Here is a 129,466-nt window from a genome sequence, read left to right as displayed (position 1 = left end):
CCATCCATCCATCCATCCATCCATCCATCCATCCATCCATCCATCCAAGATTTTTTGGTTCTGGAGTAAGTTTCACTGACATTTCCCCACCTTGCTCGGTGACATGAGTGTCCTCTTGCAGCCTGCCAGATGCCAAGTGCTTTGTTCCATTGGAACTAACAGAGCATACTCTTAAGACAGCTGCATCCAAGAGATCCTGAATGAAGAGGAGTTGTCTTGGGCCGCATATCACATATATAATGTAGTCAATGTATGTAAGTCACAAAACTTTTCTATTTTTTGATAAACCATAAAAAAAGAGAGCAATGAAAACATAAAACTGGTGGGATATTTGACCTTTTTTATTTCTTTTTTTTTTTTCTGTGAAACTAATACATCAACCTGGTTCAGTGGCAATGGCTGCAATTCTTAGTGAATTCTAAAGGTGTTCATCAGAGATGTTTGATGAAATTTTACTCGTCCTGTGCTTCATCCTTGAACAATTTTTCACAAATGCATGTATTACTTGAAATCAATGACAGGAATAAGGTGTGGTTGTGAAGAGAGGGATATCTTTCTCTTATGAAAATCTAGTAGAGCAACGTGATCACATTTTTCTGTAAGTTGAATATCCCCATGCATTTGCAACCCTGTGAACCATTTTTCCTCTTCATGTTCTGGCACAAATTTTCATTTTGATTCCATGATTTGGTTTCATGTTGCAGGTCATAAAATCTTTGTAGCATTTTACTCTAGGACACCTTACTTCAGAAAAGGAAATAAATGTTCCCATAATTGGCATCCATACTTTAAAAAAAACCTGCTGGAAATGGTGACAATTCAGTCCCTTGAACTTTATGAAATTCACAGCTTTGATGACAATCTGCAAACATCAGTTTTTAAAGCTTCAGCACGTAAATGTTCTTGATTTACACTGCAGTGATAATTCACTGGATGTTTTTCCCAGCCATCACCGGCGTGCCACAGGTACACACACGGGTAGTTGAACTGAATTACTATTATCAGCAACCACTGTGTTTTACTCACCAAAACCACAAATGCATGTGATGTGTTAGGCACGCAGGTTTTGATTTGACTGCGTGTGTGTGGCAGGTGCAAGAGGCAGAATCAGTGCTGCACTGTGCCCTCCACCCCACAGCATTCCGTTCTATGTGGTCCGCACTCAAGCTACTCACAATCAACTCATGAAAAATATCACTAAAAATCATGGAATAAGGCTTAAAAGTTTACCATCTTGTGAGGTTGCAATACTAGCTGTGCAGGGTCGTGTGCTGCCTGCAGGCTGTGGGATCTAGCATGTAAATATTTCTCTGTGTGGTGAATTTTCTGCTGCTTTCTGAGAAGGCTCAGAGATTAAATACTTCCAGTGCTTTTCAACCCAGCAAAAGATTTTGCTCTCTTTCTATTGCCACACTGTGACCTGGCTAGGTCAGCCTGTTGGTGACTGCCTACCAAGGGCTGTGACCTCCTGTCATATTTTAACTTTGGAGAACATTGGTTTCCTAGCCTCAGGTGCTGGGCTAAAAGCACTCATCTCTATGAGCTTACAGAGCATCTGATGTGAGATGGCTGGTGGCAGAAGATGTTGGTATTCTGAGGTCTGGGAAATGGTAGGGCAGCTGGAGCTGTCTGGGGTTCCGGGGCAGTTGTTCCTGAGGGACTGGTGGGATCTGTGTGCATGTCCTATTTAGCCATGCTGCTGGAGAAGCCCTTGGAGTCTTACTAACATTAATGGTGGGTTTGTCCTCACCCATGCCATTATCCTCTTCAGTGAGATCGCCAGCTGTTTAGTGAATTCAGTTGCAGAGCTCTTGGGCACGGGCATTCTGTGATTACCAAGCTGTGCAGAGCACTCTTTTACTTTATGCTGATAGTTGTATTTTTCCAGTATGTTGAACTGATGCTTTCTCAGGTACTTCTGCAGGAACAAGAGTAGAAACTAAACATACACTTCGTTACTTTGCTTATAAACTGTTTAAAATTCTTAGAAAGTTGGATATAACTTACATCTAATAGATTAGTTTTTCTGATCCACTGAAGCTAAAATGGCCTAAACATCAATCAGAGGCAGCTGGTGATGGTGAGTTATTCTTCCAGTTCTGGAGAAGTCTGTGTTGGCAGAAAGCTGCACAGCTTACTTCATCTAATCTTGTGCTTCAGAGAGGAAAGAAGGGCCATTTCTTAGATGAGGAAGGGAAGAGAGTGCTTATTTTGATGAATGATCCTTCAGAGTGCTAGCTTGGGTTTACAGCAGTGTAATACTGAATAATAGTGTCAGTACCATCTGATTCCCTCTCATCCTTGCTCCTTGGAGTGGCATGTATATTTCATAATTTCCTTTTTACATTTCTTTAGCTCTTGCGAGGGTACTTTAAATTAGTTGATCGAGGTGATTGTTGTGATACAGCACTTTATCTTAAATCTCTCTTTTTTTTTCTTTTTCTTTTTTTTTTGGTTGAAAGACTTTTCACGAGTATTAAAAAACTAGTGTTATTCAGAGTCCTGTTTTTTCCAACCTAATTGTAGGCATGTCCAAAGTAAAAGAAGGACCAGAGGTGGTAACTCTGGTCTGTTCCTTATGAAGATGATCGTCTCACAGACAGGGACACAGACAAAGCAGAGAAGTGTCTTCAACACTGATGACAGGCTGTGGGACCTTTGAATCCCTGAGCTGGAGAACTGTGAATGCAGCAACAGTAGATTCCCAGCCAGCCCTGAACTTGTGCAGAATTTGTGGCTCCAGTTGGATGTATATAGGTCTGGGACACAATGGGATTCATCCTAGGGTACTCAGAGAGCTGACTGATGTCACTGTGGGACATCTCTCAATTATTTTTCAACAGCCTTGGCAATCTGTAGAGATCCTAGTCACCTGGAAGCTAGCAAACATTGTTCCTGTTTTCAGGAAAGGTAAGAAAGAATACCCTGCTCAAAACAGGCCTGTCAGTCTCACATCAGTCCTGGCAGAATTATGGAGAGTTATTGTAAAACACCCAAAAGACAATGCAGTCGTTGGTTACAGCTAACACGGATTCACAGGGGTAAACTCTGTGGTCTTAATTTCCTCTTACAACAAGGTTACCCATCTGCTTGGCCAAGGGAAGCCAGCTGACCTAATCTTTTTTAGATTCAAAAGTTTAGTTTAGATTTGAAAGTTTAGTTTAGTATCCCAAACTTTGGACAATGTTTTGCACAGTATTTTTCTGGACAAAATGTCCAGCATAGAGCTAGACAAAAATATAACGCCTTGGGTGGGTGGACAAAAACAGTTTCTGAAGCAGGAGGGAGCTTTCAAAAATGGGATCAAGTTGAATATTTCCAAACTGATCCACTAAGCCTGGAATCATTGCGTTACCTCCTAATCATAGAAGATCAGCATCTAGCCCCTTCAGGGCAGCAGCAGCCACCAGCTCCACCCCTTACTTTTCCAGCCTTTACTGTGAGAGCAACGAGGCAAAGTGCAAGAGGGAAAAAACTGCTGTTCCCCTTCTGGATATTACCAAAGGGGCAAAGGCTTTTTTTTGTGTCTAAGGAGCTCTCCAGATTGAGAGATTTTTAACTGATTTATTCACTTGTGGTTCCTAATGAACACAGATGGGAATGAGGATGAGGAATCTGTTAGTTTCCAGGCCTCCTGCTGAGGACAGATTGATAAAGGCAATAGGAAGCATTTCCCTGTGGATGGAGCAAAAGTATCCCTCACATGAGGTCCTGAGGACAGTAGAGACAAGCTGCTGGAATAAATGATTTTGCGTTAGGACAGAAATCTGTGCAGAATTGCATTTTGGAATCCCTTTCAGACCTATCTTTCCCAAGAACATAGTGCCATTTAAATATGTTAACCTCTTGCTGACATAGAAACCACGTAACAATTTCTTATCCTTCTGGACAAGAAAACAGGGTTTATTTATTGATGCTGTTGTGTATTGATTGTATGGTATTTTAGCATTTATCAAAACTCACAGTGTCTGTATGCTAACACCTGCCCCCCCAAACAACCAATATTAATAACCTTAATCAATCTGAAGCTATTGATAGGCTATAGGGTTCTGGAGAGCTCTTTGTTTTGGTGAAATATTCAGGAATATATGTTAAAATGAATTCCAGGAACTTTCCAGGAAATGAGCCATCCTAACTATGAACAATTCTGTTTTAAAAAGCATTTACATAACCTTGAAGATTCTGAACAGTTTGCTTTTAAAAATTAGCTAAAATCAGTCCATGTGTCTTTCTTTATAAAGTAAAATTGCATATGAATGTGAAATGAATGGAAAAAAGTTGCAGCACATTTGTGGATAGCGTCAAAATTTAGTGCTTTTCTCAACTAAAATCTGCAGGAGTTCATCAGTTACCTGCTTTAGCTTTGGATTTGGTGAGTTATTCTCACTCATATTCACTTACAAGCGTAGCTGACACGTGACACTGATGTTAGGAAAACCCCTAATAACCAAGGAGCTGATGGTTACTGAAATATAAATAAAATGCTTAAATGGTACTCCTCCAAATGTACTCCAACAGCTCCACTTTTTCTGGAGAAGATCTAATAAATAAACTGGTGAGGTTTTGGGAACTGTTTCACAATTGGAATTAAATGTAATGACATAATGCCTGGCATTCTTTTTTAGAGACTGTCCTTTTACCATGTCTTATAAGAACATGAAGTTATGCCTATTATAGGTAAAATTTTAAAGAGACACCTATTGTGTTCCAAATACATCTGGGACTTAAAATCTGTACGTCCAGGGTTGCTGTGAGAAACCATATCAGCAGCTTTGCTGAAATCTAAAAAGATTACATCAACTTTGGTCAAGCAGATGTGTAACTTCAACATAGAGTTTGGCAATACAACTCTCTGAACTGTCTTTTAAGACCAAGTAAAGAACATTCTGAAAGCAGATCTGTCTCCTGCTGTTTTCCTCTGATGTGAGCTGGAAGGAAAACTCAGGTGGGCACCCCGGAAGAGCTACATGACAGGGAACCTGCTCAATCCTGCAAATCTTGTCCTTGCCAAACAAGTTCCTTTCACATATATATGATTTTCTTTGCTTCCTTGGCAATAGTAAATCAGCTGGAAAAGTACCTTATGTCTGAGGAGCTGAACCAAAAGGGACCCAATGCAATTGAATTTAGGCAATTGAATCATGCTTTAACTGTCCATCATCTTGAATCCAAAGAACCAAGCTACAGCTCTGTATGTTTTAATTGGTGGCTTATACATTCTATATGTATTCTTTTGCTGTCCTCAGCTGTGGAATGACCACTGATGACAATTTCCCATCACGTCACTGATAATCTAAGCATACATTTCAAATCAAGCACCGTGAGGCATTTTGCTATCTGTACCATACCTAGGCATTTCCTGAGCTGTATCTTTCTTCCATGAAGTACCAGAGCTGTCTGCCACGGGATTTTGTTCCTCCATTGATGGACTGTCAGTCACCAAATTCTGCTTCTTAATTTAGCATCTAATTGCTTATTTGCTGTTTTGTATGTTTCCTGATGACTTCGGTTGCACAACTGCAGTGATTAGTGTTGATGTTCCTGAGGCTTGCATAGCAGTGCTTTAATGCTGCACAAGGAAAACATCCTACAATAGAGCAGGGATCGCACTCCGAGGATTTCTAGCTTTATCTCCTCAAGTTGCATAGAGCTTTGCTACGGGAGTCTCTCCACAAATGAGGTCAGGACTAATTCATTATAATTGTTCTGAGTGAATTTCACAGAAGAAATGAAGAAAATTGTTCATTTACAAGATTATGTGGCTTTCTCTGCACTGGGGAACATGGGAACTTCTCAGTAATGAACACTTATTAGTGCCATGATCAGCTGTAATGTTTGCATAATGAACAAAAATGCTTTTTGTTTGACTTGGCTGCCTTCAGTATTTCTGTATTCTTGACTGGATTTTTGTACAATATTCGAGTGACTTTGACAAAATTTATCAGAACTCACCCTAAAAATGAACTTCACCCCGCTAACTTCTGTTTCCAGACATTCCCTCTCATTTGCCTTATTATCGCCCATTAAGAAGGTCGTTCTTCCACTGAAGTGATTTCCTGCAGGTACAGTGCTGCGTGGAAAGCACAGTTCTCATGGCTCCAGCTGCTGCTGCTGCGGCAGAGCTGGGGAGTACACACCAGTTATGAGCCCCAGCTCCAGCCGTTCTACCTAAACTGAGCCCTGCCATTTCTCTCCTGAAAACACCTCTGTATTTTCGTGGCGTCTGTACTTTCCCAGCACCTGTAGTGCCAACAGTGGGTTTCACCTTCAGCAGCAGCAGCAGTGCTGCCATTTGTACTGATCTGACCCACACCTGCCAGGAGCTCTCAGAACCTGGAAGTGCTCTGGCTCCGCTTCCTCTTCCTCCTGCTAAACCCTACTTGGAGCTGGCAGTGCCACACTTGTTTCTGGGGTTTGGCTTGGGCGCCTGTGGTGTTTATGAAGGTGGTATTATACTGTGGGCAGGAAAACGCATGGAAAAATCCTTTTTCTTGGAGCAAAGCACTTCTGTGAGTTTTAGTATTATAGCATATTTTTTGTAATAGTATCACACAGCAGCTGGTTCCCACGGAAACCGAGAAAGGCCTCGCCACACATTGGAGAGAAGGTGGATGGTGGGCTGGCCTGCCTGGAGCAGCGCAAGATGTCCTTGTGGATGGGTTAGCACAGGGCACTGCCACTTTCAAAAAACAGCTCCAAAACTGCTGGATTGTGGAAGCTGAAAGCGGCTCATCCTTCTACTGTCCCTGTTTGGTTTGTCATGGCCACTTCAGCATTTTTAGAACAGACAACCGAAGCTACCCTGACCTACAGTGCAACCAAGTGAGGCTTCTCAGAAGAGTGCAGAGATGAGAGGCCCGCCAAAGCCATCTGTCATCCTGCTTTTAAACCTCTTACTGCGTGTGGAAACCATAAGGCTGTTGAAGGGCAGAGGAGCTTAAAGAGAACAATTGCAGAGGAGAGAGCATCCTCCAAGGCCTGGGAATCCTCCCCCAGAGCAGGCTGCTTTGGTTGACTGGCAGGAGTTTGGGTGTGTGGCTGGCCTTGCTGATTTTTTTTTTTTTTTTTTTTTTTTTTTTATGTAGGAACAAGAATTGGAAGAAGCACACAAACATACACACAAAAATCAGACTCCTCTTTCATGAGTCTTATCTTCCAATGCCATCCAGAACAGAGAAATTGAAAATGCAGTTGCTGGCAGAGAATTTTGTTAGACCAGCATCTGGTTTGTTACTAGCAGAAAGCTAGAAGGACAAATGAAACAAGATTATAGAACAGTTTTGCAGCCATTACAAACAGTAGATGCTGTTTTGTATTTCAGGAACAGATTTTGGCAATGCTTTATTGTCGAGTTGAATTTTGCTAAGCACTATATGAACTTTCATTTCCACTTAATACAAAGCCCTAAATCATATCTATGTAACAGTAGGTGGGTGTAACAGAAATGCTCAGTCATGGCTTGAACCAGTGATTGAGCACCTGGTAGGAAGGCAGGGCCAACCCAGGGGAGCTCAGGTGCATGCAATGCATCTGAGTGACTGGAAGGGGTGGAACCAGGATCCACCCCTTCCCAGACCTCATTTAAGGGTTGGCAGCGGAGCAAGGTTATCTTGCTTGAGATCCCTGCATACCTGAGGCCTTCCAAAGGTAAGTGGATTCTTTCTTTTGTTTCTGTGCCCATGGCTCTTGCACTTGAGCAAGTTCTTGCTTGCTGTAGTCTGAACTTTGTTACTCTGCTATCATTGCTGTGTTTTCTATTGTGTTACAGTGGGTACAGTAGCTATGTAGCCTGTTTCCTCCAGGTTGTCGTTTGGTGTCTTTACTGTGCTTTTTATGTCTCTTCAAGATAAGAATATCAGTGACTTTTACATTTGAGCTGGCATGTTATCATTAGCTTTTGCTAGTTCTTACTCAAATCATACTGCTTAACACATGTGAATTAATTTGTTGGAAGCTAACACTTGAACACATGATGAGCTACTGATTCTAACACAGGCCTGATACAAGAAATATGAGTTACAGAGTAACTTTTTGAGGGAGAAAGAGGAAAAAACTCTGACACACATCATTTACCCTATATACACCTTTTGGTTACTGAATGCCTTCTTAAAGTGGGTAAGCACTTCTGGCCATTGGATGTCTCAAGTGTGTTTTCTGGAACAACAGCACAGAACTTCTCACTTATCTACATTCTCAAAATTTCTGCTTTTAAGAGGTGACAGAAGTGAAATCTTGAAGAGTGGAGTGGAAAATCCCCAGGCAAAACAGATCTTTGTATTTACATTATTAGTTTTAAGAGAAGTACTCCGTCTCCTTTGTGAAGTCTCGTTTCAGTAAGCTCCTCCCACCTCTGCAGCTCTCACAGTGATTTGGGTCCAGTTGGACAAAGTAACGCACCTATACTTCAGCAGCTTCTCTACCAACTCCTATCCTTGCCCCTCCTCTGCAGCAGCATACGTGGAGATGCTGTGCTTAGTTCACAAAGCATAGCTGAACACAGAGCCCAGGTTCCCTGCTGGCTGTCAGTGATCTGTCACTAACAGCTGAGCCCCTGGGGCATTACCTAGCATTTGTTTAGTCTGCTGCAAAGCCAAGACTACAGATCTGGGTTTTGGAGCACATTGGCATGGCATGTAATACCTGCAACGTAACCCAAGCATACTCCAAGTGGCTGTGTGCCCACAGGTATTGGTTGGCATGCAGAATATGAAAACTTTCAGAAACTAGCCCATTAAAAACTAACGGCTTTTAATTATGCTTCAAACAAACCAAGCTGCCAAAAACAGAATATGGCCTATATAGCTCAAGTAACTATAGCACAACTACCCATCTTTCATGTAAGGCATTGTTTGAAAGAAGATGTCCGCTCACACAGCACCAATAAACACAGGCTATAGGTACCAGGAGAATAAGAAAAACACAGCCAACTGTCTTTTTTTATAAAAGTATTTTTAATAAACAGATGGATTTAAGATGCTAGACAACTTGTTGCCATGTACAAGGTAACAAAGTCAAAATTCTTTGAATTTTATACAAATACTACGTAGTACAGTAAACTTGAATACAAGTTTACAAAACAAAATGCATCAGTGATTATTCAGCTTGTAACCAACTTCCAACAGTGAAAATTACCATGTATCAATAGTGATCAGAATTGCATTGCAAATTTTAGAAGTAATGCAAGTATATTTTTACCAAGCCACTCTGAAGTTTCTGGTGCACACTGACAGTACATTGGATTTTTTTGGCTTGCTGAACTGAAAATGGCATTTAAATAAAATGACAGTTAAGGAGTACACTAGGTATCAAAAGGATGACCTTACAGAAAACTAAAGGAGAATGAGAAAGTAAACAGAGCAGAACCCTGAAGTAGCAAATTATTTTTCTACCCGTTTTGATGGAAAAGACTCCACAGGTGTCCAGCTTTCTCACAGCATTTTTGGAGTGTTCTAGTCCTAGCACAGTGTGGTCATTAGTAGACTAAAGTAATCCCTGCTTGGCAGTAATGCTGGTGAAAGGTAACTTGCTCTATTGCTAACAAATCGGAGTAACCGCTGGCAGGGTGACTTCTTGCGGGCATCCAGCGGAGGCCGAGTTCACAGCACGTGATTGAAGTTACAGTACCACTTGCTTGGATGCAATACCCAACAGCCTTCAGGGTTCAGGTGTCAGTTTCCTCACAGGACTTACAAATGGATGTATTTAAACAGAAAGTGGAGTGTAAGACAGTATTTTCGTCTGTACAGCTACTGATAAAATGAACAATTGTTACAAACTTTCCAGTCTGCTTTATAAAAAATATTCTTAGTTTTACTTCTAAACAAAAACTGTGCTGTGATCTGTCACTTTCTTGCATTGTACATACTGTAGTTGTGTTAATGAAGGTGTGTGTAGAGATTTGAGATCTAGAGCTCTGGATATCTGAGAAGCCTAAAAAGCTGGTTTTGGTACAGAAGAATTAGGTAGCAATGAAAATTTATCCTATTTATTTTTCCTAAAACCTAGGAAGAGCTACAGTACGTTGCTAGATCAGTGGCCTCAACCCTGAGCTGAAATAAAGGACCTGCCTTGGCCAAGAGAGTCACATTACTACTACAGCTGCACAGGAGAGACGGAACGACACACCTACAGTCTGTCACCTTAGCTGTGAGTAGTGCAATAGTTCATTCTGTAATGCTTGAGAGCTGACTGGAGACCACCATGCTCATTTTCACACCAGGAAAAAATAAACCAAAAAACCCACCCCCAATTCAGAGATTCAAGTGGAAAAACAAAACGAGTCAGTATGTCCAACTTCTGGAGAGCAAAGAAATATCATGGTACACTTGTCAGTCTTAAGCATTTCCCACTTGGTAGAAGAGATCATTAATACATGTACCAAAGCACAGATAACAAGACTTCTACAACTATCCCACTCTTCTGAAAAAAAATGGCTCTTGATTCTTCCTCAGTACTGAATACTAGCTTATCTTTCTGTCACTACAGTGTATCACAGAAGATGAGTGAAAGCTTCAAGGCTGTCTTCCAAAGGCTTCAGCCCAACTGCCAGAAGAAAAACTTCTTGCTCTTTTCAACCATGAATTGAGTTGGCAATCATGCAAATTCTTACTAGAACATAACCTACTGTACCTTCCTGAAGGGTTCGTGGCACTGACTACCCATGGCCTGGAGAATACACAGCATTAAGCATTCTTGCCTCCTAGGAGGATTTTTTTTTCCCCTTTTGAACAACAGAAACGTTAGAGTCAGTATTTCACTTGATGAAAAAATTAAACTGAGCAACAGATCAAAAATAAAGCTTGTAAAAATCATTTATGTTTCTAGTAATGCGCACTTCTTGGAGAGCTCATCAGTTTATAGATGTTGTTTTGTTACAGTTTAAGGCAGCGAGTCTTACAACATACACAAGCTCACCTCCCTCATATTTGTGCTACTGTATCCTCATGTGCACAACAGAACCTCGCCAATTCACACCAATGACTGGAAGAACCATTAATTCTCTTGGTAAGTGAACAAGAATAAGGCATTCCATTATATATTCTGATCACTAATTATAATTTAGCTCTAATTATAATCTACCAGCAAACATACTTCTGTGTTTTAGAAAATAGCATCTCTTACCTTCAGACATAATTACGTGTGCAGATTAGCAGGTTCTGCTGTGTAAACACGCAGGTGCATAAGCAATTTTCAGGTTTTTCTTCATTACATCTGACAGGAAAGTTAATGCCACAGATAGAAACTGTGGGAAAATAAATTAAGATTTCTCTGTAATTTGTGCAGATATGCACAACCAACTGGGTGCCAATATATCGGTTAAAAAAAAAAAAAACAAAAACAAAACCCAGTGATGTTTACAAACTTAAATGAAGCAAAATCAGCAGCAGGAAGCAAGGCCATTCCCCAACCATAAATGGCTTGTATTATGCTATTCAAACTACGTGAAATAATAATAAAATTAAAAAAAAATAAAATACAAGTACTAATTTTGTATATACAAGTTTTAAATCAAGTAACACAAACCGTGAAAAAACTGTTGATGTTTTTAAGAGGCGATAATCATAGATCTAAATTCTGGTTGAAGTAGACTGTAAATATGGACAGAAGATACTATGCAAACTGTGTGGCTGAATTTAAAAGAAAAAGCAAAATGTGAGGGATCGAGGGGCAGTGTAATGAGATAGAAATTTCACTTCATATGTGCAAAAATCCTCAGCTTCATGAATGTAGAGGTCATACTTCAATAACAGATCTTACACAAAAATCAGTCTCCCTACATCCTGGAATCTACCTGTTTACATCAGCCACTTTGAGTGTACGGTACCCTGTTCACATGGATAGCATTCAGCAGTTTCTAGCATTTCTCAGAAATTTAAGTTTCACCTGCCTTAGGTCTTGAAAACAAAGGGGAGAGTTCATAGCCAGGGCATCATCATACCGCTGCCTTCGAGTTACACCAGCAAAACTCACATTCTCTCTTCTTCCATGGTGGCAGGAGTCCTTATAGGACTTGTAAACAGCAGTACACAATACTGTAAACAAATAATTTAAGTTCTACTTTATACAAGATGTTAACTCAGGTCTAGCAAACAGGTGAAAATGAAAAGGGTGGCTTCACACAACATCCTTCCCTTTTCTCACAGCAATTCTTTTCGCTACTTAAATAATCCTGAGCTGAAACAGGGGCTGATGAGAGCCATTTTTGCATATAAAAACAATGTTCTGAAGTCAGCTCTCACATTCTGTCAGAAAGTCAATTGCTGGAGAGATTAAACTGAAGTATTTCAAACCATTTAGTACTTTGGAGGAGGACTTATAATTTGGTGTGGCGTCCAGTTCTAGACCCAGATGCTGAGCTTGCCAAGGAAGCAGATGCTGCTGCGTCCTCAGCTTCCTCCAGCTCGTCCTGTAGCTCCTGGCTGACACTGGACTGGAGGGCTGCAGGAGTCAGCCATTCCTTCGGCAGACAGCTCTGGAGAAACGGTATACAAGAGCTGAAGTAGGCGAGGCGATTCACCCATCGTGGAATCTCTTTTCCACACAGAATCTAAAAGAAAAGGAGAAAAGAAAGAATTAACTCATATTCTGGACCGAGCAGTAATGGATGTTAATTACTGTAAAGAATTGGCGAAAGCTGCTGCAGTCTGACTATCTCTGAATCACAAGACACAAGTTAGCTGCAGGAAAACAATTTCCACCATCAGTAAAAGCAGAGTCCCAATTTGCAGACACTTTTTTTTTCCACTGCAAGTTTGACATGTGGTTATACTCCATTTTTTTATCATTATCATTGGTAGAGTTCTGATCAGCCCAACCACCTCATTTTGTGAATAACTTCTTTACAAGGCAAACAAATGAGTTCAGGTATGTTTCATATTCACAAATAATTCCTCAGAAACAGCAGCTGGAGGAGAGCTCTCTATGACAAAAAACACCCAGAAATGAAGCAGTCAAAAAGACAGTGTCAGTGCTACAGTGATGTGGAGTTATGCATGCAATGGGGATATTTTTATGGCTTCAAGCTCAGAGAGGGTAGATGTAGGTTAGGTATAAGGAAAATTTTTTTACAGTGAGCGTGGTGAGGCACTGGAACAGGCTGCCCAGAGATGTGGTTGGTGCCCCATCCCTGGAGACTTTCTAGGCAAGGCTGGATCAGGCCCTGGGTAACCCGATGTAGCTGTGCGTGTCCCTGTTCATTGCAGGGGTGTTGGACTAAAAGGCCCTCAGAGGTCTCTTCCAACTCTAAGGATTCTGTGATTTACTGTGATGGCCTCTGATGACTTTGGACAAGAGATCAGTATCTTACAGCACACAGACTGTAAGTTTGCTAGAGCAAGAGTGGCTATACAATGCAAAGCTGCTTTCAGCTCCTCAAATACATTAAAGTTGCATTAAATGGTCATTTTTACTGTACATCAATCATTAAATGTTTTTGTTGACACTACTGAAGAAGTGACCTATTTTACTTAACTGCATCCATGTTCATTTCTGGTATTACTTACCCCAGTGCAAATCTGGAGTAAATCACAGCTAGCAAGAGCATTACTCTGTTGTAGCTGAAGAGCGTTTTACTTGAAGTTATATCCCTAGTTTTTAGCCAGCTTGAACACTAAACAGGATGAGTTAAAACAGAAACAACATGAGCATGAGTTCATGAGTGCAGCACATGCCTGGCTATATCGGCCAGATTTCATGCCAACTGCAGCTTCATCAGTATGTCACCAGACTTATTCCTACTAGCACTGCACACAAATCATCATCTCAAGATGTTCCAGCACCACTGGAAATCAGACTCTTTGTGTAGCCTGTGCTTTGTCAAGACTAAATATTCTGAATGAAAAGCAACTGAGTTTTATGGAAGTTTGTCATGGAAAACACAGCCAGTCCTTGTTTGAAAGACTTCAGTGAGCATTAGAATAAATTCTGATGAGCACAGGTTAGCAACTAATAGTAAAAACACAACTGTCTTTCCCTTCATTGTCCTGGGTTACCTGTTCCTGGCTGTTTGTTTCTCCTGTGTCTCTACAAGCACGTAAGTGATCAGGCATTTGTTTGTGCTGGCAAACTGGAAAGGTTAAAACAAGGGTGAGAGGGAAATGCCATGCCCGTTCAATTCCACGGTCAGCTATTCTGCACCACCACAGAGGCATGTACCAGGACACAGGCACTGGCAGAGGGACAACCTGACAAAAGCCCCTCAAACAGAAGCTAAACATCATCTATGAAACTTCAATGCCTCTGTTATTCTTTAGCAAGTACTTTGAATGCAAAGGCACTGTGTAATGGAAATTACATCTGGTTCTGTCTCCCACACTTGTCTCTGAAGTGCCTGTAAAGATTTTGGAACCCTGTTGATACTTGCTTTACTGGGTCTCTCAATTAGCAGTACCACCTTCTGGAACACAAGCTGCATGTAACAACATTCAGCACTTTTGACAGCACAGGCTTGCATTTTTCTCCCAAAAACACACACACACACAAAATATCTGAAGAAAGGGTAACATTTACACAAGGTACCAGAGATAAGACGCTGGAAATTATGCCGAACAACCCGAAGGACAGGAAGGAGATGATGCTCTGTAGCCACCTGGGACGCACCTTTCTATAGACCCCAGTGTTTGTTTACCTCGGATAAAGCTGAAGAAAAGTGATTGCAGTTTTTGTGCATTAGGTGATAAGCATTTCCTTTGAATTCTTTTCCAAGCTCTTCTACTATTTTTTCTATATCATCTTCCATGAAGTCAGTGCTGCCTAGAACCACAGCCTCTCTAAAAAGAGAAACAGAGATGAGGATGAGCAGGCTTCCATGAAATAGGTGAGTAACTGTTTTCACATTGCTCAAAATATACCCCTGTGTGGGTGGCAAGATCTTTCTGCCCTCCCAGAAGGACGGATTTTTTTCTATTCCGTTTTACAGCACTGGTCTCATCTGATACGAGATTCCTTCCTTGCTGTACACCTGTAGTCCACTTATTTTTCAAAACAAAGAAAACACTCTTTTCTCCGTCAGAAATTCTCAAGTATCATTTAACATATCTATCCATGCAACAAAGTGTCTTTTTAACCTATTTTCTCAAAAACAAGAAGAGAGATGTTTCTTACTTAAATTTAAATGTCTCTCCTAGCTCGGAAGCATTTCCTGGAGAAATTTCAAATATTCCAGAAAAAGGGTATGGGTGACCACCATAGGCAAATTCTGAAAAAGAAAGCTCAGATTTAACAAAAATGATACAATGTGAAAGTAAGAACAGCAGACCTCCCTGACTGGTGGATTGATTCCAGGGGTCTTCCAGTCAATGAGAACTTCACGAGGATCTAAAGCTAGACATCAGATGCTGCATTTACACTTGGATAACAACAGCAAGGAGCTGGCAATGAATCGTTTTGTTGATCAGTAGTCGACCTCAGCAAAAACTGACAAGAAACTTCCTGTATCAGCATGCAGATTTAATTCATAAGTATGCAATTGTTTTCATTGCAGAAGTGAAGATTTAAAAGTGAAATTGCAATTTCTACCTATGTGTTTCACATGTGTCGATCTCCGAAAATCCTCTTACATATTTAGATTAGAGATTCAAAGGAGTGCATCCTCTAAGGTCTGATGATGTGCTACAGCTATACATGTGGCAACTAGTGTTAACCTAATACATTTCTGAATCTCTTGCTAAGCAACAGTTCACCAACCCAAGCTCTTCTCTAACAGAACAATAAACCCGTGCATGGATCTGAAGTCAGCACATGACATCTGCTGGTGTTAAGTCCTTAGAATTCATGGAGGTATCACAGTATGCTTCAACTTCCTTCTGTGTCTGTATGATAACAACGTGCCACTCCCAAAGTATAATAAAAAGCTTCAAGCATGACTTTACACTTCCTTTCCTAAAAGCTTGCACTAAACCATCCACGTCTACCATGCAGTTCTGGGGATGATCTTTTTTACAACAGGTAAATAAATAAAGCGTGAGGTACTTTGAAAAATGCAAGTCATTCTTCCAGCAGGGAAATGATCTCTAACATGAGAAAGAAAGCTGTCATGACCTGAACAGGACGGGGAGGCACATGTATCTGGCACAGCACAAGTGTGTTTAAGGCACAATGCTATTACAGATCAGGTCTTTCTGGTTTGGATTAAATGACATTTTAGTAAGTTTTTAACAACAAGCATTATATTTCATCAATTCACCACTGCAAACCCAATGGCAGTGTTACTGCTCTGGCCACTGAAACACCTCCAGCATAAGATACTTGGCACAGCATTGGTTTTGCATCACATGCCACCACCTTTACTTACCTCCAAACACATCTCAGTAAAAAAAAAAAAACTTAAGGAGGCTTATTTACTTTTAAACAGACTACTTATAGCAACACCTTCATCTCCTAGGCTGGTTTTCCCACAAGGTGTGAAGACCTTAGACCCAAGCCTGTGCTACAACACACTCAGAAACACCCTTTTTGGCAGCAGCAGGAACTGAAAGAGGCACAAAACAGCTCAGGAAGCTGCATCCCACAGTACAACCTATTTAGCAAATTCAGACTGTGCTGCTCTATTTATCTGAGGTCTGTCTTTGTTAAATAAACAGCAGGCACAATCACCTTTTAAATAAACTGTACAGTCTCTACAATTAAAAATTAACTCCTTGCACGAGTACTGGCAGAATACGGGTGAAATGGCCCCGTTTCATTTATATGAAGCATACAGCTGGTGTTTCAAAACCTGAGCTATGTATTGCTATTTCTAGGGGAAGAGTCAGCATACTCTGATGTAGTTGCACATACAGCTTTACACAAGAATGCAGGATGATTCCAAATTGACACCCACGTGTTCTTTTTTTCCAGAGAACTCTGAAAGGAAACTGATAAACAGGTTTCAGGAACCAGACTTCCCTCACTACCTGACATACATTTGTTTGTTTGTTTTAGCAACACTGCTAGCACAAAAACCAGGTTATGTACGTACCTCGGCCATACACCTCTATACCCGAATGGAATACTCCAATTCCAAGGGAAGAAGTATACTCATTCATCCAGTACTAGAAGGAAAGAAGAACAAAAACCACTCCAGTCAGTTTCCAATACAGATTTGTCCTCAGACAGCAGACTGACAAATGCTCATCCCTCCATATCAAAAGCATGAAAGTCAACCAAATAAAACTGCACAACCTTTTCTTTAACTGGAACAGTGTATGCAATTAACTGTACATGGTCAGTTAATTCCATTAGGTTTTACTCCATGTCTTAGTGCTGTTAGTCATTGTCTGTCAACCATGAAGTCCATACTTGGGAGAAATCCACTTTTTTATTCTTTTTAATCTTTGACCAGGATAGAACTTTAAAGTTTTCCACTAACAGAGTACATACTTGAATCAACTCCAATGATAATGCAAGAGCAAAACTGTTGTTGTTGTTGTTGTTTTTAGAAAGGACATCAAAATGTAGAACTATTACACACAGACCCCAGTTGTTATTCACAGTGACCACACTTTTGCTTATGACCAGATGATCGCAATTCAAGAGGTACTTAAGAGGAATGAAATGAGTTTATACTTTGCCTTTGAATATTAGATTGCTGGTCTCCATATTTATGGGAGCTGCTGAATCACGGTGTGAACCACTGATTGAGCACCTGGGGAAAGGACCTGGTCAGCCTTGAGAGCACAGGTAAAGGCAATTCAGCTGTGTGACTGGAGTGGAGCCTGGCTGCACCTCTCTTAGACCTCATTTAAGGGCTGACTGCCACCAAGGAAGGATCTCTGGTTGGAGATCCTTTCCTTGTGGAGTTTCCCTTGCAAGCCTAAATCTTCAGAGATGAGTGAGCTTTTTTTTCTCTTTTGTAACACCTTTCTATCGCACTAGTCCTTTTGTCATCACACCTCTTGTATCACCATTCCACCACACTGATCCTTCTGATTGTTACAGCATACAACAGCCTGAACTCTTGTTCTGCTTCTGATATATCTGACTCCATTTATCAGATGTCCTTTGCATACCTCCAGTATGTGTTTACAATCTATCACTGCTGATCACTTCTATGATAAGAAACATAGCTGTATATCAGTACTATTGCCACTTACCTCCTAAAAAGGTGGGGGTTGGGGGAAACCCTTTCCTCAGTGCTTTCTGTTTTCTTTTTTGGAAGTAGCAGTGGTGAATGCCTGTCAGCTAACAATTACCCTCAGCACCATGAAGACACACGGAGTTTGGAAAAAGAAAACCTCCAAAATGACTCTTTCCTTGGCTGCGTCACAACTTTCTTTTTCAAACTGCTCCTCGGAGAGTGATATGATGAATCTCCAAGAAAGGCTCAAGAAAAATAAAAACTCTCAGGTGAGTCCTTACAACTTCAATAGACTAGGAAGAGAAACCTCTCACCAAAACCCAGCAATCTTTATCCTGTCAATTTCTCCAGCCGTGGGATCCTCCATCCCTCCCATGTCATCCACTCCCAATGCACACAGCTGTGGGGCTGCAGGGCAGGCTGCAAGGAGGCAGCTCAGAGGGGACATGGACAGGGGGAGTACCTTCAGCAAGTTATTCATTTAGGAAATGGGAAGAAAAGGAAAAGAAGCTATCTTATTCACACTAACTGTTGACATAATATGTGCTTTCTGATCAGAAGTCACTATAAAAACAGATAATAAAAATGTAAGAGGGGACAGGTGTCATGTTGTCAAGCGCGCTAGCTGGAGTTAGTACATAATTACAGACATTTTAGTTGACCTGGCATTTAATGAACGTTTCTGAAAGCCATTTTTCTCCCAGTAAGAATGATCCACTACACTTTGGAGATGCCACTCATGAAGTCAAAGTCAAATGGCAAAAAGAACAGTTCAGGCCAAATGTTACAATGTTTCCAGCATCAGAAATGGATGTATTTGGCTTCTAGAGTCATCCTTATTCTAAGCACCACCAAATTCAGCCCCAAATTCAGCTGCTAGCAGTCACCAAACATCACAGTTGTGCTGGCAGGCACGGGACATGATAATTATCTGCATAACAAGACACCAAGGATTTGATGAGCTCTTCTTCAGACATGCCAGCTGGGGGAATTCTTGTCAACAGGAGTTAACAGCAGGCAGATTTTGCTCCTTGCACATACTTAAGGCCAAGGGTCATGGAGATCCGTGGATACATTTTGCTTAAGACTGGACTTTACAAGTGGCCTGGATGGCTGGCTCTGTTAATCCATCGCTACATCTGTGAGTGGGACGGGGATGACTGTACTACACCATCACCTAAACTAGGGTCTAACAGATTGTTCCCTTCTCTCTCCTTAGAAAAGAGCGAGTGCTGCCAGTCCATTTGTATCTAATACCAACCTTCTCAGATCAAGTGTATCCAGAAACACATGGGGCTAGATCTACTTGGTGTAGAGAAACAGAACGGAGAAGGCAAGGTGAAAGTTAAAACTACCCAGCTGCACTGGTAAAAAATAGATTCTGTTCACTGAAGTGAAATTAAAACCAGAACAATTCAAGAGCTTCTTAAATGTAAAGCTACCTCTAAAGCTCATTTTCTACATTTGTCCACTTCATCGTTACAAAATAGTCTTATATTTATACTTACAATCAATACCATAGGAATATTCAACATAAAGTCTGTCAGCACAGGCAAAAAGTGTGCTTGTCTAGTAAGAATGGTTGTCCAGCTCTACGTAACCTCAAACAGATGTGGACGGGGTCTGCAGAGCTCTGGTCCTCACCAGGACACCCATTTGGGCAGAAAATTCTGGGTCTGGCCTCTGAGTTCCAAATAATTCCCCACCACACACACGTCAGATCTGCTGCTTGACACAGGGACACAAGTTACATGAGATGTCCCATAAGCACTGGAAGTAATAAAACTAGTTTGTTACTGGGCAGGAAAAAACAACTCTGCTCCTCCAACCTTGCGAAATCTGATGCAAGAGGCGGGAGCAGAAAGGCAGGCACCGAGCTGCCTCGTGGAGCCATGCAGGGGCAGGTGGATGGGATGGAGAGCTGCTGCACTGCACTGTTCAGCAAGCCCCGAGTTACTTGGGCGAGCATTGCTCACTGCTGGCAGCACATAAGTATGTGGATGCAGATTACCTGACCACAGAAACCGAGCAGTGGCAGCAGATTAAACACAAGTCAGCAGCTTGAAAGGAGTGCCAAAAGCACTTCGCTTTGTATTTCCATAAGAACAGAGTAGGTGAATTCAAGACAAAAGAATTTCAGTAAGGCAGAATTACTTTCCCCCTAGGAACAGTAATTACATCTAATTATTACTTAATCTGAATCAGTTATTGGAAGGTCGGTCGCGTTCTCCCACTGAACGAAATGCCTTATCGCGGTGAAGAAAGAAATGCAGAACAATCACAGCTTAAAGGACACTGAGTTTGGCCACAGCCAAAAAGATTACACACAGCTTACAAAATAAAGATCACAACAGATTAAATGACGTACACATAGCTGGCTGCTTCAGTGACAAGCATTACAATCTGGAAACCCAAACTGATCTCAAAAGCTACACTCACGCTTCCATTGCACAAAACAGACTCCCTTCGTTTAGTCCGATCTGAATTTTGCTGTAGAAGAATGTCTAACAGCACAGCCCCACATCCTCAGTATTTTGCAGCAAGTCATTTTGTGAAACAGGGATTTATGTCTAACTAAACCATCAAAACAAAAATAATATGGACGTAAATTTCTATGTGCATAATAAAGTCATGTCACTGCATTGACAGAGACACTAATCCCACTGCTTCAACAGCATCCTCATTACATTCTTCAGAGCTCCCATTTATGCTAATAGTTCAGATCGTTAACGCCTTGTTTGACATGGGAAAATAGGATGCTACTTGGGGCACAAAAACCCTATACTGCTACAGGGACAGCGGTTTGTGATAATGAAGATACAAAGTACTCCAGCTCCAAGTACAGTCTATTGGTCTTCACACGGCCCTTTCAATGATCAGAAAGCATTTCTGAAGGCGTGAGCTACTGCACATAAATATGCCCTTAAGTTTCTTTCCCTCTGTAATGTTACCATACAAGTGAATAAACTTTGAACCTCTTCACCTTTGGTTTTACCCCAGGCTTTCTCCTTATTGAGTGATAAGGAAAATAGAGGCGTATATGCTACAAAGCAAACCAACTTGGTCCTGTGCAGACTTGAACAGCAGCAATACCCTGCAGTCCCTGCATGGAAGGGGCTGTTTTTGAGATGAAGCTGACACCAAGCTGTTTGTACAGTCTTTGCAGTTATAATAGTGTTGATTCCATGAACAGGACAAATAGTGCTCTCTTGTGCCCCCCCTACACATCCCCTAAAAAAAAAAGGGGACAAAAAATATCCATACCCACCAAATAAAGAACTCCCTCCCCACAAAAGCCCAAATACCCAAACACCCCAAACCACGACTGAAATGTCAGAAGCCAAAAGTAAACCTGAGTGCCTTGGTACACAACTGGAGGCACCTGATGAACACACACAACCCCAAAACAGCCACACTTCCCTCTCCATGCCACTGCTTTCAGCAGGCTCTCAGAGTGGTAGCACTAACACTGCCCATGAAGCCAGGCTTCACTGAAGTGCCTGCTCCAAGCAAGAATAAAACAGACTGAGTGACCATTCTGAGAGAGAGTTCAAGGCTGCATGCTGACGGTGTCCCTCAGATACTATGGCGTCCTCAGCTTTTCTTTCCTGTTTAGAAGAAATCTGCTTCTTTAGCGGTCAAATAACACAGATGCGATTATAAAACAGCCATAGCTGAGGTGGGATAAATAAACACCCCAGTTAGTGGTCTCAGCTCGTGCTATGTATAATTTGTGGTGATGTTCAGCTTCAGCAGATAAGCACACAACCAGCACCCCGATCTGACCAAACACCCACAGGTAGCTTTGCTGGCCTGCTTGTTTTGGAGAACGAGCTCTTTCCACAGGCGGTGGGCCTACAGACTCTCCTTCTCCTCGACACAGAGACACAGCTACTGAGCCCTGGCACATCCCAAGGGAAAGCACAGCCCTCCTGCTGCTGCCTGTGGCTCCTTGCAGCTTCCCCAAGATGGCTCTCACAGTCAAGGTCGCTCACCTCCCACATCAGAGGCATGCCATGCCTTTGACTTCACGGGTAATTGCTTGCGTAACAGCCTTGGAACTAAAGTCCTGTTTCTTTATACTTTATATAGTACTAATAACTAATGCACACAAAACCAGCTCTTTTAAGACTACAAGAGCTTCTCCCACACACATTTTTCAGTTGCAGTCCAAAGAAGCCCACTATATCACATCCTTCCCACTTGGGTCTACCATAACACACTGACAGCACCTCACAGGCCCCATGTATGTCCTCGGCCAGGTGAGCAGGGCCCCTGTTCCTGTGCCTCTCTCAGCAAACACACTGCTCCCATTCCCATTAACCACCCCTGCTCCGGCAAAGGAAACCCAACGCAAATGTAACAGGTTGCATTCACTGGCAACAGAACCCAAGTACAGGAAGTGGAAGGGAATCCTTTGACAGGGACCCTGTTTTCTTTCCGTCCGATACCTACCACAAAAACCAATGGCAACAATCAGATGCATAACTAAGTCCAAGCAGGACAGCCCTCTATCAACTGCTAGCAAATACTCAAGCACATGAGTACAATACTTTCAAGCAAGACGATGCACTTCTCTGCCAGCAATGAGACCTACACTGTGCTCCTCCATCCACCCAAAGCACCAGAAGTTCACTTCAAAACTGGTGGTGGTTCAAGGACAGCTTGACCCACACAGTTCCCAATGCTGTTGTGAAGCCTCCCTGCCCCTCACCACAGGCCCAACAGTGCTCAGAGGACAACCAGTAGCACTTGATCTAATTTCCAGCTACCGAAGCGCATTAAGGGATAATATTTCCCTAATATTACTTATCCCGTGGCTGTACCATACAGGTGCTTCTGCCTCATTTGTTACTATGGCAGCTGAGCAGCTTCCAGCTGCATGCAGGGCAACCCAACAGCTGCTGGAGGTGTCAGCCAGGCATCACACGGGAAGCCAAGGTGAGCTCACAGCATCGCAGATCGGGATGAGGCAATTCCTTTATTCCTGCCAAGCGTCGCCATGCCACAGCAATACAAAAATACCGACACAGCACTCAGAAACTTCCAACTTTCCAAAGACAGCGGTTACCCCCAGCCAGCACCCTGCGCAGCGACACGTGCGGAGCAGGAACCTTCTGAAGGACGAGGACGAACTCCACGCACAAATTCACGCTTTGCTCCTACTGCGGCTACAGCAGGGAGAGGGAGGGGGGGAGGAGCCCCTCTGCAGGCTGCGGACCCCGCAAGCTGCGACCCAGCCGCACGCCAAACTTTCGCTGCCGAGCAGAAGCGACGCGTCACCCCCGCATAGAGCCCCGCGTGGGGCGGAGGGAGGGAAGGAGAAAGGGAAAGTTCCCGGTCCCGCAGGCCCGGGGCCGCGCCGCCCGCCGAGCCCCCCTCCCGCCCGCCTCCCGGCCCCTGCCCGCGGACGCTCACCATGTCGTACACGTTGAGGATCACCAGCTGGTTCGCCATCGCCGGCGGCCCGCGGGCGCCCCGAGCCCGCTGGCTGCTCCAGTGGGGCGGCGAGGCTCAGGCCGGCGGCGGGGCGGTGGGCACCCCCGGGGGCCGCTTCCTCCTCGTCCCGCCTGTTGCTGCGGGGCGGGGGGGGGCGGCGGGCACCATGGAGCCGCCGCCGCAGAGGAACGGGGCCCGGCCCGCGGGAGGAGCGCTCAGCCCGCGGCCGGCGGCGGGGGCCGGGAGGCGGGGAGCGGGCCCCGCCCCGACGGCGGCAGCGGGAGAAGACGGGGAGAGCGCGAACGGTGGCTCCCGGGCGGCCTCGGTACCGCCGGCGCCAGGCAGGCCGGGAGCCCCTCGGATGGGCGCAAAATGGAGCCGCTCGAGCCCGCCCCCACCTTCCGCCAGGAGCGGGACGGCGGCGACTACAGCTCCCGGCGTGCGGCGCGGCTCCCGGCCTGCCCGGCGCCGCCCGCCTCACGTCGTTCCGCGGTTCCGCGTAGGCGGGGCGCGCCGTGCCGTGAGCGGCTACGGCGGGACGGGCTGTGCCGGTGTGTAGCCATCGGGGCTGTCCGGGCTGCGAAGACTGCTGGCGGTAACGGCTCGCGGTGCCTGCCGAGCTGTCGGCCAGTGCGGCCCCTGACTGACTGCTCAGGGCCGTGCGCTCCGTCTGCTCCTCCGGCTGGCGGCTGGTACCGGGCTGGTAGCTACAAACCAGAGGTTTGGTAGGCAGAAGCCGCTTCCGTATCGGGGTGCTGAGGAAAATTAAAACAGCAGCAGTCGAAACCTTGTCTGAAAACTGTGACAACCGAAGTTCTTGAACTCACGGGCTCCTCTTCGTTCCTTGCCGATAACCTCTGTTCCTCGGTGGCTGCAGTTTGGAAGGTGATGAGAAAGAGCTGGGGAGGAGTCAGGCCAGCATCTTTCCGTGCCAGCAGTAGGCTACTTAGGCAGCTGAGGGGCCGGGCTCGGCATGTAGCACAGGGTGCTCAGGGTAAGTCTCTTCTAAGGTACAGCTTCTCTGCTCAGCATCTTATGTTCGTAAGGTCATTTGAGTTGGAAGGGACTCTTAAAGGTCATCTAGTCCAACTCTCCTGCAGTGAACAGGGACATCCACATCTAGATCAGGGTGCTCCGATCCCCATCCAGCTTGACCTTACCTGTCTTCATTCAAGGTCAGTGTAAGGGGGTAGTGATCAGTAGTGGGCACTGTTACCTCAGAACTGTAACGTGTGAACTCAGGGACTTCTGCCTTGTAACACTGAAAGGTACTTGGGCCCTGAACAGGAACACAGAAAACCTCCTTCAAGAAAAACAAAACCCTGAATTGTTGTCTGACTATGAAACTATACTACATTTATTTTATGGCTGCATGGTAGCTATTCAGTCATGGCCTGAACCACTGATTGAGCACCTGGGGAAAGGACCTGGTCAGCCCTGGGAGCACAGGTGAAGGCAAATCAGCTGTGTGACCACAAGGGGTGGAGCCTGGCTGCATCTCTGTTAGACCTCATTTAAGGGCTGACTGCTACTAGCAAAGGATCTCTGATTGGAGATCCCTTCCTTGTGGAGTTCTTCCCCATGAGCCTAGATCCTTGGAGACAGATGAGCATTCCTTTCCTGTTTGTCCTTTTGTCATGCCACTCCTGTATTGCCTCCACTGCACTAGTCTTTCGGACTGTGACAACGCCATAACGTTTTACTAAGCTTGTATGGAGAGATCAGTTTAAAGACCGGTCTGATTTTTTGTCTCTGTGGGAAATGCTGTTGTCTACTTAGTTTTCACAGGTGTAGAAACAGTGAAGAGTAGAGAAGCAGCAAATTTCAGCTGTAGCAGAGAGCTGAGAGAACACTATGGTGGCCAGAGAAATGCAGAGTGCCTCACATGGGTGTTGCTACGAAGCTGTATGCATGGGATGTATGTGAAGGGAAGGTGGAACACAGATGTGTAGATACTGCAGAAGGAACTGGGGGGGCTTCCACCTATGCTTCAGCCCAGGGGGCTGTCCTGCCTAAAGGAAGGTGGGCTTCAGTAGGAACAGGCTGTCACTGGAGGTGAAACTTCTAAGCTGATCACTTATTTTTTTTTCTGATTTCCATCTTGGTGCAAACTGTACTGAGATACACAGGGTATGAGTCACACAAAATGAATCAGTAACTATTTTAAAATGTGCTCATATTCAAGCTAGATTTCTATAGATTTTATAATCTTTATGAAAATTTTTGCAAATGATGAATGTTGAGAGCAATTGTAAGAATTTCAACATTTATTTATCAATAGAGTTTTGTTAACTTGTTTTGGAGAAATGAAACAATTGCCATTAAGAGCATAAGCTTTGCAAGGTATGTTCATTTGATGATAAGAAAATTCAGGCTGGAAGCCTGACACTTTTAACAGCTTCAGATGGTGTTAAAAATAGATGCAAGCATGACTGCTTATTGATATAACAAATGTAACTACTGCAACCAACTATAACTTTTACAACAATAATATAACAAACATTTATTACTGAAGAAGTGAATAAGCTTGAGAGGAAGTATGATCAAATACATACTTTTAAGATAGAATTAACATTTGTCAGCAGAAGTAAAACATGTAGCATCAAAAGACATCGTCAGAAACACACAATATTCCCTCTGTGGACTGTGCTGAGCACTTTCAGAACTTGATTGGCTGCAGCCCTTTGACAGAGCAGAAACTTTGCCTGCATTGTTTTATCAGATTTCACACTGAAAAATTATGCTGATACCATAGTTGAGTCAGTGAAAATCATAATGTGAAGCCAACTCAAGCATGAGGCTCACAGCTGCAGCTTAACTTAGCTTGGCTTGGAAAATGTCTTTTAAAAACTGTTAGCCACACCAGAGCTCTGCTCCTATAGGAGCTCTGACGCGTTGACTGGCATGCCCTCTGTATATGAAACTAAATGCATTAAATAGTATTATAGAGATATAAGAAGTACTTGCAAAACCATCTGTTAATAAACAGTGTATCACTTGTCCCAAACACCATCCTATTTAAAGTTTTACTTTGTTAGTGTATCAGTGAGATACTGGCCTTTAGGTCTTCTGCCCAGTGTTTCAGACTTCCAAGTGAGGCTGTATCTGTAGCAGAAGGTGGCACAGACCAACAAGGTGCTGAGTGTGATGAAGGAATAAAACTTAGCCATAGAAACATCTGACCTGGAATGCAAATAAAAATATAATCATTTTTTTAGATTCCTGTCAATAGTAAGTGAAGAATAGCTCAGATTTCATCATAGCAGTACAGTCACTTGGTACAGTAACTTAAGACAGTATTCATCTGGTTAATCATTAGGTATTTCTTCTAATCCATATGGTCATGATTCCAAATTCAATAGGCATGTACCACAGTGAGTTGCTTCTTCCAACAAGTGGCAAGATTCCTTTGATTAAGAGTCACAAATAAAGCCTTAAGTAAAAGCACTGGAGCAGTTAAAAGTTCATTTGGTTTAAAAACATCACCAACTCCAGCTATCTTTTATACAGAAACAGAAGGTAAAACACCACAAGGATTGCAGTGTGAAGCAGGTGTTATCCATTGTTTACTTTCAGCCTGCAGGCTGGGATAAAAGGATTCTCTCTAAACACTTCTTACATAGTTAAATTAGTTTGTTAACATGGCCAAGCAATTCTCTCAAGTGTCTGGTGTGCTGGAGAAGTGCAGATGGGATAATGTTCAAATTTGATTTTCATTTCCATCCGTGGAAATCCTTTATTGTCAGCAGGGGGCCGTGGAAATAGGATTTCTGCAGGATAGGTGCAAGTGGCACAAACTGAATGTAAACAGTCACAAGGGAAGCATCTGGCTTTCTGGGTCTCACATGAACATGGAGTTAAAGCAGGTGAGGCCTCACAAGCTGAAAAACACCCTGCTTGCTTTCAAGCAGAGGTTCTGAAGAAGCAAAATCTTTAAAAATGTGCAGATAACTTCTGTCTTTATCTATGAATCATCTGTACAGAGAAAGAACACAGTATCTTGCCTTCTTGTTTTTGTACTATCAAGTATATTTCAAACAACAACAACAACAAAAACCCAACAACAAAAACAAACAAACAACAACAAAAAAAAAAAAGCAAAAAAGGAAGACCAAAAGGAGGATCTAATATATTAAATAAAAATCCATTAAAAATATCCACTAGCTGTTATCTTTCTGTTACACCATATGTATGGACTGCAAAGACTGTTTTTAAATCCCAAAAGCTGAAATAGATAAGAAAAGCTGTTGGGCTGTTTTCATCATTGAAGCAAAGGCAGGGTCAGGCTCTGAGCAACCTGATGTAGCTGTAGGTGTCCCTGTTCATTGCAGGGGGGTTGGACTGGGTGGCTTTGAAGGGTCCCTTCTAACTCAAGCAATTCTATGATTCTTGGATATTTCTAAAGATTCTCAGCTCACCTATGTTTATTTACAAATAGTATTGTTCTTTTTCTTGTAACTTCCTCATTGTTTTCAGATTATGTAGCAGGTGTTTATTTTGTAGACTAGTCCAGAAAATGGAAAAGTCATGGATTTCAAGAATGACGCCTGAATAATTTCTGAGTTAGAACTAGGTTGAAGTGGAAACATTGGAAACACCTGAGCCAAAGGAATTGCTGAGCAAAAATATTTTTAAAATATAAACCGTCCACATTTTTTTCCATTTTGATCCGACACCATCACACTTTTTTTTTAAACATTAAAAAAGACAATAACCTGTAGTTTCGAGTTAATATCCTCACTCTGAACACGTAAGTGGCATCATGACTAAAAGGCCGAGCCATGTGGTTTTGAGAAGTGCTGTTTAAAATCTGATACTGCTCATTCAGTCCTTCCTTTGAACTGTTCTCAAGCTCAAAACAGGATCTGTAATTCTGAACAACAACAACAAGTTATTGCTGAACTAGCTCTGAAAAGCAATTCAACACAAAGACTGATTTAGTCATTCTTTCTTTTTTTGCTTTTTAATTTGTGGGCAGTGGCTAAAAATGATAAACGGATTCTGTTGTGTAAACGTACAAATTAGGTGTCCTATGAACATAAATGATCTAATTCAGTCCCTTCACAGCACTATTAAGAAACTGCCAATAACTTCCCAAACACAAATGTCAGTTCTTAAAGGAACTGTATTTCTCCTAAGGTCATCACCTTAGGGAATTTGCTGATCTTATTGTGGTCAGTCTGCACTCAGTTTATCTTATTCAGCCTCTACTATACAGACCTTGTCTGCTACTACACAGAAAAGACGGAATGTAAAAAGCGAGCAAACTTGGAAATGCCTCCGAATTTCCATCTGATGCTTCAGAAGATATTTTCCTTGATCAGAAAGGGTGACAAAGATGCTTCATAATTATGGCTGAATTCCAGACAAGAAAATCTCATGCAGACAGGACAAAGCAGTAGCTCTGTGATATTATATGTTATATAATCTATGTCTATATGTATTTTATCTTTTCCTATCCAGCTTGGCTGCTTGATGGTTACAAAACAAAACAATATGTCATGGTTTATACGTTCTCTTTATGTTCTTTCAGACTCCTAACGCTTGTGAGTTCCTGGCATGGGAATCTAGTCAATCAGCAAAAATAAAATCATTACTTACTCTAGATTCATTATAAGGTTGTATTATCTGTGTAGATTTATATACAGCATCTGTGTTTGGTTTGATTTGGCTTAAATATTGATTGTCATTCTACTGAAAAAGAAGGAAATGTCCTCACTTTACTCATAAAGAGATTGGGCAGAATTTCTCTGGACAAGACAGTGTGAATTAGTGAGTATTGTTTTATTTTCTCTATGGAGAGAAGACGGTCTGAAATTTCAAGTTTTTTAAGCTGCATTTTCCAAATCAGATTCTAAATGCAGATTCTTCTTCCTTTCAGTGTATTGCTTTGATAACTCCCACATGCTTCATTTTTCATATTGAATACAATGTTAAATCTATAAATAAATTTAAAATGTTAAACTTCTAAATCCATCCATTCAGATTAAAGAAATCTCAACATGTGTAAGAACAGTCCTATTTTCCATGTAGACCATTATGCACAAAATACTTCAATTGCATTCTCAGTAGTTGGCTTACTTTTTTCATGGATGAAGTGTATCCATCATCAGTTCTGCCTTTTATCTCCCATAATACAAAATTTGCTTCAACATTTCTAACACAAATATCACCATCGTATCTGTAAAACATGGAATGTGATCCTAATTAGAACAGAAGAAACACATACAGCCTTTGTATTTCTAACTGTGCATGGATCAGTAAGCATGTAGAGCTGCTGTGGCTGCAGAGGGTAAGATAGGTAATCGGTGATCCTATCTACACTGTGCAAGATGCTAAGGTGTCTTAGGGCATCTTAGAATTACAACAAGTGATTAAAACTTACATCTTAACAGCAATGTGCCTTCCTGGAGGGCAGCCAACAAAAAAGTGGGAGACCTGGTAAAAAACAAAAACAAATCACAAACCAACACATTTTAATTTACCCAGGAAACTTTCCAGAAATGAGCTTCATCACAGACTTGAGGGAGGCTGCTCACTACTAGTGGGAATAATGACTACAAGAACTATTGCACAAATCAGCATGATGATCCAGTAGTGTGGCTCCCTTCTAGTCCACAACTTATCACACCTTACTCATCTCGGACACTTGGGCATCAAGACTATTCTGTGAACTTTCCTCCTTTTATATTTATTCTTGAAAAGTCTTTCTTATTTTACATCATGTTAATTAAAGGGGATGCTATACAGTGAAATCCTCTTGACAGTAGGTCAGGAATTGGTGGGAGGCATTGTTACTGTATTTTTTTCAAGCTACAGTGCCTACCTGATGCTGTAATTCACATGCATTTTCAACAGCGCGAGGCTTCAGTTCAGCTGACATAACACCACTGGTCAGTTCTCTACAAAAGAATCCCCCCACCCAAACAAGAGTTCATGTTATAATTTATTTTGAAATCAGTCGTTAACACCAAAGTAACTTAATTACAGTAATAGGAAGGTAATTTCATTTGGAGGCAAGAAGCACTAATTACTATTACTTACTGTTACTTTATTATTACATCACCTACAATTCAATGTCTCTTTTACTCTCACTGTAGTAATTCAGGCATTATGGGATTACAGGTGGATGTTTGAAACTGAGAGTCAGCTCTAGTAGTTAGTAATTTTAGATGCTTACTGATTGCAGAGAATCAAGTTTGACATTATTAGACCTCCAGGTTACTTTCGAATAACACAGTAGCTACCCAAGGATGGAATATTTTGTTTTTATTTTTATTTGAGTTTGCAGTTAAATGACACTGTGAAAAGCAGAAAAGTGAAGTTTGGGTGGGAGACTGATCAATGTAATGGGAGATTTAAAATTGCTTATCACTGAACCCATTACCAGGGTGAGTACAATCTGGAATTAGGCAGATGGAGATGAGCAGAGTTACATCCTATCCTATTTCACATTTTGTGAACTCTGGTTTCTATTGAAGCCAAAATTAAAGGCATGAGACAACCTGCTGTGGCACTGAATCTGAAGTCTGTCAGAGACTGCTGACCGAGGCAGCCCTGATATGCAGTACTTACCAAATTCTGGTGTAGTTTTCCATAAATAAATCAATTTCAGAAAATCATCAGACCTTGAAAAGTGTACTGAAGACACCCAATGGTATTTCCCATCTATGATCTGATATTCTGAAATGGCAAGGCTCGTTCATGAGTATTTTTAGCACTCCTTAAAGGAGAATATTAAGAGTTGAATTGGCAGCTTGATTCAAAACTTTGAAAGCATAACTATTTTTGACAAAGGAATAATCAGGCTACTTTGTGCTTTGATGCAGAGCATCACGATGATATCATCAGATGCATATAGTGCTCTTTATAGCTCTATACTTCAATATATTAATGTTAAGACATTTGTCCTTGAGTCTTAGACTGAAATCAACTGCACAATATTTATAACTTGCCAAGAAGAAATCCATTTTGACTGATTGGGATGGAGGAAAAAAAAAAAAGGCGGAATGGCACATCTACACAAATTGTAAAAGTTTGTAAATCATCACTGACGGCAGCAGTTGATACTGAAAGAAAAACTGAACAGCATGCTGTTGGGACAGAGCGGGGAGAACAAATTCTGAAGTAATCAGACATCTCCAAACGAAGGACTTTTATCACATAGACAGTAGGGAAGTCACTTGCCTGAAAGAAACCAGATTTGACTGCATAGTGATGCTTGCACAAAACACAAGCACAACTGTCTCAAAAACCGCAAATAATTTCTACCTATGAAGTAAGCTTGATTTATACTCTTAGAAGGACGTAGAGGCATCAAATCTCTTACAGTCTTTCTCCCAGATGGAGATGTAAGATGTAGGGGCCTGCCAGTGGTAGACCTACTGATAGATTTTAGGTTGCTTCACTGAGTGGCAGTGAGATTCTTGTGGGTCACAGTTGGTAGCAGCGAAAATGTGTGCTCACTGAATGAACTGTGGGAGCTGGGTACACAGGTCAGTGAAAAGGCAGAGGAACTGAATGCCTTCTTCAGCTTAGTCTTTACCAGCAAGACTGGACTTCAGGAATCCTACGTCCCAGAAATCGGGGGTAAAACTGGAGCAAAGAAGTGCACTGTTTGTCATATTGGATATCCTGTTAATCTGAGCTCAAACTCCAGTGTTTCAAAGGAGAGCGAAAAGAAACACACCTTCCCTTACGGTAATTTGGCCATTAAGTGCTGGGGAAAACCATACCTTTCTAATTCCTACAGCACATCCAGTGGAACACTAAAGCATTATGTTAAATTATATTCATTTTCTTGTGCAAAGTTGTAAGAATTATGAAAATGTTGAGTGCAACAGCCTCTTTTATTAAAATACAAAAAACAAACTGATTTCTTAGGCCTCAGATTGTAAAACTGCTTCACTCACCAAATGATTTGACTGTAAATCCTTCCTAGTATTTTTATACTCCTTTTGAATGGTGAATATCAGAAGAGGACACAACTATCTAAGCCTCAGCTTTATCAATACTATACATCAGTGCAGCTTGATCTTTTTAGTTCTTATTCATATTCCCTATGTTATACGTACACCAAATCCTTACAGAGCCTTTGCCAGAGCACTGTACTAAGGTTACACATTGAGGTGCTGACTCTAACAGCAGCTGAAGTCATCTCCCTCAGACAATGGCTTAGTTCAGTCATGTGGTACACTTACTGATATCTTTGATATCTTTGTAGGAAGAATGGCTCTTGATTTGCATGCATTATGTAAGGTTTAGAGTCTGGAAAGTCTCTACAATATTAATAAAAAGGCCTACCAAATGAGAGAAACTTCTTTAGCCTCCTGCAGGCTACCAATTTGTCATCAATTCATTCACATTAAAAAGACATCAGCATCTTGCTTGTCATAGGGACATTTCCATTTCTAAAAAAAGGTGGTTAATAGTCAGAACTATCACTTCAGTAACTTGAGTGTCAACACTTTTAGAGATGGAGAGATTGGAATAAACCTGTATGCAAATCCAAAACAAAAATGAGCATAAGAAAGTAAGGACTGGTTTCCAACCCAAGATCCTCTTATGTGAATATAACCTAGGGATACAAGTTTGTTTAACAGCTGAACCTTCACCCACGAATATATAAATGCTGAAAACCCTATCAGTATCAGCATTAAAAAAAAAAGAATGAATCTATGTATTAGATGGACACGGTTTTTCCAAGTAGGCTGCATATACCCCTCCCTGAGGTATATAAGCAAGCATCAGTATCTGCCCATTAGCAATATTAACATTATTATTTATATAATAATGGTCACATTAGCTAGTGAAGTCCTGATGTGCTTTTAATTCCTACTTATCAAAACTACACTATCAAATTTACATCTACTATATACATTTTCTGATACTCACAATGCCTGTGTATAATTGGATTCTAAAATATTGTCAGTTTGATGAGAAAATGTAAATTCCTATAAAAGAATAAAGAAAAATAATTAGTAAAAATCTTTTGACCACAGCGGTGCTTTTAGAGAGACAAAGGATATCTTCAGGATACCAGGGGAATCTGAAAAAATGTCCAGTTCTACTTCTGTAATTTGTTTTTATGGCTTCTCCACAGTGCCAACGACAGGTGACAGACAATCTTTTCCCTCTCTGTGTGGTTCTGACTTGCCCAAACAGTATATCTGGGAATCACCTACTCTAAAATAGGTATCTAAACTATGGGCTACATGCACAAACCAGGAGCCATCACATAATTAAGAAAAATTCCCTGGCACAAAAAAATAAGCCTTGAACCTCTACATTCTTCATGTTCTTCTGTAAAAGGTACCCACAAGTCTATTCTCAGCCTAAGCAATGCAGTTCCTCCCTGAAACATCTGAGGCACTGTCATGCCTGCAGTGTGTTTTCAAGGACTGCACAACCCAGCATCCTCATTCGCATTTCCTGCCTTCTTGATTCTGCACACAGACACTTATGATTTGCTGTCTTCAAGAGGTCCTGACCGTATACATAGTAGCTATCTGGTCACCTCTACTTGAATGCCAATCCTATTCCACTGTAGTCAGCTCTAAAAAAAAAAGTTTTTTTTTCTAATCAGTCATTAGTTCACACGCTCCAGCACTCAGCCACTATGGTTACCTCTTCACTCTCAACCTCTCATGGGAAAGAAATCCAGCAAGTATGGATGAGAATTCTATGAGAACAGGTGGGAGAGCTGTAAGACAAGGATAGGAAGGCAAACGAAAGAAAGGAACAGCAAGGAGCCATGGTCAACGGACAGTAGAATTACAAAGCTGCCTAAATCCTCAACTGTTCCTTCTTCATAGGCACAGCACAGGGAAGCAAGTGCCACCTAAGAATACTGCAAAAAATTTCCTTCAACATTTTCAAACCTAGTCTGCACTTTATGGCCAGCCATTCTCACATAGATTAGAGGAAAGAAGTGATGTCTATGACATCATGGGAAATGAATCCAAATCCGTTTCAAAGGAGGTTGTGAGGATATACATCATGGCACTGAGACAGAGCTGGAAACAGACCATTCACTCTCTCTCCTCAGTGATGACCACAGAGCTGTATTTAGGGGAAGCATGAGGTGTGTGTCGTGAACAACAAGCAATGGCAGCTGATTCTGCCTCCAGCCTTCTCTCATCAGATCTTCTTCCTCTACAGCAATTACTTTTGCCATTCCACAGCTCTTCAGTTAATGACCTTTCCTGAGTTTAGCCAGAACAATAGTGCATAGGTTGGTGTTTTCATACTAGTGGTTGAGCCTCAGTTACAGCTTTATTTCTGAGGTAGCCAGTTGGGAGACAGTGAGCTTGTACAGGGTGAGGGAAGGACTTAAATTCTTGAGAAACAGCAGTTACTTCACAACACACTGTGATTATGGTATACACATCCAAACTAGCAGGTTACTTAAGCAGGAGAGAGACACTTTTGAGATGTATGGATGTAACAGGCATATGTGGCGGGGTTTTGATAGCAGGAGGCTGCAAGGATAGCCTATGTGAGAAGAACCCAGAAGCTGCCCCACGTTTGACAAAAGACAGTTCCAGTGGTGCCTAAAAGGACCCACCGATGGCCAGAGGTGAGCCACTGTGCACTGCTGGTGGCGATTCTGGGAGGGCAGATCTAAGAAAACAAAAGATACTGTGCCACAGCAGCTGTGAGAGAGGGGTGAGGAAATGTGGGAGAAGCAGCCTTGCAGCCACCAAAGTCAGCATAAGCATGCTTACGAATGCAGGCTCTCTCTTTAGAAGTGATCACTGTGAAAGCTGCTTCAGTAAAAACACTTGACCTCCTCTCATGGAACCATCAGTATGACTTTGTATGGTACCTTCAGTTGGAGGGATTTTACTCCCCCAGCTCCTGTCTAGCAGTTCAGAGATGCGAGAGACATGGGAAGCCTGACTGCCAGTGAAGACTGAGGCAAAAAACTCATTGAGTATCTCAGCTTTCTGCATGTCGGTTGTTACCTCTCTTCTCGTTAACTAATGGGGATACACTCTCCTTTGCCTGTCTCTTCTAACCAATGTTTCTATAGAATTCCTTCTTGTTATTTTTTACATCCCTTGCCAAGCTCAGTTCCAGCTGTGCCTTGGCTTTCCTGATCCCACCTTTGCACATCTGGACAGCATCCTTCTATTCTTCCCAGGCCACATGTCTGTTTCTACTGCTTAAGCATTTCCTTCTCAATGATGCTGTGATTATAATCTGAAAATGAATGCCTTAAAACATCAGAAATTCTTTGATGTACTGAAAAACATATTATTGCCATGCCTATTTTTCTCTTGGGAAAAATTAGTTCTCACATTGTTAGTCAAATGCAATTGGTAAAACCAAATAAAATTATCTTCCTGTAACAAATACTAAGGATGAAAGCCTCAGTTTTCTTGTTAGAAACACACTGAGTAGAGGGGTGCAGGTTAGAATCATGCTGATAGGAGTGCAAGTTAATTGTATCCAAGTAACAGTTTGCTAAATACTTTCTTGGTGCGTCTTTCCATCAAAAATTAATGTTTCAGTCTTAACAGACCAATTAATTGAATAGATATTCTTGTATTGTCATTTACAAGATAGCTTCAATGGTCTCTTACTTTACATTTATTTACCACTTACTAAAAAAGAAAGTTAATAACTACTTAAAATAAAATATACTTAACCGAGAATAATCTGGTGGATAGTGCTCCCATCAGACATTTCTGGTAGTGTTGATCCAGACACATGAAGATATCCATTATCCGTGCTGTTTTTACAGGTGTAGCAAACACATCATCCCACAGCAGTCCAGAAGATAATGCTGAATTTATGTATATCATCCTCATAGCAGAACTGTGAGGAACAGGTAAGCAAAAATCTCCTAAGCCCCAAAGTTGTCTGCCTTCATTATAAAATGCCAGAAAAAATAGTCTGGAGGAGCTGCAGGCATTGCAAATAAGTGACATTGTCACTTCGCATGGGACTGAGTCCCAGCTAACAGTTGTTACAGTTAAAGAAGCAGTGTTTGGAAAACTGACGATCTTCACTAAGCTTGCAGTATCTGCTATTTTATTAAATGCTTCATTGTATCCAACATACAGCTCAGTAGACATCCCTGCTGCCCAAGTACTTAATTGTTTTCCACTCTGTTAAAAAAAAAAACGAACACAATGATTATGTAAACACTATCTTCTCATAAAGTTCATATCAGGTACGTACGCTAAGAAATCAAGATGTTCTGGGAAACATTTTCAACTAATGTAACTGCCAAAGCTGCATTGAAGTCAATTTACAAATTTAAGCCATGAGTCTAGAAACAATGTCAAACGGCTGCATGAGCTCACACAGAGCCAGAGAGCATGGACCCTATTTCAGAATGTCTTTAAATAAATTTGTTGCTGTCTGGTGATTTCTAATTCTCACCCTAGCCTAAGAACGATTTAAAAGAGATCTAAAATAGATGTATCCAGACATTTAATGAAGACCATCCATATCTTAAATGTCAAATGAGAACTGCGAATAACTCACCTGCACTGGATAAACAGATGAACTCCAATATCTTGAATGCATTCGAAGTATTTCACTCTCAGGAAGCTTGTGTTCTGCTCCAACTTTAAAAACATGTCTGGCTTCTCTTTTATAACAAGTGCTGTTTATTAAAAATGAGATTCCATTATCTGACAGAGCCACAACAGTTATATTGCTATTTAGGCCTTTGGTCAAAATATCTGAGAGAACTTTAATTTCTATGTGTGTCCTGAATGCATCATTCGTATAAAAAGTTCCAAAATTTGATAACAAAACTGCTGCTGTTGGAAAACATGCAGACCATTTAATAGGGAGTTCACTACTCTGAAGGGAACAGAGTGAGATGTCATTTTCCTTGCTAGGAAATGACTGTTTGGGCCTTGGGACTACAAAAGAAGTTCTTTGAACAAAGCACTCCTGAAATACTCCAGTTATTTTTATGATGATGTCATCAGGTATTTCAGGTATATCAGCTACCCATAATCTGAAAATGAAAGAAACAAAAAGGTAAATTTGAAAGATGAAATCTTACTGTTGGACTGACTGACGGAAATTGAGGTATGTAAGTAAAGTCATATTCTTAGAAGAACTGCACCAACAGTGGTACAGAATTATTTCTTAAGCCTTTTCTAATTTCCAGAAAGTAGATAATGAAATCAAAACTGGGAGAAAAAGATTAAAAAACTGCCTGTAATTTCTAAGCAGGCATATTCTATAGCTCAGTGATCTCTGAGAACTTTCTGTATATGCTTTCATACATATACCTCACTAAGAATTGAGTATCTGAAGTTAAAAATGAATGGTTGTAACATTATTATAGCTTCAGTGAGTAATACAGCTTTCCCTGCTACTGAGAGAACTTCTCCCCCACCTTTCCCGTAGCCCCCATTGAGCCACCTGCAATACACAGAAGAAAACAGACTAACAGGAGCTAATGTGAAACCACACTGCAGTTGATGACTGGAGCCACTGATGTTCCAGCAAGGATTGTGTTGATAAGCAATAAGAGAAAACCATGCATAACAGAAATAGTCTATAATAATATGTCCAGTTTCTGCAGTACACGGCGTAATAACAGATCTGATGGATGCAAGAGTCAACATCCCTGAAGAAGGTTACTTCTTCAAAATTAAGGCCCAAGTAGTTCTATTTCAATACATCAGGATACAGCAAGGCTGATACAAACTTAGAACAGAAACAAAAAATCAGTTCAGTATAAAGGAGATCTAGGAGGAATATAAGCTTTGTAACTTTGGCTTCTGAAGAAAATGTGATAGAGGACACTTTTCCTATACTTGCAGACTGTCTGGATTTCCTAAGATGCTGCTGACCTTCAGAGGAGACAGCAAATTTTTAGCAAAATTTTAATGAAACTGCGAGTCTGTCCAAGGCCCCAAAAGTAAAAGAAGCTGGCAGATCAGTTGAGATTGGTTTTGCTTCTTCTTCTCTCTTAGTCTGAAATTTCAGACAGTGGTAACCATCTTGACCAGTCTGACTAGAATTTGAATTAGTCTGCTGGCCCTGTGGTCTCAACAATGATGCTGGATTACGGGACACTTGTTATTACACCTCAGATGTGTTTTTCTGCTAACAGATGCATCAACTTTTGGACTTATGGCAGTAAATTAAATATTGGAAAAGAACAAAATGATCCAAATTCTGTTCTTGTTGATATGAATGCCGCTGGCTTCAATAAAAAAAGTTGCTGCAAAATATCCAAGTGTGTATGAGAAGATTTCGGTGAATCAATAGACTCACTGTTAAAATAAATTATAAAGCAATTTTATTTTCTCTTCCTTGATTATTCTGCACTTCAGTTCTTTAAAAAAGGAATAGTCAAAAAGACAAAAAAGAATACCAGAACTCATATAAATAAGAAACAGTCTACTGAAATGGCCAGAATGTTGTGTTCCCACTTCACGAGGTGGGGCAGGGGAGGATTAGTTTAGTTCTGCTGTGAAAAATGTTACAGAAAAAAGCCCATCTCTGATTACAGCAGCTTTTGACACGGAGTGTTGCTATGTTGCCATCTAGCGATTACACAGTTAGATACAACTGATGAAGATGCCTGAACCAAACCTACCTAACAAGTATTTAAAACACCCCTGTTAAAACCATACTCGCTTCTTGCAGTATCATACCCAGCATTCGTTATATGCTGAGAGTCAATTCTTCAATAAATAGAAAGTACAGTCACAAAATAGTAGCGAGCGTGTTATAATGTGTTCAGAGAGTAAAACAGGAGTAAATAAAAGACAGATGGCAAATACAGTCGCAGGAAATGTCTGCAGTTGAGAATCCTTTGTAAAATGTAAACCCAGAGTAATTTTCATTATCTTGTGCAAAAATTTAGCTGATATATTTGGATTAGCTTCACTGGAGGTCTATGTAGGTTAAAATTTTACAGATAATAAAACAGGTGACAAATACCTTTGTGAAATAATAGTCCTTATACTTTCATATGACTGTCATTTACTGGCTTGATCTATTTTCTTATGAACTCACAATCAAACTGTGACTTTTTTTCTCACTGCTGATTTTTTTTTTCACAGCACGTTGGAACGTATGGTGAATAGTACATACTTGTGGAAAGAAAAAAGTATTTGTCCTAAAATGCAGTAAATAGTGCTAAAAGTAGAGCAACTGACAGTAGGAGAGGCCTCATATTAGATTTATTCTTCTAAACTACTGGAAAAAAAAAACCAACCTGTGCAGACGTCTTTCATCAAGGGCTCCAGCACAGAAAAGATAGGAATAGAAGCAGATGGCATTGCCTCAGGAAACTTTTCAAATGTAAATTATCAGATACATTAATTGCCTTTTTGTCAGTGTCCATACTCGAAGTCTTACCGTAATTTCTTTATTTCCAATTAAACTGACATAGTTGCCTGTGTAATGAAAGATACATAATAATCCTTTGGAATCCTATATAGCCTTCGTAAGAAACTCCAACAAACGTCACCTGCTGGTGGATGCTGTAGTATAAAGAAGCACCTGTGTCCCCTTCAGATTTCCCTCACCTCCAGGCACTTTCTTGCTATCCTATCTCCTATACAGCACATGCAAACACACTGTAAAGTAAACAAGCTTTAAAAGGAGTATAAATACTTTGGTTATTATTTTATCACAAATATTTAGAACTACTGCCCTACTACCGATCAGAAGAGTATATTTAAGTATTGGTTTTTGCTGGAAGACTCACAGAAAATGACAAAATCTTAAGCAAACAGGTGAAAGAAAGATAAAAGATGTCAAAGATGTTTTGCACAAATACCAGGACTCAAACCTGAAGAAGTGCTGTGGTTTAACCTGGTAGGCAGCTAAGCACAACTCAACCATTTGCTCACTCTTTGTCCCACAGCAGAAACTCCCGCTCATGTGAGAGGTGTTCAACTTGTCAGCTCATGGGTTGAGATAAGGACAATTTGATAAGGAAGAGGGGAAAAAACAACAAGAAGAAGAAAAGAATAAATAAAGAATAAAAAAACAAGTGATGCAAAGTGCAATCGCTCACCACCAGCCAACTGATGCCCAGCCAGTCCTTGAGCAGACGCCCCTCCCAGTGAACTCTCCTCACTTTCATGATTCAGCATGGTGCTATATGGTATGGAAAGTCTCTTTGGCCAGTTTGGGTCAGCAGTCCTGGTTCTGACCTTTCCCAACTTCTTGTGCCCCCCAGCATCCTTGCTGGCAGAGCAGTATGAGAAGTATGAAAATTATGAGGAGCTGAAAAGTCCTTGACTCAGCACAAGCACTGCTCAGTAACAACTAAAACATTGGCGCTATCAAGACTGCTTGCATCCTAAATCCAAAACACAACACCCCACCAGCTACTATCAAGAAAAATAACTCTATGAGAGCAAAATTAGGACAACAAGCCAGCAGAGATACTGGAAGCAGTTTAGTTGACCCTGAATGACATTCTACCTGAGCTACCTTCTTTTTGTGTCACGTGAGGTAAAAATGTGCAAATCCCAAACTTAGAAGCCTAGAGGAGGGTGAATAACAGCTGGCCAGTATTTTTTTTTTCCCAAATGAAAAAGAAATGCTTGACACAATAGCTCACATAGGTTCTAAAGTTCCACGAATGGCATGACTGAATGGGGGGACATTGAGCTTCAAGCTGGTATCTACAGCTTGATAATTAAGACTCAGCAACCATTTGTTACAGTAAAAACTTTAGGTGATTGTGGAGTCTAGTCATGCTTTCTACTCCTTGGGCTTCTGTACATACAAAGTAGAACAATTATATGCAGAGAGTTTTTTTGGCACTGAACTGCATGCTTATGTAAATTTAAGTACTATGGTGAATGAAACAAAGGGCAGATAAACCTGCTTAACATGACAAGCTGTCTTCAAAGAAAAGCAAAAAGAGCAAAATTATTACTGAAGCACAAAGTTATCCCACTGCACAAAGAAGAGGTCCAGACATGGCCACAGCCATATTTTGTATTTTGAGGAGTCACATCTCGTTGCTCTGAAAACTGTTATTGGACTCCCTGGGTTTTTAAAGCCAGGTACCTAAAAGTTTCTCCAAATCTGGAAGTTTTTTAAAACTTGTTATCAATCCACAGAAGTAACCATGAAAACAAGAATTACATCTTCTTGCAGAGAACAAGCTATTCCCTAAAGTACTCAAATTCACAAGACTGATACCACTAGTTCAGGACTGGTAATTTCTAGCTTGCATGCATTTGCTTTTTTCCTTCAATTATCCTTCTTTTTCAGTGTAGCAAAACTGTTACAAAGAAATTCTGAAGTTCTTTGGGCACTGTGTCCCTCATACTTCATTTTTGATGACATGTCTGTTGACTACATATGGCTGAAATAATGGACACACTGATATGCTTCCAAGAACACTTTCTACAGTGTAGGTAAAGAAAATTAGAAGAAAAATGACCAAATTACTTTATTCATCGCCCTCTCTACACTTACTCATTAACAACTGTCTACAGAGCCATAAATGTAACAATTTTATAGAACATTCAATTAAAAAACAAAAAGCACCATAAATAAATTACCATACCCGGATTTTGGAAGCCTCTGACAGTGGTATGTTTTTTGCTTGAAATAGGTCTGAACAACAGGTTTCTGTCCCCAAATCTGTAACATCTTGCTGAGTATCTGAGAACTCTGTGTAAGTAGAACAAACATTTTTATTAATCATCTGTTTTTGTCCAATTAGGATAAGGTTGTTTACGACAATCTTTTCTTTTTAGAAATCCTTACGTTGGAATCAGCTCTTCTATTATAAAATATATTTTCAAACAATGGCATACCACTAAAACCATATTTAGTCAATCCATTTTAGCATATATTACACTCAGAATATAATTCTGTTATTTGTGGGTTTTTTTGTCACATCAGAGAACAAAAAACACTTTCTTAACATCTAGTTATCTAATAACAAAGATGCCTTCAGAATGCAATTAGTATTGCTATTTTTTTCTTCTTTTTTATTCTGCGAGAGAGTAATGTCAAATATGAAACAAATATGAAACAAATGTGAAAAAATCAAGATCTAATGATGACAACTTAAAATAAATAAACAACTTGTGGTGCCATGCATGCTTACTCTGTGTCAGATACCACACCAAAATTGAATACTTTCTGCCATTTATTTTGATCAGAAAGCCAGTCCTAACAAAAATTACTGTAAATATTCATCCCTATAACTAATCCATGTTGGATAACCTCGTTAGTAAATACCTAATCCAGTCTAGAGATCTATCTATGTAGATCAGCCCATACAATATCTTGTTACATTTTAGGTGTGAATTAAATCAGTGAGTTGACAACACCATTTATCACATTTCATGACTTCCATAATGCTTTTAACTTATTTTCCAACAGTTTGGGATACAGGGAATCTGAAGAAGAGACTTAAATGTTACATGATATTATCACTTACAACAACTTCAGTACCATTTTCAATAAGACTTAAATGTGACTGCATCACTAAAACCTGCTAACTCTTCTATCTATGAAACAGACAATAGGTTTCACCTCATTCCACACCTGTGTCACTGCTGCAGTATTAACTGTAGAGAAAATCTTGCAGATGTACTTTTCCTAACAGTAAAAGGAAGTAAAGATGTATGCAGATACAATATTTCAGCAAGACATTTCCACTTTCAGCTGGTAAATTTTCACAAGACATACATTTTCACTTTTTTCTAAAGTGGCATAATTTCAACTTACTTCTGATGGAAAAACTGCAGTGTGATTCAACTCAGAGGCATCTGCACTTTCGGGATCATATATCCACAAAATTAACTTGTAAGTATAAGAGAGACAAGAGTTAATATGTTTTGAAATATATATTAAAAATCTATCAATGTGACAACATTTTTTCTTCTGACAGCACATAAAACAACACAGCAACAACATCAACTTAAGCAACGCTGATCCTGCAGACTAATCTTGTACATCTTGTTTCTTATTGATGTCAATGGGCAACAGCTACTGAGGGAAACAGCACACATTTTCTCAGAAATAAAGGGGGAAGAGCAAAATTCATGCAGAGGATATTTTTCTCCCCTGAGGCCTTCATGTTTCCCTCAGAAGCCTTTCTCATGGGTGGCACAGTTATATACAGCCCGTTCTGCTGCAGCAGTGGAAGAGAGGTTACTCACTATTAAAACAAAACAGAATTTCCTTCTTGTCAAAGAAACATTGCAAAACTGCTACTAAAATGACGCTTCCATGACCGACACGGAGGTGACGCACTGCTCTTTCAGTCAGGCAGAAGGCAAGCACCTGGAATTCCCAGGTACATGCAAAGACAAGGATCATTCTGTGAGGCGCTCTCCCCCCATTTACCACAAAGTAGAGCAGTGTAAGGATGTGCACGGAGGCAGCTATGAAACAGCAGACATGCTGTAAGTTTGCAGCACACAGTTCATGCGCTGCAGTTTGCTGTTCATCTACTCAGATCAAAATGCCAAGTTGTACAATCTGTCCTTAGAACAGTGCAAACTGAGGAATCCTACAGCTGCTTTCTCAGAGGTGGGTGAATAGAACTCGAACAGAATTTAAGCTTGCTTCCACACTTGTGAGCTTCCACCATTTCTAGCAGGCTGCAAACCATTCATAGAACAGTTATCTCAATTCACTTTGTTAGCATGGACATGTTTATAAGAAAAGTTTCCATGTTTCCTTAAATGATCCCAATCTCAAACAAAAAGGGGGAGAGGTAGGAAATAATTTATCTTGTAATCTCCTTATATTAAATTTGCAGATGTTATGAAATAAGGCATTTTATAAACCAGATATTAAATTACCATACCAATGGCACGTTTCATCATATTCACTGAAAGGGACACATTTTAAAAATCTCAAGTAAACACACAAGTTCAAAGAGTACAGTAGGTTGGCCAGTCTGCCAGTAGTAAGCATGAGTTTGTGTCAAAATTGTATTTCATAAAAAATGAAAACAGTTAAAGATCTAGATACAAATATGAGGTCAAAGAATGCATTCAAAATTAAATTCACCTGGTGCTCATTTAAGAAGAGTTGCTTCTCTGCACTACAATCTGCACTACAAAAACAATAAAAAATACAATATTATTAAGAAACTTTCTATTGAATAAAACTATATAATATATATATATACATACAAGTTGTACATACATTATACAATTTAAATCAATCTGCTTGTTTCAGGTGTGTACATTGTCTACAACGTTATAATACAATGTGTTCAGCATTATGGCATTGGCTGTTCCATTGCATAAACGTTTAAAGACAGATATCTATATTTGCTGGTGGTTCTCATTTAAAAATATACTCTGAGCATCATTCACAGGCTTTTTTATAACGTGGTTTCCCTCTTACCAAAAATATGCACTGCTTAAAGAAAGCATGTCTTCTGCTATAGTTCATCTAATTTAAAGTTACCAGATTAAAAAGATCAGATTGGAAGGAAGGATGCCTGCTGTATCAGAGCTATGGAGACTGAGCATTGTGCAGTGGATTGGGAGAACAATTTCCCTTTCCTGTCCCTCTTTGCAGTGACATGACAGGGAACAGAGCACTGGTCATGTTGGAAACAGGACCTCTATGCGTCCTGCACTTGTGCTGCGGCTGGAACGGGGAAAATTCATGGGCTGCAACTTGAGTGGGAGAGCTGGGGAAACTGTTAGATATCTGATGTCAGCCATACATTAGGATTGCATTACATCAAACTTCACTAAACATCCTGGATGAAATGCTAACTCCCACAAAGTCACTGCAAAAACATCAACTGCTTTCACAAAAGGTGGTCAATCATTCTTTCAACAATTTAAGCAGAAAAACGTAACACAGAAATGTGTTTTCATCAGCATTTGAATAAAATATTAAGAAATTAGCAATTATATTCAAATTCAATGAAAAAAATTTTCATGCGAGTTCAAAACTAAATTTGCAATTTTCAGGTGCAGACACACGTAACTTCAACTAGTGTGACTGATGTGTAAGAGCAGAAAGAAGTGTGATGTACAGTTCTTTCAGGACGAGAGACATTGCTGCCATGGCTCTTTGACTTCATGTCGATCATGTTTAGTGTTTGTTTTGTAAATATACTGAGTGCATTCCCTTCAGCAAAAGAAAGCAGAAAAAGCAACAGGGTGCTCTCTTTTGCAGTAATGTCTGGGAAATGCAAAGACATTCTCAAGCAACATTAACATGGATCAAAAGAGAAAGCATGCAGGGAAGTTTGCTCTGGAATTGATGGAAATAATCCAAGTACAGAACTTAGTGGCTTTCTATTTAAATAAACAGATAAAACAGCTTTGAGTGCAACCATACGATGCTTTATATTATACAGGAGTTACCAGAGGGGTTCAAATACCAAAAAGAAACCTACTGCTATGTTTACAGAAAGAGGACTTTGTATACTTATCTAATAAACAAATATATGCCATTACAATATTCCTGACTAGCATTATAGACTTCTTCCTCCTATATAAATAAAGTAAGCCGAATATCGGCGAACTCCGTGGATGAAAGGAGCAAAATATGAGTTATTATTATTGCCTAAAAACTACTGGTGTTATGCAGGATCTCTATGGAACTTTTGCAAGAGTTTGATGATAATCAGACTTTTCTTTTTCTTAAGGCTTTGGAATATAAGGCAATCTATCTCTGGCAGGCTTTCCTACCCTGACAACCACCAACATTCCTGTTTGGACTTACTGTATTAAAACATGTGCTCTCATGCTTCATTACTTGTTTTTTTTTAATTGATCTGCTGGCACACTCAAACAGCAGTGCACTCTCCCTCCACACAAATGGCAACTTCTATTTAATATTTTAAATTCCTGGTTGAATACACGCTTTTAGCAGCAGCTTCGCTCTGGCACAGTGTTCCTCACGGACATGAGAAGGGGCAGACTGACATGTTTGCATTTTAAAATTCAAAAATCATTACTTTAACTGCATGAGAAATACACATAGAGACTGTCTCACCTTCTTCCTTTCTCTGGAATCCCACAATAGCATCCAAGATACTATTTATTCCTACAATTAGCTTCTTTCAAAATACGTATTTCTGGACCCTACAAGCAAAATACCTCCACTTTCTACGCTAAAGGAGAGCTTTTACTGTAACTTCAAGACCTCTTAGGCATATGCCCTTCAAAGCCTGCATCTTTTGGTAATTAATCCCCCAGTTTTCTTTGTAATCTATTGCTAGTTAGCTGCCTTCTGTGTATGGGAACTGCTGAGTCACAGCCTGAACCTCTGATTGATCACCTGAGGCGAGCCATGAGTCAGCCAGAGGAGCACAGCTGAAGGCAATTCACCTGTGCTGCTGGAAGGGCTGGAGCCTGGCTGCACCCCTCCTAGACCTATTTAAGAGCTGGCTACCAGTGGGGAAGGATCTCATCTGGAGATCCCCTCTTCTGGTGTTTTTGTAGATGACCCTAGCATACAGGTAAGCCTTCCATTTATTCTCTTTTGTTATCATAATCTACTTCGCCTAACTCTCTTGTTTATTTTGTGATTGTAAAACCTTAATATCCATTGATTATACACTTCTGTAATTGCCTTGAAACAGACTGAGCTCAGGCAAAGACTGGCTGCATGGTACCACAATATTGCATATAATCCATTTGTCAGTATCCTTCATTTTTAGGCCTCTACCAAGTACAAAATTTTCCCTTTTCCCCTTCCATGAATTTTAATTCAATATAAAAACAAAGAAGTTCTGAATCTGACATATATGTATACACATACATATATATATATGCACTAATATATAACATTATCCAAAATTCAAATTCCAAGCTGAGATGTTTTTCATTTCTCCAAACAGATCATTTTAAAAAATGTATCATTTTTAGTAAAGACTATAATTATATATTTCCAAAAATATTCCTGTAGAGAAAAACCTACCTTTCCATTTCTGAAGCTGCTGTTGAATAGCACGTGAAACAATTAGAAGGATCAGAATCAGGCAAACACTGCTCTTCATCCTCAAAGGTCTAAAAGAGAGAGAGAGAGATGTTCTGCTTTGATACACTGCCTTCCTACTGCTGTGGGCTTATGTTTTACTTATAGCAATAAATGTGCCTATATAATACTCTAATACTTACAGAAATTACAGAAAAAGGCTTTGATTTATGAATAACCCAAATGAATTCAGTCAGACTATTTAGGAACTCAATGTCCCAAAACTTTTGTCACTGATCACATATGTAGGCTGGGATTCATGAACATGGATGCAACAAAATACTACAAATTTCCTGAATCCATTTAAAAGATTCTGCAGTTTCTTCTGATAGGTAACCATAATCAGGATTCAACATGAGCATCTTCAGAACCACCACTTATGTTCTTAACAAAATACTGAACAAAAAAATCCTAATTAGTCAATTCTCGAGGGGGGGGTTTTGTTGGTAAACATGAAGGAAATCTGTGACAATATCCACGTAATCTGTGCCAATCCCATTTAACAGGCAGGAAACACCATTATTCCAGTTCCCTGTATTAATGAAGACTTTTGACACAATAAGAAATTAAATAACACATGTACAATGGTCTCTCATTTAGGGTTAAAATCCATAAAATTGCCCCATTTTTAGCTGCAGTCATACTGCAGAATGTGTACAAAAACAATCAATGGTCATTACAAAAGCTATTTTGAGATAGTTGAGGGGTTTTTTGTGATTATATGATAAGCAGCTGCCTTACCAGAGAAAATACAGTAAGCACACGGGTCTCTGTAACAAGAGGAAATGGACATCAAAGGGATGAGTGTAACATGTTTAATATTTTAATAAAATAATAGGGGCTACCATAAATCTCAGAACTCACTGATAAAGCCTGCAACCAAATGAACCATTATTACATTAGTTAATGTAATAATGAACGCCATTCTTACTTGGAAGCTCCCCTTCAGCACCTTTACCCTAAAGACAGAGTTATTTTGTAAACAGCTTATCCAGCTCAGGAACTCCATTCCACAACAGACTGTGGGTGCTGTGAGAGACACCTGCATTCAAACCATCACTGTGCACACAATGAGACCGCAATCAATTTTTATACAACTTATTTTGGCAGTTTACCTCAGTCTTTACTTCTGGTTTTATGTGGTAAGTTCCAGAAAACTGACGCTTCAGTGTTGTTTGGGTTAAAACAGACAAAAATGCATATTCTAACCTATATTTAACAACCAAATACAATCATAGTTGGTGTAGTAGATCTCACCCACAGTTCTTAAGGCACTTCCAGGAGATGGTAAAGGCTGCTGTTTTCAAACAGATAAAGCTGATGTAAATTTGGAGCTACTGTGTTCCCCCCTCAAGGTGATACTTTTGCAATGACCATTTTAAGGGAAAAATTCTAACAAAAAACCAGACCTTTGAAGAAGAAAAAGCTTTCTGTCAATTTAACATCACTCTCAGTCAAATACTGCACAACATTTGGGTTCCTAAGAAATGTACAGACGTACTGCAGAAAGTTAATGACCCAAACTATCTATCACATGAGGCATTCTATTAAGCTTCTAATGTCTGAGGCCAAGACAGAGATTGAGAACAGTGAAATTCTGGGGGAACATGGTAGTAGAAGCTGATTTCTATTTAATACGTCTACTTTCCCACTTTCCTATTTAAGTTGTTATGGTAAATATTGAAATTAAAATGTCATCCATATGAAAACTCACGTCTCATCTGTAAAGACAAATTCACTTGCCATGCTTTCAGGGAAAATGGAATACATAGATCTGAGGAACTCACTTAAAATTTCTTTCCTCATTTTTCTTAGTATTATTACATTAAATAGCTGTCTCTGCAATTCATAATTTACAAATCTCATTTCCAAGCAAAGGATGTAGCTTTGCAACTTTTCAAAGAACAAATCCCAAAGTATTTTATTTTCATGAGAACCTTTAGTCTTGCCTGTTGCTACCTTACTTGCACTTGCTTACAAAGAGACACCTCTTTACAGTAGGTGGTTTGAAAATTTAAAAAGCATACTGTATTATCTTAACTATTCTCTCATTGAACTCAAAGTACGGCTGTTGTGATGATGTTTCTCATTTGTGAAGTCTTTACCTTTTATCTTCAATAGCACATGTATCACGAAAATCCCTCTCAGTGAATAAAGTTCCTTCATATTCTAGATCCATCTAACCAGAGTTGAAACAATTGCTGTGTGATAATCTATTGATTATGACGTGTACAACTATCACTTTATAATGTGCTTAATCTCGTTTTTATCATGACAAGAAGACTAATGAATTTTACCAAAAATACTTACGGGAAAGTTTAACCTGAATAACTAATTTAAAAACAGGAATAAACAAGAAGGGATCCATTACATCAAGCACAATGTTCAAATAAAATGACATATTTCCTTCCTGTATAATCGGTTCTTGTCTCTATAAAGTAATTGGAAGATGAAGTAACAGCATCCTGGAGAGTCTGAAGTGCTAAAGATGTCAACATTGTCTGGTACAGTAATTCTTAAGGCTTTTCTGGACTATGGCACTATCAACCCATATATATATATTTTTTTTGTGAGCCACAATATATCTTAGATAAAGATGCCATATACGAACAGGAAGTAAAATTAACTAGTTTTTCATTAAATATTTCAATGACTTAATGTGATGAATTTCAACATTTTCTCATTTCACATAGTTCTGTAGGATACCTACAGATCACTTTTCCACAACCGCTATTCCAGTGTAGGTATTTTACTCTGTGCAAAATATCTGAGCAGAAACAACTAGTTTTAACAAAGAACTTGTAGCATGGGCCATGTGTTCTGACATCTGCATTGCTGTGGTCTATTTATTTCTTCTATCTGTATTCTTTCAAAAAAAAAATCAAACTTACAGGAGGAAAAACAGTATCAGAAGAAATATTCATAACCTTCAGTTGTCTTTCAACATGTTTAATAAGTATGAGTAAGGTCAAAGAAATAACACCCTGTGAGCCATAAGCCCTGCTGAGCAACACCTAATAATCCATCAGACATTCTTGGATTTTTACATTCATGTTCACCCTTGATTGTTTGAACTACTGAAGTTCTTAGCTAAATTCTTGCCAATGTAGGCAAATTGTTCTATAACCCTTTAAAAAAATCAGAATAGTTGAGATTAGAATTCATTAGAATAACTCAAAACATACATCTGTAACATTTCCATCTATATCTTCAACTCAGCTGAATGAAATACAACAATTATCTCACATTGCTCTCAGTTTGTGTTTATTTATTAAAAGTTCCTGTTGGAGCCTCTTGAAGTTTATCAAGAGGCAGAAAATGACTAAAGTCAAAAGCCTGAATGTACCTGAGTTACAGTGAAATCTATCCTAACTATAACTTTCTCCAAGCAGACACATTGAGCAATTCAGAAGACAATAAAACCTAAACTTTATCAGTGTACGTTTCTACCCTGGGTGCAGTCAGTTTTACTAAGTCAATACCATGCTTGTTAGTTCCAGAAAAAGCAGTCACATTTCTTCATTCCCTCCTTGGAGGTAAACTTTGTATCACCTCAAAATGCTCACACAAAGCAGATTTGGCTTGCTGAACTAGAAAAAAAGTTAATAGATGCCCTCCATATTAGAAGAAAAAGAACTACTGTAACATTGCAAGCTCTTGCTGGTTCTCTTGATCATATTAAACAAAATTAGTGCAATTGGGTACTTCTGTACAGTATTATTCTAAACTCCTCCTTATACTACAACTAAATGCCTATTTTTGACAAGGGGCATTAGATGCCTGTTGTTTTTCTGCTTTGGTCAAGAGTTAGTGTTTTTTATAACTACACTACAAACAGTGAATTGTGTAGATAATTTAGCATCTCTTGTGTTATTAGAGTGAAACTCCCTTTAGTTTGCAAAGAAAAGGGAGGAGTGGGGGGAGGGATGGCAGATACATATTAACTAAAAATTCTAAACCTCACCATACCAATCAGTATTGATTACCTCAATCTTCATTAAACACTTACATCTTTCCTGGAGGTAAAGAGTTCATAGTTTTCTTCCGCAGTTCTATCCCTACCAAGAAATCACACCAAAATATAATTTCAAAACTCGTCTGTAATGAATAAAAATAGCAGCAGAATGACAATGTGCGCCTAGTACCTCTTTGGAAAGTAGCAATGCACTAATACCATGTTATCAGAACACTATCCATGAAGACTCAAATATATTTTGAGTTTCAAGAGAATATTTGTGCTGGCAATGGTTTAGCATTAGTATCTTTCAGCTAAACTGGAAAATCATATCCTAAATCAGGACCATGTTTTGGGGAGTCATGAGACAGTGTACAGTTTATTTCAAAGTGACTGCACTAGAACCAAGTTTTCCATTGCATCAGCAAAATGGGTGAGACAGACTTCAGCAGCTCCTCGTGCTTCTTACTAACTTCCCCAAGGCTCTGTCCAGTGGAACACCATTGCTATGGTTTTTAGCAGCCAAAAATATTAATACAGTGCGCAGTATCAAGAGTTAGGAGCTCATTTACTCTTTAAAGTGCATACATACAATTGTCTCATATCACCTGCAATTGCTCATCTTTCCACAGCACTCAGCCAACTATCACAGAACCATGGAACCACAGAATTGTATGGCTGGCAGGGACCTCTAGTCCAACCCCCTGCCAAAGCAGGTTCCCTACAGCAGACTGCACAGGTAGGTGAGTCTTGAATATCTCCAGAGGAGACTCCACAAAACCTCTGGGCAGCCTGTTCTACTGCTTTGTCACCTTTACTGTGAAGAAGTTCTTACACACATTGGTGTGGAACTTCCTACACTTCAGTTTGTGGCTGTTTCTCCTTGCCCTACATAGATTTTATTATAAATCTTTCTACCCTTAACTGGTTAACCTTCTCTCTGGTGAATTTTATAGCTCCTGCAGTTGTTGAAGGTTGTTGAAGGGAGTGAACCTGAAGGAACACAGATGCAACTAAAACCCAACATAACTCCATGACCTGCCCGATAGCTGCAGACTGCCAGCGCCTGCTCAGTGACTCATGTTTCTGAGTAGCCGTCTGAGCAGTAATTACATCATTTAGACTTATGCCTTTTTAATAGCTGCTTTCAAAAAAATTCTTTCCCCTAGGCGTGTTGATTCTGTGAAGTAGGAAAGAATGAAAGCCCCTGAGACACTAGTTCCACTTCTAAAGCCTCAAGTATGCACGAGGAAGGCATTTCTCTGAGATGGGTTTTTTCCATTATTGTTCTTCCTCATGAGTAAGCTTAGGGCCATGTTCTGACCCCTCTGGAGAAAATGGCTTCTCACGTTCACCCCGTGTTCTAGAAACGCTCATTTCTGTGGATCTGGGGACGCGCAAGCACACCTGTAGCACCTCAGCCACGGGCTGCTGCGTGCTGGGGAGTCAGAAAGAGGACCCTCGGCACCAGATCCCGTGTAACCCCGAGCCGCGCTCAGGGTCTCCTCCCGCCCCACAGCCCCACTTGGCGCCCCTGCCCCCTCCTTCCACCTCCACAGGGCGCAGTCTGTCTCCGGCCGCAGCAGGAGCAGCAGGAACAACGCCCGCAGCAGCACCATCACTCCCCACCCTGTCACTAACGGCCGCTGACTCGCGCCGCCGCGGTGGCGCCTGGGGCGGCCGCTGACCAACTGTTTCCAGTTTCAGGTGCCGCTCGCGGGAACCACGCGCCCCAGCGTGCACCGCGCCCAGCTCCGCGCGGCAGGCCGCCGGGCGGGGACCGCGGGGCGCGATGGGTAGCGTAGTCCGCGCCGCGGGGCGCGGGAGATCGGCGCAAGGGCGAAGAAGGCGCCCAGAGCGCCGGTAGCGGCAGCGGGGCGGGTCGCTGCCGGAGGCGGCTCGGCAGGGCGGGCGGTGCCGGTGGGCGGCACCACCACCTGGATGCGGCATCCCCGCCCGGCCGGGAGGAGGCGGGGGCAGCGGGGCCGCCGCGCGCTGCCGCATGTGCCTGGAGCGGCGCCGGAGCGGGCAGCGCGAGCCATGGCGGAGCACGGCGCCCCGGCGCCCGCCATCCCCAATGGCGGGTGCGCGGCCCGCCTCCCCGGCAACAAGGTGACCGTCGTGCTGGGCGCCCAGTGGGGCGACGAGGGCAAGGGCAAGGTGGTGGATCTGCTGGCGCAGGACGCCGACATCGTCTGCAGGTGCCAGGTGAGAGGAGCGCGGGAGGCCGGCCGGCGTCGCCGGGTGTCACCTTGAGGCCGCCCGCGCCCCTTCCCCTCTCTCCGCCCGGCGCGGGGCCGCCGTGGGCTGGGGGCGAAGAGCGGCGGCCGGGCCCCGAGGCTCTCAGCCCTTCTTTGTCCCCGCGAGGCGCGGGGAAGGCGTCTCTTCGGCCGCCCGCGGCCGGGAGCGGGAACGTGCCCCGGGGTCGGCGCTCCCCTTCCCGCCGCCGCGCTCCGCTCTTTGTCTGCGAGGCGCCGGGGAAGGGAAGCACGCCCGCCCTCAGCATCGCGCCGCGGCCCCGAGGCGGTGAGCGGAGGGAGAAGGCGCGGAACCCCTCTGTCTGCCTTGGGATTTCCCCCTGGGTCGCTTTGTGGAGGCCTTGTTCGTAGAAGGGTTGCGAAGTGAGTGCAGCCTGCAGACAGGGCGCTCCTCAGTGCCTGCATCAAAACAAATGGAGATCCGAGAGGAGAGCTTTTTCTTTTTCCCTTAATATTTCTCTCGTAGCGATTCTGTGGAGTACCATGGCTTGAGCTGGAGCTGCGTGCGTTTTTTCCCGAAGTTAGAGGTACGGCTGCACAAAATGCCCGTGGCACGTGTGGGCTGCACCTCGGTTCTGTTATCTGCCCGCTGCCGCTGGGTGCACGCACGAAATCCATATTTGATAAATGCGTTTGGGAAAAGAGCGCCTTTCTCCTAACACTGTGAACACTGAGACGTTGTACAGTCTAAGGAAAGCCGTGCATAAAGCTGGGGTTGTCAAGGCTCCGGCAGTTGCAAAGCAGAGAAATAAAAAAAAAAACAAAACTTGGCAACTTGGAGACGGATTTGGAAGTCAAGAAATACAACTGGTTTTGCAAATGAATGACTTTTCTCATTCCCTGTGTTTACACAAACCAAAATGTGCTGCGGGGCACAGAGCACGGGACTGGTTTTTTCTCTGCAGCCTTGCTCTTGGGGCAGACGGTGCCAGGTGAGAAGCACGCGGTGCTGCGTTCCGCCGGGGAGGGGGAGGTGGCCAGGCTTAATGGATGTGCTGCTTTCTTCCAGACAGCTGAGCAAAGATCAGGAATGGGGAAAAACTGTGGTGTGATCTTGGTGGCTGTTTCGGCCCTCGCTAACTACTTGTGGCTGCTGCTGAAGGTTGAGGGCCTCATGATGTCAGGGCCTCCTCCCATGTTTGGAGTTAAATTAAATCGTCAAAATGGCAGGAAACTGTGTGTTTTTTTTTGTTTTGTTTTGTTTTTGTTGGTTTTACTTTCTGCTGTTTTAGTAAGCAAAACTGACTTGACTTGGCTCAGGGGAGCCCAGAAGGAGGTAAGCAAAGAGAGGGGTTTCCCAGAATGAGAGGGAAGATAGGGCTGTTCTCATCCAGCAGTGCTGACTTGTGTGTCATCTCACTGTGTGTTGTGCAGGAATACCCCTGATGGTTTTGTTGAGCAAGAGTATGAAGATGACTCTTGTGTGTCTCATAGCAGTACAGCCAATGAAAACAGGCTGTACCTCAGTCTGCCCTTGGCTAATGGCAGCTTCCTACAGTCCATACTTCTGGGTCCTGTCTTCCTGTTGGACTCTGTTCAGCTGCGTAGTTGCTAAAACACCTGTGGGTGAGGCCAAGTATTTCTGTCATGTTCCTATGAAAGTGTGCTAGTACAGCTACTTCATTGGCGGACTCAGTAGGTTGGAGCTGATATTAGATGGCTTAGAAAACTATTGTATTGGAACTGAAAGTCTGGGAGCTCTCACATGGCTTCATACCACCATGCTCGGTTTTGTGCAGATGTGGGCCATAAAAACAGTTCTGCAACAGAGCAAGTTATCACTGACTTTTACAACTCCTGTAAGGGCAATGCACGGTTACACTTGCCGTATCTTCTTGTTTCATAGGTAACAGGTGTCCTCATTACTTCTGTAGCTGGCTGCCTGGCTGATGCAAGCTGGGGCACCTGGAACAGGCTGCCTGCCTAGGTACAGCCAGGACACCTAGTGCTGTGGCTGTGCTTCTTCCAAATATCACCTAGGCTTTGGAGGTTGCTCAAAGGATGTGAAGTTTTCTTGTTGTGTTTATTAAAATTAGTGATGAGGTTTCAGAAACACCAGACTTTTAACAAACAAGGCTAAAGCGCAAAGACATGCCCAGAGGCTGCAGGTATATAGTGTTAACGCAGCTGCTCTGGCAACTGTGGTTGTGTAATGATGGCACTGCCAGGACAGAGGGCTCTGATGCATTTCATGCTAACACATCTGCAATATAGTCATAGTACGTACTGGTTCTTTCACTGTTAAGTTCGAATAAGAGATACCTGGTAAAATGATGCTTTCATTAAGGCAAATACATCTATGAGACTTCTGCACTTAAACCTACCTCTGATGCTCAGAGGCTTACAGACCAAAGCCTTTTTACCTGCTGTCATTTAAACTGTAGTCCAGGCAGTAAAACAGAACAAGAATTGGTTAGGTTTTCTGGAGCAGTTGTCAGGAAAAGCGTGCTTTTGTGGTTTTTTTATTGTCATACTTTCCTCTAAGCAAGCAGTCAGCCTTGCTGCCCTCAGAGCTGGCAATGTTTAAACATGTATGTTGTGTTTTTGCCAGTTCCGTGGGTAATGGAAAGTTAAAAGGAGAACATTCATTGTTCTGATTAAGGGACTTCCTACGTTGCAAAGTGCAACCAAATTAGGAAATTTGATTACTATGATTTCATTCCTTAATGGGTATGGGAATGGCAAAATAATACAAGCGAATGATTTGAAGTAATCATCTTATCAAAACAAAGAGTAGAAAAAACATATTATGCGTCTCTTATTACCTCCCTTCAGTGTACCCCCGTACACAATACAGCAAAAACAAAACAAACAACCACCCAACATGCTGTCTTTGCTGCATGATTCTCATTTGTTCATTTCTTCAGCACATTTGCTGGTCACTGTTCTAGCTCTACAGGTAGCTTATTTATTTAGAGTAATACCTCAGAGATGAAGATTTTGAAGTCTTCCAGAATTAAGGTGTGCTCACTGTGCTGGAGAATCCTATCTTCTTGCTGCTTTAAAACTGAATTGAAGCTTCTTACTACATCTTCTCAGCTGATACCAGCTTGGCAGAGATGGGAGCAGGATAGGAGCTACAGCAGTTTCCATCAGATCAGGCACTCCGTAGATAATGGCATGCTGGAGCTCTCCCTCCTGTGGGCTGTGGTCATCAGCATGCTGGTAACATGTGCTGCTGGACGGAGAGGTCAGTAAAATGAGTTCATTGACCTGCCAGGAGTGAGTGCTTCACAGACTGGCTTCAGAGCAGTGTGGGTAGGTGATTGCTCCTTGTTGTAAACAATCCAGCAACAAGGCATTATTTCAAACAGAAGAGCAGCTGGAACCTCATATGCTAAGAGGAGATCTTAACAGCACAAGAGAACAAATTACACCTTGACACATGGGTTTCTTGCTGTTCTTTCAGACTGTTATTACAGAATCTCACTGTTTTCTTGTGGTTGATGAAGATGCAGTCCTTCATAGCAGCTCAGTCAAATTTCAAATATATGTATTTTTTTTCTCTTGCTGCTTTCTATATTTAGAGGAGGCTGTCTGTAGATGTTTCCAAAATCACTATTTGTTATTCATATCCATTCTTTACTCTGTTGCTGTGGAACGTAGAAAACAACAACGGGTTCTGTACACTGAAGCAATGTAGCACTGGACCCATCTATGCTTTCAGCATTTTTCTTCTTCCTTATTGACTTCCTTCACCTGATCTCATATCTTTTAGGGATAGATCAGTCTTTTTTTCTTGATTCAAATGAAGACTTGCATTATGAGTCCAGTTTCCTACTTGTATGGCATTTTTTTGAGATGAGCAGAAGAAACTTGGGCTAGATGTAATGAAATTAATGTTTTATTTGTTAAGAGAAAGTAGGCAAAGAATGATGCTGAATGTTGTTTATACTGAAATCGTGGGATAGGTTATATAGTCGAGTTTGATGGCTACATTGAGCAAGAAATTAATTATGAATATGTATGTGGGGCAAGGAATTTGTTATCCACACTTCGGTGTTATTTTTCTATTTGTTTTTTTTTTTCTCAAAGGAGGGATGATTGGCAAGCTGAGGGTCTAAGTAGATTTTTGACAATATGATTTGAAATGGGAAGCCCCACTGAGTGGCCCAATAATTGCAAAGCTACCTTGGGGTATGTAATGGAACTTCAGGATCACATACACTGCTCACCTTGTTTAAAGGTGTTTCTGGAATGCCAAGAAGCTACATGTGACAAGAAGGAAGGGATATATGCATCGTAATTAGTGATGGTAGCTCACTTTTTTGATGCATTTGTGGCTTTTCATTTAAGAGTTAAATGGAAGTGTTTACGATCATATGATACCAAAGCAACACGGACTTGCTTCTTGCCCAGCATGACATGACAGTCACTTGTATTACTAGTTCAGAAACCACCGTGGCTGCTCTGAGCTGAAAATTAATGCTGCAGTGTGGTGGCAGGAGGAAAAAAAAAAAAGTGTGCACACCCACACACCTCCGATAGGGAGAGCTCAAGGAAGTGCATGACTCCTTTCTGAATACAGGCATAAGATAACATCTTTTTAAACTAGGCAATTAATTTCTGTTCTAGAGGAGTCAGCTTGAAAGCCTCCTTTGCTCTACCCGGAGGCATCCTGTTTTAAGGTGGACCACTTGGCATTGCTGTGTCATAAGGAAAGGCAGTCACTGTTGCAGACTTTGGGGGGCTCTTTAGTGCATATTTTAGTATATCAGAGCTGCTTTAAACAATTGTGAGTTTAATGTCAGTATTGGAGCCCTCACAGTACATTTCTAGCAGTAATTTCAGTCTGCTTTTCTAATAAATCCTCCTGTGCACTTCAGCTGTTGGGTGAAGTTGTGGTGCTGTAGGCTGGGCAGCGAGGAGGGTGCTGGTGTTGGCAAGGTGTCAGGGTTTGAAATACTCCCTTATCTTGGTACATACAGATATGTCTTGGTTCATAACAGATTTTAGCGCTCTGGCTACTGTACTGTATAGGCGAGTTCTATGCACCAAGAAAACAGAGTAACTACAAATTCTTCCCACCAGAAGGACCAGCAGTAAAGTCCTGTAGGTATTTATTAGGGAACAGGCTGCCCAGGGAGGTGGTGGAGTCTCCTTCTCTGGAGATGTTCAAGACCTGCCTGGATGCCGACCTGTGCGACCTGGTGTAGGGAACCTGCTTTGGCAGGGGGGTTGGACTCGGTGATCTCAGGAGGTCCCTTCCAACCCCTACAATTCTGTGATTCTGTGATTCTGTATGTCCGTGAGATTGATTGCAAACCCATGAGCATGGGAATTTCCAGAGCGAACTCATCAGAGAAGAGAGTTCTGGCTTGGGATTTTTTCTAAAAACATTTCAAGGTGACTCTGTATTGTTTTCAGTCATTTTAGAAAATGAGATTCCATGCTTCCTCAACTGTGGGCTTCACTTGGCTTCAGAAGAGCTCTTAAGGTAGCAAACGTTATATTAGTGTTATTTTTGTCCGCTTAAATTTTTTACATCCTGAGTAAACTTTAATATTGAAATGTATTTATGGAAAGCTAAATGAGTAACTTAGGAAATGCTGCTTGTACCTGCAGACCTAGCAAAAAACAAACTGAGAAATCAGCATGAGGAACCAAGCACCCCAGCAAACAATGAGTCATTTCAACTTCAGTATTTTGTAATGCAATTCCAGGGAGGGGGAGGTGGGAGGAAGGAGTCTGACAAATATTATAAATGCTCATTCTCTGTGCTCTGTACGTGGCCTGCACTGGAAGGTGTTATCACTGGACAGCGTGTAATGAGCTGAAGGGCTCGTAGCCTGCAGGAAGGTTCCAGGTGAGAAGGTGGTTTTGCTCAGAGACTCAAAAACAATAATTACATTGTAGTCAGGTGCTTGTACAAATATTATTCAGTTCTTTAACCCAAATATTTTAACTGCCAGTAAAGGTACTTTAAAAAAAAAAAAATAATGGTGTGTTGCCTTCCAGCACTTTGATGGCAGGTCTTGGCCAGTGGGACTCACTTGTTTGATTTGTTGAACTTTCAAGTTTGTTTTCAGAAAAATATCAGCCAGCAGGTAATGACTTTTTTCCTTCAAAATTAGTATTTTCAGGCACTTGAAACTATTGCAAGAAGGGTGTTTTCTAAGAATGTTTATCAAGTGGCACCCAGATGTACAATACATGTAGCAGCCTTTGCTATCTTAAGCCCCCTCTGTGCATGTGTAACTGATCCTGTTCACGTTTGTCAGGATAGCGGTACTTTACAATAGTTCTGTGTATAGTGCTGACTGGCCTATCTATATTGAGTGTATGGGTGCAGATTCTTGGGTGTGGTGCTTAAACTGAGAAGGATTTTCATGCTACTTAATCTTCAGCAGGTTAGAGGGGAAAAACAACTTTTTTTTCCTTAAAAATGTCTCTGAGCAGCTTACTGCTCTGGAAGGAATATTTCAAACAGGTGTTTCTTAGGGATTGGTTTTTGGTACGGGGCTTCTAGAGAAAGTAGGTAAGTAGGTAGCCTGTTGTTCCCATGATTACTGTCATCCTAACAGAACTTGTCTGGTAACTCGTCTATTACTGTGCACCTTCCCCTCATATGCCTGTATACTTAGCAGTTCTACATGCTGAATAGCTTGGATGTTGTGGGATTACCAGCTAGTGGCCAAGGATCACATGCTTTTTCAAGAAAGTGATGTAAGCATACTGCAATAGTGACACTGGAAGAATACTAGGAAATATATATTAGGGCTGTGTATTTCGTTTGTTTTTCCCTCAAATCTATGACTGGAAGAGATGTTTCTAAGATTCTGAGCTTCACAGTTCCATGAACTGCTCAAAGTGATACTGTTGGGGAGAGGAAAAAAAAGAGGTGTTCAGTTCATATTTTATATTAAGTAAGCTCACATTTCCCAGTTACCAGCAGAAAAGGTCAGGTGTCACCCAGTGGTTGCTACCCTCCCAGGGTCACTAGCAGCTGTGCAGGCAGCAGTGAGCAAGTTGCAAGTTGGAGGCTGCATCTGGCCTTGAAGCCAGTGCTGAGAAGCAACAGTGATACTAGGCATTGACCTAATTGACCATTCCAATTGACCATTGGAAAAGTGAAAAATTAAGGGAAGACAGCTTTGTTTTGCAGAGTCCGGGCTCGTGGCAGCTGAAAAGTTGAGGAAATCCTATTCAAGACACAACTTAATACTGTTTATAATTTGGCAAAGCTCTGGGCTGCTTTGCTGAGAGGGCTGATCCCATTGGCGCTGTAGAACATGTTATGAGAGAAGAGAGACTTTCCAAATACTGTTGCAAAGATGTGGGTAGAAGGGATAGTGTAAGGAAGGGAGAAAAGGACAAGTGGAAAGTAAATGGTTTTCATTCACCTTCCTCCAACACAGTTATGTGGAAATTGCTGACTTCTGAAAATCAAATTTTAGAAACCTCAGTGTGCTAAAAATTACGCAGTGCTGTGCTTTGATAGAGATGCACAAATACAAAAAATAGCTGTCAATCTTTGAAGTAAGCTTTATTAGAACACAGGAGAGAAGATTGTTTGTATCCTTACCTAACAGACTCCTAGCATAACCTAGAGAGTTATTTCAGTGTTAAATAAGCAAAAGTTAAGCTCGGCAGCTTCAGTTCTTACAAATAGATGTAATATATTGAGAAGCCATGGAAGCAGGGAGAGAGCACATAGCTACATAAAAAGGTTACGTTGGTTTGATTGTATACAGCAAGGGTCTTGCAGACTTTGAAGGCTTTCTTCTAGTCCTACATATACTGTCAATGCTGACCTGTTTTTTGGTCTTCTGTGACTTTAGTTTGCTTAAAAATAACTAATATATTTGTTTCTTTTTTATTTTTTATTTTTTTTCTTAAAAGGAGTTCCTGACTTATCTTTTGTGTTAGGTGTTTGCATCTTTGCTGTCTCACAGAGTGTCACTTTTACATAATTTGGAGATTAAATATTGCGTACCGAGCATGTAAAGTCTTGAGTTTGTTAAATGTTTCTCAAGAAATGACCTCTGTGTTTTTCTTCCCCTTTGGCAAAAACTTCATAAAACTTTGAAGTTTATTTGAGAATAAACAACGAAGTTTCTTCTCACTGTTAATGAAACACAGGAGTTCTCCATTGATGTTTAAATAATTGAATCAAAGGAGTGTTGGCTTGAATGACCCAACTGATCCCTTTTGGATCACTGTGGTGAGGGAGGAGTGAGAAATACAGATAGAAAGGACTGAAGCCAGAGGTGACTTCCTCAGTTTATACATTGGATTAAGCCTGGAGGCAACAGTTATGAAGATGTTGGTGTTATTGTCAGTTTCTGGATGAAGGGGAAAAAAGAATACTGCTGATTGGGGGGGAAAAAGAAACAGACCAAAACCAACACTATTAACCCACCAAACTCAAGAACTCAACAAGCCCCCTGCTGCTAGAACTCTGAATTTGGGTTTTTGTAAACAAAATTGTTTACAAAAGCTGTGTTGTGCAATATCTAAGCATACAACATGAGTATAAATATATATATATGTATATATATATATATATATATACTTTATATATATATATATATACTTTAAGTATATGACATGAATCATTCTCTTTGTATATTACGACTCATTAGTTATGTAACAGTACACTTGCATTAGGTTAGGGCTTACCTGTAAGTCAATATTTTGAAGGCTTTCTTAATTGAATGCTGTTGTTGTAGTGCTCTCCTAAAATACAGTTTGAAACTTTAAAAATTGAACTTTTTGATGGACTGATGCTGAAAGCAGGGTGTGAACTGGCCAGACACTCCTACCTATCAATTGTTCGACTGGGCAATCAGTAGCTCATTTGGAATGAAATCTTTCCATGCTGTAGGCATTTTCCTAACACAAACAAGTGAACTCTGAGATTAAAATTTCAGTATAATCTGCAAACCAGCATTAAGAAGCCTTGAGAACTAAGAGTGCATTCAAGTGGTGATTCATCACACACAATGCTGAGATTATTATTATTTTTTTTTGACTTGTAAGCAAATTCCCTTGAAGTATAGCTGCTAATAGCAAAGATCTGGAAGTTTATGTAACTTGGGTGACTAGCTTGCTTTTGGAGAAAGCATGAGCTGCGCTGTGCCTGCGGTTCAAGGCTGAAAGGATAAAATGCCAGTTTTATTCTGTCAGCCATGAGCTATTTTCAAATGAGTGTGGAAACAACACACCTTTGTGTACCTTGACGTCATTCAGTAGTGTAAGGGAAAAATCTTGATACTACCAACAAACAGCAGCTCTGTCCTTATGCTGTGCGCCTTACTCAAGCTGACTGGCCGCTGAACTTTATGTTAGCACATCTAAATGACACAGTGAGCTTGGCAATCTTTTAAAAGACTAAGAATTTATTGTTAAGCATGATATGCGATGGCCAATTTTTTTCTTCTCTTAAGCATGTTGATTCTTGAAAAAAAAATGTTATTGCTAAATAACTTGAGAAGCAAAACATGAAATTTCCGGTCAGTACAGGATTTCAGTTTGGACTCATCTTCATATTGGCAAATTACTGCTACCTCAGTATTCCAGTATGGTACTTAGACCTATTTATTGAATTTACATTTAAAGTGCGTCAGTCTATAGGTTCAATTTGTTTATATTGATATTACTAGTGGATTTAATGGGAATAAATTGAAGGAATCTGATGAGGAAGAAGGTAACTACCATTTTCATCAGATTCGCTCTACTGTAAATGCTCTTTTTGTATCTAACTGTTCTTTCTTCACCTGCTTTGCTTAGATTTGCAAACATAGAGTAAGGGAACTCATATAAATAGCTTGTGTAATAGCTAAAATAGCTATAATTTATGTGTGTAACTTAATAGTTAACTAACATAAATAGCTTGTATAATAAAAATAGCTTGTATAATTTATGTGTGTAACTTAATAGTTCATCAGATACAGCCTAGTTTTTGAGTAACACGCAGTGCCTGAGGAGTTATCAGCATTGCATTTAGAAAACTGTTGTAAGACATCTACTTGCTAATGTAGCTGTTCAGCATCCTTTTAAATCAAAGGTAGAACTGTGGGGGTGATAGACCTCTAAACCTTTCTTAACTGCTGCTGTTGAGAGGATGGGAGGAAAGTTATTTCTGAACTTTAATTAAACAGATTACTTGCTTTATTTTTGTGTATGTTTCATATGTTGTGAATAGGAAATTTGGACTTTTCTGCTTAAGTCTCTTGCAGTAAAAACCATCTGTATCGAGAAATCTACAACTTTTTCAAGGTACTGCGCGGAAAAACTCTGTAATGTATTACAACTTCACTTACATTCAGGTGTTCTCCTTGGGTGAAGGTCTTCATGTCTTCCCTCTGTTTCCAAAGGGTGTCAGACTGCTATAAGCTGAGATGATGCATTTATCTATGGCAGAGAGGTTTGAATATCTAAGAATATTCTTTACTCATAATGCAAGATATATGGCTTTAGGTATCGTGTTTGTGGTGCTTAAGTGTTTTAGAGGTACCAAGTAGGCTTGGAGTCACAGCAGAGCTTAAGCTTATTTTCAAAAGTATAACAAATAAGAACTGGGGATATTTTGTAATGTTTTGTAATCTGTTTAGTTTCGTAAGACTTAGACACAGGGCCCTTTTTGTATTTTTGAAGTATTTCACAGTTTAACAAATCTCTTAATACTCTTGTACCTCATGGTCGTGAGAAAAGGTAGAAATGCTGAATATTAGTTGGTGCAAGGGGTCTTCTACTTAACCGCAGTTGTCTTGGTTGTCTCTAGAGTCACTTCTTAACAGCGGGCTTTGAATACTAATGCCTTGTACTGGCTGAGGAGGCATAGAATGAACTTGTCTTGTTATTGTGGAAAAACATGAAAAAGACTGAACCACAAATTCAGAACAACAAGCTTGCATGTTGCCAAACAGCTGACCTTATCCTCCCTAATTACACTAGGGCTTTATCTACTCATTTTTAGCTGGTATTTTTCTTTGTTAATGTTGCAGTTTGACTATTAATGTTTATTCTTCATAAGTGTAATAGGAATGTAGTGAAACTGATGGCTTTTAGAAATGTTTGCATGTTTCAGTATATTTATAGCTCTATCCAACAATTTCTAGAAATACATTAATCTTATTTTTAAAAAAAGGCATTTTTACTTTTGATAAATACCATCCGAAATCTATGACTGATAATACACATGTTGAATTTGTCAAGCGTGACAAACCAAGTACAGCAGACTTACTGGGAGAAGGAGGTCTTTAATAGATTTTTTTTTTACCAGTAGCAGAAATGAAAGCTGCAAAGTCGAAGATGGAACGAGTTTATTCCATATGTGTACTATTTTAATTTGTCTTCCGTATGAAAAACTATTAATGTATTTTTTATTTTTTTTTTATTTTTCCCCTCGCCACCTTAGGGAGGCAATAATGCAGGACACACAGTCGTTGTGGATTCTGTGGAATATGACTTCCATCTTCTGCCAAGTGGGATTATCAACCCAAAAGTCACTGCATTCATTGGTGAGTAGGATATCTCTGAAGCAAAACCAGACAATAATGTGGTTTCAAACTTTTGACATAATAAAACAACAAAATATACTCAAGGACAGACAGAAACAGACAGAAATTTTCCCTCAAATTCTTGCAGGCTTGAGCTTTGCTTAAGTTTGGATTATGGATGTTTCTTTTGTCTTGGATAGGTCATTTTTGTTGTTATTGTTCTATCAATGCAAACAGCTAACTGCCAAGCATATCTTCATTTTTCTTTCCCTCTTTTTTTTTTTTTCCTATCAATGATTTCTTTTATTGTCACAATTCCTCCTCCATTTTATTCTTCAGCCTCCATAAATGACTACCAGTACCATTAGCCACTTTCTTCCCTTTTCCATTGAATTGCAGAAGGAATGTTGATTCCAAGAAGATCCATGTACTGTGTAGATCTTGTCAAAAGGTCTCTTCAAGAGAGTACACTAGAAGATTTGGGCCAGTGACAGTACTAAGTGATGTCAGGATCCTACGGTTTGTTTGCTTTGCAAAAGGAGGTTTAGGCTGTCCTCTGTTGCTCCATACTAATACACTTACCCATTTTTACTCTTGGAATCCTGTTTCTGGTCCTACTCATTTTCCTTTGAATGGTTTGTATGACTAACTTACTTAGAAATTTTAAAAGCTACACAGTATTACTTCCTGAAAATGAAGGTGAGCTTAGAACAATCCTATAGCTGTGCATGTGTTCATGTGCTCTTTCACAAATGAAGTTGTTTCTGCATTACTTAAAAACTATGACCTACCAAGATTTTCAGCTGGCTTTTTTGACACCACAAACTCCCATCCCTTATACAATGTTTTTATACAAGCCAGGATTTTGTTGTTATGCTCCTTCCCACTACTTCTTCCTGCACATCTCGTTTCTTTGGTCCTATAGTCATATGTCTCAGCTTGGGTCTTGTACAAATAGTAAGTGGTCGTTGTCTAGTCGTTAGTTTGCTAACTAACACAGCAACTGAAGAGCATCTTTCAGTACCTGCTGAATTCTTGGGATTGGTTTGTGGTGGCTGTGTGCTTGCAGTCAGTGTTAATGCTGTACTCGATGGGAATTTGTCAGTGGCTCTTTTATATTATGATTTCTTAGTTGAATTGCTTTGGATTAACTCTCTGTCTAGTACTTCTGTGGACAGTGCCCAAATAGACATGGAAATATAAGTACCCTCTGATGGAGGGGAGGTTGGGATGCTAATTTCTCCTAGTTTTGCGGGCTGTGACAGACATTACTGCTTTTATTTTCTTTTGGTATGCTGTTGTATTATGTTTCTTTTAAATGTTGTTTCTGGAAGCCTGTGAAAAAGGATGTTCATTTGCTATGTTCTCTTTACTGGACTCAGGTCAAGGAGGGAAAAGCACCTTATAAAACTGCAGTGGGCAGGAGAGAGCTTTTCACAAATCTTTATGTGCCCATCTCTTGGCCTTGTCTATTCGGAATTTTGTTGTTCTAGTTTCTTTTAAGATTGTTGCATTGTTGTGTTTAAAACTCTTTTAGAGGTTCTAACGTATTTAGTAAGAAGAAAAAAATTCTGCTTAGCTTAGGTTGCACTAAAAGGGTTTATAGTTTTGAAGAAGAAAAAGTGTGAGAAGAACAGAGGGAAGAAGTGATTAGGATTGTGCCCCAGAAGTTTTAGCAAAGTTGTTTTCAGTAGTCAATATTTTAATGTTCAAAATGCTTGTATTATTAGGTGATTAAACTAGAAGATTTGCATATAATTCCAAATGGCAGGTCCCTTCATTCTTTTATAGACAGTCTCATACTAACAGCTTTAAGTCTACTGACTGTGGCATCATCTGAAGATGGTTCAGTTCTGGTGTATGGAAATGTTTCTTAAAGCTGTTGTTGATACTGGTTAATTGCGTAGTCTGTTTCTGAGCAGTGAGGCAGTGTGGCAATTCTGTTTCCTATAGGAAAGTGAGTTTGCTTCTGATGGAACTTTTAAATGTTTATTTTTGCTAGTCTCCTAATCACCCAAAATCTCTACGTGGAATATTCTGTGTCTTTACAGGTGAAGAGGCCTGAGGGAGTGCTGATGTTGATGATGATGTTAGAAATGTGCAAAACTTTTAAAACTATTGGGTGTTTAAAATTAGGTGTAAAGAGGGAAGTTAATTTTAGAAATGAGGAAGAGGAAGTTGCTTTCTGAATGGTCCCACAGTGTTGTTACTGTTTTTCTGATCTAAATTGAAAGTTTGAGCTTCTCAAAAAGGCACACTTTGGATATAAATCAGTCTTTTATAGATTAATTCCTAAAATAAAAATTGTAATGTATTGAAAGTTTAAAAAAATAAAATACTGTGTGTGCAAAGCATGAAGTGACTTTGAATTGATTGAAATATTATTCTTCCATGTTTGACATGATTCATTATACTTTGTGTAATGGTCTTTTTTTTCCTCAGGAAATGGTGTTGTAATTCATTTGCCAGGACTCTTTGAAGAAACTGAGAAAAACTTAAAGAAAGGAAAAGGTGAGGAAATCATAAGTTACTGGTCCTAAAATAGCTTGTAGATACTTCCTACTGTCTTTTGAGATTTAGGCTGAGGATGCTTTCTGTAGAGGTTGTGTATAGTAACTTTTTTCCAGAACTCCATTTACTGGCTTCTTTCTGACAGAAGTCTTGCTAAAAGACCCAGGGCCTTGATGGGAAATATAGACAGCCAAAAGGTATCTGTACAACTTAGAAACAGAACGTGTTCTAAATAAGAATTATCTGCAGACATTTGTTGCTTTGAGCAGTGAATTTGATAAATAAAACAAACTGTTCAAGTACGTTAGCTGTTAAAGACACTTTACCTCTTCTAATCTTAGCATGTACTGTGATGATGAGTGTTAATGGAAGTGAGTGTGACAGTGATCCTCTTGATTCAGAGTTCTCTCTTTGGCTTCTTGCTGTCATGTCTGTGGCCATGTTTGATAGCTGTCTGCTAGAAATGAGGTAAATCAACTGAATTTTTCATAAGTGTAAAACTACTAATTGATTGCTGAAGTTGAAGAGCTAGTGGAGTATCAGGAATTCTTTCTCAGAATAGGCCTGATTTGTCTTAGTTCTGTGGGCTGATGTTTAGTTTTAATTATTGAAATCTATTCTTTTTTTCTCTGAAATGTGATTGCTCATTAATAGATTGACTGAAGACAAAAAGTATTCATTTACACATCAAAAGAGAAAAATGCTATGCAAAGCATAATTTGAAATATCTTACTTTTGTCTTTTAAGGGCTAGAAGGCTGGGAAAAAAGACTAGTAATTTCTGACAGGGCTCATATAGGTAAGTTCCCAATTTTATATTTCTCTCTGAACTTTTCATGGCAGTAAAGAGTGACTGTTTTTAGCCATTTCTCTACATTTATAGTGAAATTTCTTTGGTTTACATCTCTGTATGCTAGACATTATAACTGCTTTGGTTTATTGAAAGGCACTAAAAAAGAACTTGTGTGTCATATGGGCACCCCCTCCTAGGTTTATATTGTGAAGTGACTCTTCAGTCCCAATTTGTGATCTTAGCCTGGAAAGGGGGTTCACTTTTGAAGCTGGAAATGAGATATGAGAAGCAGTCAAAATGTGCTTCTAGAGCTAATTCACTGAAGGACTCATTTCCTCCTTCCATGTAAAAGCATTTTTACTTTCCTTTCATTAAATATATCAACTTTGTTTGGGAAACCACATGACTGGATGTGACTTCCAAAGTAATGAGCTCCATACCAACTAAAATGCCGTTTACTACGGAAAAGAGATTTTATCTGTTGGGATCAAGACAGTGGCATTTCTTCTCTCAGGGAGGTCATGAATCAAGCTTTAATTCAGGTTTGTTCCAGAAGACTCTAAACTTCAGTTTAGAGTCTGGAAAAAAAATGTTGATAATCCAAAACACCAAGACGGAGCTTCAGTGCTGGAGGCTTTTTCTCCTAGCCTGTCTTCACTACATAAATTCCTGCTGTAAAATAGATTTAGTGACATAATAGTTACATAACTGCATGAATTAGGAAATAGAGTTATTGATGCTGTGGTAGTTTTCTTCTGAAGATGGCAGCTTCTGAAGTGTTTATCAGACAAAAGCTTATGACATGGGGAAGAAAAAGGATTTTTTAAAAACTTATCTGGAAAACAAATAGCTCAGTGAGTGAATGTGTTGTTTCAGATTAAATACCCCTTTATTTTGGAGTAATTGCTCTTCACTTGAGCTAGTTGAGTAACAGTTCCTAAATTTCTAAAATTCTTTTTGATAGTAGAATCACTGTATGTGAATTCTTTGGGGTGGTTATGTTGTTAGAGGAACTGTTCTGTGGTGATTACATTACAATGGCAGCACCATGAAATTTTCATGGGTAGACAGGTCCTGAGCAAAAAGAACTAGTTTTGACTGATCATTCAGCCTTTTATCTTAATGGAGTTGCAGATGCTTCTGCTTAGAAAATTTTGAAGGGCAGTCTTGAGATCTGTTTGTATTATAAATGTCTTCTCAGAAATGAATGTTGGCAGTCTGTGAGCAATTAGTCTGTAACAAAAGATCAACTTAAAATATGCTCAAGCTGGTGATCTAATCCTTTAAATTATGGGAATGCATGAAAAGAAACATTCAAGTAAATTTGGTGAGGAAAGCAAGGAAAATCACTTCTGTTCTAGAGAAGCTGAAGCTCTTACTGAATGAAAAAGTACTTTGCAAGATTTCTATCCTACCTGTGTAGGAGTAGATTAATTCTTTAATTTTGAGGATATAGTGCTTAAGAAAAATGAGCTGGCATCAGTTAAACTGGAACAGAGTTTGACTCCGTTCAAATTTGTCATGAACCTTTTCAAATTTATTTTTTATTTCTACAGTGGACAGAGAATTAATGGAAGATGTATTTTGCATAATCCTTACCTGTCATTAATAATGTGTAATACTTGAAAAAATAAAAAAAAACAAAAAAAACAGGGCTTGTAAAGTTGACTTCTGTTATCTTTGAGAAACAGTTGCACTGGTTTTCATGAGCAGTGTTCATGAGATCTTTACCAAATTATTACTATTTCCAAAAACTTTTGAATTTGTACTGTAAAGTGGTATAAGAAATCTTTAGAATGAATGAGTACTCTTACTTAAAGTTCCCACCATAAATTTCAGCAGGATGTCATCTTTGCATAACCTGTTGTCCTGGATTTCTTTTACCTGCATGTTTTCTTTTCTGTCCGTTTGCTCTATTGAGCCACTGGAAGCTTGAAATGTTTTAGCTTTTCTATGGGAGATGTGTTATGCAGCTTGCAAGTCTACTAAATAAACACAGAGTCTCTGAATAACTGCAGAACTCAGGGTGGGGAGGTGGGTGAGAAGTAGTTTGTAAAAGAGGAGGAAAAAACTCCGGTCATTTTATTCCCCTCTCATCAGTGTGTGTATATATTTTTTTCCACATTGATGAACACGACTAAAATTGGTTTGAACAGAGCATTACTGATATGGTTGTTTGTTTCATGCAGAATTTATACTTACAGAAGTTATTTTTATTTTTTAGTATTTGATTTCCACCAAGCTGCTGATGGCATCCAAGAACAGCAAAGACAAGAACAAGCAGGAAAGAAGTAGGTACTTTAATGGATGGCTTAGTACAAAGAGGAATTGATGTATTGGATTTTCATTACTGATTGTCATCAAACATAAAATGTTCCCTTGTAAGTCTGTAATGTGGAGTGTTCTGGAATTGCCTTCTCTTTTGTCCTGCAGTGGCTAGTAAAATGTTACATTCCTAATGAAAGAGTTTCATCTAGATATTTTGCCCTCTGGAAAAGTTCCTGGTTCCCAGTTTGCCTCATAAAAAAGGGTTCTTGCTCCTTAGCATTTTCATTGGTTACAGGAAATATGTTGCTGCAAATCTACATTTAAAAGTACTGTTTTATTGTCTCCAAGTAATTAAAAGGTCTGATAGCACTAATTTAGTTTCTCAGGATGCTTCAGTTTTAGAATTACATGTTCATATTTCCTAGATTGTGTTGCTACTGACTTCCTGAGGATTTTGAAAGTTTTAAAAACTAGATGCAATGCTTCTTACACTATTTCTAAGTAGCTCCTTTCTTGGGGATAGGGAAAGGGCTGGCAGCATTCAGTGTGAAGAGTCTACAGCTGGCAAGTAATGTAGGACTTCCAAAGTACCAGTAAATTTAATCTCTCTACATGGATGAGAAGCAATTTAGTCTTCCTTACTGAGACCCGTAAAGCGTTATCATCCTTGACAGTAACCTTTCAAAGTGTCTGATTTGGGCATATCTTGCTTCACACAGGCTGCTATTGCACGTTAACTCGTCAATTGTTCTTTAGGTTGGGTCATTTTCACACTTGACTGGGCTGTACCAGCTGTCTTGTTAGCTGTTCTCTTAGGAATTAAAAAGCAAACAGAGCATGTGTGTATATATATTTTTTATGAGACTATATTTTCATATCTATTCTATTCATAGCTATTCTAGAGCAAAGACTGTGGAGTGTAAGCTAAAACTGCTACATGGTAATATCTGTGATTTAAAAATACCAGGAGTCATTGAGCTATTTTATTAGTCAACATTGAAGATTACAAGGAAAAGCACAGTAACGAACACCTTCATGAATTAATTTATTTAAAAGAACTTTGGCCTCTAAAAAAGTTACATTTAAAGCTAAGAAATTTAAGTCCCTCTTAGAAGTGCTGTGTCTGTTTTTCCCTTTAGCCTTATTATGTTCTTGAAGTTCTGCGGTGATCATACAGTTCCCAAACTTATTAAATCTTCTGATGGCTAAAAGCATTAGGCCATCTACTTCCTCCAAAATATTAATGCTAAACGACTGGAGTGGGGGAAGTATTTTACAGATTGGTTGAGCACAGGATCTCAGAAACTGATCATTGGAAGGCTTCTGCTTGTGGGAGGAAGAAATCTGGAAGAGCTAGCTAGTATGTCTAACTGTAGATTTGACTGTATAGCATGTTTTGTATTAAACTTTTGTGTCTTAACACTTCAGATTTGAGTACTGTAAATATTAAGTTCAATTTTTGTCTGAATATTTCTGTCCAGTTTCACTAGCTTCCCTTCCAGAAAGGTTGTAGAAAAGGTAATCTAATAGAGAAGTAGATATGCTTACGCAGTTTTTTAATGTCAGTAAATACAGTCTTCTGAAAGCATAACTCCTTTATGAATTGATCTGCCTTAATAAATAGAAACCAATTCTTTTTTAAAAAATTATTTGAGAGGGATATGAATTGAGGTGGAGGCTAGAGCCAATTATTTAAGGCCACAATCTCCTGATGTATTTAAACAATACTGTTAGGCAAAGTTAATTGGAATGTCTTTCATATTGGACTGCAGACAAACATATCACACCCTGAGATCAATCTAATCAGAACATTTGTTGGTTTGCTTTTTCCAAGGTTATTCTTTTGAATCTAGTTCAAGCTTGTAATGGTCTAGCTAAAAAGAATTAAGTACTGATCATGACTGTATTTCAGTTTAGTTGCATATCAGTTGCTACCTGCTACCTTTTAATATAGAGTTTAGACATGACCTTGGGATTAGCTTGTACCTTATGGAGTAGAATGGAGTCTTTCTTGAATTATGTTACGACCTTCAAGGCAGTTTAAAGGAATCATGTTTGATGTTCTTGCTGTTCCGGTATCAGCTGGAAAGATCCATATAATATTAAACAGTAAAAATCAGATTTCTTTTTTCAGTATTGACTTTATTCTTTATAATGATACATGGCAAAGATTTTGCAGTCTTTCAGATTGTCACTTAATTGATATGGGACTGTTGCTCATATTTAGCTGGCTGGCTTAAAAATTAGTAGGTAAGGAGGGGTAAGAACAGTAATTTAGTATTCAGAATCAGCAACAGTTGGAAATGTTTCTCAGTCATTTTGTGTGTATGTACATCATATTTGTATGTGCAGCATTTTGAGCACCAGTGTCACTCTTAGATGTTTGGCAGTATTTGTTTTCCAGGCTTCAACTGAGACCTTCAGAATTAAACGAAGTATTTCTCACAAAGATTTGAAAACAATACTGTTCATATTTTTCTTTAGCTCTTCTTAAAATAAGCATCTTGGAAGGAGTATGGTTACTTTCAGTTCATAGCGTTTCAGGATACTGTTCTAGAATTTGCTGCCTTGGGTAGAAAAATTGGGATTTATATACAAATAGATAAATAAAATTGATTGAAATACAAGAAGTTACTGGTCTGAAAACAAAAGTATGTAGAATGTGAATATCTTCATGCCTGTGAGCAGTGATGTTCAGAAGCTGTTAACTACTAAAAGTATCTGGTGTTTTTAGACATTTAAAACAAGGTTCTCAATAACCACATTTCATTTTATGCTAGGGGTGTATTAACTTTAAAGAAAAAAAAAAAAAACAAAAACAAAAACAGTTTTATATCAATCGTAATTTCTCTTATTACCTTTTAAAGTTTGGGAACTACCAAAAAAGGAATTGGTCCAGTATATTCTTCAAAAGCAGCTCGAAGCGGACTCAGAATGTGTGATCTTGTATCTGATTTTGATGAATTTTCTGAGAGGTAACTTTTGTATTTTAATGCATGTTTCAAGCATAATTTTTAATTTGTGGGTGTGCCCTTGTGTAAACAATTACAGCAGGTTGATGTTTGTTTATTAACCCGTTCTGCTCAAAAATGATTTAATTTAACAAAATAATTGTGGATGTTCAGTCTGTACGTCATAGGGTCATTGGAGGTGAGAGAAGGAGAACAAACGAAACAAACCTCTGACTTTTGTCTTCCAGATTCAAAGTGTTAGCCAATCAGTACAAAGCGATATATCCCACCTTAGAGATAGATATTGAAGGAGAACTGAAAAAACTCAAGGTAAGCCTGTTTCTGTCTGTTAAGTGATGTAGTCACCGTGTGCAGTTCCTGGTACATAAATCTTGAGGCGACTGGCTCTCATACTTCTGTGATGAATTAAAATACCTATCCTATGACATTGATATTTATCCATTTAAAAAACCTTCTAACAATACCTTTAAAAAAGCACCTTTGACACCCTGCTTTATGCAGCATTTAAAAACTCGGTTTCAAGGGAACTATTGTAAACTTTAAGAAGAGGACTTGTTTTGAGAGAATTATTATTTGACTTTCGCTTACTCAGACACACTGGCTAGAAAAAACAAGCATCAAGGTTGTGGTTGGGGAAGGCAGAACATTGTTGGAACATTATGAACTGAAGTAATAAAGCCTTAGGGGGAAAAAAAAAAGACTTTTTTCATTGTTGTTAGTCAACCTAGGTCTGTTGTTAGTAGGTTGATAGCAGCAGAAGTAATGAAGCCTGATTATCAGCAAACAACTCTTGTGGTTAAATATGAAGTCTGATTTGATTCTCCCTGTACTCACCTGAGACACTTGTGAGATTTCTCAATTGTGTTGATTCTCTTATGTCTACTAGTACAATTTCAGCATGCAATGTTCTTTGTCTTATTTTTTTCTCAGCATTTTAAGAGTTTAATTTTCTGAGATTTTCTTACCCCTTAGAGAATGTCAACCAAATTTGACATGAGTTAAAAATAGTGAGGTATTTGTGGAACAGAGGAGGGCATGCACAGTTACATATGTTTAATTCTTACAGAAAATCAGGCTGAAGAAATCATCCTTCTCCTATCTTTAGTTTAGAATCGAGTATGTGGGAGCTCTTTAGAACTTCAGCTTTGTTCACTTTATATCTGTTGAATTGAAGTACTTACATCAATATGTAGGACTAAAAATCAGTTTCATTTGTATGTGTTACAATGGTTTGTAGTTTACACGTAATGCACATTAGGTTTACGGAATACCTAAAATGCAGTGGTAGGATGGAAAAACATGTAATTGTAGCTTGAGGAAAATTACTTATGTGTAATACAGCATGGGGTTATTCTCAAGCTTGAATATTTCTAAGTATTTAAAATTCTTAAAGAAATTGGATTTTTTCTTTTTTTTTTTAATTCAATGGACTGTATGTTCTGTATATGTAAAGCTTGAGTATAATATTCTTCCTTCCCTTGTTCACATATTATAGCGTATTTCTTTAGCATTTATTTTACATCTTTGCATTTGCTTTTCCTTTTCAAAAGGAAGCAAGAGTATAAATGTAAGCACTTCCACTCTGATTGTCTTCTATTATAATGAAATTATAGTATCCACTACTCTTATTCTTTAGGCCTACATGGAAAAAATAAAACCAATGGTAAAGGATGGTGTTTATTTCATGTATGAGGCTTTACATGGACCACCAAAGAAGATCTTAGTAGAAGGTGCAAATGCAGCGCTACTGGACATAGATTTTGGTAGGTATAACCCTTCCAAGATGCAGGTTGCTGTACATTTGTTATTGCTGTATATTTTATATACATTCAATATGAACTCTTCTGTGCATACATGTTCTTGTGGAACAAATGTTTTGTATTCCACAAGAACTCTACTCTGTGATTACCAAACAAGCAGTGGAAAAAAAAAAGTTTTTACATAAATGTTTTCAAGGAGCTCAAGAGTCTCCCAAGATCATTTCTTGATTGTTTCTCGCTCAAAGTGACAGTAAGGATTGGGTGATTAAATTATTTTTTGAAAGAGATTGTAACTGGTACTTCAGCGTAATGTATATTTCATGCAAAATAGCTCACGTGTCTATAAATCTTGGGAAAACACTTAGAAGGAATAATGGAAGTCTCCATAATAGAGAGACAAAGCATGTATGCAAAATACTTACAGTACAATCTTCCAAAGTCAGTGTTTTCAACTCCATGTAACAGTGTTTCACTGTTCCACAATGCAAGGAAAGACACTGAGAATCTGGATTGTTAAGCGCAGGAAAAGCAGATCATGTCTGAAAATCATCAGGTGTGTCTGTAATATTGACAGAGTTATCTGGGTTTTATCCTGCCTGTGCTTTGAGAAGCAGATTGACAGAGGAATCTCTGTTCTCTCCTCAGACGGATATTTCCACTTGGTTGGGCACCTAGGTTGACAACAGTCAAGTCTCAGTCAAAAGATTTGACCATACCAAATTTGATTATTGATTGTTCTGGATGAGGCTATTTTTTGTGCCTCGTTGCACAGAAGTTTTAATACCAACACAAATGTTATAACTGCATGTCTGTAAGTGCTGAAGATGGTAAATCCATAGTCTTGCATTTCTGCCACTTTTCTGAAGCCTGTGATGATGCTTGCACGTGTCTCTGTGACTATGTCTGATTTTCTGTATTTTAAACACTGGGTGAGGATAAACTACTGTCAATTTACCAATCTGGGAGCTGAAAATGAGCAAGAACTACCTAATTGACTCCAGCTGTGACATCCACTAGCTGTAGAATCTGGCAGTAAAGAGTAATTCAGCTACTCTGACATAGAGAAATACAGACTTAATTAGTGCTTGTGAACTGCTATTGCAAACATAACGTTACACACATAAACCAGTGTTTCTCTACAGAGATTTGAATTGAGCAAAATAAATAAATAAATAAATAAAAAACCCACCAACCCAAAATTAGATATACCTGATGGTAGGTACGTAGTTTGTAAAACTTTACTGAGCAGTTTCTAATTGCTTCTATTTTTTTGTACTGTTGTATTGCTTTTGTCTTGATTGTTCTTTTCCCATCTCTGATACTTATTCTGGAAAAAAAAAAAATGGAAAAAAAAAAAAAACATCTGCAGCATGAGGTAGAAAGCTGATCTTTTGTAGGAAGTTTAACTCTTTAAGCTATATTTTGTTTTCCAGGCTGAAGGCTAAATATTTAACCAGAGACAAACTAATCACCAGTCAACTAGATTATTTTCTAGAAGTTGGCTTGCTTCTTTTTTTTAATTAATTCCTATATTCCTATATTCCTATTTTCACCTGTGGCAATCATTTTTTTCCAATTGATTTTTTTTTTTTTAAGCAAAACTCTTTTTTTGAATTCTACTCCTCCTTGTGATTTCTTAGCATTATATTATGTTGACCAGCTCATAGAGCGTGTTATTTTTCCTCCAGAAACATAAAATGATAAACCTGTATTTTCTGATCTTTTTATATCATTTTCATATTGATCTCTTTTCAAATTTTCACATTGTTGCAATAGTGAATCTATTTTATATAACGTGAGGCATGATTTCCTGGAATCTTACTCCAATTTTTTACTTGTATGATCATTCAGAATCGTTAGATTCTGCTTTTGTACCAGTTGGAATCACAGATCTTCAGATCATAGAATCACAGAATGGCCTGGGTTGAAAAGGACCGCAGTGATCATCTAGTTTTAACCTCCAGCTGTGTGCAGGGTCACCAACCGCCAAACCAGGCTGCCCAGAGCCACATCCAGCCTGGCCTTGAATGCCTCCAGATGTTTAAGTACTTTGAATTCTGATGAAGCAATGACAAAAAAGGCTACTAAAGTAGTAATTCTATTTGTGCTCTTTTAATAAGGAGGGATCAAGCAGTGTACGTAGGATCTAAGAGCTTATTAAATCTGACTGCAGAATACACATAGTATATGGTGTTGGCTTTTGTTTTCCTATTTTTCATGTATTGTAATATCTAGGTAATTGCAATGTACCAGTGATCCTTACCAGGTTTGACATGTAAAATCTGTTCTAAAAACAAACAAACAAAAACAAAACGGTGTTTATGTGATTTTTAAACTCATTTATTTTTTTTAATAGGCACATATCCATTTGTGACTTCATCGAACTGCACAGTTGGTGGAGTTTGCACAGGTCTGGGCATGCCACCACAGAACGTTGGGGAAGTGTATGGAGTTGTGAAAGCGTATACAACTAGAGTTGGAATTGGTGCCTTTCCTACAGAACAAGATAATGTAAGCATTATTTTCCTTTGGCTTGACATATTACTGAGTTAAATATTGTGTCTGTCTTACATTAAATCAGTATTGCTTCTAAAAAAGACAACTGTGTTTAGATACCTCATTCTTCCAGTTCTGTTATTTATATGTTTGTTCTTACTCACTGTGTCATAATGACTGAAGTTCCTATGTTTGTTGTCACCAGTAAGTTAAGTGAGTTCCATGTTACTGTTTCTGGTATAAGAATAGCCTTGATTGTAAGAAACTGTAATATAGTTCTGTTCATTTTCAGCAGAAAGTGTTTGGGCAATGAGCTGAGGTTTTTGAGATGATTAACAAAATTTCTTCACTTGGGATGGTGAGGCCCTGGCACTGCTGCCCAGAGAAGCTCTGGGTGCCCTATCCCTGAAGACGCTTAAGGCTGGGTTAGATGGAGCTCTGGGCAGCCTGAGCTGGTGGGTGGCAGCCCTGCCCATGGCTGGGGGTTGGAACCAGATGGTTTTTAAGGTCCCTTCCTATCTACGATGTTAAATGATTCTATCATTCTAAACTGTGCTTCTGAGACTGCCAAATCTAATTGACAATTTATTAGATCTTTCTGTGGAATAGAAGGCTAGAGCAGGAGGAATTTTCGAGAGACCTGTTCAGATAGCATTCTCTGAACAGGGAGTAGAATTCTGTATTTCTCTGTTCTCGGCTGACAACTTTGTGGAAAAATGGGGGAAAAGTTTTAAAGTAATTTATGGTATTATAAGATAGTGTTAAAATGCATGATGCAGATGTATGCTTCCTGCAGATGAAAAGAGACTCACGTAATAGTACTACTGTTTGCTAGGAAATTGGAGAATTGCTGCAAATGCGGGGTAAAGAGTTTGGTGTTACCACTGGTAGAAAGAGAAGATGTGGCTGGCTGGACCTTGTGCAACTCCGATATGCCTACATGATTAATGGCTTTACTGCGTAAGTTGTTTCGACAGCTTTGCTGGCAACTTGATAGGAAAATTGTGATATGCTTTGGATTACTCTAAACCTACCTAAATACATGCTTTACTTACATTGTCCTGTTTTTCTTGTCGCTTGTTCTTTTCACTTAAAATACCATGTTTTGGTTATGCAACCTGGTGTTTACACAGCCAGTATTTTATTATTTTGATATTTTAAGGACAGGCACGCGTGGCATACGACAAGAGCAGACAGCAACAGGCATTGTGCTCTGAAACCAAATTAAATGAATGGTCATAAAGTATCTTGGTAGCGTTCTGGCCAATTAAAATTCTACCACTTAAAACTGTAGCCCACTCAAGAATGCTCATTATTTGAATTTTGCACTCTTCTTCTAGTGCTAGATCTAAGTGCACAATCAAAAGGCTGTTTTTGTTGTTGTTTTTTAAGTCGCCAGGAAAATGAATGGAATAGTGTCACAGAGGCTGTTTTTCTGTGGGAAAAAGAATTAATGGCAGTGTGCTCAAAGTGCAGGAATCAGTTTTCTCCTATGTTTTTAAAATGTGTTGAAAGTTGAGAGGAGTTAAAAAACATATTTAAACAGAGTAATGTTCCTTTATAGATTGGCTCTTACCAAATTGGATATCTTGGATGTATTTCCAGAAATCAAAGTTGGTGTTGCATACAAACTAGATGGTGAAGTCATACCTCATTTTCCAGGTAAGGCCACTTGTTCAACAGTTTTAGATATTGTTCAAATGCAACCTGAAACTTGAATACATTGGACTTTTACTTGTAAAATTTATGACAGGAATTTGTTACTTCAGCACTAAGCCTTCAAGGTCTTCTGAGATACACTCTGCACTATACCTGTACTGCAGTGTTATTTGCCTACTGGAAAGAGCATCTAAAACATCTGAAACTTAAATGTTATTTGCTTTAGCCCTTTCCTTTGAATCAGCCAGCATTTCCTTCAGGCTGCATCTGAAACTATTCATCCCCCTCTTCCCACAGGACAAGACTATTTAGATGTGCAGTGAAACAGATGAGGCTACTGTTCCAGCTGAAAAGCCAGATAAAGTCAGATCTTTTGTGCTTTTTATTTTTTAACAAGTCAGTACCCCTTAACTCACAGAGCAGCCAGGAAATAATCAGGCACACCTGCACAATGTAAAAGAGGAAGGGAGGAGAGGTGCAAGGAGGAAATAAACAGTTCTGGAGAAAATAAGAGTATATTTCAGTACAGGAGCAGCATAGCATGATGGAAACTATAGTCCCACTCTGAGGAGGACAGTGGCCAAAAATATATCTGGCTGCTAAAATTTTTTAAATGCTATTTTTAAGGTAACACATCCTTTTTGGTTTTCTTGTACAAATACTCCAGAGAAAGGAAGAACGTTGTTCAGTAGTAGGGATTGGGCTTTCTGGTTTTGTGATGTTGCGCATACATACATTTTTGATCTAGTTGCTATCTTGGGGTTTGAGGTGGGTCAGAGATAATAAAATGCAACTCAGAAAAGATTTTAGGTAGTTTACATATGTAATTATGTATAAAGACATTAGCAGTGATCTGTCAGTAGTCCTTGAAATTAGTATGTCTGGGGAAATTTGTAGTTCTGTTCTTCGGTGTGCTTGATGGAGTTCTCTCGTTGATTTGCCCTCTGTTATCTTCAAACAAAAGTGCCAGCTAAAAATATGAGTGCATATTGAGTAACATAATGTGTGATTTATTCAGGAAGTTTAATGGCCATTTTGTGCTAAACCAGGAAATGGTTTTCCCCATGTAAAACTCGAATATTGTTTCCTTGTTATCTTTTCCAAAAAATAAAGGAAACTTTTGTACTTGCAATAGCCTTTGAACATTATGGACAGTGTGCATTGGAATTGAGGGCTACTCCATAGGTACTCATCTGTAGCCCTGTCATTTAACCTGAGGATTATTTGTGCTGTCTTATGTTCAGGACAGAAGACATCCTTTGGCAGTCCATCGTTAAGGATGACTTAAGTAGATGGCCATGCTTTCCAGAATGAAGATTTAATTCAGTGATTTATATATATATATCGTGTCTCAAATGGGACCAGAATCTTGTTAAGGCTCCTGAAGGCAGACTTTGCTCCCTGCATGTGCCTGTATAACAGGAAGCTGACCTTTGGCCACTGCAGTACAATATGACTCTTTTAACTGATTTAGCTGTTAAGGTTTCAGTAGAAACGTAGTAGAAGCTGTGATTTTTGCTGCGGGCATGTCTTCCAGAATTGTCAGAAGGAGTTTGAGCTGATTATCCCTTAAGCTGGAAGATGCTGTCTCTCACAGTACCTCTGTGTTCCCCATCTCTCTCTTTCACTGCTATACTCTTCAATATTTGATTGTGTTTTCTAAACCTATTCTGCAGGTTTCTTGTAACACCAAGCCCTAGCTCTTTGTAGGAAAGCAAAAGGTAACTGTCTTCCCCTTTCATTTTACAGGCTCTTAGATATTTCTTAACTTGCTACTTTGATATTTTGAATTCAATCTAGAAAAGTTCTTGTCTTGAAATCTTTCACTAGCAGGATATTTTTCTCTCTGTCCCTTCCCCCCCATCTCATTTTCTTGGAGATGTTGATTCTTCGTGTGAAATGACTGTCTCCAAATTATAAGCAGGGTACTAACATCTCAGGAAGAAAAAAAAGACTCTTATTACGTAGATTCTAGATTTTTTTTAGCTGAATCTGAGAATTGTAGGAATCTTTTTTTACTTCTCAGGTTAGATTTCTGTGGTAAATTCATCACTTGCTGCTAAGAAAGAACTAATTATGTCTTAGTGATTTACATCTCATCATGTCAGCTTGTAAGTGGCTCCTGGGGTGGATCTGGCCATTGTCTTCCTGCCAATTGTTTGGTTCTGTGAGCTTAGGGAAGAAAGGTAGAAGTCCCTACCAGTTATAGGATGGTCCAGATTAAAAGAAATGTGAAAACCACTGTCTAGTCCTGCTAATGCTTCCTGTACAAGCTCAGGTACAATTTAATCTCATCACAGATGCAACCTCTTGCTCAGAAGACTTGGAAAACACAGATTCTTAAACATTGGGAGAGTATTTTTAAGAAACTTTTATTTCATGCTTGCTTTTTTTCTTGTGCTCTTGTCTCGAGCGTTTACTGGTGATTGCAGAGCCGGGACCCTGTGTTAGGTGCAGCTTTGATCTGATCTGTGTGACTGCATGTTCATTTTCTGGAAATGGCTGAAGGATCTTCTATGCTGAGATCCTTTTACACTTATGCCAAGATCCCAAACATCAGCTGTTCTTTCCCAGTTGGAAAGTAATATCACACTGCTCTTTCTCAAAATTCTAGTATCAGACTACCAGCTGTCATTATATCTGTGCTCTCTGTTATCTAATCAGCTGCTAATAAGGAGTGTTCCAGAAAGCCTGAAAGATGACTGCCCTCAGGGAAAAACTCAGAGAAATCTAGATGGTTACTGTATCTGTTTCTACACTGAGCTAAGTTAATGGTTCCTTTTTACAGCAAGTCTTTTACCACGCCTGCTGGAGCAACATGAGAGAATCACTAGGAGCACCAAGAAATTTATCCTGTCTTTTTCTTCCTTTCTTTTGGGGAAGTAAGAATTGAACTAAGAGTAATGGAAGAATGTAGGTGAGATTAGACTAATCAGTTCAAAGTGATTTCAGCCTTTTCCTACCCATCTTAGTCAGAGAGGCTTCAAAGTAAAACCAAACTGCTTGTAGACTTTCAAGCTGGCACCTTATTCTGGACCATCTGCAATGCTTGGAGATGGGTGTGTTTTTACACTTCAAATATAGCTATTTTACAATTTACCAGGGCAGCAGACAGCAGCTTAATTGTTACTGCTTGTGATATAAAGAAAAGTGCTTATCCTTGGCTTTTGCGATCAGATATCCTTAGTGTTCTTGCCTGCTTGTCAAGGCTAACTCAATTCCAACACAAAGTGTGCATTTTCTCACTACTGCAAGCTTTGAAGTCAATAGAGCATAGCATTTGTTCTTTGCCCTTACTCAAAAGGGCCTAGTTCATAGAGGCTTTATTTAAGACATCACTGCTTTTGAGCACTCACGTTCACCAGGACAAATTATTGAATAATTTGAGCCTGAGTTTGTTGGCTGCACACACACTGATGGGGAAAATTAGCTGTGATTCTGTATTTGCATATTTGTTATGCCTTTTGCACCTACAACACCTTCCCAGTTTGACTGACTGTCTTTGCAAGAGTGACTTGATTGGGTATCTGAGACATGGAGCATAACTAAAATTAATTACAAGGTCTTTGGTAGAATGCTGCCTTCTTTAGGGAGGCTAGAATATTGGTACCCTCCATTTTTTTACCAACGTGTCTTTGATATCATCAGGTTTAACGTTTAGTCAGGTTTAAGGCTTTTGTTTTGCCTCAGAGTGTCATTTCAGTGCTTATATTCAGAAAATTAATAGGATTGTTCAGTTCCAGAATAACATGTTTTTTCAGGGCTTGAGATCATAGGATTCATAATTGATGGACATCATTGTAGCAAGGTATTAAATGACTGACAAAATGGAATAGGGTCATTGGAAGAATGGGGCCATTTCTATTATTCTGAGAAGTAAGTGAAGCAGTGGAATATGTGACTACACCTTCAGGTCTGCAGTGATGATTTGATTGATAAATTCTGTCCCTTCACACTGCTGACTATCATGGTAGATGCTGAAAGGCTCTTTGTACATCTTCTGCATACAGTGATACCAAGAATAGAACATGTCGTGTCTGATCAAGATAACTGCTGTGGGCTCTGCTGTAGAGACAAGAGGACTTGTGATGTTGGATACCATGTTGGCAAACTACCTTTCTTCCTATTCTATATCTAAGACCCTTAAGAACTGAACTAAACAAACTACTCTGTTGTAAAGTTTTGGGGCACGAGCATTATGTTCTATATAAACAGGACATGTTTACTACTATGTTTATTTAATATAAAGTACACTATTTTAGAATATGTACACTCTTGTGCCATTTAGAATATGTACTTTAACTGTACAGTACTCACAAACTGGTGCATAATTGTTGCTTTTACATCAACCAAATTCCTTCTTGAGAGGAGAATTGGGTCTTAATGTTTGTGTAGCAAAAAGAATCAAAACTTTGAGCAAACAGACTTCCTGAAAATTACATTTTCCAGTTTAAAAAAATGTATGTGACTGTTAGTACTAGAATTCCAAAAGTCTTAATTCTTGATTGTTGCTTAGATTTGCTTCCTCTGCTTATATTAACACAAAGATGTGTTAGCACATTTAGTGCTGGCATTAAGAGAAAATCTCTTCTTATAGGAAAAGAATAAGAAGCTTATATCTACGTGTTTAGTGACAGAGAATGTATGAACTTTGTGGATGTATCTTGTTTGCTTTTCAGCCAACCATGAAGTCTTAAGTAAAGTAGAGGTAAAGTATGAGACACTCCCAGGATGGGATACAGACATATCAAATGCAAGGACATTCGATGAGTTGCCTGTAAATGCACAGAACTACGTTCGTTTTATAGAAATGGAGTTAGGTGTTCCTGGTAAGTAAAGAAGCCTTATTTATTTCTCCCAGCTCCATGAAGCTCATCTTTCATACACTCTGCCTTAATGAACATTCACTATATAGAAAATTAAGTTGTAGTTAGCTGGTGATACTTGCAATTACTAATTTTACCACTTTTTGTTGATCTGTTTGTCTGTTGGATTGAAAATTTTCAGAAGTTGCAGATGTTACATAAGCATCCTTTCTTTGGCTTACACTGTAGCTCTCATTCAACTGACATTCTTAGAAGTTAAGCTTAAGTGTTTTCCCAATTGGTTATAATAGGGTCCTGCTGCCATAATGAAGTCAGTGAAACCACTGGTGTACTGAGGTATTAAATATGTGTGGCAGTAGGAGATCCTAAGCTAACAAACCACCTATTACTCTCAAGCTTTCTAATAAAGATGATCTGATTCTGTCCAAAGCTGGGAACGGCAGTGAGGCAAATCTTTGCTTTTCTAACAGTTTCTGTATTTTTTTTCTCATGATCTGGAAAATAGATTTGTTACAGGAGCCTGAAGACTTTTCTTGCTTTTCCAAACTACCAGCGCATTCTTACTTCAGAAACAGTAGATGTAAATATAACTTCTTAACCTACTAATATTATAATACTTTTCTTTGTAGCTATAGAGCTAAAGATCTTAAGTACTTAAGAAGATAAGTCTTATCTTAAGCTGCAATCCAATCTTTCTTTATATTCTTACAATAAAAGTTTACTTTTCTCTCCTGCAGTTAAATGGATTGGAGTAGGGAAGTCCAGGGAATCAATGATCCAGCTGTTTTAAAGATTTCAGATGCATGGAAGAAAGCACACTCCTCAAAAGACTGCTCATTCCTAAATGCATTAGTAGCCCGCAAAGCAAAGATGTTGGAAAGATAGATTTTTTTGCATGGAAAGAAATGCTAGAGTTGATATCCTTAAATCAATTGCTACTCCTGAAAGAGACTTTAACTTGAACCTGTATCTGTTCTTATTCAACTGCAATTTCCAGGACATCTGTTATTTGTTCAAGGTGCCATCAATTGTTTTTTTTTCCCTTATGTTAGTTCATAATGTAATTCCTGTTTGGAAATCTAAGGTATCATTACTTCATGATTGTTTGTTATCCTCTCTCTGCTTTTGGCGGTGTTACTTCCCTGAAATTTTAGACAGTAAAAATAATGCAGTTTTGCACAGATAGTTTTACATCCTCATTATTTGTATTCCTTATGGCTGCTCTTGTGAGTGATTAAAGAGAGGGATTCTGATTTTGTAATGCTATAAATGCTGTCTAAATTATTGTGTGATCTGTTTTTTTTTTTTAAAAAAAAAAGGTGTGATGCCAAGTTTTTTTTTAGCTGTATAGCACAGAAAACTGAACTCTTTGTAACTCACAGAGGACACTCAAGTGTTTACCGGAAAGTGTGCTCGGGAAGTTAGGAAATTGATATTGTAAAAAGTTCACTTGCAATTATTAAAGAACAGTACTGATTTTTGAGTTAAATGTTTTATAATGTTACTTTTTTTATTACTACTTTAAAATCCCTGCACTTATCTACTTCCAAAGCATGTATTTCAGCAAACTGTTTCTCTAATTAAAAAGGGTTATTTTTGGTGAGAATTCTTAACGTTCTGATGCCCTTTGAAACTTTTTGTAATGTAACCAGTAGAAGATCTTTGGAGAGCTAACAAAGCACAAACAATTTTGTAATTCTAAATTGAGATGCTTTAGAAATAACATTAAAAATATTCTGTGCATTTGTCTTCGATGTAGGGAAAATAATAAGCATTTGCCTTATGACATAAACATATTTTATCTTCCTAGTGTTGGAAAATGTTTCAGAATAATTTTCATTTATAAGCATTGTGATATAACACAAAGAATCTGATTTCTTTTGGCAGTAACCCAGGAATTACATGTTCCCATTCCAGATTTCTGAGAGCAACTTGTTTCTGTATGCTGTACAGTGTTACTCACGTGCTTCCTTTTCATTCCAAATAAAACTTATTTTTCCTTCACAAAAAAAAAAAAAAGGAAGGAAAACTTGTGTCAGGATAGAGCGAGGGGTGGTTCAGTAGATTTTGGCTGCGAGACAAATGTAAGAAACCTTTAATATAAAATGAACTCTGTCAGGCCTTCCACATTATGGCTTAGATAACCACGTGCCTGAGATTGGATAGAAGGAGCATTTCCTGTTAAATCGCTGGCATGTGACAGGGCAGTTAGAAACGTTCGTATTTTAGTGGTGTAACATGGAAAGAGGGGGTTGACATGGCATACTGAAGAAAGTGGCAAGTATTTCAGGAGGTCTTTGTATCAGCATTACATGTAAAGATTATTCTCCTCAGTAGCAGAAAACAAAACAATTTCATACTTTTTTCTTTCTGACAGGAGGCCCTGTCTTCTAGTTTTATTCTCTTCCTCACAGTTGAGGAGAGAACCATCCAATTCCTCTCCTAGCTAAGGCAAATCAAAAAATAAAAGCATGTGATGAGAGAGAGAGATATAACTGTTATATCTAATTTACAAAGTTTCTTCAAAAGGTGAAAAGCAGGCAAGGAAGTGAATTAGTCCTGAATGTGAAAAATAGGTAATAATTAGGGAGTTCTTGTCTTCTGTGTAGCTGTCACCAAAACTACCAGCCAGGGAATGGAGGCATCCTTGGGTTCAGGAGTAAACTAAGGGAATGCTTTGCTTCTGCAAAGAGTAAATAAGGCTTACTATATGCCTTGTGGTAAGCAAAGACCTTCATTTTCAAGACTTTCAATTTTCTCACTGTCCTAACTCCAGTGTACAAACCATCCTTTTGTACAGTTGTGCAATTCATATTCCTAGGTGAAACAAGGTTTCTAAGCACTGTAACTGTATGATACAAAGTATTAGTGCAGTCAAAGAAACAACAATTGCTGTGAATGCAAGAGTGATTTATGCTCCTTTTCCAAGGTTTTTCTTTCATTCTTCCACTCAAGTGTACGCTTGGGAAGCAGAAAACATCCTCTGAGCAAATACTCTATTCCAGGTAGTATATGGTACAGGAACTGTTGTTGGTGTGTGTTTATTTTCACAACCTGGAACAAAGAATTTTTATCTTTGAATTACAGATGTTTAAACTTAGCTTCTGTAAAGCTTATTAGGTTGTCCCTGAATGCCAGTTTTGCACAAGCAAGATTTGTCAGAGTGAATTCTTGGGTTGATGCACAGCAGCTTTCCTGGTGTCAAAAAATGGTTACAGAATTGTCATAGTCTTATCTAATTCCTGATGGTTTTTGTTGTTGTTATTGGGTGTTTTTTGTTTTTTTTTTTTTTTTAATTGGTACTTTTCCTACCCCATCTTTCATTTGTATGTATGGAGAAATGGGTCTTTTGGCCACACTGTAATGGGTGTCTTGTTTGCTAGCCTGAATGTTGTGGAAACAAGTGGTGAAAATTAGGGAGATTTTCAAGTGTTTCATGTTTTGCTCTTGAAACTGTACTGCATTCCACTGCAGAAGCAAGGAGGAGAACAGCCTAACACTGTACTAACAGCAGTGTGCCTGTATGCTGCCAAGTAAAGTAGCTTTTGAAGGCTCTTGCAGTTTCTTCTGGAGCCAAAATTACCATTCATGAAGTCAAGAGCTGCTTTAGCCTCAAAACAGATTGCCACAGTCATTGGCAAAAAGCTTTCAGTTGTCTGTCATAAGCTACATTATAAGCTGTTAAAAAAAAAAAAAAAAAAAGACAAAACCACTGTACTTCTTGTACTTTAGACTTTTTTTCAGTAACAAGTATACATTTCTCAGGCCCTTCCTATACACTGCTTTTCTCTTTAAAGTCTCTTCTGTTGCTAGTTTGTGAGGAGATAGGCTGGCTGCATAGGATAGTAGTTGAAATTGATTCTCTACCAAATGCCCCTCCCTGCTAATGGGATGTGTTCAGGAGAGACACAGATACCTGGTAGACCTGGCTAGGCTGATGACAGGTAAGGTATTCTGATCTCATGCCATTCTTGCCTATGCTGAAATATTGATGAGGTTGATAGTCCTGGGCCTGTGCTGTACTGCAGAGTTTAACAGCCCTTATGTCCCTGTGTTTTGGTGAGCCTGCTTTATTAACTTAATAGGAGAGGAAGCAAGGGACGCTTATGCTTAGCCTTTCCATTTGTATTACACATGTAATTGGGTTTTGGCATGCAGCTGATGGACAAACCCTTCAGATAAAGAGATGGACAGATACGGTGATGTAATGCATGACAGCTGCTTTGTCTGTCATCATCCTGGAAACGATAACTTCATAACTTCCCTTTTTCTGTCACAGCAGACTTTTATAACAATATCTTTCAAAATATAAATTATATCTTGCATCTTTAAATATCTTGCAATAAGTTCACGTTCAAAGGTTTTTTCATGCAATTTTAAAAATTAAATCCTAATCCTCTTCCCTGCCACTTAAGAACTCTTACATTTATTTAATAAATACAATTTGGTTGCACATGCTACTCTATTAATTTCTTCAGTGCTGAATCAATTTGCTCCTAAATCTGGGTGCGTATTCTTTATCTCTTTCTATATACAGTGCTGTCACTATCTGTAGTGCATTCGGCTAACCTTTTTAGGTAAGTCTGCACATGTATCAGTAAGTTGCCTTATTCTCATCCGTTGGCTCCCTTCTGTCTGTTATAGAGGGAACTGAGATACCTGAGTGTTGATAGTGGAGACAGAATGGCTTTGGATGGCCAGCGGAGCTCACTTTGGGGGGGAGGGAGGCACTGTTCACTCTTCTTTTTCAATGCAATTTAAGCTGGCTAACGCTTGCAGCAGAGTGAACCTCCCTGGTTCGTCTTTCAAGCCTCTCTTGCCAAGAAGTAGTGCGTGCAGTACAGCATGGGTTACTTACTTGTTTTGAGATGAGGCAAGTCAAATGCTGCTTTGTAGGAAGTTTGGTTGTACCAGTCGGCCATGGGCTTTCTCGCTGTTTTTTGAAAACGAACAGAATTCCTGAGAGCTGAATTGTCAAAGTCAGGTTGAAATGGAGTTTTGGCTTTATAGTTTACTGGAGCTGGTTGCAGTCTGCTGAAAGGCCTAGGCAAAAAGAATGAATCTTCCTGTAATCTCATGCTGACATATGGTATGTAAATACTATGATCCACCCAAAATGTAGCCAGCAGTATAAATGTACTTTCTAATCTTCAGCTGAAATGAGCACTTGGTATGATGCACTGTAATCTAATAGATGCTAACAGCATGTGTGGTAAGACCTTAATAATTCAGTATTGTTCTGGTGGCTCCATCTGACTTGTAATCAGCACGATAAGAGTTTTGCATCTTGCAGCTAAGCAGCTAACTGGATTAGTTTAATATTATTGGGATTTTTAAAGCCTTGACTTCTCAACTGAAATAGCATGCAGCATATTGAATAAAATGTAGACAAGTTTTGTAGTTGATGTGCTATTAAACAATTTTCTTGGAGGATTCTGTGCTTTCCACCTTCCCCCAGCAATTTTTGTCCTGGATTCTTGGTTACTTAATACATTCAGGACATGCATCAATTCTCTTATGGCCAAAAGCCTTTGGATTTCATTTTGGTTTACTCTACCTGGATTCTCTTTTCGGCCTGAGTCATAAAAAATCATTAGGAGTTGTTGTGACATTGCTCATTATAGGCACGAGTAGGAAAGGTATTTTCCAAAGTTCCTGTAGGTTTACTTGGACAAGTAAGCTTACCCTGGAGCTCCTCTGAGCACGTATGTCTGGTGGACCCGTCCCACTTGTCCAGGATACAATCCACGGACATCCTTTCCAGGGCGAACAACCAAGCTGATAAGCAAACAAGACAGTGATGGTATCAGCAGCAGGCAGAGAGCAGGATCCCAGATCCCCTTTGTTTTGTGGAAAAGCAGGGTTTGTTTCACTACTGAGCTTACTAGCAAATAAGGGAATGTGGCTTTTTTTTTTGTCCTTTTTTAAGTCTGAGTTTGTGTTGATGCACCTTTTTTTTTTAATAAAGAAAAGAGAGAAAGCTTGGCAGACTTCTTTACCAAAAAATACCCTTGTGAAATAGTAGTGTCAAGCAGTTTTATTATGTAACTAACGATAGTCTGGCCTGTGTACACGAGGTGTGCTGTGTTGTTCAGGAGCCTTACCCTGGTGGCAAGATTGGTGCAGGATCAACAAACTCCCTTAGTTTGATTGCAGAGTACAACATGACAAATTCCTATGAGCAATGATGTAAAAAGTTATTTTTGTTTTATAAGAGTCTACCGATAGACCTAAAAGAACTTGCTTATGTGGCTGAATGTATTAATCTCTGTTTTGGTACCCAAACCCTCTGTGAAATAGCATATCTGTTAGGAATCCCCCAGGAAACGGCTACAGGAAGAACTGGAATATACATGTAAAAGTAAAGGTTCTGTGAAATGCTGCATCTTTGCAGAGGTATGGGTGTGTATAGGATGAGCTGCATGATATTAGTAGCAAGTCTCAAAACAGAAATAAAGGCAGAAAGTTGTTAGCTTACTCAGGCAGTGTTTTATAATTCAGGCCAGCAGAGCTTTTCTGTGACTCAAAGCAGAATTTCTTTGGAGACTGCTTCATTATATCAGTGAGTCTGATAGTCTACTTATTTGTCACAATTAAGTTGTAATTTATTTTACCTCCTGAGGAATGAAATTTGGCTGTTACGTATAAAACAGTGACTCGCCAGTTTTTGGAAAACAGAGTAGATGTTTTCTGTGCTTTGTTGCCCATCAGAGTCAGTGAATTGTTTTGGCCTCTCCATGGCAACTACTTCACTGAAGTGTGAATAAATGTTGCAGCCTGAGCAGTTTGATCAGAGTTAAGATCAGTTCTCAGTCGCAGACTATTGTTTTGGATGGCATTGTGGCATGGCTGTCTTAGAAACTCCTTGAATACACCCATAGTTTGATTTTTGTCTAAAAACTAAGAACAGCGAGTCTTCCACTTAGCTGTACAGCACTATGTAAAATCCTCTGATCCAATTCAGTCTACAAAAGAATGTATTTTCATGCTTTAGATAATTTCAGTCAATCTTGGAAAATGTAGCTATACAACATACAAAAGTGACAACTCCAACACTCACACACAATATGAGCTGTTGAGAATCACTGTTATATTTACTAACATTTCCATATCCCTGTCAGCCAGTTCTGCACAACTGTTGTCCTCATCATAGTCAGCAGCACCAACAGAGATTCCTCTCTTTTCCCTGGCTCCTCCCCGTGGGTAAATCTTTGCTGGTTTTACCCTTAGTGTGACTTTAGCAGTCCATCCTGGATACAGCAAGGAGTATTTTCAATATCTGCCACGTGCATGCCTAGTTTGCAGCTTTCTCTTGTAACTTTGCTATGAGTCTCAGAAGCCTTTGAGACTCAACATGCTGTGAGCAATATGGCTTTGGTCTGAGCTGACAAGGCAGGGAAAGTGCAGCAGGCGGGGAGAGAACCTCAGGCAGGTGAAGTGATTGATGTAGGGGCCTACAGGAAGACTGTGATAGGTGAGGAAAAGAGTACATGCAAATGCCAGAACCACGCAATTGAAGTTACAGGACCATCTGTAACTGCCCTGATAGTGCTAAATAATAAAATAGACATTTAAAAATCCCCCGAACCTCTTTTCGGAAGTTCTCTAACCTAGCACAGTGGAAAAGGATTTACTTTTTGGGGTGAAATCCATTCTGCTTTCCAGAATTTGGAAAGCTTTTCCCAAGTGGCATTTCTGTTTGCAGACTGGGTGAAGACGGAGGCTATAAAGCAAGCTTTCCTTCCCTAGTTCACGCACCGTGATGTTATGGATGAGATGAATCACAGAAGGGTGGTGAAGCAATGCAGAGCATGCTATCTGCCTGGGCTCCCTGTCCCTGGTGAAGCTGATGGAACAAAGCCCCTTACCTCACTGTGTGAGGCTTTGTGATGCTTCTTCACTTCCTTTGGGTTCTGGGAGTCCTGTTAACTGTGAGCAATGAGATTGGCTCTGACAGCATTCAAAACCACAAAAGCACTTCTGCAAGGCAAACGCAGCGGAGTCCAATTTGTTAGCAGTGCTGCAGTTGATGATAAGCAATACAATGAAGAACCTGTGTCATACTGAAGATGAGGGTCAAAGGAGACAGAGCTGGATGGGGCGGGGAAGTCTGATCTACCAGCAGACTACCCGGAAACTTGTTTCCCTGCACTGCACCGCCCCGAGCTTTGGTGGATAGATGGCTGTGTCTTCAGGCTGCATAGTCCTCATGTTACTTGTAGGTTTGACAGTAGGAGCATAATCTGACAACAGTGAAATGTAAAGAAGCTTCAAGGATGAGAAAACAAAGAAGGTCTGCCGCAAGCAGCAACATGTTCAGGGCTGGATCTTAACAGCCATTGGATGTACTCCCCAGTGCATCTTACTTGCTGTAGGCAGAAGGTAAAACTTTATTTAACCTTTCTGGAATTAGAAATGTAGGTGCAATTTGAGTCTGGACTTTTTTTTTTTTTTTTTACACCATGTTCTGTCATAGGAGCTGTAAGCTCAGCAGTGAAATGGAGAGACCTCAGGGAGAATGGAGTAGGGCAGGGAAGAAAGGAAGAGCTTTTTTTGCCTCTCTGGAACCAAGGAGGACCGCGAGGGGCCCTCTGGTCAATGAGGACCTGGTGTGGCAGGAAGCACTAAAGGATGGCTCTGCTGATGGAGGCACATGCTTGCCCAGCCTCCTGCCATGAGACTTTGTAACCTCCCAGAGGATCTGCTGTGAAGTTTTGCCATTAAAAAAACCTTGTCTTGCTATATATTTGGATCCTTCCTGCTGCCATTTTAAGCTTGTGTGGTGCTCCATTCACTGGACATGGAGGAGAGATTATTCCCCTTTTTTGTCTGCAGCAATGTTTTGGATATTTGCTAAGCTTCTAAGTTGTTTTTTTTTTTTTTTTCTCTGGACTGTCCATGTCCAGGCTTTGTTTGAGGGTAATTTTAGAGATCTCTGAGGCTGTTTGTGACTCTCTGCTAACTCTGAGAGTTGGGACCTGAAAGCAAACATGGTTTATCCACTGATGCTTGCAATGCCGGGTAGAAGGGATGGATGGTATTGCATATCTATTTTATTACATCAACAAATCAATTTTCCTGTGTGATATTTTCCACCTTTCTGATGGAATATTTGCCAATTCATATCTCATGCCATTTTGAGTTTGCTTAATCAGTATTTTATTGTTGCTTCCACGTAGAGTGCTCTCCACAGCGTGTTTTTTTCCTCAGACCGCTTCTCTGATTTGTTAAAGCAATTTTGAACTGTTATGCTGTTCTCTAACATCCTTGCAGCCCTTCTTAGCTTTACTACTCCTGCACTTTTACTGAGTGTATTCTCTATTCTGTTGCTGCCTTCACTAATGAAGAATTTGAACCGTATGGAAGCAGTGCCTGTTTACTAAAAGTGCGCTGCCAGTTTGATGGTGAATGACTTCCCAAGATGCAATTTTTTTACTCTGCTGTCCTGTTGTGCACCTGCCCCAACACAGGTCTCTGTAGACTGCATTCTTTTGCCTGCTCGCAGTGGTACCCTGCAAGCTGGGACGTGTTGCTCTTGGAGCTGATACCAGTGGTTTGTTAGCACTTGAGGAAAACATCCTGCTCCTTGCTTGGGGATTGCTGAGCAGAAAGGCAGAGGATAATGCAGGAAGCACACAGGTCCTGGCAGGCCAACATGGGGCCGTGAAGGGTCCGAGGGATGTAACGAAGGGGCGTCTGGGAGCAGCAGGCACGGGGTAGGGGCTCCCCTCTGCTGTGTCAGGGCTCTGTCTGATGTTCCTTCTCATCAGGAGAAAGGTTGGGTTTGCTCACTGGATGAGGGCTTGGGAGGCAAACACAAACAATGTTTTGGTTGATTTCAAACTAATCATTACTTATTTGTAAGTAATGATAAAATCTGAGGCGACTGTAGGTAACCTCTAAAGAGATGATTATTTTTTATTTGTGTGAGAACACCCTAAGCATTCTTGTTTGCTCAGCCACAGCTGATTAATAATGTGGCTGACAGCTCTTTGTGCTGAGTCACAGAAAGGCAATTCCACAGCCCCACACACATCTGTGCCTGGTGCCTCTCACCCACCCGGCATCCCGCTGGTTCTGCAGCACCTCATGGCTGCGGTCACAGCTGCAGAGCCTGCCTCAGAAACTGGCTGCGAAGGTCAGAGTTGATCGCTGCATTTTGCCATCCCTTTTCCTTCAGTTTCTCTCCCCTGGAGCAAAGCAGTGTTTGCACAGTCACCCTGGTACAGGTAGGGATTTGTGGAACTGAGAGGGCCCAGCTGAGGCCCCGAGCCCTGCAGGGTGGGCATTTCACCCAGCCCGGGTCTCAGCCTTTGCTGGGGGTAAGCCAGGCATGCCTGTGCCGCACGGGGGCTCAACTTGTCAGAAGAAACCTCGCAGTTCTTATTTACCAAATTGACAAAATCCTATCATCGCAATTAAGGGGATATGTAATTAACTGTGTCTTAATTACAGCAGCTGCCACTTCATCTGAATGCAGCAATTTGCAGAGAAACCGGGGGAGATGCTTTAAATCCGTGTGTGCAAACAGGGAGAGCAAGCACACACAGCGTGGAGTGCGGGGCTGCTGGGGCTGGTGGCAGACCTGCCGGGGGGCACGGACTGGAAGCAGAGCTTTGCTGCCTGCTATCCTGCATGGAACCTGGTGCCTGTGGTTGTTGGAGTGTTTTTTCTTCACCTCAATTTCCTCAGCTGCAGAGCTGAGTGTGAGCCAACATCATGCAGATCCTGTGGTACAGAAATATTTGTGAAGGGCTCCTTGTTCCTGACCCCAGCCTCTCCCTGGTGTGTGACGAACTGTTCTAGGCCAGGGTGAGCCTGTTCTGTTCCATTTGGTGTCACCCCTCCCGGTAGGAACATGTTATGGGGATGGGCAGCATGCTCTCAGGAGGGTATTTCATCATGTCCTGGCTGTTCCTGGCTTGTGCGACTCTCATCCCAGGATCTGCTGTGGATCTCCCAGGCAGCTGAGTTCTCCCTGCTGGGTTACCTGGCCGGCACTGCTGTGCACAGGACACATGCCAGCTGGGCCTTGACTCCCCCCCTGCCTGACCTTGCTGGATTAGGGCAGCAAGCCATGGCTTGATGAGTCTGTGCTTTCATACCTGGAGGGGCAGCACAAAGCACATGCTTTCCCAAGATGAGCAGCTGGTGCTCACAGTTGGGAAGGGGATCCTGGCTCTCTTACACCTCTTTCTAGCCCTCCTTGCTAGTGGGAGCCACTCAGGTTGAGCCTCTGCAACCCACTGAAGGTATTTGTTTCAGCTCATAGCGCTGCACCAGCAGCTCCAAGATGTTCTCGCTGCTCTTGGAGAACTCTGCACACAGCCCTGGATCTGCGCTACACAGGAGAAAGGCTACAGTCCCTGTGGCTCCACAGCAACCATTTGGGCTCCACAATGCAGCAGCATGAACATGACCTCCATGTTTCACATGTGAAATGAGGTGGGAGCAGGAAGAACATCCTGCTGCGCTGGGAGTGCTTCTCAGTTTCATAACCAGTACCCAAACCTTATTTCTGACTGTTTCAGTACTGTGTGTTGCCAGAAAAGATTGTCTTGTTAGTATGCACATCAAGAACATGAAAAGATGGGATAATGTGCTATTGAAATGGGGGCATGAGCTCCTGTTGGTGCATCCTGTGACTGGGATGTCCCCAGCAAATGCTAGAAAGCTGTCCTCATGTCATGCTGCAGCTCTCCAGACTGCAACGTCACCTTATGGAAAAGAACAATACAGATTCGTTCAAGCTTGTCCATACTAATCTTGTTTCTAGCATGTTTATTTACTCCTAGTATGTCTGCATTCACTCCGAATGAAGCTTCACAGAAAAAAAAAATAAGTGTATTTTACTCTTTGTGTGATTTAGGGTCAAGCACTGGTTGCATGCTGTTGTTAACAGCAGTGTTATTTGTAGGGAAACGTGCTCTTTGCTTCACCAGCCTTTGAGTTTGACTGCCTACATTGCTAAAGGTGAAATAATAGTGTTCTGGTTTATTTATTTGCACTGCAATTGTGATGTTACGGGCTATGTTTTGGGTATGGTATTAGAAGGAGATATTGATTAGGAAAAAAAAGAGAAGACAAAGCAGTCTTTCAATGTGTTTAATGTCAGCAGTGCTTCTCGGCAGAAGTACGTGATTTTTGTAGCCATTCAGCACCTGAGCTTTCGCTGACATCATCTGTGAGCTCCAGTACAGGTGCAGTTAGCTTTTGGTGACAGAATTTGGAAATGTCACCCAGAGGTTCCATGTTGTCCAAACGTCCTTACAGCAAGCAGGAAAGAAATGCAAGAAATGCAAGGCATCAGAAAGCTGTTTTAGTTTCAGGTTCCCTGTAGGTGCAGGGTTTCCATAGGCTGCACAGAACATTGCCAGCACAGCCACCTGGTGAAGACCTCCCACAGGTTGCACGAATCCCATTTGCTCTCCCACTCATAAAACTGGCGAGACAAATCTGCAGCTGGTCACAGTGAGGTAGTTTGTCTTCAAACATCTGCTCCGCAGTCAAAAATGGCACTTTTTTGACATCAAGGTGTCTGAAAGCAGCTCATGTTTGACATCCCGGAGGTGGTGTGAGGTGCTGCCTGCTCTCCAGATGCACTCCGTGCCCGAATCCTGCTCTCAGGGCAGGGATGGGAAGGGCTCTGGACCCTGTGCCAGGGGGGGCTTTCTGGTTTTTGCTCTCACATCCCGCATCTGACTTGCAGCACCTCTATGGGCTGAACAGCAGGCTGCTCTCTGCATGAGGCTGCTGGCCGTGTCACATCATGGGCTTCAAACAAAGAGCTCAGAGGAATGGGAATGTGATCACCAAATCCATTTGATTTATTCAGGATTTGAACCCAGGTCTTCTGGGTGAAAGTGAGTGTGTTAACCCACGGTGTAAGTTAATTCCTTGCCTAGTGATTATTCAGGCATCATTAAAGCACGCATTGTGCTGGAGGTCAAATGAGATTACTCTAAAGAATTTGGAATGAGAAAAATGTTGGCATTTTTTTTTTCATTGATCTAAGTGTTGAGTTATCTCAGTGTTTAGCTATTTACATTGAGCCTGTCACTGTGGCATGTCGCTGTGTAAACACGGGGATGCTCTGGATCTCTTATTATTTCAATGCCATTAATGTTCTTCAGCTGGGGAAAGAAAATAATTTCCCCTGGCAGACAATGGAATGCGTGACCTAAAGTAAGCAGCAGCTCTGGGAAAGCCACTGGCACAGGTGTGCCCAGGCAGCACAGTGCTGGGTGCTGCCCCAGCTGGCCCCTGAAGACATCTCTGCCCACACACTCTCTTCCTTTGCCAGCTGCCAGCAAGGTGCCCTGCAACAAAGTGTGGGAGTGTAGCAGCCCAGGTCTGCCTATAGCTTGCACTACAGAGAGAGGAAGGGAAGCAGCGCTGCGTTATTCTGAGCTCACACACCCAAGTGTTACTTTCAGCAGAGCTCTACTCTGCAGAGGTGGGCTGGGTGCCTCGCTCACATCATATGCTCTGGCACCAGGGGGAAGAAGCAACACATGGGCTGGATCAAGGAGCATTCATTTCTTGGCGATTCACAAAGATACAACTTGTAATTGCAGATCCAGACATATGCTGTCCTTACATTTGAGAAGAAAAATGCTAGGATAATAGCATTGAGTTGGAGGGGGAGCCAGGAGGTGGTAGCAGCCCCTGGCCTACAGAATCCTGTTTGTCTTTGTTGTTGCAACCATGGGAGAAGGTCTAGAAATTGGGAAGCTCCATCAGGAACTGTGGAGGAGCATGCAGGAAAGTCAGAATGTTGAGGCTGGTCCAGAGCTCAAGGGGCAGTGTTTGGAGGGTCCTTGTGCCTGCTAGGCTTCTGTGTGGACATAAGATAAAAAGTAAGTGCACAAACTGGCCAAATCAGGGACAACAGACAAAGGGATCCTAAGTGAAAGAAGCCTTCATAAATTTTAACCTGTGGAGCTCTTAAAGCATTGTTTCACATGGAAACAAAGCCTAGATGATTGTTGCCAGCTCCCTCCAAATGACTTCTGAACTTTCCAACCAACTTGGCTGAAGGTGATGTTTTTGAAGGCTGCAGTTCCTCAGTTCAGTCCCTTTGTGAAAAAACATCCATGAAGAAAAGGTAAGTCTGAATCCCTCAGCTCAGATGCAGTGTTAGCTAGGAGCCATTAAAGAAAGAGAGATTATGAGCACTGCCCCTACAACAGGAGCACTGCAGAAGTGAAAAGCAGTGTTAAAAGGGAGCACATTAGACAAGTGATCCTGGAGCAGTGGTAAGGATTCACACTCCATGAACTCACTTGCTCAGCAGTAATTATTCATAATTCATTTCAAACAGATCTGAAATTTCTATGAGTTTCTAGATCCAGGGACTGAAACGTGCTTGTGTGCTTTGAAATCCACGAAGGAATGTGTCCTGACTCAATCAAACCCCACTATTGAGGCATTTAGAGGACATCAGAGATGTAATAGTCTGCACTACATTGCCCAGGTGGCAAGGAGAACAGCACCAGGATGCAGAGACCAAATGCAAGAAGTCTCACCATCTACCTTCACCATTCCTGGTGAGATAAACTGGGAGTCCTCTGGAGAAACTTCCAGCCCCACTGGTTTTGAATCTGTCACACAGCTGAAGTAGTGCATAGCCAAAGGTCATTGTTCCTGGCCAGTAATGCAGAGAGCAGAGACCACTGAGTTCTGGGCAAGGATCCAAGCTGCATCATCCATGTTTCAACCTAGAATGGGAAAGACTAATTGTGCACATTAACGCAGAGAGACAGACTGCTGCCATGTTTCTAACTATCGTGAGTTAGCTCTTCACCCCACAGCAAGGGATCCTTGAGATGCAGTGTAAGAATAATTTCTGAGAAGGAAATTATTTAGTGCATGGAAACTTAATTGTGAAAAACACTTCATGCAGCATCAGAGGAGATCCTGCTATTGCACATGCATACATTTCACCTCAGGCAAAAGAGTTGGTCCATGCCCCAAGCAGAAGCAGCAACACTTCAGCAGCAACATGCTCCCAAGCACCAGAACACGCAAAATGGAGGGTACTTGTGTCCTAGTTTGCTGATACAGCCTGGAAAAGTATCCTTTGTGGCTGCTTTTGCCTTCTCTCCTGGTTCATCTTGACCAGCTCCTCATTGCCCACCCATTCATTGACTAACGGCCTTACGACTGATATATGTGTTTGCAGAGTGCTGCTGGCAGGTAACTGCTTCTTCCCAGTTGTATGTAATAGTATATGGGGCTGACCTCCCACAGGTGGAGCAGAACTCTCTGGGACAAATACTTGCAAATACTTGCTGAGCAGCATGGCTCTTTTCCCAGAAGCACAGACTCATCTTACAATCTAACTAGGATTGCTGCCCTCCAAGGGCAGTGAGTCTGCCTGCTTTGCCTACCTGCTCCTGCCTGACAGGTTGCCGCACTTCCAGACACATCAGTAATCAGCCTGCAGTGACACAAAAAGGGAGTTCTGCCCTAGGATCCCACAGGGCAATGCTGCCTGGGGTGAGCTGAGTACGGGGGATGCTGTTGGATGCACTCATGGGTATGTAAGAGCCGGCATCCCTATGGCAGTCTGCCCTGCACAATTCATGTTCTTTCCTCAGTTTTTCTTTAGAAATATTACAGAAGAGGACTTGTTAATAGAACCTGTGCTGGAGCCCATTTAACACCTCAGTGGAAGACCCTGATGTTTCCCTCTTGTTTTCCAGCGGTAATGGGATCCAGCGTGTCTCATAAAGGATAACTGGAGCAGAAATGATGTTGATGCTGTGAAATAGGTCAAACGTGACAGGACACCTTATCTGCTTAGCTGTGAACCCCACCATTGCTCCTCTGCCTCCATATCGATTATGTGACTGCTTTGAAATGTGCCGGAAACCTTTGCCTGTAGCCTTGTATGACTGCACTGCACAGTTAGCACAGGAGAGGCAACATGTCCTGTGAGCTGGGAGATCTGATCGTCATCTCTCAGGGAAGCTGAGAGGGCCACCTTACCCCTCCTGTGGTTTACATCAGGAGCCAGGGGTTAGGAAATGTCTCTACAGAGAAAATACGTTAGGTTTTCTTTTATTCAGTAGTCTTCAAATGATGTGCAGTCCAGTCCTGGCCACCTGAGGCCACCGAAGATCAAGTGGTGCTTTTTGCAAAACCTTCATTAACATACATATCCTGAGTGCATTTGAGGAATGTGTATGGAAATAGTTTCCTGGTTCCCAAATTCAGCTTCCTGGTTCCCCTGCAAGCCAGAGGCATCATCTCCCTCCTGCACTGTTTTCCCATAATGTTGTTACACCACAAGCACTCAGTGACTGCATACTGTCCCAGAGCTCATTAATCCAGCTGTGGATTTGTGAGATCCGAATGTACCACTGCAGTTTGGAAAGTGCCTGGGAATAGCTATTACTGCCTTGAGGAAAGTTCTTCAGCTTCGCAGGCAATTTCATGTCCATGTAAAATGTCCATGAGTTTGCTAAAGACTGAAATATTAGCAAAATTAAAAAATATATATATAATTGAGTGCTCTCTTAAGCTTCACCCTAAGTAATTGGATCTGTGCAAAGGATCAAAACAGCTGCCTGGGGGTGGGCTGTTGGCAGGAGGCTCAGCTCCAGTCGCATAGGTTACTGCTGTGCGGTTGTGTGGTGCATGGTGGTGCTGGGAAGACGTGTCTCAAAGAGACACCGCGCATCCTCAGGCTTGCTGTTCCCCTAACTACATGGCTTTCATTGAAGAACACGTGAAATGAGTTCTTCAAATTAGACTCCAAAAGCTCTTGCTTATACTGAGACTGTTGGGATCTGTGTGATGCTGGGGCTGTGCTGAGCACACCACACCTGAATGGCTGAATACATGGATTGCTCTCTTCCCTTTATCTGCTTAACAGAAAACAAAAGGGAAGAGCCTGACTTTGCTTTTCAGATTCATTTTGCTCATGTTTTTTCCATATGTTTCTGAATTTGGTCTTTTCAGCATCTGCTTCAAATAGCAGATTCTGCACAATTCCATGCCCTGGCCTAAGACTATAGAAAACACAAAGCAAAAAGGGAAAAAAAAGACTTTAAAAAAATACGGTAGATTTCTGCTTCTCTTGTCTCCCCTTCTTTCTGGATTGTCAGATGAAACACCCAACACACTGTTGGGCACCCAGGCACTGTTTGTTTTTGGAAGCAGAGCAGCAACATGTTGTCTGGGGCCTGAACTCAGCTGTAACGTGGCATGATCTTGCCAGGATGCCTGAATAAAGCTTCCCACCCAGCACTCTCCTTTCCTGCACTTTTATCACAATAAATGATAATTTTGAAGCTGCTGGGCACTGCTATCCCAGGTAACTAGCATCTTGTGGTGAGTTCATTCTGGCACATGACAGGGTGGCAGAACACTGGAGCATGCTCCCAGCAATCCCAACCCTCCCCAGCAGCGCCAGGCTCTGCTGGAGTGAAGGCTTCTGTCCCTTCATCACCCTGTGCTCAGAGCATTTCTCACCCCTCCCTTAGCTCTGTTCCCTCGGAATCTCTGGCTTTTGCATCTGCCCTCCCTCGTCTTCACTGGCTGGGGAGTGCTTACCGGCCCACACCTGTGGCAGAGCACACAGATCCCAAGCCTGGTTTCCTGGAACAACCCGGCCATGCAAGCACGAGTTTCTGTCAAATTTGGTCTGGCACAGATTGTTCAGTGCAAATCTTAATGCAAAGAAGAGAAATGTCAGTGCTAAAAGAAAAAGAGTATTTTGGAGGAAAAAAAATCTTGTGCTGTTTTGTGGCATTTGTGCATAAAATAATGAGACCAAATATATCACCATTGGATTTAAGCCAGATAAGTTCATACCGTCTAATCCAGCTGGTGGATCATGACTCCGTTCATTATTTAAAGCAGTGCTGTGGGAAAAGACACACAGCAAAGCTAGCAAGATGGTGCTTGAGCTGCCATCCTCCTGGCAGCCGAACAAATGCAGCGTGCATTTTCTCACACCGGCAGGGAAAGGAAAGGGAAACGTGGAGCTAGCAGTGAGCCCAGTATCCCTGCACAACACAGACGGAGCCTCGCCCCATGTTTCCATCCCCCCTCCAGTCTGGTTCTCTCTGTCTCAAGTGACTGAATCAGTTTTCCTGCTCCTTCTGACTGGTCTGGGAGTTTGTGCAACCATCCAGCCAGGAGGGCAGCACTGCACAGAGAGCTCCATCTTGCTTTCGTCCTCATCCTCAGGGTGCCCAGCAGCAATCAGGCAGCAATCCTCTGCATTGCCACATTTCCTCAGCGCATACTCCCAGCCCTTTGCACACCATCCTCTGTGCCCTTCCGTAGGTTTAGAAATGAAATGAAGTCCTTTATTGGCTTTAAAGTACTCCTGGAACACCCCCAGCAGTCTTCTCCCTTGCATCCCTCTGCCACTTCTGCATCTTTGCTTGCATCTTTCCCAGGCCACAGCTGATGGGGCTCCTCAGTTGTGGCACTGAGGATCTGGGGACCATCTACCAGACCCCACCCAGTCAGTCACCCCACCCATAAGCCAGCTCCCACCCACCACCCGCCAGGGTCCCCTCACAGGAGCTGGTGCACATTGCGCAGGACCATCAGCACATCTCCAGACATCATCCAAGCAGCACTTCCATCATGCAGGTGCATCGTGCTGCCTTGCATTGAAAAGACCCTTTCCTACCAGGTGGGTGCTATGGGTGCAGCACGATTGCTGTGCAAGCGAATGCACAAATGCGGTGTGTGTCTGGGGTTCCTCTTGGGCTGTGCTCACGGGCCACATGTGTGTTGTGTGTGTGCATCTGCCACATGCAGGTGAGGAGATCCATCAGGGAGTGAAGGCATTGGCACACAAGGCTGTGATGCTCCTTCTCATGCATCTTCCAGCTCCTCTTTGCCTGTTTCAAGATGGCTTTGTGTGGAAAAAATATGGTGCCCTTTCTTCATTACTTGTGATAAATAGCTGGTAGGAAAAAACATCTTTTATTTTTCTATTTAGAATTAACAGGAACACCCTGGTCACAGCACAACACCTATCTTCTCTCCAAGGCTCACTTTTCAGGAGCACTCGTTCAGGTCTTGGTGCTGCCAGGTGCCTTCGCAGAGTCTTGGGCAGGGCGGCATGGCAGCTTTGGCACCTTCCAGACATACAGAACACGGGTCTGAATGAAGGCTCAAGGTGCATCTAAAACTATCAAAATATGATAAAAGAACTTTCCTGCTAACAAATTTTCACTTGCTTGTCATCTCCTGTGTCTCAGTCTGACAAGTTCCTTTGTCATCCACCCAGGTTTCTGAGACAAAAAGCAGGGCAAGACAAATGGTACCTTCAAAGATGTGGAAAACCAACTGTTCCCCCCTTAAGTAAGCCTCCCTTTGCCTTTCCCCTCTTAACAGCAAAACCACAAATTGACCATTTCAACCAGCCGTGTTTACTGTGAGGCTGCCTGCCCTTCTAGTGGCTGGGCTGTGGCCTCTTGCTGGTGGAGGCTGGGCATGAGGTGGTGGTAATGCACCACCTTCATTGTTGCTTCTGGGCTTTCTTCAGAGGAACCGCTCTGTTTTTGCTCTCCTCTGCTTTGCACATAGGTACATGAAGGTACATGAAGGTGTGGGGCTGGCAGGACAGGGAGCAGGGATGGGGACTGGGATGGGGACAAGGACAAGGTTTTCTGTCACCACCTGGCTGTAGGGGAATAAGACAAGTCTTATGAGGAGCAGCTGACAGAGCTGGGATTGTTCAGTCTGGAGAAGAGGAGGCTCAGGGGAGGCCTTATCGCTCTCTACAACTGCCTGAAGGCAAGGAAAGAGTCAGTTTCTTCTCCCAGGTAGCAGAGATAGGACGAGAGGTCATGGCCTCAAGCTGTGCTGGGAAGGCTCAGGTTGGATATTAGGAAAAACTTCTCAGAAAGTGTGGTGGGGCACTGGCATAGGCTGCCCAGGGAGGCAGGGGAGTCACTGATGTCACTGTCCCTGGAGGTATTCAGGAGCTGTGTGGATGTGGCACTGAGGGACCACAGTTAGTGCGCATGGTGGCGATGGGCTGGTGCTTGGACTAGATGATCTGAGAAGTCTTTTCCAACCTTACTGATTCTACGAAGGCGCCAGGCCTGCCGCTGCTGCTAATTATCAGGGCTGCAATTACTCTGGCTTGATTTGACAAAGGGCTCCCTGTCGCGACCCGGGGCACGACATTGCCCAGGATTGCCTCCCCGCCTCTCCACGCCCAGACGCGGCGGGGCCGGGCATGCGGCGGGCGAGCAGCAGAGGGTGCCGCAGCCCCGGCGATGGGAGCCGGGCTCGGGCGACTCGGACGCTAGGGGTCCCTCACCGCCCGCCTTTGCTCCGGCGTCGGGGGAAGAAGGCGGCGGCCGCCCTGTGCCGGCTTGGCCAAGCGGCCCCGCAGCTGGAGAGCGGCCCGGGGCTGGCCGGGGCCGAGCGGTTGCGCCCGGGCAGAGGGGCTCGGATGGCCTCTCCTTGCAGCAAGTCAGCGCAGAGGCTATTCGGGTGCTCCCTCTCTTTTTCTAAGTGCCAAAATCTACATGCAATTTTTTTCCCCCCTCCGGCTCCGAAACGGCACGCGCAAATTTCCTGGCTTGAGTGAACGCAGAGGTCTGCTGTAACCGCAGGTCGGTCAGCAGAGGGGCTCCACATCTGCTCGGTTTCCTGGCCAGCCGCTTTGTTGCTTTGTTAGCGACGCGCCGTGCGCACTGCGAACGGCACTTGGATACGCTGCACCTCGAAAGGGACAAAGAACAAACTCACGGGCCAGTTTGGAAGGGGACCTCCCTTTGCCAGTAGGGCTCCAGTCAACCCAAACTATAACACCCGACTGAGAACAGAGCGACAATCGGGAACGCAGGTTTTTTTTTTGTTTTTTTTTTTCTCCTTTTTTTTTTTCCTTTTCTTTCCAGAAACTCGGGGTTTTGTTTCAGAAACTTCCCAGGCGTAGGAGCTGGCTGTAAAGGTTGCACTAGATCGATTCCAAGTTTTATCTGCTTCACAAAAGTCATTTTGGCAGCCGGGAACCGACAAGACCTGAATCCAAAACCCAGCAGAAGTTCCGTGTTAGAAACTTTAGAGAAGGAAAATGTCTAGCACTTAGGAACAATGTAGGCTTTCATGTGAAGCTCTTTGAAAAGTTATAACATGGTGAGAAGTCCTTGGATTCAATCTTGTTTACTCACAGTGCCGACTGACACCGAGTCGGGGTCCGCTACCTAATGGGAAGGGGTTGTGGTTCTGTGCAAAATAGGCTCTAAGTGCATATTTGTGTATGGCACCAATACAAAAAGCTGTGACAAGCGACTGAATGAAGTCAGCGCTTTCCTCACCAGAGTAGTTCAGTGAGTGCATTTAAGGCCATTCCTGCTCTCCCCTCTGGCTTGACGTTTTCCTGGCCCGGTATGCTAATGGAATCCATCCTAAGCTAGCAGGTATCACCTGCCCCTGCGGGGAAGCAGCAGCATCCTGTCCTAGTACCTGCCACCAGTGAACATTTGTGGAAGCAACCGAGAAAGCTCAGTTAAAAGGCTTTATCTTGCACTTGTTACACTTCTGCTGAATGCAATTCAGGCCAGTGGGAATCTGAGGCGGATTTAAAGCTGCTGTTTGAACACTGTGTCCCAACATTGCTCTGCTGAGGTCACCAGTGTGGGGCTTTCCACTTACTACAAGCCTCTCCGATGGGGCAGCAACTACTGAGGGGGAAAAAATGATAGCTGTGGAAAGTGGAATTAGCCCCATTAGGGGCTTGTGTACCACCAATTCCCCTTGAAAAATATGTTCATCCTCCTTGTCATTTGTGTGGTGGCAGCAGCCAGGAGTTGCAGCAGTGGAGCAGGTCTCTCTGTGCTGCGCTGTGCACAACTGCACAGCAACAGGATGACATGCCCTTTGCTTGATTGCAACTGAGTTGTGTTCTTCCTCATTTCCCTAGAAGTGGCCCCATTCTAGGGGTATCAGCCTGACTGTGGTGGAAAATCTCCTCCCTCTGGAGCTGTGGGCATGGTAATTTGTAAGGAAAAGAAAAGGAAAAGGTACTCTTAGTTTGTGGAAAGCTTAAGGGTACACCATAGGAAGCTGTACAACCCCCACGGTGGTTAAGTAAAGGATGCTGCACCGAGGGGTTGAGCTGGAGGATACTTCTCAATCACAGAATTGTAGGGGTTGAAAGGGATCTCTGGAGATGACCTACTTCTGAGGTTGCATGGTGGCCACTAATGAGAGGGCTGTGGTGATGTGGGGACATCAGGACTTTGTGAATCCTGGAAGGTCTCAGGCTCCATCCAAACAGTCCTTCGAGCCTGCTCCATAAAGAATGCCAATTAAAATTAACATTTACCTTCATCAGTCATATTCCGCAACTGCTTGGACATGGTAGCTCTTAAAAGAACGTGCTTGATCCTAACGGTGTGTTCTGCCTCTGTAATCAAAGCGCCCAGCACATGGCCCTTGTGGTGTACGGGGCGGTGGAGCAGCCCGTGCCTGAGCAATCCTAGTCTGCAGCTGACAGTGCCTCACCCCAGTACTTTCTGTGCTGGTGTATTTTACTGCTCATGTGTGCCGTGTAGAGACCACGGAGACATTGTAATCTGAATTTTCAGGCAGCATTTTGTGTCTTGGTCTGAGGAGCCTTGCCTGCTTCCTGCTTCAGCTGTCCATCTTTTTCTGTATAATATTTGTTGTGCTACAGAATTCAGTTTTGAAAGCAGGAAAACTATGTGGACACATGACCCAGAAACTTTCTGGAAGCATGATCAAGGCAGACATGCAACTTCTTTGATGACTTTTTAAGTGCTTTCCTCCTCTGCTTTATTTCTGGGTTCACATGAACAAAGCTTTCTTATTCATCCACTTCAACTGTGATGTCGACTTCCAGGGCTGCTATTTAATTATTTTCCTGTAATACGCATCTGGAAGCATTGTAGTTTCTTTCCTCTGTATTGGGATGCATGTGATTTATTTTCTTGCCATCCAGCTGGATCATACTCTTTTATAGACTGAGATTTACTTGAGTGAGACTGCTGTCTCAAATTGAACTTCCTCACCGTTTAGAAAATCATTCTCATTTTACACGTAAAAGGGTGTTGAAGTCAGTTCAGGCAGTAACATGTAATCAGTGTTTCCTCCTGGGTGAGGTGTTTTCTAGTTGTTCGTGTTCCACAAGTGAGAGTTGCAGGAGTCTGGAGAGCTGTCTGCTTAGGGGTAATTCATAACTAATGGACTCGTGGACATGTTGGCCATCAGCTGAAATCAAAGCATGGAAGGAGCTGGCCCATGGCTGCTCATGGGGCTGGCACCAGCAGCACCTGCCCCAAACCCACTTCTCTTTGTTCCTGGTGCCATGCTGAGCACCTTGGTCCCCTCTGCACTGGCTGCAAGGCACATGGTGATCTTAGCGCGGGAATCTGGGGAGACTTCCAACATGTAGAAATGCTGGAGCCATTTTTTATCCTTCAAAGCTTTCCATATCCCTGATCTTGAAAAGTCTTCAGGAGTCAGAGCTACAACCTGAAGCCCAGCGTTCTTACTTTTCTCTGTGGCAGAGGAAAGGAGGGCACACTGATAACGTCTCAATTCTCTTTGTAAAAGAATGTGGTGTAGACAGAGGATGGCAGTCAATAAGGAGTTAAGCCAGCAAATAGTGTTACTGTTGGGTTTTTTTATTGCCTCACCCCAGGCATTTGCTGCGAATCCTCTATGTGAAATGTGGTGGAATTATTGTGAAGACGTGTTGTTTAAATATTAAACATTAATGTCCTTCTTTTGATGGTTAAGCCAGTATTAAAACCGTTAATTTTTCATTAAAGCACCTTAAGCCAAATTTGTTTAAACTCTCAGTTTGCTGTCATCTTCGGGGTAGAAAACAGAAAGTAAAAGCTGCGCAGACCTGAGGATAAATGGGAGAGAAACGCAGGAGCCAGCTCCAGGCTTCCTCACACACTGCGGAGAGGAGATGAAGGGGAAAGGAGAAGCAGCAGGAGAGGAAGGAAGGAGAAGAGCAGATCTGGGAAGAGAAGACAAGGGAGGAAACGAATAGCACGTACAGAGCCACGGGAAGGGCAGTGCCACACTATGGCAGGGCTTGGCCTCAGCTGCAGTGTTTTATCTCAGCTTTATGGTGTGATCGCCAGCTCCTAACAGCAGTGATAAGGGGGGACCTGTAAAATCACTCCACATCTTCACCGCTGCTCTGCGACCGCCAGCGAGGGATGGCGGAAAAATAGCTGCTAGGAGGTGTTTGCGTGATCCTTTGGTGCATAAATGGCTCAAAGCTGTGGTTGGCGGGTAAGGTGGTGGCTGGGCAGGGAGATGGGAGAGGAAGCGCTGGCTGAGGCTGCCTTTGCCAAGCAGGGAGAAGGATTTTGCAGTAATTGAGATGTGAAACGCTGAGAGTCTTGACAAGAGTTTTAGCTGTACAGATGGGTAAGGAAGGCCATATCTCAGAGACGTGATGCAGAAAGAATCTGCAAGCGGCAGAGAGTGGGCTTGGATGGGAGCCCAGGGGAGGCGCCCGCAGGAGCCGCTGCCCAGGTGACACTGCATGCTGGGATGGAGTGGTGGAGGGGTGCGGAGGGGTGCATGGAGGGGTGGTGGGATGGAGGGGTGAAGGCATCACAGGGCAGTGAGATGGAAGGATGGAGGGGTGGTGGGATGGAGGTTGTGCAGAGCTATTGGAGACAAAGGGATCCACAAGAGGGAGAGGAGAAATACAGGCAGCCGTGTTTTAACCCTGCTGGGCACATGTTGGTTGCTACTCATCCATGAGAAGATGAAAGATTTCAGATTTTGGTACAGGTAGGAGGCAGGTCTCCAGCAGAATGTTAGCCCTAGGAGGCAAATTAGCATGTCTCCAGAACCAGAATCAGTGATGACTTCTGTTTCCAGGTATGAACATCCAACCAAAGCCTTGCCAGCTGCACTGGGACACATGGTGTTGTGTCTCTCCTTACCCCAGGCATGTGCAACTATCAGTGTCCTTTGTAACTAAGGACTAGCATGACACCCTACATGCTGTGAGATTTCCAGCTGCACAGAAGACCAAAAAGTGGCCCATTAATATTTAATGTAGACTATTTTATCAGAAATAATAGGGAGAACAGATCCATATTTAACTTTGGTTATTGGACTCTTCTTTTTAAACATCACTTTTTCATTGTTTTACCTATCCAATTAACCCTTAGGAGAAAGTGCTAGTTGATTTAATAAGGATGACACCAACAATGGCTTTCAGCTATGTTGTAGCATTACTCCAAAATGTGGGGGTCAGGACCCATAGTTGGTACGAGCTGAGCTGCAGGCACAGCAGCAATGAAGTAACAGATGGGGCGGTGCGAGCAGTGCTGTTTTCTGTTGGATTGTGCAGAGAACTGCATCTGTGCTACTGGTCATGCTTCTCATCTGAATTATTTAAGTGCCTTCTTGTAAGGGCTGGCTATGCGTGCTTCTCCCCTTTGCTTGTACATCTCCTCTTCCCTGTTTCCTTCTTCCCCTTCCACCTCAACGTGACCAGCTTATTTACAACATTTCTGCTGCAGTCCTGCCGAGATTCATTTTCACTTTTTCATTGAAAAATCAGAATCTTTGGAATTAGAATCTCCCAATATTGAATTGTCAATAACAGGTGAAAATTGCGCTCTGTGTGACAATGGGAGAAGGATGCACCAAGTTGGCGGTGTGGTGACATGGGCGCTGGTGGACCCACGCTTGAAACACGTGAAACAACTGGGGCAAGTATTGAGAAAAAATGAAAAAAAGCAAAGGTAATGTGGGGAGTGCTGCAGAGAAAACTGGGGATGGAAGTTTTCCTTCTGGAGAATGGAGGAACAATTTCCTTGCTGTCTGACTGCGAAGCAATAGCAGAAGCAGACCACAGAGATCCTGTGCAGTGGGTACCCGTGGGAAAATACTGGGGACTTGAGAGGGTTGACTGTGGAAAACTAACAGACATTTTGTTAAATGCCTCAGTCCTCAAACAAAAAGACTGGAGAGGCAATGCTCAACCTGATCAGAAGGGGGCAAAAAAAAAAAAAAAAAAAAAAAAAAGTTGCACGTAAAAGTTACACAAATGTATTTGCAAAGGAATCCATGTTTGTGTGGATTATATGTGGAGTGTGGCTACACATATGCATGTACGAATGCATATAAATGGTGTTGGAAGTCTACTTGTAGGGGGCTTATCATTACGGGGTCTGCCTTGACCATCAGAAGACTACCAGTGCCTTCAGGAAATGCTCAGGAAGAATAGGGGCTCCCTGGTTTAGTTCCCAGCTCTTGCATTTCCATTTTGGCCATGTGTGTCTGTGGGGGGCACACCTCTGTTTGAGTCACATGGATACACGTGTATCTGCAGCAGAGAGGAAAGGCAGACAGGGTGCTGTTTAGGGGCAGAATTGGTAAAATAATAAAATGTTGGCTTATTACTTTATGAAGTTACAGTTAAAGGCAACTAATGGGGTTTTTCAAAGCATTATTAATAGCAGAGACCTGAATAATGGTGTGTCACTAAACAGAAGTCATAAGCTACCAGTCAAACATTACGCACAAAGACTTCACTATCATTAAATGCTTCTCCTATGTGTTTGGGAATAAGCCCACAGCACACAGGTTCCAGGAAGATGGCAGTGAGGAGGATGCTTGGTTCCTAGCACCATGTTCAAGGACAGTGCTGTCAAAGGCCTGCAGGCCTTCAATGACATTTGTTATCCTTTTTCTGTACAAGGACCCGCTCACTTGCCTTCTAACAAATAAGTGAGCAAATGTGTATTTTTCTGGGCTGGTTTCATTTGTAATTTTATCACTTATTTCTTCTTTCATTAAAGAGTCTAATTTCTCAAAAGATACTAATAGAAATTACAAAGAAACTTTATTTAGGTTAGCTAGCTCCTAACCATTAGATAAAATCATCTTTCCTTAGGCATTGCCCCACTGTGCTCTCTGCAGGATTGCCCCTGTGTGCAGGATTACTGAGCCATAGGAACAGTGAGAGATGTCCGGGTGCCAAGTTGAGCCTTTGTCCATAATTCTAGCCATAATTCACCCTGTTCAGCCTGAGATGTTCACGTGCTGCCCGTTCCCATCATATCCTGTAACTCTGGCAAGCTGGAAATGGTGATCTCGTTTGTTTTGCCTTGCCTTGCCTTGCCTTGCCCTTCCTTCCCTGCCTGACTGCTCCCTCCCTATTTGGAGGAGGACATGGCCAAGTTCAGCCTGAGGATGTGGAGGGAACACTTTGGGCAGCCTGGTGTAGTGAGGATAGCCGGAAACCAGGCTGGGAAAGCAGTGAAGTATGTTGATGTTTGTGGGAAAGGCTTGGACATGAAAGCATAGCCAATTGCTTGTGTGCGGCATTGCAAGAGACCTACAAACTGCAAGGTAGAAAGTTTGCTTTGGGTTTTCCAAAGGAGAGGTAACAAGAAGCTCCCATGGCATCCCTCTGCATCTCTTGGTGCCGTCACCTTGTTCCTGGCTCAGGGAGCACAGGTGAGCAGAAAGCACTGGATGATGTGCCTTATTGAACACCTGAACTTCAATTGCTCATCTGAAGAGTGTGGGTCAAAAGTGAGTACACCTCTCTTTTGAGAGGAGATGATCTCCACTGTACTCCAGTGAGGTACTAAATCCTTCAGAGTTCTCCCTGAAGTAGCAAGGAGATCCTTTTCTGTCACCAGTACATGGCCCAGCATGTTAAGGAGGAGGGAGGCTTTGCAGGGAAGGATCTCTTCCACCTGGCTGAAAAAACAAGATGGCAGAGCCCGGCTGATTTCTCTGGTCTGACTGCCACAGGCTGGACTCCTCACATACCTGGGCTGGCCTGGCAACAGGAGCTTGGAGCCAACAGTAGCACCTGCTTTCAGACCTCTGCTTTCAAGGAGGCATGGGAAATGGGAGATTGGTGTGTTGATTCCCCTCTGCTTTCCCTGCCCTTGTGCCCAGAGTGCACAGCTCTTCTCAGACATAATTGGCATGGCCAATGGGCATGACTGGGATGTGATGGCATGTGGCAGATGACACTATGGGCCCTGGGAATTTCCCCTGCACCCTGCCTCTGGCACGAGGTGCAGCTCTGGTTTCCAACCAGTATAAGCACTGGGGACCTCCCTGCAGTGGCTGCTGAGGACCTAGAATGCCCTCATCCCATTGGCCAAGTCCTGCTGGTGCTTGCAAGGAGGGGCAGTTCAGAGGTATGTAAAGGGATGGGCTTGGGACCAGTTTTGGCTCTGGATGGTGCTGTGATTCATTTGGGCTGGCTCCCTTGATACATCCCTCTGCAGGGATGTCCTGTTGAGATCCAGCCAGAGCAGAGGGACTTGGAGCTCAGCCTTGGCTATTAAAACGTTCCTGTTTTGCAAAACCCAGTTCAAACCAAGGGCTGAATGAGGCTGAAAAACCATCAGATAACCATTTGCTCAGTGGCTGTGTTGGATCCCAAAAAGGCCAACCCAGGCCACAGGACCCTGGGCTTCGTGCCACTGACGTGTCTTGCTTCCTAAAGCGACCTCACTGCCTTGCTAAGGTATGAAATTATGTCCTTTTATCTCTGGGCACCCCAGGATAAGGTCCCTACAAGCGCTGATGGGGAGCAGAAGTGCTCCCACCCTACAGAAGGAGACGGGGAGCTGGGCTGCAGCACGCAGCCAGGGCAGCCAGGCCGAGCCCTGCAGCCAGCGGGCAGCGGCCCCAGCACCACACGGGACTGCGCCCAGGGTGCTTAGCGTTACTGCCGGCTTTGGCAAAGCCCCTCTGGCTCGCCCAGTGGGAAGGATAAAGAATAAAATTTCACGTTTCCCCCCATCCCAATTGTTTGTCACGTTTCTGTTATTTCATAGTGGCAATCTGTCACGGCAGTGAGCGGGGCCGGATGGGGCTCGCCTGGGTCTCATGTCCCCTGCACTGCCCGGTACAGCCCATGCAGCCTGATGCAGCAGGAGCGGAGCGGTGAGGGGTGCAGCCGGAGCCTTGGCACCGCCGCCTTCATGCGAGATGGCAACAATGGGGAGCTGCAGGCTGCCAAATCTCAACACAGCAGGCACGGCTGGGTTCAGCTCAAGCTGAACGCAAGCCGTGCAGGACCCTCCATTTTGGAAGAGAGCTAGCAAGGTCTGGCACTTGGAATTCTTGGCATCCACAAGTGTCTTCACTCTTTCTTATCCCCTCCTGTTCCCAGTAGATTTTGCATCCTTTACAATGGATAAATTATACATGCAGAGTTTACTCTCCTAACCGAGCTTCGAGAATACCCCGGTGCCAGCCAAGGGAGCTGGTGCATGGGGGAATAGCCAGGAATGTTTAAAATAGTCTGGCCACGTGACTTTGGAGTTTGGAAAAAAAAAATCCTTCCCCCCGGCATTTTAAATCTAAGCGAACTTTCTTTTATTGCAAGAGAGAGGCATGGGCTGCTCTGTGTGAGAATTCCGGGCCAGGTTCCCCTCTTTCTCCCAGCTGTGTCTGGTCCCTGGGCACCCACACGTGCATCACTCCCTGCTGTTTGCTGCAGCCCTGGGCAGCCCTGAGCAGGAACACAGAAGCAATGCAGGTCGTGGGTTGTGCAGGGGCCAGATGGGAGCTCCTCCTCATGTGCTGCCCTCCTTTGCCTGTCCTCATGTCTTCAGTGTGATGGCACCCTCCAGACCCAACCACTACGGCTGCCCCAGGTCAGTGCTCCCACTCCTCCAGAGGCAGAGGGGCGGCTCTGTTAACGAACATTTTAATTATGGCTACCAGCTTGTGCTACAGGCCTCTGAGTCTCATTTGAATGCAGGCAACTTTAAGCTCTTTTGGCAGTATGAAAGGGCCTCAGAGTGGATTCCAGTCACATGTGCACTTGCTTTTAGGCTCCAGCACGGTGCCAGTGTGATGTAAAGGGGCCTCCGTCAGCCGGAGGATCAGGCCCCGCATATTTTACACTCTTTTGTAGCTTGCTGTGACTCTGCTTATCTCTAACAGTTAAAAACCGAGTGCCAATGGTCTACACGCTGGATACGTATCATGCAAAACCAAATATAGCACGGCTCAAGAACACTCTTTGCATAATGTACATATGTATTTCATTTATTTTTGTAAAAATTCTGCTTAAGCATATGGAAGGGAAGGAGTGATAACACTGCCTAGAGGCAGATATAATGTGGTCAGGCAATGTGCAAGCTTCCTCACACAGCTCGAGGAATGTGCTTGAGTTTGGAGTTGTTATATGAGTCCTGGACAATTCCTTAGCAGCAAGTAGGTCATACAGATGATTGTGTGGCAGGGGTCTTCATTCCCATCGGGTAATGGAGAGCCTCCAAATGCATTTCACCTGGGGCTGGTGTTTCTCTAACCCAGAGCTATGGATGTGCAAGACTCTGGCTGAAAATAGCCACGTAGATCCATATTTAGGAGCCTGTATGCATGGATTTCTCTTCAAACTTTTGGCTTGCCACATTGACGCTGTCCTACCAGTGATTCTACAAATCCTCTATTTTACGTTGCATTTCAGAACTACTACAGCCAATTGAAAAAAAAAAAAAGAAAAAGAAGAAGATAAGATTGACAGAAAAAAATACCTATGCTTAATAAAATTTAAACTTTGTGTTGATAATTCTCCCTGCATGGGGACAACCAGACCCCAGTGAGAGATGCTGAGAGGTGCTTGTTTGAAGTACTGGCTTCGGTCATCTCTAGGCATGTCTCTGTCCATGCTGCTTTTCCCTACTTTCCTTGTAGGCAGATGAAACGATATTTCTGATAGAAGGAGTGGCTGCTGCTAGAGATGGGGGTGTACCATTTATTTGCTGTGAATTGTGCATTCTTTCACATCAAGCACTGTAGGAATGTGCGTGTCTCTTTGACGCTGCATTGGATGTTACCAGCTTCTGAGTGCTTGGCCAAAGCCATCCCCAAGCCTCTAGGTCCTTGGCCAAGACCTGTGGACTAGCTGTGCCATACTCCCATGTAAAACTCATTACAAAATGGGATGTGGAGAGCACACCTAAGCTATGCCAGAGTCAGAGGGCTCTTGATTTAGCTACTGGAGGGTCAAAGTCTGAACAGCTCCAAGAGAAGGAAAGGGAGAAGAAAGAGAGGTACAAAGATACCAGTATGTGGTTGCTCATGGGCATAGGTGCGGGTTTAACTTGTGGACATTGGTTTCATTTATGAGTTTTCTTAGATCTTAGCTCCCAGGATTTGTTTTAGAAACTGGAGGATTTTTGTGTGCAGTATTATCTCACTGGCATAGGAGCACCTTCTGCTGAGAGGCTGTTTTGCAGAAGCAAATAGAAAGACTGATCTGAATGAAAAGAGGTTGAAGCAGAGGCATTTCAAGAGGACAAAGAGCTGTGAAAGTGCACAAGCGTAACAGAGGCAGCAGCATCCAGCAACAAAATATTGTCTTTTGTCTTATGCTCCCCCTTTCTATCCCAAGACAAATTTTAACCGAATTTTTTTACTCACATAGATTGATTTTCTTTGTATAATCTTAGGCAGCTGTAACTAAGAATAAATTAGATCTTGGTCTGCTAGCAGGGGCCCTGACCAGAAGAGCAGTTAAGCACACTCAGCATGAGGCACAGGAGTTGTTCCTCCATGTCAGCAGGGCTACGCCTGGGCTTTAAGCTCAGCATGTTTTCAAGTATTTGAAGCATACAGTTCACAAGAGCTGGTCTCTAACCTCCTCCCTTTTCCCACTTTTGTATGTCAAGCATTCAGACATTTACATGTGAAAACAAGTAGTGTTGCAAAGGGAAGTATTACAGTTTTTCTACCTTCCCTTAAGAAAAACTGGCCTCCAGACTGTGAGGTGAGTCTCAGTTTAGGAGAACTGCTTTGCTTATCCCCATCCCCATAGTCCTGGATGAGCATGGAGGGAATTAGAGTGAGGTGTCTGGAAAGTCTGTGGCTCCCTGTGCTGCATAACGGATGGGATGGAAGGACTGGATTTTAATTTAAACAATTAATTCTGAGGGAAGTAATAGAACTAAAAAGAAAGTGAAGATGTATTTGCCCAAGAAACCTTCTGAAATGTCTCCTATTTTTAGAATGCTCTGCAAATGCTTTTCATGCAAATGTATACGCACGTATACATACGTATGTATATCACTGTTATGTAAATCAGAGCTGGTTTCTTATTGACTGTATTAAGAAGCTTTGAAAAGGCTGTGACATTTCCTTTTCTGCAAAGGAATTTTTGTTTTTAAAGAAATAATTGAACCCGTGTGTCATAAAGGTGTTTGGAATCAGCCAGGCTCTGATAGCTGTATTCACACTGAACGTGATCTCATTGAGCGAGCGGACCGCTGTAGTGCTGTGCTGAATGCTGATCAACTTCCAGTTGCTCACTCAGATCTAATGCCTGCTTATGGCAGCCAGCAAAGCTCTACTCAAAGTGTTTACAGGTGGCTCCTTGAGACGTGTTAAAGCTGGAGGACCCAAGGAGCAAAGCAGGCTTTGGAGATGGTCTCACTGAATGTTCCCCTGCAAACAGAGCACAAGAAGGGATGGAAGAGAGACATATCAGAAACTTGCTCAGTCTCTCCACACTGCCAGAAAGCAAAGATCTGGCCTATGGAGCCACAGGACATCCACCACTTTTGGTGCACAGTCACACCAAGCCTCGTGTCCTTGCTGTGCCACATCGTGTGATGCTGCAGCTACATCTCCAGTGATGGCACTGGGTGGGGTCTGGCGCATCCATGCACAGGGAGCACAGCACCCAACTTGCTGGGGTGCCTTTGGAGAGAAAATTCCGTTCTCCAAACCACCATGCAGGCCTCCATCCAGCTGGCAAGCTGTCAGGAGATGACTACTGTGGACCTCTTTGGTGCAAAACCACCTCTTATAAAGTCATCAAAGCCCAGCGGGAAGCCAAGAATTCCTGAGGCTGGATTGCATCCCAGAGTGTCCAGTAAGCAAAGATGTACATTACATGTATGCCTAAAATGGAAACATGAGCTGGTGCTTATTTCTACAGCTTCAAAGGCAGCAGCCAGCAGATCCTCTCTGGAGCCCAAATGCTGGTCCCAGCCCACAGCCCCTGTTGCCGGCTGGGATCAAAGGTGAGCACCAGGTCCCAGGCCACCGGCGCGGGAGCATCTGCAGAGCAGCAACCAGATGGGGAGAGCTGCAAATAGAGGGAGCTGCTTCACCACATCTGCATGAGGACAAAAACGTGCAGCAGTCAGAAAACATCTTGGCAAATCTGATTTTCTTTCTGGAAGTGGAAGGATGTTTCTTAGTAGCAGCTTCTGCCCATGTCCGTCAGCTGCTTTGTGTGACTTTCCTTTTCACTTTCAGCTGTCTGTTCTGAGTGCCAAAGGAAATGAAAAGGGTTATTTTACACCCAAGTCGTATATCCCTTAAGAAAGGGAGCACCCTGCTGTGCCAGCTAGTGGTTTCTATACAGTGGCAAGACATAGAAAACAGACACTGACTTTGAAAAGTAAAACTCTCCAGGGAGTCACTGCTCTCTCTGAGGAAATACCATTTACTGTGCACCAACTCCATTTGTTCGAGGAACACTTTTAACATGTTTCCTGGATTTTAATGCAGTTCAGATTGTCACAGCGCAGAAAGATAGGAGCTGCCTTTGGTGGGTACGAACAACGGGCTCAAATATTGGGTTTTGTGGCTGTAAATATTGTTTATCTAGAAATATCAATGAATGAGCAGGCAGCGTGGACCGGTGAGGTAAGTGAGGCAAAGCAGTGGTGTCCTTTCACCACCAATGTTTCTCCTGGTGTACTTGGACAGGGGACAGGAGGGACAGTCACTGGCATGCTGGATTTCCACTGGGATTTCAACCCTGAGCTCCAGCCACAGAGGTGAAACTAAGCTGTTTCCATGTCATCTGCATTTGTTGAGAATTCATCCCTTCTGTTCATAAAGGGGGAAAAAAAAAAGGAAAGGAGAAGAAAGAAAACCTCACGCTTTCTGTGGCATCTCAAGCTGGGGGGAAAGGCCAAGATAAATGGATACTTTCAAGGTCATTAGCTTGTGGAACTCACAGTTTGTATTGCCCTGCCAAAGCTCTGCTTGGAGAGGTTATAAATGTATTTCGACTGGAGCAGGGAGCTCATTGTTGGAGTCTGGATCCTCTGCTTGGCTGACAGTGAAAAATCCCAATTCTGGTGAAGCAGCCCCCCTCCTGCTTGGAAGGTCTTTTGTCTATTCATCTGCAGCAGAGAACACAGTGAATTAGATGTGCAGTCGAAGATATCACGATGCCTTGCCAGTATGGATGCCACCATCAGAAATGCCTCTGGGAAGCTGACCTTCCCAGCGGCCCACCAAAAGGAACGCAAAGTCAAGTCTTGTTTGCTGTCCTAGGAAATTACCTTGAAATGATGGCCAGCCCTCTCCATCTCACCAGCCAGTATCTCTGCAGGCTGTCATGGAGGAACAGAAGAAGGGACAGAGCCAGAAATGAAGGGCGTTGGCAAAGCACTGCTCCTCTCCCAGGCAGACATTGGTGCCACCCGCGCCAAGGCATGGCATGTGGGTGTTTCACAGCCTGCCTGACGGTGTGTGAGTGCACAGCTGAGCTGGCTGCCACCCTGCCTCACTGTCCACATTTTTTCTGCCTTTTCTGACTACTTTGCCACCCAGCAATGATACTGGGTGCAGAATGGGTGCACTTAAGGGCACATGATATGTTGCTTTGTCATCCACATGTATACCTGCAGTTCTCAGTTGGAACCAGCATCCTTCAGCCTCCTTGACCTGCCCAAATGCTATATATCATGCTATGTGAGACCTATGGATGTCTTCCCTCAAAATCAAGATTTCTCAATTTCCCCAGATGCAGGCTGGTTTTGCTTGGCACGTGCATGCTGCTCCCAGCATCATGGGCTCCACAGGTGCCAAGGGACTCAGAAGTACTGCAGATAAATTGCTATTTAGGGTCAATGCCACAAGCTGAAATGGATAGAAATTTCCATCTATTTGGTGCACAGTCAAGCCAGATGTTTTATAGCCTCTGGTGGAATATCAGTAGACGTATTTCACAGCAGTAAAGGTCAAAGATGGACTCTAAAATAAGTGGAGCCAGCATTTTTGATGGCTCTCAGATTAGAGGAATATTTACTGGCAGAGAATATCTGCAGAACAAGAACATCTCATTCAGGAGCTGGAGACAATTTTCAGCAACAGCCAGCACCCCTCAGAGCCCGCCAGGTCCCCCTGAACCTTGAGCCAAAATATATGGCCTGCAGTGTCTCCCAGGGGCAGCAGTGCTTCGCTCTCTCCATCCAAGGTGTGAAAGGCATCTGAGCCGAGTCCCTTTCCCTCTTGACTGCACCCAGCTGAAGTGAGTTGCTTGAGAAGTGATTTCTGCTCATCATTTCCAGGCTGTGAAACTGAAGTATGGGAAACCTGGGAGCTGCAGCTTCTTGGGTCTCCATGGCCTTTCCTTCCTGCAGCCCATGGAGCCTGCAAGACCTGCGCTTTCCTCACGGCTGTGGGGAGATGCCTTCCAAGCTCTTTCTCCTGCCACCTCCAGCAGCAAAGCTCCAGGGGCCTCCCAGAAGTGGCGTCAGTGTGGAGCACTGGCATTTACTCACAGCAGGCTTTGCAGGACAGTCAGAGAGATCTGAGATCTAAGTGCCACAGGTCCATTTGGCAACAGAACTTTTCCCCAGGATAATCTTCTCTGTATGTTTTAGTTAATATAAGAACTATCCCAAAGCCTATATAAAGTAAGAGCTGCAGTAATACAATTTGAAAGTGGACAGGGCATGAATTAGTACTCCTTCAGACGTATTTCTTAAATGGCATGCAGGGATACTGAGAACAGATGTTATATTGCTTTTAGAGGACAAAAATGGGTCAGACCTTACAGCGAAGTCTCTAACTGTCGTATAGTCTCTGCTGTCCTATATTTCTCAGGATGGAACCACGAAGCACTTGCTCATCTGATCCAGTTGTCAGAAGCAGCCCCAGTGTGCAGGAGGGAACCAGGAGTGGGTGGGTGGGTGGTAAGCTGGTGGTGGAAAGGTGGGGAGGAGGTTGGAGGCAGCCATGGGACGCTCTGAGGACAGCCCAGCAGCACGGCCTGTGGGAGCATGAGAGGCTGTGCCTGTTTGCTAGTGTCCTGGGATGACCTGGGGACTGAACCATGTCGAGCTAATAATTTGCTGTTGCTTCCTGAAAAAGCAGCCTCCCATCATATGACTTTTGTTGGAAAGCAAGATTTCCCTACGTAGCAAGGATTAAAAGACACGCTCATGCTCTGTGTAACTGTGCATCTCTGTGCTGACCATAGGCAACCAGAATTGGATCACAGGGCTTGCTAATACTAGTGGAAGCCTCACCAATCTTTGTGCTTTAAATAAACTGACCTAAAATGTCCTAGTAGCAAGACACCCAGCCAGAAAAAGGCCAAAGAGCAGCAGAAAGCTTACTGTGGCAGGCGACAATGCAAAATAACTCAGCCATTCAAAACCATTCATTGTTCATGTCAGCCCTTGATTAATAGGCGCTTAAATTAAGTTTTGTTTGTTTGTTTGTTTGTTCTGGGATTAGCTGCTTTGCTGGGGAGGAACACAAGCCCCTCACAAGGTAAACAGGGGTGACACAGAGCTCTGGCTCTCCTGCATTCTCACCTGCCTGAGAAGTGAAGGAATCTTGCAGGGCTGTGACTGCAAGCATAGCTGTTCTTTAATGACTGACAATGCAGTGGGCAGGAGACCTTGGGACTTCCCCTGATCCTACAGAACCAGTTCTGGGAGGTAGTGCCAGGCTCTGAGTGCTTTGCCGGAACAAAAGTTGGATGCGCTTCCCATCATGGTGAGGGGAACAGAAATTAAACTTCATGAACTTGAACAAAAGACGAATGACTGGGAGGGGAGAGGAGAGAGAAAGGGAGAGAAACCACAGACAATTAGTACTGTACAGGCTCTGACAGAGTCATTAATGAGGGATAATATCCAATTAAGGAGGAGGATGGAAAATCTGGGGAATGCCTGTACATATTCCAGTAAATTGCTCGCAGATCCTCCCTATTCCCCTCCTCAACTCTGATGATCATCTAAACGGGAAGAAAATGTGAAATAGAGTTGATGGAAATATCTGGAGCTCCTAGGCAGGTGGCTGGCTTCCCGGATGTCCTGGGAGCATGGCCCCAGTCACATGCCTCATCAGAAATGCACGAACCCAAGGGTGTGCGAGAGGCAGCCTGGAAGGCTCTGGCAATGATTTAACTCAATTAAAGTCTGTGGGAGGGCTCAGCTTCACATCATGAGGCAAACACAGGATGAGTAACTGATATAAGACCGAACAGCACTTTCCTTGTGCCTTTTGTCTTTAGAGTAGCGGGAGATGGATAATATTCCTGCACTGACATGGTAAGGCTGGAGCTGGGGAGACTGTGGTAAAGCATTAAGGTTTTTTTTGTTGTTGTCAGAAAGGTCATCAGCAACTTGGAAATGCAGATTTCTTTCTAACAGGAAGCCTCTTTTTTAAACTTTCTACCCATCTCAGCATTTCTTTAAATGGAACTGTTAGTCCTGTTGAGGTGACCTAAATCAGCAATGTCCTGCATAGGAAAGAGAAATAATTCACAGTCCCCAGTGTCTCAGAAACACTTGTTTGAATTGACAGAGCAAGGATGTGTTTTCAGAGAGCCTCCTATAAAAATAGCTGGTAGCAATTTTCAGAATTTCAATTTGTCTGGTTTTGGTGTTTTTATGGGCTTTTTTATTTAATCTTTTAATTTTATTTTGAAAGTAAAACAAAATGAAACAAAGCAAAAAACAACAAATGAAAACCCAAACTTAAATTTAGTCAGCAGTATTGTTTTCTATTCAGCATCCGGGTCTTTTTATTTGTTTATTCAGCACCTTTCTTCAAGTGATTCCCAAAGCAATGTTGAGAGTAAAACTAAGGTGATTTGTTTCAATTGATGCACATGATGTACATTTGGAGAGATGGAGGAAATCTGGAGAGTTTTCTAGACCTTTATGGCCTTTCTGAATGCCCAGGGACTTATGTAAGTCCCTTTTCCTCCTAAGCTCTAAGACTAAATTCTATCTCCACTATTGCAGTACAGGGACAATTACATGCCTGCATTTACAAATGGCTTCTAAACAGTGTAATCACTGAGCTCCCAAAGGTCTGAAAGATGGGGCTTCACTTGCACTATCTCCATTGTTTCTTTCCAGCACAGAAATACATATACTTAATCCCTTTCAGACACAGTGTATACAACTGGTGGTTATTGCATCTGTGAAAGGTACGGATCCCATTTTTCCCAGGACAGTGCTGTTGGTGTGCACAAAGGCACAATACTGGCAAGATTAATATCAGCTTCTGCTTTGCCATTCCAAGCCCCTGCTAACTGTAAATAATATTTTAGCAAAGATCTTGATGCATCATGATCTATTGTGTTGCAGTGATGATGCTGCTTGTTATGTCTTTAGCAGTGATTTATCATCCTCTGCAATGACACAAATCACGGATGGCTCATGACACTCCAGGATGTATGATCTCTTAGTGGTGGCAGTGATGAATTCTGCGCTTAGATCATAACATTTTGAAACCTGGGATGTGGAGCTGATCCTTTGCTTTTTACTTTTAAAAGGTACCTAAAGCAATAAAATCCTCTCTTTGCTAACAATACGTGAAGGAGAACATCTCTCCCTTTCACCATAGCTTGTTACGGTTCATTCTAGCTAAGCCTCAAATGGTTATCAGGCAACTCCTGATTACTCATTCCTTTTGCTTTTCCCTCTACTATCTTCTAACCTTTAATGTCCTCCTTCTGCATTCTGGTCCCAGGGACATATTTTGAAATTCTGCTGCATGTATAATGAGTATAAAATGTTCCTCTCGGAGCTGGAGAAAGCTCAGATGTTTGGGTACAGTAGGCCCATTCCGACACAACAAGCCTACGCTCAAGCTGTGATCCCAACAGAGAAGAAAGCTTTTCAGGTCTGAGCTGCTCTCCTCCAGTGAGCTGCAGCCCTGCCGGCTCCGCTCCCAGGAAGTGGAAGCACTTGCTCTTGTTTATTTTTATCTGAAACATCTCAGGTAAGAGAGGAGGGAATGGGGAAGGGGAGTGTCAGAGCCTCATTCTTCACTGCTGGGTCCCTCCTGCTGTCAGGACAGTGTGTTTCTACCTTGGGAAATTCATAAATTATGGGAAGATTTCAGATTTTGTGATTTTAGCAATGAAAAAAGAGATGTGAAAGAAGAAGAAGAAAAAAAAAAGAAGATGAACAACTAAAAAAGAAATTCCCTAGCAATCAGATAGGGTCAAGTGGTTCCCTCCATGGTGACCACCGCATGTACTGGCACCCCAGTCTCAGTCCTCAACTCAGTGAAGATGGTGGTAGGTCCTGATCAGCCATCCTCCATGGGGGTGACAGCGACCAAATGGGTCCTTGTGCACCTCTGGGGCACCCGGGTCTGCCCTGAGCCCCCTTCTTCACTGTCAATGCCTGCAGGCTCCGAGGAGGCTCATCACCACTGGATGGAGCACAAGAAGTGAGAGAGGAGAGCTGAGGAATCCTCATGGGATGCTGGGCTGGCTGGCTGCCCTGGCCTGGGCCCCAGCATGGCATCCAGGGAGCCCATTAATAACCCAGAGCCTGCTCATGGGGATGGGACGCCTCAGGGTGCCCTGTCGCTTAGTGCCAGCCCCTTCAGCTGCAGCTGCTGCCCACCAGCAGGGGTCTGGGCAGCTGCCAGTCATACAGGTGCTCTGCCAGACAGCGGTGCCCTGCCAGCCAAAAAGTCCTTGGTGGACGGATCCACACCAGCACCAGCCATGTTACGGGGTAGAAGCAGCCTCCTGGCATCACAGCAGTGCTGCCACAGCATCCAGGGCAAGGGGCAAGGCCAGGGGCAGGACAGCAGTGCAGAGCTACTCAAGGCATCATCTCCTGAAGTGTGCCCAGAGGACTGAGGTGCTGGCCCCCAACCTGTCTCTGCAGGACACGACCAGCCTGACCACTTCAAGGCTGTAGCATGGTTGGAGTTGGCTGTGTGCGGCTGATGGTCCATCTCATGGTCAAATCTCAGAGAAGCGGCTTTTCTGACCTACTCCTTCCCTGAGAAGAGTTCTCAGACAGTCCACCAACCATAAGAACTCACTTCTCAAGAGAAGATGGCTCATTTTAAGGACAGAGATTTTTCTAAAACTTATCAAAATAAGAACTGTCATTATCAACCAGAGACAGCAAAACGTCATGGAAAATATTACCTCTAGTGGTGAATGTTCAGCCATGTTACAATATAACAAAGCAAGATTCTAGAACAGAAAATCTTAGGCTATTATTTAGAGCTCGTTAGTGCTTATGTTTTCTATAATTCATTGCATGACATGACATCAAGATGCAATATTGCTGCAACAGGCAATGTTGTCCCCTAAGAAGAGAGTTATAATGACCAAGACACAGATGCATTGTAATACATACTTTCTAGGTTACATGCTCTAGGGTGGTCAGCTATGACAACCCATAGTGGCCATTCAGACTGAACCTTTCCTTATTACTGGTCTTAAATGTCCATTTCTAGAAAGGAAAACATTTATCTGGTCTGCAAAGGTAAGAGAGGCCATTTCTGCTACACTTTCTCATGGTATCCCATTTCTTTACTTTCCAGTGCCTAAGTGTGGATGTCTCAACAGTGGGGATTTTACACATCTAATAGATTTATCACATCTAGCACTCTGTAAGTATAAATGTCTCTTTGAAACTTAGGGAGATGCACCAGGAACAACCTTATTTCTTTTCATATTTAACAGTTCACAATATACTTTTCACTATTCTATATTCTTGTGTTACAACAAACATTTACATACCTCGTATTACATTAAGTATTTTCAACTTGATTTGTTGAAAACATGTGACTGACTGTGTACACTGGAAGTATGAATAATTGAATTTGATTAAAAAAAAAAAAAAAAGATTAGACTGACCAAAACAGGTTAGAACTAAAAAGTAAAGTCTAAAAGTGGTTTGATTCAGGTGAAGAAAATAAAACAATTTCCTAAGCCAAAATAATTGTAATAAAATTAGTAATGACAATCAAGTGCATTCCAACTGGTAAAAGTTGGAATCATGGAGCAGCTCAAAGTGCTTCTATAAGCCAGTATCTCAGCAGCTAGGGCAGCCTTCTGGCATGGAGGGCTCACGCTGACATTCAGCACTCTGCTGTGCACGGAAGAGATGAGAAGCTGCATCACAGCCCTCTTCAGAAAATACCCTGTGCACTCATCTGCAGGTTCAGCTGGAGCCATGTGTCCATGTCCTCAATGGCTGCTCTGACCATTGCACATCAAGTTAAAGAGGGTCCCTTGTTCTTGATTTTATTGGAAGCCCCTTTTGTAATATGCACCTCAGTCTTCTGACTGTGCTAAAATAACTAGCATTAGAAATAATTCAATGGATTTGTCCACCAACTTCTGATGTGTTGGTTTCAGTTGCATTTCTCTAGATAATTTGACTTCAGTTTGCAAATACGTTCATGCAGCCCTGACATACCATTTGTGGAAACCCTTGCTGTTTTCCAGTATACTATATGATGATGCCAATGATGATGATGATGATGATGATGATAAGAACAATGATATCAGTTGATATTATTCAGATAACTCTACTAGTAGTTTCTTATTTCTTCTTTTACACCACTTTTTACTGCTATTTTTTACCTTCTTTCAACGTATCATTTTACACCCACTTTGCTATTTATTTTGCTTCTTCCTTTACACTGCTGTACACGATGATGCTCTCATCTCTTTATAGATCTTCAAGTGTACGGCTCGACTTCTTTTTGTATTGCCGGGTCCAAATTCTTCACAGCGTTACTCCAGCTTCCCCTGGGTGCATTGCCAATGGAATCGATACATGAACACAGAGCTGTGTAACTCTGTGGAAAAGCAGTGCTCTTATCTGTATAATGTCTTGATATAATTCTTTTTTTTGTTTCATAATCCTTCTCTGCACATATCCTTATTCAGGTTCCTTTTTTCTTTTCTTTATTTTTTCTTTTTTTTTTTTAATTTCTTTTTTTCCTTCTGTGCACCTTCTTTTACAAACCTAGCTTCTTTACATTCAATAGCCATCACTGTGATCTATCTGATCTAGACAGCTGTGCCGAGACAGAGGATTTTGAAATATTGCTGTAAAAAACTGGAAGCTTTTTGCCTCACTTGTATTCATTTTAGTGGTTATCACTGTAACAGTTAACAAAAGACACAAAGACATCCATACCCAAAACACAGCATATGAAGATTTAATTTTTTTTCAAATGGCACATACATTTAAATAGCTACTACTTCTCCCATTTGGCAAGGCCATTGTTGTGGCTAATGTATGTATTTCTGAAAACAATGATACGTTTCCAATACTTTCTTCCACAATTTTTTTTCAATGAGCAATAAAGGAGGTTGAGGTGGGATGTGTTTTATCCCACCACATTATATCATTCCTCTTTTTCCTCTTTGTTGGATGGCAATCAGGAACCCTCATGCCAAGCTTGGGAAGCAACAGCATCTGGCTCCTTGGCAGATTCTGCAGGCGGTCTTGTTGCCAGCCTTTAAGCTGTGTCTGGGTCTGCTGCATGGTTTGGCTGCAGATGGGCTCTCTGGGTTGCCTTGTGCTTATGGGTGCCAGTTTTGGCTTACCTTTGATTCTGAGGACTTTACTCATTTTTATTCATTTGTGAATAAGGACCCATCCAAATGCTTCATGAAACCAATATCAAAGTGTGCCGATATTTAAAATGAAAAGGGAAGGAGGCTGCTTCCCTTCCCTCTCCCCTCCCCAGGATGAAACATTATAATAGCATCTGCAAATGGATCTGGATCTATCAGTATTTCCATTATAAATCAGAGGCTTAGAGCTCAGCCATGAATATTCCTCCCAGAACGAAATGCAATGCTGCCGTTAGTATCAAAATAGCACCAAAGGTTTTTCGGACCACTCAGGCATTCCCATGCACCTAGGTTTTCCCTTCTCCAAGGGAGATAATTTTAAAGACGTGACAGTCTAACATTGAGCATACGTCCAAAAACTTCTGTGCGACAAAAATTGTTTCTTGCTGGTGTTTCTGGAAGCTGAGGTTCAGTGCAATTTTGGAGTCACTTTCATCCCCGAGACTGGAAGAAAATCTTTGAAGCTGGAGAATCAGTGGGTACCAAGCTGTGGCCGTGAACACAATCCTCTGTGATCACAATCTGTAGACCTTGGAGGCTGGCAAGGTGCAGCAGGGAAGCTGTTTCCACATCTCCTGCACTGAGCTAGAGAGGCCACTGCTCAGACCCTATCTGGCCACCGTTCTGCTTGAGTTTTGGCACCCTGAGGGGAACTGCCTCTCCCAAAGGGATGTGGGGAGAGGGGGATGCAGGAGGCTAATCGGAGGTGTCAGGCTGCGCAGCAGTGAGCGAGGCGGGGGGCAACCCAGTACCTCTGCCCAGCCAGTCAGGGCTGATACTGCTCAGCACAGATGGCTGAGGGGGCTGCCCAGTGACCAAATTAAGCCTTCAAAACACAACACGACTTCTCACGTTTTGGAAGGAGTCTTTCTGGCCCCCAGAACCTGGTGCTTGCACCTCTCTACCTGTCCTGCTAGACACAGAAAAGCTGCATGCAGTCATCCTGAGATAGGGCCTTGAGGCAGCTTAATTTCTTGGGAAGCAGCATTCCTGCTGCATCAGGAGGGATGCGAGGACTTGGTGTCCTGGAGACATCAGGTGGGATGGGGCTGGAGGAGGCGGGTGAGCATAAGAAGCTTGTTGGCACCTTGCTAGAGTGCGCATACGGTAATATAGGCGATGGTGCTTGGGGACCAGGACTCTTCCCGTGCCTACAAATGGGCCCTCTCGGTAATGCTGGCTGCTGGGCAGAGCTGGGTCACAGCTGGCTGTGCTGATTCCCAACATGACCCTGTTTCCCCGCTGAGTGTTTCTCAGCGCACAGAGCAGCCTCGTAGCAGCCGGCCAGGCACTGGGGACAGTGCACGGCAAAACCGCTCCTGATTACAGCAGGATCCACAGTGTTCCAATGCTAATAATAAAAAATGGAAATTTAAAACAAAATTCAAAAGACTATATCTTTTGAGATTTTTCTTTTTGCTATGCACTGTGCAAAATGCCACTGCATGCATGGAATATTTTCCCTATGTATAATATATTGGTGGAGTAGTCACATCAGTGACACATACTATTACACAAAATCTAACCAAACATAATGAAACATTCAAAACAGCAGCATCCCCATGTCCCTTGCTTCATTTTTTAAACCCATATTTTCTGTATTTAGGAAGAAAGTATATTTTCTCTTCTTTCCATATTTCCCTGCAGTCTATAGACAGTCTCTGCATGTGATTTATAACATTCTTTCCTGTGCAATCTCTTCCAAGAGTCATCTTTTCGCAGTTCTTTGTAACAATCTTATGTTCTTGCACACTTCCTTAAATGAATCAAGGCAGGATGTCAAACATGCAGTCTAATGGCTGGCACCTTCCCCCCTGCATTCCTCCCTTTCTTGTTACCAACGAGGGAAAGAAAAGTTAAATCGCAGCAAAATTTTTAAATGTTCTCTTTGCAGGCTATGTGGGGAGAGGTGGGGATTCACCTTCAAAAAAAGGATTGTTCCTGTTCTGGAGGAGGACTTGAGTGCTGAAGTGGCTCTAAGCATGGGAGGAAGTTACGTGTGTTTCATGAGATGGCTCACCTTTAAAATTAAAGTAGTTAATAACTTTCAAATGTCAGGTCTCATTATTGCATGTCGGTCAGAACCTTGTCTAAAGTTCATTTGATTTTTGGCTAGTAGAAGCACACACTACAGATGAAAATAATAACCTAATAACCAGTTAGGATTTTTAATGTGAACCTCTCCTCTCTCCCTTGTGAGTGCTATGAGAATTCATCAGAAAATCACACACTAGCAATAAAAATACACACGAATATTATCTCCAAAAAGATTCCAACATGAGCAAAAGGTGAGGGTCCCAATAAATAGGGAAGGTCAAAAAACAGATTTGGTGATTATTTGTTTAAATCCCATCTGATTTCTCTTTGCAGGCTGTCTCTGATGCATTTTGCTTAGGAAAGTAATGGTTGTCTATTGTTGGAGTGGTTAGTTATTCTTTGTAATGTCCGTCTGCACATGAAAACATGACTGTTTATATGGTCACGTCAGTATTTCCTTGT

The 129,466-nt window shown here is 41.9% G+C and overlaps 3 protein-coding genes across 4 annotated transcripts; 1 reads left to right on the top strand and 2 right to left on the bottom strand.

The window, feature by feature from the left end:
* Positions 1-8,965: 8,965 nt before the first annotated feature.
* DESI2 (desumoylating isopeptidase 2) lies at positions 8,966-23,553 on the bottom strand. Its single transcript, XM_042889774.1, has 5 exons — positions 23,474-23,553; positions 16,958-17,030; positions 15,103-15,196; positions 14,627-14,768; positions 8,966-12,547 (listed from the first exon to the last, which is right to left on the bottom strand). Exons 1-5 carry the CDS (start codon positions 23,510-23,512, stop codon positions 12,314-12,316), a joined length of 582 nt encoding a protein of 193 aa, XP_042745708.1. The 5' UTR covers positions 23,513-23,553; the 3' UTR covers positions 8,966-12,313.
* Positions 23,554-26,406: 2,853 nt separating this feature from the next.
* CATSPERE (catsper channel auxiliary subunit epsilon) lies at positions 26,407-49,604 on the bottom strand. Its single transcript, XM_042874797.1, has 12 exons — positions 49,531-49,604; positions 48,541-48,634; positions 46,442-46,482; positions 44,486-44,531; positions 43,193-43,267; positions 42,018-42,124; positions 36,992-37,112; positions 36,148-36,609; positions 29,880-29,932; positions 29,576-29,675; positions 28,210-28,367; positions 26,407-26,677 (listed from the first exon to the last, which is right to left on the bottom strand). Exons 1-12 carry the CDS (start codon positions 49,602-49,604, stop codon positions 26,521-26,523), a joined length of 1,488 nt encoding a protein of 495 aa, XP_042730731.1. The 3' UTR covers positions 26,407-26,520.
* A 3,816-nt stretch (positions 49,605-53,420) lies between these two features.
* Positions 53,421-85,855, top strand: ADSS2 (adenylosuccinate synthase 2). Of its 2 annotated transcripts, XM_042894249.1 has the most exons (13): positions 53,421-53,588; positions 65,001-65,103; positions 67,525-67,593; positions 68,341-68,391; positions 70,610-70,676; positions 73,521-73,628; positions 73,853-73,934; positions 75,262-75,388; positions 77,742-77,896; positions 78,717-78,841; positions 79,446-79,543; positions 84,220-84,369; positions 85,104-85,855. In XM_042894249.1, the coding sequence occupies exons 1-13, from the start codon at positions 53,421-53,423 to the stop codon at positions 85,154-85,156; spliced, it is 1,356 nt and encodes a 451-aa protein (XP_042750183.1). In that variant the 3' UTR covers positions 85,157-85,855. The 2 variants fall into 2 exon arrangements, with proteins under 2 accessions (XP_042750183.1, XP_042750190.1); XM_042894256.1 differs by lacking the exons at positions 53,421-53,588; positions 65,001-65,103 and adding an exon at positions 65,512-65,601.
* The last annotated feature ends 43,611 nt before the right edge of the window (positions 85,856-129,466 follow it).

This window comes from Lagopus leucura, unplaced genomic scaffold (assembly GCF_019238085.1).
Source record: "Lagopus leucura isolate 7727_CA_CO unplaced genomic scaffold, USGS_WTPT01 Super-Scaffold_73, whole genome shotgun sequence".
In the NCBI taxonomy this organism is placed as follows: domain Eukaryota; kingdom Metazoa; phylum Chordata; class Aves; order Galliformes; family Phasianidae; genus Lagopus; species Lagopus leucura.
The sequence above is the reverse complement of the archived record's forward strand: the minus strand, read 5'-3'. Positions and strand labels throughout refer to the sequence as shown.

Bases quoted from the DNA above. Each gene is read 5' to 3' on its own strand.
- DESI2 (XM_042889774.1), bottom strand. From the start codon at position 23,512: ATGGCGAACCAGCTGGTGATCCTCAACGTGTACGACATG. The intron at 17,031-23,473 runs GTGAGCGTCCGC...CTTTCCTTCTAG, and splicing joins TCCTCAACGTGTACGACATG to TACTGGATGAATGAGTATAC. The intron at 14,769-15,102 runs GTAAGAAACATC...TTCTCTTTTTAG, and splicing joins GGAGAGACATTTAAATTTAA to AGAGGCTGTGGTTCTAGGCA.
- CATSPERE (XM_042874797.1), bottom strand. From the start codon at position 49,604: ATGGATCTAGAATATGAAGGAACTTTATTCACTGAGAGGGATTTTCGT. The intron at 42,125-43,192 runs GTAAGTTGAAAT...CTACTTACACAG, and splicing joins CTGCAGTTTTTCCATCAGAA to AGTTCTCAGATACTCAGCAA. The intron at 36,610-36,991 runs GTGAGTTATTCG...TTTTTTTAACAG, and splicing joins CATCTGTTTATCCAGTGCAG to AGTGGAAAACAATTAAGTAC.
- ADSS2 (XM_042894249.1), top strand. From the start codon at position 53,421: ATGGCGGAGCACGGCGCCCCGGCGCCCGCCATCCCCAATGGCGGGTGC. The intron at 65,104-67,524 runs GTGAGTAGGATA...TTTTTTCCTCAG, and splicing joins AAAAGTCACTGCATTCATTG to GAAATGGTGTTGTAATTCAT. The intron at 68,392-70,609 runs GTAAGTTCCCAA...TTTATTTTTTAG, and splicing joins TTCTGACAGGGCTCATATAG to TATTTGATTTCCACCAAGCT.